The sequence below is a fragment of the Lygodium microphyllum genome, chromosome 5 (genome assembly GCF_053477565.2).
Source record: "Lygodium microphyllum isolate KBCC chromosome 5, Lygodium_microphyllum_v1.1.10, whole genome shotgun sequence".
NCBI classification, from domain to species: Eukaryota; Viridiplantae; Streptophyta; class Polypodiopsida; order Schizaeales; family Lygodiaceae; genus Lygodium; species Lygodium microphyllum.
In genome coordinates this window covers 99,151,396-99,295,574 of record NC_141139.1, presented here as the reverse complement: position 1 = coordinate 99,295,574, position 144,179 = coordinate 99,151,396, and the positions used below count along the sequence as shown (strand labels likewise).

Here is a 144,179-nt window from a genome sequence, read left to right as displayed (position 1 = left end):
ACGTAAACCCTTACATCCTTTACAATGAAGAGGGCAATCCCATTCTGATGTATTTTAGACAAGTATCATTGATGGCATTAGGTCAGGGAAGGGATAGAGGCCTAGGAAGACAAAACTAGGAACCAATCGCATGCTAGACTTGCGGCCACCCAGGGCACATCTCATCTTGCTACCTTGAATGAGAGAAATCCAATCGAGAAAAGGCTGACTTGAGAGGCCTTGAGTGTAGAATCACTCATTTGTATGCTAAATGCCCTCTAGGAAAAAGCCACCCACTAGCTCAGCTATCATGCCATCTGTACCTATGGGAATATTTGGAGTCAAAACACTTGATGGCGAGGCCACTCCCATCTCATTGAATGTCATGACCAGAGCACAAATAAAGTAGGCTGGCATTTCATTGCCAGGACCTAGCAGTCTAGATGCAGCCTCAATGGCAAAGAAAACTCACAGAAGGAAGATTGGAGAATGTCCCGATCCAAGGCACCAATTAGAAGTGGTTGATAAGGTTAAGGAGTGGGTGACAGAGGCCCAAGAGCATCTAAAGGATGTCGAGTGCCCATCCTAGAAGACAAGATTGATAACTCTCTAGTGTGAGCATGCTTGTCTCACCAACATGCATGGAATCAAGAGATGCATCTGCACCTCATGTAGCGCCATGAAGAGACAAAGTCTAGACACCATAGGGGTAGGAAAATTGCCCAAGATCAGTGGTTGGCAAAAGAGTGTAGGGCATGACAAAAGGCAAGCGGCTAGTAGTTTTCTTACAACATTGACATCGACGCCTATAACCTTGTTGATGGGGGATCTGCTTAGGCAAAGTCCCTCATTATGGCAAGAGTTAAAGCAGTGGGTAGAGGGATCTAATGAGGCGAGAGCAGCCGACTTGCATAAACACGACACATCCACTCAGATACCTAGCCTGACATTGAACTTTGTGCCTAAGTCCTTGCATGTAAATGCTTTCTGGGAGGGCATAGAGATGCATGCAATCCTACCAATGGTAGCATTAGGAGACCTCACAAGAAAAGGGATCATAGGCACAGGAGCAGGAGTCAGTGTGCCTAGCCATGTAGTCATGCAGGCTTGGGGTAACCCGCCAGTGGAGATAGCAAAGTTTAATGTCACACAAGCTAATGGCATGAAAGCTAAACCATTCAGAGTATTGAAGGATTGGCCCTTGAAAATAGCAAGTGTCCAGTTCTCAGTGAACTTCATAGTTATAATGAAGGGAGTAGACTACGATATTTTGCTAGGCTGACCACCCTGTATACGGAACACACGAGTAATCAAAGACTTGGGTAATGGTCTTATATTCTTAGGTAACAGATCGGAGGTAAAATAAGAGTCGAGATGGATATCTAGAAGACCACGCTGAATGACTTAGATGCCATCTCCTCTATCTTGAAGGGAGATTCACAAGGCAAGAACTCTTACAGACCACTATGGAAGTATATCCCCTACCCCGAGGACGAGCAGGATTGGATGCATGTGCTAGCCACCATTGACCTATCGTTCTCAGATGATGAAGAGGATTATATTAAGAAATACCCTTTCTTTACATGCTATAAGGCCTTAAAATTGTTAAGACTTCAAGCTTGATCTACTATCTTTGGTATGACCATACCCAGCACTTAAGTTGTCCAGCTGTATCACACTATGCGAGCATTAAATAAGTTGGTGCTTAGGACTAAAGTGCTTTGGTGTGAATGGTCCTTTGTGACCTTAGGTTGTACATTCACTAAGTAGTGTGTGGAATGATAATGAAAGTGAGAGAGCACTCTGCTCTGATTGTTGCTTCTTCACTCTTGTCTCTATCTCTGATTGTTAACATGGTATCAGAGCACCCATGACTGGGCTCTGTGGAGAGCATACGGGAAGAAGACCTAAATATTGAACTATCAGGGTTGAAGAGAACAAAGGACTGACTGTCATTTTCCTCCATTGCTCTAACACAAGATATGCATTGTGGAAGAAGACTTGCCATTGTCCAAGAGGCCATTGGTGGCTAATTTGGGAGTCTTCTAAGGTTGCATTAGGCACACGAGAGTGCTTACATAGCATCATTGGACACACGACCTGTTGCTGGAACCAGATCTATAGGCTGCGTGATTGTGCCAGATCCAAGGGATGCTCCTGCACGCAGAGATTCAAGTTATTGATGGTACCTGAGGTGATATAAACCATATCTACACTCAATGGAAGGTGGTCTACATCAATGGTAAACAAATTCTTGCATATGAGCTCATCTATGAGCTATATAAGCAGACTGCAGGTCTGAAAAAGACAGTTCACTGCTGTGTACAGTGAATATTCAGCAAAAAGATTGAGGCTTCTGGGCATGCTCAAAAGGGTTTATTGAGCATAGACATATTTGTGAGGACATATGCATTGACTGACATGGTTATGGACTGAAGTTATTGACTGAAATGCTCAGTTTTGGGAAGTCATTGACAGGCTGAAATCTGTCATGAGCAATGTGGGCTGCATGTATCACTACACTTTGAAGTATATCAGTCACTCTAGTTAGCCCCATGTACACTATGATTTGCATTTGTCTCTCAAATGTTGTGATCATTGAGAAGAAAGTTGAAGCAAATGTATGGAGCTGAAGCAAAATGCTTTGACATGGTTCTTGAATGTCATGAACAGTAAATAACCAATAAATGCTGAAAATGCCTTGGTTGCTCCTAACTCTTGGAGACAGATCATCTTGGATGAGGTCAAGATCATGTATCGGGTTTTATGCATGGTAGCATAAGGTTATGGCATTTTGCAAAGTCTTTGGGACTGAAATACCTTGGCAGTGACTGTTTTTTTTTTGTGGCTGAAATATACAGCAGGTATATCTTGTTTTGTACTTGCAACAAATGTCATACTCTATGTCAGAGTGACTTGACTGGGAACTCATATGCAAAGATAGATCTCTGAACTATTGCAAGTGTTATGGGACATGTATGACATGTATACTCAATGTTTTTGGCCTTAAAATTACAGTTGGTTACTCACAGTTTACAGTTTTTAGACTGTATGTATTTACCCTCGCAGTGAGGTTGCAAGAGTTTAAGCTGAAACAATTACATAGCATATGTATTGACTGTTATACCTATGGGTTAGACCACTTGTATGTGGACTGTTTTGAGCTGTCATTGGGCTGAAATACCCTGATTTTTTACTACAATTAATTGCAAAAAACTGTCATAAATAGTTGAGGATTGAACTTGGTCAGTCATACTTGTTGGCTTGCAGGAAGTCAGGCAGTGACTAAATATTGTCTGGTACAATATGGCTAATGCAGAGAGGACTGACAACATAACCCAGATAGTGGGGGGAAATCTTGACAGTAACAATTATGCCATATGGAAGTTCCGCATGGAGAACTTCTTAATAGGGAAAGGCTACTAGGAGTTGGTGACTGGAGCAGAAGCTGAACCTGAGCTCCCAGATCGACCTACGACTGATCAGAGATGATTACACTGGACAGAAAGAGCTCATAGAGTCTTTCACTGGATCTCTTTATGTATCTTAGATGCCATGGTAATGCAGATAATGAACTATAGCTCTCCTAAGAATGCATGGGACATTTTGGTCAAGTACTATGGCACAACCACAAGTGCTAGGAAGATACAGTTGAAGCAGAAGTTCAACAACATGGAGAGAAAGAGCAGATCTATATAGGATTATGTCACGGAGGTTAAGACCATTGCAGATCAGTTGGCATCTGTTGGTTCACAGGTTGAATATGAAGACATGGTTATTGTGACTTTGAATGGCTTGGGGCCTAAGTATAAGTCTTTTGACACTTCTGTGTCTGTGAGGGCTGAAATGCCTGATTTTAATGAGCTGGTTGCATTGCTTATACATGAGAGGTTAAACTTAGCTTGGCTACAGGGTCAAGTAGTTCTAAAAATAAGGATGTAGTTTTTTATTCGAATCAGTGCGACCGTGGCAGCTGAGGTAGAGGCTATGGATCTAGTAGAGGAGGCCAACAGAATGCATCCTATGGCAATAACAACCAGTAGGTATCGAATGCAAGAGGTGGTGGAAACTTTAGAGGTAGGGGGAGATCTAGCCCTAGAGGCAGAGGCTCTTGGTAGCACTAGCGCCCATCTGAAAATCCCAATAGGGATAAGGATTGTCACTACTGCAGGAAGTATGGGCATATTGCCAAGGACTGCTGGAAGAAGCAGGGCAATCAAAAGGGCAAACAGCATGGACATTTTGCTATGTCTAGTCAGGGAGATGATTTCTCAGGTGATAGACTATTTGCCATGCAGTATGTGTTGAGAATTAGCAATCACACTCAACAAAACAGCCTCTTTGTATGGAGCCTCAGGGTCAAGGATATGCAGGCTAACTTATCCCATATGCACAATGGTGCCTACTGCAGTTTCCTACTTTCCTATAAAGCATTGTACTTGCTTCCTTTCTTAATGCAATGATAGTACTCTTTTCTTTTCAGTGAAGTGTCAATGTCATTGTCCACATACACAAGATTGTGTTTATGAGTCCAAGTCTCAATCTTGGAACCTAATTCACTTGTGTAACAAATAGTGTCCTTGTCTTCTCCATCATGAGTCCACACTTCTCATTTCATCCTCCATAGCTTCCGGTTTTGCCATACTCTAGATTCCGCATTTCTCACATGGTATCAGAGCCCAGTTGGGCATGGCATTTCTTCTCTAGCCTCTCTTGATTCCTCTCAACCTCAATCTAGCTCAATGTCAGCTCATGACTTCATCTCCCAACTCTACTCTCACTGAAGCTTCCATGGCAGCCATAGCTAGCAGCACCCTGTCAGATTGAGCTGCTTATATCTCACTCCACAGGTCAAATCTCTTGGAGCTTCCTTCTGGAAAAGTATTCCCCAACTCACAAAGCTTCCTTGTATCACATCAATCCAGGACATTGGACCATCTGGAGCTCAGCATTGTGAAAATCCTCAATCTCTGCTCTGTGTCTGCCATAGCCAGACAGGACCTACCTTACTTGGAGCTTCAATAACTCCTCAACCAGGCCATGTTGAGTGTTGAAATGACTTGTTTTTTGGTTGATTTTTGTTGTTTTTGAGAGCTAAATGGTTGATTTTATGAGATGATTGATTGGTTTAGAAGTGGTTTGAGAGTGTTTTGGATGATATTGATTGTGTTTTGGAAGTTCATGATGTTTATTGGTGGTTCTGTGATGTTCTGATAGGTTCTGTATACCTTCCGTTTTGCTCTGTTTTGGTCTATTTTGTTCTGATTGTCTTCTGTAAGGAGGGATGGAGTATTGATTGATAAAGATTGAGATCTTGTGAAAGTTTATTGAATGGTTTATGAGAGTTTAGAATGGTTTGAGTATGAGTTATGTGGTTTTGATGACCTTCTGTAACCTTCTGTAGGTCTTCTGTAGAGCTTCTGTTTCTATTCTGTTCTGTTCTGTTCTGTTCTGTATTGTAGCTGTTCTGGTACTATTCTGTGACTGTTCTGTATGCTTCTGTATGTGTTCTGATGGATGAGAGTGTAGCTTGGGAAAGTTTTCTAGCCTTGGAAAGAGGTGAATACAAGTGCAAAAGAGCTGAAAGAAGTGAAAGAAGTAGCTGTTGAAGACTCAAGTGAAGACTAGAGTGAAGTGACAGTAGTGAGCTATGAAAGGACACTGTAGTGGCTCTGGTGACTCTTCATATCAGACATACCTCTTGGGAGGGGTATCCACGACCTAAGAAGGATTATTGAGGGTGATTTTGAGAGATTGTAGTGAGGATATGATGTATTATTGATGGAGAGAGAGAGAGAGAGATTCAGAGATAGCCAATTCTACTCAAACAGAGTGATTGTATATGAGAGATTGAGAGAGAAGACTATGAAGATATTGAAGATGAATACTATGTGATGTATTTCCATTCAAAGATGGTGTATTCCTTTGCTTTCTTCGTTCTATTGATAGATTTTGTGAAGATATTGAAGAATATGGTTGATTCTATCAAATCCGTGGGAGATCTACATGATGCTGTATGAAGATTTGTTGTGTCTGGTGTTCTTTTCTTCATTGTGATCATATGAAACATAATAAACAAGCTTGTTGATGTTACAAGATAGATTTTCTTGCAAGAGAATTCCCTTTTCCTTGGTGCTCCTCTTGCGGCTCCAGGCCATTTCAGCCCACGATTTCTTCTAGGGAGTTGTTCCTCTACTCAAGGCGATTCATCCTGGCACAAAAATCGACTGCATTATTGCGCCCTGACTCCAGCATTGCGGAAATCGCGGAAATCTATCAGAACTGTGCCTGCTTACGTTCGAGCTGCCTGCGTGCTGCATACAGTCCACGATGTTGACGATTATCATGGGGCTTTGATGGCCCATGAAGTCAGCTTCCTAGGCATATAAAAATTTTTGAAAATGATCCACTGTAGCTCCTGCAATCAGCAAAAAACCAGGCTGCCCCCAGAAACCCTAATGCAAAAGCCATAGCCAAAGCTTCAAAATTCTGACATTTCTCACTGTTTCTCTCACTGAAGTTATCAACAGTGATTTTAATCACTGAGCAATACTCTCTGAAGTTCATTAAAGTACTGTCACTCAGATTTGAAGGTATCAGTATCAAATCAAGAAGGGGAAGATCACTTGGATTTTAAAAGAGTAAAGGACTTTGCAGATTTGGTATTCATTGACACTCATTTAGTGTTTTTTTAGCACTTGTGTCTCTCAACCAACTCTTCTGCTGCTCAAATCTAATAAGTCTGAAGTTGATTTGCTACTGTTCCCGTAAGTCTAACATGGGAAAAGACTCTCCAAATGCTCGATTCAAAGGAGTCGGGTTCCACACCTGGCAAACCCGCATCAAGCTCATCTTGATGAAAAAGGGTCTCTGGGCCATCACAAATGGCAAAGAGAAGAAACCTCGGGACGCGGACCTTGCAACTACTTGGCAAAAGAATGATGACAGAGCCCAGGCCATTATCAAACTGGAGCTAGACAACAGTTATATCCATCATGTGGATAACTGTGAGACCTCACAGGATACATGGAAAAGACTTGACACCCTGTTCGGTGCACAATCTAAATCATCAAAGTATGGTCTCCTAATTGAGTTCTTCAGGCTTGAAATGAAGTCCAGCACATCACTTGCCACACATCTTAATTACATGGAAGGATTCCTAACCCAACTTGCAGGAATCAACATTAAAATGGATGAAGATGTTTGCATCGGTGTTCTACTTAAGAGCTTGCCTCCTGAATATAATAATGTATCAACAACTTTAATCAACATGCCAAATCCTGAACTTGTTGATATCCAGGCATCACTCTTAGAAGAAGAAAAGAAGCTAAAAACTAAGGAAGAACCAAGTACCTCTAGAGATGAGCATGCATTATATGTTGGCAACAGGTACAAAGGCAAGAAGGATCAGCTCTTCTGTGACTTCTGCAAAAGGACCGGACACACCGAGAAGTTCTGCCACGCAAGAAAGAGATTCCAAAAGGCCTATCTAGTCGCAGTCAAAGAAGAAGAAGAAAATGGAGCAAAGGAAGAAGATGATGAAGATGAAGACCACCAGGATCGGAAGGACAAGACTCATCAGTCCTTGTACTCTCATAATTCTGATAGACTATTTTAATAGCCTTGTATTTTCCTTGCCCTAATGCTTTCTGCCAAAAGCTTTGTAAACTCCTTATGTAACTTGGCATTACAGTCCCTGTACACTTTGTGAGGCCCCTGTTACAGCCTCTGGATGTCCACCATGTTTATGGTACCCACACTTAGCCTTTTCTGCGATAGCCTCTGGTGTTTTGCCATGTTTGTGGTATGCCCACACTTTGCAGGTGGTTCTCATTACAGCCTCTACACACTTTGTGCCTTTCTAGTTGTGATTGAGGATGGGTGTTGAGAATCAGCAATCACACTCAACAAAACAGCCTCTTTGTATGGAGCCTCAAGGTCAAGGATATGCAGGCTAACTTATCCCATATGCACAATGGTGCCTACTGCAGTTTCCTACTTTCCTATAAAGCATTGTACTTGCTTCCTTTCTTAATGCAATGATAGTACTCTTTTCTTTTTAGTGAAGTGTCAATGTCATTGTCCACATACACAAGATTGTGTTTATGAGTCCAAGTCTCAATCTTGGAACCTAATTCACTTGTGTAACAAACAGTGTCCTTGTCTTCTCCATCATGAGTCCACACTTCTCATTTCATCCTCCATAGCTTCTGGTTTTGCCATGCTCTAGATCTCGCATTTCTCACAGTATGTAAAAGACAGGGCTGCTAAAAAATGCACTGATGATGCAGTTTGGTACACTGATTCAGGGGCATCGAACCACATGACCCTTCATGGTGATTGGTTTACAGATGGTGCTTGAAAGGCATGGCTATGTATGCACAGGGGATGACACGCAGCATAGCATTGAGCATAAAGGCAAAGTTCCTTTGGTAATTCATGATGGCAGGAAGAAGCACTTACATGATGTACTGCATGTCTCGTCAATTACTAAAAATCTATTGTCTGTGGGCCAGATGACCAAGCAAAACTTGCAGGTTAGGTTTAATAAGCATGGGTGCTTTATTGAGGAGTTTGGTAATGGCTGCAAATTGATTGCTTGCGATCACAGGAATGGCAGAATGTTTACTCTTGATACTACTTTGCTAGAGCTAAATTTAGCTATGTTTGCTCATGGTTCTAGCACTATCAGAGATTTGGAAATTTGGCACAAGAGAGTGGGGCATGTGAATTTGCAAAGACTGCAAATTATGCAGAAAAAATAGCTTGTTATAGGTTTACCCAAGCTCCAAATTCAGATATTGGTCATGTATACGATATTTGCCAGTTTGGTAAGCAGTCAAGATTGCCATTTGTCAGGCATGTAAGGCAGAGTACACATCCATTGCAGTTAGTGCACTCTAATGTTTGGGGGCCAGCCCATAATGCATCTCTGGGAGGCTCAAAATATTATGTGATATTCATTGATGATTACAATCGCTATACTTGGGTTTACATTCTGAAGACAAAGGATGAAGTGTTTGCTATTTTTCAGCAGGTTGAAAAGGAATTTGACTACTATATCTCTTGCTTGAGATCAGATAGCGGTGGGGAGTATGTGTCAAATCAGTTTGACAATTTTCTAGTTGAAAATGACATACCTAGGCAGCTTACCTGTAGCTACACTCCTTAGCAGAATGGGATAGCTGAAAGAAAGAACAGGGTCTCGATGGAAGCTGCTCATGCCATGATGAATGAGAAGAAGATGCCACTCTATTAGGGCTGAGACTGTCACCACAGCCATGTATATCTTGAATCATACTCCCACAGCAGGTATTCATGAGATGACACCATTTGAGAGGCTGTACGGCTATAAGTCGGATGTAAGTCACATGAAAGTCTTTGGCTGTCTTGCTTATGTGCATATTCTAGATGAAAAAAGGAAGAAGCTGGATCCAAAAGTGCATAAGTGTGTTTTGATTGGATATTCGCAGGAGAAGAAGGCATACAAATGCTATGATCCCTCTACTAGGGAGACTTTGGTGAGCAGGGATGTTATCTTTGATGAGATGGGTTCTTGGTATGTATCATCGGCTACAGTGCCATTGGATATGCCTTCCACTCTTGTATCTGCAGCTGATTTGCAGCAGAGCACTGCTATGACATGACCTAGTAGTCAGATAGTATCCCCATGGATAGGGAGATTGAGGAGCTCACCCACACCAGTATGTCAGCGAGGGGGAGATATGATGTCTTGGACAGCAAAGGAAAAGAGAAATCTACTGAGGATGCATTTGGTATGATGACACCTAGTAGAATAACTTCTGACTATGAGTCTACTGATACTTTAGACAGTGAACTTGGTATTCCGACTGTCTACACGCCTGGCACAAGGCAGAGTAGGTACATTCTGTCTCATGAGAGAGGGGAATCGAGCAGTGCACCATAGCCTAGACGCTCGCAGAGGGCTAGATACCCTGTTGACAGGTTGACATATAGTGGCTACTCTGCAAAGCATTATGCTTACATGACAAAAGTGATGGAGATCAAAGAACCAGGTACATATGCTGAAGCAGTGAAAGATGAGAATTGGTGTGCAGCTATGGACGAAGAAATGAATGCCTTGGCTAAAAATAAGACATGGGATCTTGTGCCACTACCTGAAGGGAAAAAGACCATTGGCTGCAAATGGGTCTACAAAATCAAATGCAAGTCAAATGGCAGTGTGGAGAGATACAAAGCCAGGCTGGTCGCAAAGGGGTATGCCCAACAGTATGGACTTGAAACATTCAACCATGTTGCCAAGATGGCAGCCATACGCACCGTGATTGCTTTGGCTGCTACTAGAGGCTGGAAATTACAACAGATTGACATGAAGAATGCATTTCTTAATGGTGACTTAGCAGAGGATGTCTATATGGTTCAAGCAGAAGGGTATGTTCACCCTGATTTTCAGCATTATGTATGCAGGTTGAAAAAGGCATTGTACGGGCTGAAGCAGGCTCTAAGAGCTTGGCATGCTAGGATCAGTAACTACTTGCAGAGATTGGGATTTGCTGTTGGTAGGGCTGATCATAGCCTATTTACAAAGAATACTGACAGTGGCTTGGTAGTGCTAGTCATATATGTTGATGATTTGATAATCACTGGTGATGATGACTTGGGCATACAGCATGTAATGAAGATGCTGAAATTTGAATTTGACATGAAGGACCTAGGAGAACTGAAGTATTTCTTGGGCATTGAGGTAGTTCCAGCTGAAAATGGTTTATGGCTAATGCAGAAGCACTATGCCATGGAAATGCTGAAGAAGTATGGCATGGCTGAATGCAAACCATTGGATACACCTCTTGATCAGAATGTCAAGCTAGACATGAGCACTAGAGCTGAAGTAGAGGATGTGACTATGTACAAGCAGATGGTTGGCAGTCTGATTTACTTGACCATCACTAGGCCTCACTTGAGCTATGTTGTAGGGCTCATGAGCCAGTTTACGCAGAAGCCCAGAAAGCCACACTTGGATGCAGTTAGACGCATTATGAGATATGTTAAGTCCACTGTAGAGTATGGGTTGTTTTATGTCAGAGATAAGCCCTTGAAACTCATTGGATACACGGATGCAGATTGGGCAGGATGCTCATATGATCGCAGATCTATGAGTGGTTATGCTTTTGGCTTTGGAAGTGGCATGATCAGTTGGAGCAGCAAGAAGCAACCAACGGTTGCATTGTATAGTACTGAGGTAGAGTACAGGGGTGCTGCATTGGCAGCATGCGAGATTTCATGGCTACTCAAGCTTATGGCTGATTTGGATATTCAGGTGCATGCTCCATTGACCTTATTATGTGACAATCTCAGTAGTGTGCTCCTGGCAACAAATCCAGTATACTATGCCAAGACAAAGCACATAGAGGTACACTACCACTTCATCAGAGAGATGGTTCTTACAGGACGAGTTGATCTCATGCATGTAAAGATTGATGAGTAAATTGTGGATATTTTTACCACGTCCTTGGGTAAAGATAAGTTCAATGTTTTTAGACAACTGCTTGGTATGCAGATGTTGTCTTGAGCTTGAGGGGGAGTGTTAAGACTTCAAGCTCGATCTACTATCTTTGGTATGACCATACTCGACACTTAAGTTGTCCAGGTGTACCACACTATGCGTACATTAAATAAGTAGGTGCTTAGGACTTAACTGCTTTGATGTGAATGGTCCTTTGTGACCTTAGGTTGTACATTCACTAAGTAGTGTGTGGAATGATAATGAAAGTGAGAGAGCACTCTGCTCTGATTGTTGCTTCTTCACTCTTGTCTCTGTCTCTAATTGTTAACAAAAATGACCCATTTTACTTTACTAAACTTATGGATTTTTTTCAAATCGTAATTTAAAAACCCCTTTGGTAAATATAATATTGTAAATTTTACTAAATATAATACCCTTTCTTTTAAACTCATGCAGTATCTTACATGTTCTATAAGGTGGACTCCCCGGGGTCCCATAGAGCCACTGCATCTCAGTTGAAAAAAAGGGAAAGACCCTACCACTAGTGTCACTTTGTATGATGGCCAAATGCCCTAGCAGACAACCAACACCTACTCCTTTCCACACCCCGTCTAATAGACTTGAGCTCTAGGGGATCCTTGAGTATTTGACAAGGGAGCTAGGTGGTTACCCAACTGCCAATCTTAAGCCACTCCAAGACCTCATGGGTGAACCAAAATGGTGATGGACTAAAGTGCATGATCTAAATTTGATATACAATTGGGCAATAGTCACGGATGAGAATCGAAGTGAGTAGTATAAAGACTATAGTGATTTAGATGATGAGTAGTACAAAGACTACTACTCCACGAATGAGGAAAGTGATCAAGAGGCCGAGACAATAGAGTACGACACAGATGGCCAAGTGATCAAACAAATAAGAGTGGACTCCAAGACATGAAAACTCAACGCCTTTAGAATCAAGAAGGGAGTCTTTAGAACAGAATGCGATTGCACTTGGTTGGATCATTTGGCGTGATAGACTATGAGCAAGTACGATTGGTCTAGCCAAGCGCCGCAGCTCTCCTTAGAATAGAATCAACCTCAGATTTGTGACCACTAAGGGAAAATCTTTCCTTTAGTGAGGGTTGCGAGTTTCACTTGGATTCGAAAGTGAGCTCTAAGAGTGACCCAGAGATACCGCAACCACCTCTAAGACTAGACACACTAAAGGAGACTTACCACTTTACTAAATTCAAAAAAGGAGACATGGTAGTGATCTTGTTGGGAGTGAAGAAATAGGGATAGACAAGTGAACCAATTAAAGGGCATGCCAAGGTCAAGAAGGTCAACTTAATAGGGGAAGGAGAAAAGCCTCGACATGTGTTTATACCTGATGACTTGACTAAGCAAGAGGAGGCTGATCCCATTACACTGTTGCGAGAGTACATAGATGTGTTTGCTTGGTCCTTAGACAAACTCAAGGGAGTTGATTCGAGAGCCGTAACACATAGCATCCCAAGCACACCTGATGCAACCCAAGTGAAACAAAGAACTTACCCAATGAATCCGAAGCATGCTCACACTATGAAGGAAGAGATCAATAAACTATTAAAGACCAAATTCATTTACGATATTGAGCATACGGATTGGGTGTCATCCATTGTGATCGTCCTAAAAAAGAATGGTATAATCTGAGTGTGCATGAACTACAATAAAGTCAATGCAGTGACTAAGAGAGACAATTACCCATTGCCCTACACAGAGCACATGCTGGAGAGACTAGTAGGAAAAGAAGCTTACAGTTTCTTGGATAGCTTCTCAGGTTATAACCAAGTTCAAGTGCACCCTTATGATAGACATAAGATAGCATTCACCATGGAATGGGGCATATTTGCTTACATAGTCATGCCATTTGTGCTGACAAACCCACATGCTACCTTTCAATGTCTAATGTGTGCCATCTTCAAGGACATGCTTAGGTGAGAGCTAGAGGTATTTGTTGATGATCTATGTGTTCACTCTAGTTGGAAGGAATACCTAGATAGGCTTTGCACAATCTTTGAATTGTGTAGATTGTATAGTCTCTCTTTGAACCCCTTAAAGTGCCAGTTCTCGGTGAAACACAAATGTATCTTAGGGCACGTGGTATTCAAGAACAGTATTGCCACTGACTTCTCCAAGATTAGGGTCATTGTCGACTTGCCACCCCCAACAAACTATAAGGGACTTCAGTGCTTCTTGGGACACACATGGTACTATTGGTGCTTCGTCTTGAACTATGCATTGATTGCTAGACCACTTTACAAGTTGTTGATTCTATTCGAGTGGACCAAGGAGTGCCAACGTGATTATGAGAAATTGAAAAAGGCTTTTACCACACAACACCAATCTTACGAGCTCTATATTGAAGCATAACATTCCATGTGGATATTGATGCATCAAAGTTTGTTGTGGTAGCTGTTATGCGCCAAACTAGCGAACATAACCTTGACTATCCAATGAGCTTTGCTAGCAAACAACTCATGGATACTGAGATGAAGTACTCCACAATAGAGAGAGAAGGCCTAGCCATGGTGTTCGTTGTGAAGAAAGTTTGGCATTATCTTTTGGCTATGTCCTTCACCTTCTTTGTTGACCATCAAGACTTGCTTTATCTTGTGAATAAACCTTGTGCTACAAGATATGCATAGCTTGATGGTTGCTTCTACTCTTACAGTTTGACTTCTCTCTGGTGGTTGTGCACAAGGGCAAGCAACATTACATGGCGGACCACATGTACTGCATACCCACAGGAGAAGCTATTGTGGATAGGGAATTGTAGATGACCTTCCCGATACACACATTTTTAGCATATCCAATGAAAAGAACTTATTCAGAGCCGATTAACGCTTTATTGGGCAGATGACATAGTCTAGATCTTAGAGCTAAGGCTAGGCTAAGGCGTCTCATCCTTAAGATTCAACCCTATCAATTGATTGCTGGCAAGCTCTATAGGTTAGGTCAGGATGGCCTATTACAAAGATGTGTATGTGAGCATGAAATGCATGATATGTTGACAACTGAAGCGCATGGTGGAATTGTTGGAGGACGCTTCATCACAGATACTATTTCCTGAAAGGTGCTACAATCTCAATTGTGGTGGCCCTCCCTATTCCATGATGTTGCTAAGTTTGTCAAGTATTGTGACAAGTGCCAAAGGACCAAGGTTCCTATTTGTAAAGATAAGATGGAGTTGACCCTAGTCATCATAACATGACAACCCTTTGAAAAATGGGGCATTGACTTCATTGGGCCAATCAACCCCGTGGCATAGTACTCCTAGGCCAAGTACATCATTGTAGCAAACAGATTACCTCACAAAATGGGCCGAGGTTGGAGCCACCAAGAAGAACGATGTTAGGACTATGGCTAAGTTCCTTTGGGAGTAGGTGATCTCACAATTCGGTTGCCCCATTGAACTAGTTAGTGACCAAGGCACTCACTTCATTAATGAAGTAATTGCCCACCTGCTTTCCACCTTCTTGATCATCCATAGGAAATCATCACCGTATTGCCCTCAAGCTAATGGTCAAGTGGAATCCATGAATAAGATCCTAGTGAATGTGCTAACTAAAGTAGTCCATGCCTCGCACATAGCGACTCGGACAATAATCTCATGGTAGCGCTGTGGGCCTATGGGACAGTCCATAAGATGGTAGTTAGGCAAACACCCTTCAAAAGCTGACCTATGAGATCGAAGTGATCCTTCCAGTAGAGTTTTTTTTTTATAGCTTGAGAGTAGTAGTGCAAGAGAGATGAGATGGAAAGGAGGCATGGACGGAATGCCTAGTGGAGCTAGAATGTCTCTCTGAGACATGGCTCTTAGCTACTCATGCGCTAATCTGTGAGAAGGCAAGATGCAAGAGCTAGTTTGACAAGCATGTCAAATAGTGTGACTTTCAGCAACGTGACCTAATGTTGTTATACTCAATGAAGGGTCATAAGCAAAAGATGAAATTCAAAGGATTAGGGCCTTTCAAAGTCTGCAATATTAGTCAAACCAACAACATAGAACTCGAGACCATAGAGGGAGAGGGCATGGGCTTCTTTAATGGTAGTTGCCTCAAGAAGTACTACCCTCCAACCCATCCATTGCATGAGCTGCCAATGCTGCAACCACCTATCAATGTGAGAGTATCCACCATCACAGAAATTGAGGATATGGATGAGGAAACAATGGAACTTGCTTACTTGCAAATCACAGTCATTGCTCAAAAAGTGCACATCTTTGATGCACTTATTGATGAGGGAGCTGACATCAACATCATTACCCAGAGCATTGGACTCTCATTGGTCAGCCCCAAGTGTAGCCCACTAACACGAAGCTCAACCCATTTGGGGGACAACCCTATCCACCATTGCTAGGAAAGTGTAAAGTAGCGGTCTCTATCGAGATTGAAAGCCTACTTATGTTTTTCTATGTAATGCCTAACTCTAAGGCCATTGTTCAGAAATTGTTGCTAGGATGCGCATTCAAAAAGCAAACACATTGCAATGTTGGCTACAACTCACAACGTATTCATCTTGCCATTGGCAATTTGCAAATAGTGACAGCTTCTAGCAAGGGCAGTGTGACCCCACCTAAGTCTGTAGTGCAATCGATAGAAGTACCTAGTGCAAAGTCTAAGGAGGGGGGAAAACCCTACCAAGACCGATCAACCTCAACCCAAAGAAACACACAAGAATGCCCGCACAGCCAAAACTCCAATGGGTACCTAAAATACACCCCCACGGCTACCCAAAAGCCAACCCTCACAGGTCCATCATCCCAGAATATCAAGCCCTAAAACTAGGAGACACAATTGGTGCTATAGAACCAAACGAGCGGCCAAGCTATGATGAGTACCTAAAGCCTTGTTGTGTGCCCAAGGCTATTATGAAGGAAACAACTGGATTTGGTTGCCTAAGCCCATGAGTTCATACGTGCCCCTTAGTTGTCTACTAGTAGCCCATCTCAAGACCTAGTGAGCCACCTAGAGCTGACAAGCTGCTTGAGCCAAAAGCCACCAAACCCATTGAACCACAAAGGGTCTCTCAAAACCAATGCCGCAAATAGCTTACCCTAAATCGACTCAACCTAATGCTATTAGGGTCCCGATGGCTTCACAAGAAGCAAGCATCATGACATCTGTGCCACAAACCACATCTATCACACAAGTGGCTAACACCTGCCCTAAGGATCAGCCAAAGCAGCAACCACCAATTGTTGGGTTATCTAGCCCAGTTAAACCCCAATCTCTTGTAGGCCTTAGATGCACTTACGAATGGAGATCCGTTCTTACCTTGGCCTCTGATCTAGTTGAGAACATGGGGGATGACTTGCTCACATGTATTAGATGCTTGTATGCCACCTTCATTATGCTTGCTAAAAGCTATGACCAGTTGGTGGACTTAGGTCTCCTTGACGAGCCTTTAGCAACGGAAGTATGCATGCTACCATGCACCTGGCAAGAATTGGAATTCATATTTGTTAAAGTCCTTATGGTAGAGCTAGGGAGTTGATTGCCCATGAGATTTCTCGAGAGCAAGCTTGCAAACAACAATGATCACATCTTATATCAAGAGCAAAGTCTCTGCAAACTAGTTAGGAACTAGAAGGGCTAAAAACACTAGCCGACTTTGACTCTTCTTTTCTATGAAAATGGTATGCTCTCCATCTCCAATGGGAACAAGAGGGCTGCCAAATCATGACCAATGCTGAGGAGAGGCATGCCATCACAACCGTGGAGTATGGTCCAACTTATGTGGTTCCTATCTCATTCAGAGTATTGGCCATCACCCGTAGTACTTACTTAGAAGATCATGTTATGGCCCATCCTTACTTGGACCACATCCTGAGTGAGGAAGAACTACATGTTGCTAGCTCGGATCAACTCCGGAGACTTCCTAATTGATGTTCTAACCTATATTATTACACGCATTGGCATTAGACCTCAGGATATGGACCATCATGCTACCTTAGAGCACAACCCATAGTTTTACACTTGGCTCATGAAATAGTAAAAGCATCACACCTATGCATTTAATGCCCTTAACCCTTCATCCTCCAATCCTAGGAAGGATTTGCATCATTCCCAAGGGGAGGGGGTAAGGTGGAAAAGAAAGGGGCAAGGAGAAAAAGAAAACCTCATGGAAACATGAATAATAAAAGCATAAAAAGGGAAAGAAAACAAGAAGAAAACTTTAAAATTGAAACCTGAAAGTAAAAAGACAGATAAAGAGACTTTGCACTTAAGAAGAAGATTCGCGAAATGCTTGCTTGGAATTTATGGATTGTTTGAAGTAAAATTTTCCATTCTATCTTTGAAGTTCCTTTGTTTCATTGCGTAAAGTTGCAATCTTTTTACCTTCATGTTGGAAAATGGCATCGCAAGTGAACTAATAGAAGTTGTTGCATCTTGGCAGGAACCCAAAATGGTAGCACAATTCCCATTCTCGGTGGAAGAAGAGCATAATAGGTACCAGTTGGCTATTGAGAAAAGAGTCTTCAACCAACTCAAGTACCGTAGCATCGGCAACTTGAGGGAACTCAAAGATGTGGTGAAGAGGGTGATTGACCAGTACTCTTCACAAATATGTGGAAAAAGCTAGCCAAGAAATCGACCAGAGTAGATACACAGAGTTCTTAAGAACCTTTGATGCAAGCAAGGGTAGCAGCACAATGTGACTGTTAGGCGAGGAGGCTCTCCTAGGAAGATCGAAGTTGCACTAAGGCTGGAACTGGTGGAGAAAGCATTAGGGCTAGCAAATGTCCAAGAAAAAAGACAGAAGAGGGATGGCTACAGCATGTTGAAGATGACAAAGACAAGGGTGTATAGTAACAATGGAATCAATTTAGCGAACATTCTTGATGCTACCATCCAATTGCAAGCAAAAGGGTGCATGCACTCTTCTCCAGTCATAGGTACAACACGCTCATGATGAGAATCCAAGTGCCTATGCTTGAAAGCGTCACACCAAGAGCCTTAGAGGAAGTCAACTTGAATGCTTATGTCTAGAGAACCACTGAATCTTCAAACAAGGCACTAGTGTCTAGCTAGAAACCAACATGGGGTGAGTCACCAGTTACCACTACTAAATCCAATCGCAAAACACACATCCAAAGCATTGACTATAGGGTTTGGTGGGGTGTTAAGAAAAGATCGAGATGCAAAAGGTGCAAAAAGAGTCAAAAAGGTCCGAAGAAAAGAGGGCGAGAAGATTGGAAGAAGAAGCAGAAAGACTATGCAAGGAAGAGGAAGAAGAAATTGCGAAAGCTATTCGCATGTCAAATAGAATAGCACTCCACAAAAGATGAGTTAGCTACCATGAGCCTCCTAATAGACAAAGGTCCAAGCACCAGTGCCAAGGCACTAGTGATTGAGTAAGGATAAGGCAAGGGCTTGCTACACCTGATTCCACCAGTCCTCATGGCCTCAATTACAACTACAACAACCACCCAAGGCACCACAAACACGATGAATGAATGTAATCTAATGACCTTGGTGCAGTATCTGGTATGTCGAGTGTAAGAAATAGCCCCAGACTCAAGTGGAGGAGCTCCAACAATGGGAATAAAGAGATCGGTAGTTGCAGATGCCGAATTGGGGCAATATCCTAAGAAGCAAAAAGTAGAGGGATCAAAAATGTCAATACCTACAACAATGCCACCATCAATGGGGTTTGATGAGTATGTCAAGAAGCTCATTGCATAGTTGAAAAAAGAAAAGGAAGAAAAGAAGATAGCTGTGGTTGAGCTAGAGGCTAAAAAGGAAGCCTTGGCAACATTTTAGTTGGAGAGGATGTGCCAAGTAACAAGTATCAAAAGGAGATACGTGAGTTGAAGGAAGAACTCAAGGCCAAGGAAAAGGTTACAAAGAGAATATAAGCTCCTTATCGTGCAATAGGAGGAATTGAGAGGGAAGTTGGAAAGGATAGAGAAGGCAACAAATAGAACTGCAGTAGAAGGCACCACAAAAGCTCATGAAGAGGAAAAGCACTATAAAGAAATGGAGGGAATGGAGAATAAGCTGCTGTAAGGGGGTTGGAAGAGAAAGAAAGGCTAAAAGGTGAGATGAAGCACTTGAAAGAGGAGAAATAAAAAGCTACCCAAATGTGGAAAGAGCAGGAGCCAAGAATGGTGGTTTTAGCCCAAAGACAAAGTGAAAGTCTAGAAGAAATGAAGCAAAGAGCCAAAGAATGGGTAGCTAAGAGCGAGAAAAGAGTGAAGGACTTGGCAAGCCATCTAGCCCATGCAGAAAGTAAGCAGAGAGCAAGGTAGTAGAAGCCATTGAGATGAGAATGGTGGGCCAAGAATGTTCTTTCCTCAACACCATTCTAGATATCACACAACTAGAAGAGGAGGAGGCCACAAAAATTTTGAAGAAGAAGCTAGAGATTGCCCACAGATCTATAAGGCATGGCTTGTGTGCTCAAACACAAGAAGCAAAAACTAGTCTAAGCTAGCAAGAGCAAATATAATACTTGCTAAGGGCAGGGTTGATAGCTCAAGAAATAGAATTGCTAGGGTATAAGGAGGAACAAAGACCATTGGAGTCTGCAAGAGGAGAAGGCTGAAGGAGGGCTAGATTTTGAGGAGGGCCAACAAGAAGAAGAACAAGTTCCACAACCAAGCCATCCACTATCAAAAGCACAATAGGAAGTTCCACAAGAAGATCCAACTCCAGAAAGGAAAGCCGAAGTTAGAAGTAAGAGGGAGAAGATGTTGGAGCAGGTACAAAGAAGGCTAAGAGTGCAACACCTAGCAGTTCCAGAAGTCCCCATCCCACAAAGAGAAGAGTGGTTCCCTATAAATTGAAACATGGAACTCGGGGTGTGGGAATAGTGGAAAAATAAATGCCAACCCTTTAAGTTTACCTTCTAATTCCCACCCACAATGAGCCAAGTACTATCCCCTAGAGTGGTGGAAGAGGTGATAAACATGAGTAGAAGACTTAGGGATCGATGGAACAAAGAAAGAGAAAAGAACCCAACACTGTGGAGGACAGAATCACCACATTATTGGGAAGATAAGGTCATGGAAGTGCCCAAGACTATGAAGGGGCATGAAGCACAACCCAAGTGGAAGAGAAGAATTTGGGATGCAAACATGGATATATGGATGTCTTTTTGCAGCACCCTACCCTATGAGAGAGATGACCCAACCTACATGCCATATCCAAGAAGGGTAGGAGTGGATTTTCATTTTGACAACCATGGCCTCTATGACTTCCCCAAGATATATAATGTAAGTGCCCCACTAAACCAGAAGAAGCCCTTACATTCTCCGTAGATGACCTTAGGCCCTCCATCTCCCACTTCCTTAGTGAATTCTCCTCTTGTAATTACCTTAGGCTGTTGCCCACAAGTATCCTACCGCTCAGGAATATCACCTATCACCCCTCTTTTTTGACTTGAACACCAAAATAGACAATTGCGCAATGGCTAGACTCATGATGCAAGCCACACTTCTTCCATCTTTTTGCATGGCTCTACTAGAGGATATGAATGATAGCTAATTCACTAGATGTAATCATCCATTCTTGTTCACAACCCCTCTAAATATACGTATGAATCTAAAGAGCTACATGCAGAGTAAGAACTTTCTTAGCAAGTCCCTTAAGCCCCCGATCTCTTCCATCCATGACTAGGAACACGAGGACTAGTTCTTCACGCACCTTCAAAAAAAAAAGAGAAAGAAAAGAGAAAAAGAAAGACAGAAAGAGTAGAGAAAAGGAAAAATGAAAAGAGAAAATAAGTAATACATCTCGCTTTTGATGAGTGCCACAATCACTGCACCTAGGGATCCTCACATTAGGTACGTTCGGTGGCCTCGATTGGCTGGCTCTGTGCTTATTAATCCCCTAGCACCTTTTGTTCCCTCACTTCACAGACTTAGGGCACATCAAGGAGGGCAGGAAACACTTAAGGAGGTCACACTCGACTTGTCTCCCTAAGCTACACCCACCGCACCTTCCCTATGCACAAATTGGGTCCTCAAGTATGGGGCAACATGCTTTGTCAACCCAAATTCCAGTTCCATTGGCATAGACACATTGCATTGCACGGCAAGGTAGACACACCCCCTAGGCAATGCACTTTCTTTTCCCTTTTAGGTGAATCCGACACCCCGCAACCAATCACTGACTTCGGAGGTCTCGTCACCCCTAAAGTCAATTGTAAGATACAAGCAAGGAAACGTGTTTGGAATATTAATGTGATTGGAATAAATGGTGGCATTTCATGGCAAGCAATGTAAAATGTACTTTTTTGATGTTGAAGCGCATGTGTAGCTAAAAGAAGCATATGCGCAATAGTTTCATCTCTAACATAGCTACCTAATTTTTAGTTGCTAGTATGCATCCGTTTATTTATAGCCATCGTAGTGATTATGGAGGCATGGACTTTTAAGAAGGTTCTTTCAATGTTCGCTTCAACTAGAAGCACTACAACCATTCAATATTTCAATGGTAGAGAAATGAAATATTGCATGCTCATGTTGAACTTCAGCAATTTTCAACCATATGTGCAACTGATAGGTACATCGAACAACAACTCGTGAATTTTGACATTATGCGATTTCATGTGCATTATTCATTTGCTATTTTATATTTGTGTGGCCTTTTCAATCATTGGTGTTGGCATTGCCATATTGAGACAAAGAATACACCACTTTGCATTTGTATACATTGTGTGAGCATAATACAACCTTGCATGCACATACTATACTTGAACAAGTAGGAAGCAAATCTATAGTTGATTTCCTTATGTGTAACAATCATTCATTTACATGAACCAAACATTGCATAATCAATTCTTATTTTGATATACACATATGCTAGGCCTTTGCAATCTAGTTGCAAGCATTCCCATCATCCCATGCACTCATGGGCCTCTTCTACATTGAACGTTGCAAGTATATACATGCAAGAATTGCTTTTGGAGTAGAGTTGGACCAAAAACCATTTATGAGGCTCTAAGATTGTGTTGTTGCATTTGCTTTGTATCATTTTGAACTATTGCAATAAAGAAGTTACAGACATAGTAACAACAACACACGAGATTTAACTATAAAAATGATGCCCAATCAATCATCCAATTCAAATTGACAATAGTCCAAATGGGGAGAGCATCAATACTTCACATTGTACGGTAAAAAATGAATGCATATTTTGTTGCCAGTTGAAAGAAAATAGATGAAATAGAGCCAACAAGTTTTATCACAGTTAATGTCCTGTCATTGTTAAGACCTGCCAAGGTACTATGAAATTGTATTCAATTGATTGTAGATTTGACTACTATCAATGTATTTTGCTCTAATCATTGGACACTTGCTTGTGAAAATGTTTGTTCTAGCATATGTGTAATCCCATATTGAGCACAAACTTTGAATGTACAAGTCTAGCTCAAAAATCACTTCAGAATGCACAAAAGATGTAATGTGTATTGTGATTTTCAAGAATGCTCTTTCAACCATGCTAGTAATAGAATCACTTTGAGGATGCACAGAAGTTGTAATGTGTATTATGATTTGCAAGAATGCTCTTTCAACAACAACAAGTAGTAGAATCTCGACATATGTTTTGATATTTGCAAGGGCAAAGTCAACTAGAAAACACAAACAAATGTGACTAATTATATAATGAAAGGAGAAGCCTCAATCTACAGAAAGCTAGCACATGGTGTTTTGGAATAGCTTCGAATAGTTTCTTTAGAATGATTGTGACAATGAGCTAAGGAGTTGGGTGAGCATGGAGAGTGGAGGAAGAGGGGCGGGGACTATTTGTGCCAGTCCATAAGAGGCAAGGTGGGTGACTTTTTTAACAATCTTTAAAATGGGAGTTTTATATGTGACCTTAATACAAATATGGAAACCAGGTCATATCTAATTCAAAAACCCTTGTGAGAGCATCACTTGTCTTGCCATATGGGAAAGACATATGCATAGAGCAGAAGCAAGAGCTATGGTAGAAAGAGCAAGAGCGAGAGAGAGAGAGAGAGAGAGAGAGAGAGAGAGAGAGAGAGAGAGAGAGAGAGAGAGAGAGAGAGAGAGAGAGAGAGGGAGGGAGGGAGGGAGGCGGAGAGAGATAAGATGTAGAAACTCCAACGAGGTAATGTTAGTGTAACTAATATACGGGCAGCTAGGCACAAGTGCCTTTACCCCCAACAACCTCCCACTTAGGCGAATGTGTTCCTAGTGAGGAGAGAACAATGAAAAAGTGACAAAGTGCAAATGTACATAAGTACAACAAGATGAGGAAGTAAGTCATCTCATCCAACACCCATCAACTTCCTAAGGAAAGCAAAACGCTCCCTGAGAGACTTTTAGTGAGTAGATCTATAGGATTTTGGTCAATTGAGATCTTGACAAGCTCAATGGACTTGTCCTCAATGACCTCTCAAATAAATTGGTAATGCACCTCAATGTGCATCATCTTCACATGAAAGGCCAATTTCTTGGCCAACTAAATAGCACTCATAGAATTCAAATGCAGTGTAGGGACCACATCAATAATGCCAATGACAACTAACCATAAAGCCTCCTTGCAAGTCTCTGTGCTAGCTACAACATAATATGTCTGTATAGTAGATAGGGCCATGCATTTCTACACTAGACATCCAAGAAATAACACCTCCAATAAAGGTGAAGACATAACCAAAGAGGTGGACTTCCGATTGTCTACATATCTTGCATAATCAAAGTCAATGTATCCCATGACTCATGTATCCCATCCGCCACTATAACAGATGCACATAGTTGTCGTTCCCTTCAGGTACCTCATGATACCCTTGATAGCATCCCAATACCTTCAGCCAAGTATAGCCATATAGCATGCCTCAAATTCCATTGCAAATGCTATGTCAAGATGAGTGGCTATCATGGCATACATCTAACTGCCCATTGCAGATGCATAAGGGATCTTGGCCATGTCGGTCTTCTACTTATCAAACTGCAGACAATCGGCCTAACTAGCCTTGACATAAGTAAGTAAAGGATGGCCAACAAGTTTAACATCTTGCATATAAAATCGCTCAAGGACCTTCTAGATGTACTCCTTTTGTGACAAGTATTGGATTCCCTTATAGTGATCAGGCATAATGCACATTCCAAGAATATGTGAGACTTGTCCCATGTCATTCATCTCAAAGCTCTTCTTGAGCTAACCTTTCAAAGCATCTAGCTCATCATGGGCACTCCTAGCAATCAACATATTATCCACATAGAGGATCAAAATCATAAGGCTACCATCACAAGCCTTCTTCGTGTATGAACACAGATCCATATCACTACGAGAATATCTATGTGAATGCATAAAGGCATCAAACTTGTGATACCATTCCCTAGGTTCCTGCCTAAGGCCATAAAGACTCTTTGACAATCTACACACTAGGTGTTTCTTGCCAAGGTCTGCAAAGCCTTTAGGCTACTTCATGTAAATCTCATCATGTAAGTCCTCATGAAGAAAAGCAATCTTAACATCTAATTGATAAAGATCCAAGTCAAATTGAGCAACCAAAAGCCAATACCAAGCAAAGGATAGTTATCTTCACAATAAGAGAAAAGATTTCATCAAAGTCCACACTATGTTCCTACTTGAAGCCCTTAGCAACTAATTTGGCATTATATCCCAACTTGGGGTATCTAGGGGTACTTTTTAACTTGTACACCCACTTGTGGCACTCTTGCCACTAGGCAAAGGAATCAAATCCCACGTATTATTTTTCTATAGTGAGTCATACTCTGACTGCATGGCCCTCTCCCAAGAGTGACTATCACCTCTACACATAGCCTCATCATAAGTAAGACGCTCACAAGCATCGGTCACCATAACATAATCCATAGAGTGCTTGAACCATGCAAGCTGGCATCTATCTATAGTAGACTGCCTCAAGGCTGACTGTAGAGCAGCGTGTATATCCTATGGAGCATCAGGGACTTGGAGCATTGGGATATTAGAGTGCTCTGCAGGCTATCTAGCTAGCTATACAGTAGCAAGAAACTCCTCTTGAAATATCACCCTATGTACCTTAGCAGTATGCTCAAGCTGATTATGCATTTTCTCCTCATGAAAAACATCATGCCTATGAATAACCTTCCAAGCCTAGATCCCATATGCAATAGCCCATCTCACTTGCATCTTCGTAAGTAAGAAAGATGCATTTCCTAGACTTAGGATCCAACTTGTTGCACATGTCCTTGGGTACATGGCAAAAGGCCTCGCAACTAAAGATATGCAAATGAGCATATGAGGGAGGTTTTCCAAACCATACCTTCTACAACCTAATAGCCAAGAGCAATACATGGGGACTGATTAATCAAGTGTATGGAAGTAGTGACTACTGCAACCAAAAAATGTTGTGGTAATTATGTTTGGCTAAGCATACTGCAAACTCACTCCTAAATCGTCCTATTCATGTGCTCAGCCGCCATACCATTCTAGGGTGGGGTATATGGGGTGGTCAACTGATGCTTAACACCCGTCTCATCACAAAATTGTTGAAAGACTTTAGCGACATATGCCTCCCCATTATCTGACCTTAAGTATTTCAGCCTATACCCAAACTAGTTCTTAACCAAAGCAAGCCAACGTTGAAATGTAGCCAAGACTTCTCAATGAAGGTAACAAAATACTTCGCACTACCTAACGAGTTGTAGGGCATGGAACTACATACATCCAAATAAATAAGAGCCTTTTCATTTGTAGACTCCTTCCTTCTCTCCCACAATCTTGACATGGTATCAGAGCCTTGTTCGTGGTAAGGAGCTCAAGAACGCAAACCAAGTTTGCAGTGTTCTGGTAAGAGGACCAGTGTTGCTTTCATTTTTCTGTTTTGGAAGCAAGTCTCTGCAGGTAACACAGCCGGAAATTGCAAGAGTGCATTGTCTTAGATTGAGAGACCCTTCGTGGTGTAGCAAGAGGGCAGTATATACTGCAGGCAATGACTTTAGCCTTTGGTTGCCCCGTTTTTTTTTATTCGAGGCCATTTCGGTGCCTGTTTTGAAGGCGGAAGTTTTCCACACGCACTCAGGAAAAGGCCCTATTTTTTGCTGTGCGACCACTGTTCTATAGGTCAATAAAAAGTTACTGTAGAAATTGCATCGTATGCCTGTGCGCAGAGACATTGGGAGTTACAGAATCATCCTTGTTGCCTGTTGATGCAAAATCTTCACTAGGAAGTGACTGTGTGGTCAAATACCACTTTCGTCAGTTTTGCAGATTTGCCCTTGTGAGGCTGAAGCTGTGTTTTTTGCAGTGATAGAATTTTTTGCAGTATTCTGTAATGGCGTCTGATTCTCTTTCACAGATTGTCACTGAAAAGCTTTACAAGAACAACTTCCAAGCATGGAAGTTTAGAATGACAAATTTCCTTATGGGAAAATGATATTGGGAATTCATTGCAGGAAACGAAGAAGAACCAATTCTTCCTAATGTTCCCAATCAACAACAAATGCAAGCATTTAAAGGATGGCATGAGAGAGCCAGAAAAGTTATGTACCGGCTGTCTATCAGTATTTCAGACTCTATGATTGTGCATGTTCAAGATGCAAGTACGCCAAAGGAGGCATGGGATACTTTGTCAAAAATGTATAGCACAAATATGCAAGCCAGGAAAGTGCAGCTCAAGCAAGAGTTGCACAATGTGCAAAGAGAAAGTATGAGCATCAATGACTACCACATGAAGGTGAAGAAGATTGCAGATGCACTTGCTTCCATTGGGTCGCCAGTGGAAGATGATGATTTAGTTTCTGTGACCTTGAATGGTCTAGGAAAGGATTATGCACAATTCCGAATATCGATTTCCGTCCCTAAACGGTTTTCTAATTTTGAGGAGTTGATTGCTCTTCTAATTTCTGAGGAGCAGAGAAATGGTGGTGCATCTTCTTCAGGAGGAACTTCAAAAGAAGATGTCTTTTACTCAAATGCTGGAAGAGGTAGAGGCAGAGGTAGAGGAGGCCGATCTGGAGGCCGTAGTAAAAATCAGAATATGCAGCAAACTCAAGAAAACCGGTCCTATGGAGGAGGACGTGGTAACTCTAGAGGCAGGGGGAGCCAAAGAGGTTGTGGTGGATGGCAAAGAGGCCAAAATGCAAACAGCAATGTTGAATGCTACTACTGTGGTAAAATGGGTCATATGGCTAAAAACTGCTATAAAAATCAGAATGACATCATGAATGGAAAATTGCAACAAGGGAATTATGCATCCTCTAGTAGACAGGGTGATGACAGAAATGAGCATTTGTTTATGGTGCAGCACATGACCAATTTTGTGACAAGTGCAGAAGAAAGCAATGATGTGTGGTATGTTGACTCAAGTGCATCAAACCACATGACAAGTCATGCAGAATGGATGCAGGATGCAAGGAAAATGGAAAAACCAGGATTTGTGGAGACTAGTGATGATACTGCACATCCTATTGTGCAGATTGGAAAATTTCCTTTGTCTATGCAGGATGGGAAAAAGAAATACATGTCGGATGTATTTCATGTCCCGAATATCACCAAGAACCTGGTTTCTGTTGGTCAAATGGTTGAGCAGGGCTTGCAGGTCAGATTTAATTCTCATGGATGCTTTGTTGAGAATATGAAAAATAAAGGTCGCTTGATAGCAAAAGGAAAGAAGAAAGGAAGAATGTTTACATTGGAAGTAGACATGCCTGAATTGAGTGCAGCAATGTTTGCATATGGGACCGGCGTAGTTGCAGATATTGATATCTGGCATAAACGCATTGGTCATGTTAATGTACAACGACTTAAATCAATGCAAGCCCAAAATATTCTTGCAAGATTGCCTAAATTCAAGGTTGCAGAAATGCATAAGGTATGTGAAGCCTGTCAATTTGGAAAACAGGCAAGGAAACCATTTCCTAGACATGTTCAAGAGAGTAAGAAGCCATTGGAATTAATCTACTCTGATGTGTGGACTACTAAAGCTGCATCTATTGGAGGCTGTCACTATTTTGTCACTTTTATTGATGACTATAGCATAAAAGTTTGGGTGTATTTTATGAAAAAGAAAAGTGAAGTTTTTGGGCATTTCAAAACTCTTAAAGCTATGGTTGAAAAAGAAACAGGCCTGCAAATAAAATGCCTAAGGTCAGATGGAGGGGGAGAGTACCTCTCAAATGAGTTTACAAGTTTCTTGCAGGAGCATGGCATAAAGCAGCAATATTCATGTAGTCATACCCCACAACAAAATGGAATTGTAGAAAGAAAAAACAAGCATATTGGAGAGGTATCTTGTGCCATGCTCAATGAAAAAGACCTGCCAGATTTTTACTGGGCTGAGGCAGTTGCTACAGCAGTCTACATAATGAACAGGACTCCCACTAAAGCAATACATGGCATGACTCTAGAGGAGAGGTATACTGGTAGGAAACCAAATATTTCTCATTTGAAAATTTTTTGTTGCATTGCCTATGTTCATGTGCCAGATAAGTTGAGATCCAAGTTGGATCCAAAAGCTGAGAAGTGTATCTTTAGTGGTTACTCTCTGCAGCAAAAAGGGTATAGATACTATAACCCTTCTACTCGTAAGTTTACAATGAGCAAAGATGTTTTTTATGAGATGAATAGCTGGTATAAACCAGTAAATGTGATTGATAATGTAGATGCACAAAATGGTAATGCTGCACAGAATTCACAGCAGCAGTCACAAGATATTAGTGGACCTGGAGCGTCCTCTAGTAGTTGTTCACATTCTTCGCCATGGACAGGCAGATTGAGATCAGGAGAATCTTCCCAAAGCAATGCAGAGAGTGGTATGCAGGTATCACGAAAAGGAAAAGAGAAGGTAGATCAGCCCATATTTGATGTGAATGCAGGTCACTCTTATGTGGATGGTGAATCCAGTGGCTCAAAATAGAGCATTGATGATGAGTTGGGTATTCCTTCTATTGTCCCACCTGGAGTAAGGAAGACCAGGCATGTTTTGAGAGCACCTGGGAGTGAACCTACTTTGCGCAAGTCTACCAGAGCTAGGTATCATGTGGATAGGCTGAAATATTATGGATTTACAGCCATTCACTATGCCTATATGGTCAAAGTGATACAAGAACCAGAACCCACTTCTTTTGAGCAAGCCATGGGAAAAGAAAAATGGGAGAAAGCCATGGATGAAGAAATGGATGCCTTGGAAGCAAATGCTACATGGGAATTGGTACCTTTGCCTAAAGATAAGAATGCAATTGGTTGTAAGTGGGTTTATAAGGTGAAGCACAATGCAGATGGTTCTGTGAATAGATACAAGGCAAGATTAGTAGTCAAGGGGTATGCACAAACATATGGCATTGATTATGAAGAAACATTCAGTACGGTTACAAGGATGGCAACCGTAAGAGCCGTCATTGCTATGGCTGCATCAAAGAAATGGTCTTTACATCAGATGGATGTAAAGAATGCCTTCTTGCATGGTGATTTGCAAGAAGAGGTTTATATGGAGTAGCCACCAGGTTATGTGCATGCTGTTCATCCTGAGTTTGTTTGCAGATTAAAGAAAGCCTTGTATGGCTTGAAGCAAGCACCTAGAGCATGGTCTGACAAGATAGGACAGTATCTTGTCACTATTGGCTTTCAGATTTCCATGGCAGATTTCTCACTTTATGTGAGAAAAACAGAGAAATGTATTATGCTACTTGTCATTTATGTTGATGATTTGATTATGACAGGTGATAGTGATGAAGATATCCTTCATGTGAGAATGCTATTGAAGTAGAAGTTTGAGATGAAGGATTTGGGAGAGCTACATTATTTCTTGGGCATTGAGGTGATTAGATCACCAAGTGGGATACGGCTCTTGCAGAGGTAGTATGGATTGGACATGCTGTCCAAATATGGGATGACAGGCTGTAAGCCTATTTCAGTTCCTTTGGAGCAGAATGTGAAGCTGAGCGCAGATGCAGGTGAGCTTCTCGAAGACCCTACTATGTACAGACACATAGTAGGAAGTTTGATTTATATGACTATTACCATGCCAGATTTGAGCTATGGTGTTGGATTGGTAAGTCAGTTTATGCAGGCTCCAAGGAAACCGCTTTTGGATGCGGCTAGATGCATACTCAGGTATGTGAAGTCCACATTGCAGTATGGACTATTTTATGAGACTGGGGTTCAGATACAGTTGCATGGATACATTGATGCTGATTGGGCTGGTAGTATTTCTGATAGACGATCTACCAGTGGATAAGTGTTCTCTTTTGGGAGTGCTGCAGTCACTTGGAGCAACAAGAAATAGCCTACAGTTGCCTTATCGAGCACAGAGGCTGAGTACAGGGGTGCAGCAATGGCTGCATGTGAGGTAGCTTGGTTGCATAAGCTACTTTATGATACGCATCAGCCTACAGATGGGCCAGTTGTCGTTTATTGTGACAACATGAGCAGTATACACTTGGCAAATAACCTAGTCTATCATGCTAGAACAAAGCACATTGAGGTGCATTATCACTATGTGCGGGAGAGGGTTTTACTAGGTCTTATTGATCTAGTTTATGTCAGCACAAAGGATCAGGTAGTTGACATATTCACGAAGGCATTGGGCGCAGAGAAGCTGCGCAAGTTCAGAGACCTGCTTGGTGTACAGGAATTGGAATTGAGCTCGAGGGGGAGTGTTGAGATATCGAGCTCCACTCGTGATATGCCAGGGTGACCGTTGTGCATTTATATCACCGACTTGTTAGCTGTAGATGCGGTTGGTACACCGCCCATGAATAATAGCTAGATGCAGCTATCCTTATCTACTCTAGTTCGTGGCTCAGTTAGTATGCCACCTTAGTTAGTTGAGTTTGGTTTGAGACCCATATATAGGGTTCTTCTATTTCTTTGTACTAGAGTTCTTTTTGGCTTACACAACTAAGAAGTGGAAAACTGTTTTCAGCCTCCACCTGTGTGTGTATTCCCCCATTGTGCAAGCAAGAAAGCTACAAGTGAGACTCCTTCCTTCTCTCCCACAATCTTGACATAAGAGTGAGATTATTGAGAGCCTCTCCCACGACAATCATTACCGCTCCTACCATTATTACCTCTACTTGTCAAAGCATGGAGGTGCGAGAAGTATTGGCATTCTTTTTGTTAATCTCCTTAGTCAAGAGTGCACCCCCTATATCCTACAACTATAACCCATCAATAGGTATGTTAGCATAGATAGCAATATAAAAGGTATCCCATGATTCAGATAGTGTAACTAAGATGAACAAGGGAAGAAGAGTGCCGTTGAATTCAATCCCGTGCGAAGACAAATGACTGATAATGGAATGAAACTCATTTAAGTAAGCTGACATAGGCGTGCCCTCCTTCATGTGAAGATCCATGAGTTGCCTCAATTAATACATCTGAGAAGTAGGGCTTTGCTTATCACAGACATTGCAAATATTTTCCCATAATTCTCATGTAGACTGCCCATCAGGGACAACATTATGGAACACCTACTTAGAGAGGGATAATATGATGATAAACTTCCATACCTCATCTGATTCAACCCAAACCTGTGCATCAATAAGTTTGGGCTTGACACCCTTATGTTTCAAAGGCCTAATTTACATTTTCTATACTAAAACTTGCCAGATATTTGAGCCTTCTAGTAGTTGTAGTTGGTGACATCCAACTTGTCAATATTAAAGATAGTACTATCACTTGAGCTACCAGCCATAATGAAGTCAAACAAGTGCACAAACTGTCAAAGCAGACTATTGTAATAACTGCAAATAGCCCTAAATTACTACTAGATCAAGCTAAAAACAAGGGGTACTGACCAAGCAATGAATTGTCCACAAACTCAATGCAAAGAATGATCAAATGAAGGTGACTGCTTGCATAAACAGTGCAGTAAATTGCAATTAAAACATGCTGAAAATGAAGTATAACAATAAGAAATCAATGCCAAAGATGGGCAATCATTGATATAAGACAAATTACAACTACCACATAATAGCTCCGACTAGTTGTGAGTAAATATGCGACTAGCATTGAGAACTTTCAAAGAATTAGTGTGTCAGATTGAGATACATACCATAGGCATAACCATCATGCATAGAGTGGATCTCATGGGTAATACAAGAGACCAACTAAAGGCATAATGGATTGAGCAATATAATGGAAGGTCAATACACAACCAACCAATACATATACATCAATGACAACTTTGTGAGACAGAGATATGTGTCAGCCCAAGAGGAATGTTAGATCATCCCACTAAGCATCAACTATGTACATAAAGTGTGACAAGAGCATGTACATGTCACTAAGTTCCACGGTCTCACTCGAAGACCCTTAAGCTCAATTGCATAACCAAATGCTCAATCTAATATCCATGTGTCAAGTAGTGGCTCCCATTAGAACAAAAGTCGAATGCCGAATGAGAAAATAAGGCTCAAAACATCATGTAGAAGGCATCCAGACATCCAAAGTCCAAGTAGCATATACCTGGGAGCATCCAACCTAAATAACTTGCAGAGCTCTTACTAGAGCATCAAATAACCATACATAACAATGAGAATGACAATCAATGTCAAGACTCAAAGTTTGAACTCAACTCAAAAGCAAGCCAAGAGAGCATATAACATGAACCATAAGCATCGATACATCGCCTCGAATAATTGGTAAGCACCCGAGAGCAATAGACATATGCTTTCAATGATAAAATAGCATTCAGCCCTACTTATTACAATCGTAGAAAACCTCAGTAAAACTGAGCAAAAGAGTACTCAAACCAGTCCTACAACATTCCAGTATATTCACATAACATCCCTAGATGATCGACATCAAATAGATGTCCCAAGAAGCATAAGTGACCTCCAAATAGTGAGTGAAGGGTTGTCCAGAACTGTAATACATCAAACTATCATAAATTGTGAGCTAATGGTTGCCAAAAGTCCCAACTAATGACCAAAATCATGCCAAAGGTGATAGGTACAATGCCAAGTGATTGCCTAAAGGCCAAGAGCAATGCTAGGAGCTGGAGAGAGTTGGAGATGAGGCAGAATGAAGCAAACTCGCTAGGGAAGAGGGGCAACATACATGCACAATTCACGTTGAATTGCTGGTCACTCCTACTGCCTCTATTGGGTGGAATGGGGCGAATGGGAGGGGGGGAAGGCAAGCTCCAAGGGTTGCTAAGGAAGGCCTGGAAGAGGTCCAATGCAACTGGAAGTAGCCTGGAAGACATGGAGTATCAAAAGCATACCTTCAAATGAGAAGCCATGGCTACCAATGAAACTATGAACCGAAGCTTTTCTCCACAAGTTGAAGTAGTGTTGGGTTGAACTCCTCACTATTGGTGCAATGGCTCTGATACCAATTGAAGGGAGTGAGCTCTAAAGTGGAAGCACAGAATGGAAGCAAGAGCTATGGTGGAAGGAGCAAGAGTAAGAGAGAGAGGGACACAAGATGTGAGAACTCCAATAGCCACAATGTGTGACCATCCTTCCCTTTGTTCAAATGTCACTGAAAGAATAAAGAATGAATTGAGAGTGATGGGCACCTGCCACCTCCAGTGTACATGTGTGTGGGAATGCAGATACTGTTAGTGTAACTAATACACGAGAAACTAGGCACGTGCGCCTTTACCCCCAACATGATTAAGCCAAGTTTGTTAAATCAACAAGTATGATTATTCCCAAAATATAAAAGAGAGAAGTTAGTTTAATATTTGACTTTTTGTCTCTCTCCTTTCATGTGGATAAGAATAAAAATATGTATATTTTCAAGAGCCACTCTCTCTCTTCCCCCTCTCAAAGTGCACATCACATGTGCGCGTGCACGCACACACACACACACACTCTCTCTCTCTCTCTCTCTCTCTCTCTCTCTCTCTCTCTCTCTCTCTCTCTCTCTCTCTCTCTCTCTCTCTCTCTCTCTCTCTCTCTCTCTCTCTCTCTCTCTCTCTCTCTCTCTCTCTCATATTGTTAGATGACAATGACATGGTACTAATTGAAAGATATTTCTCCAAGTTGACCTCCTAGCTTCTTGGCAACCAACAAAATGAGTGCATGCACATGGTTTTAGCCAATCTTGAATCTCATTTGGTAGCTAGTGAAATGAGTGCATGCATGTGATTTTGGCTAATGTCTGCTCTCACCCATCTTTGATCTTCTCCATTGAGGAAGAGAAAAGAGAATGTACTACTTTATCTCTCCACATTCTTCTTATCCTCCCCTCCTTTCATAGGTTGTTGCAAGTGAACACCCAACAACTAGACATTAGAGTTGCCTAGGTTTTGGACAGGATGCCCCACCACTAGAGGCATTATGGATCATGAACAATGCAACCATCCATTCTTAATGATATTAAGAACTTGAGCGGAGCTATACAAAATGCATTAAAAAATAAAATAAATGACATACATGTGAAATGGCAAGCTACACTCTTAAGTCCTTTATACCAAGTTTACACCTAACAATGTGGATGGAGCTACACTAGAACTCTAAGACCCACAATTCAGTTTCATATGGCTATTCCTAAAGAAGTAGACATAACAATACACCATGCTTTAGCATTATGCTCGATTGTGGTTCACAATAATTGGGGAAATATGAAGTCGATTTGGAATGACAAGGATGATGGCAAATTCAACGAGATGGAATTGGATAAGCCTCAAAGACCACTACTCCATGCCTTTGCTGTGCACTAAATTCACATAATTATATGCATGCATTATCTTGACCGTGCAAGCAATGCAAGGTCTTGTGTTAGAAAGACATGTCAAGTTCCATCTTTCTCACTATTACATCAAGTCTTGACCTATTAACTAGTGCAACTTTTATGTTCATGTCACTAGAGGCAATGAGGCTCACTCCAAGGAGGTTTTTTGGTTTCCTATTTGCTTATTGATGCACCTTTTAGGCTTAATGCACAATCACTTGAAGTAAGAAAACATTCTATATCCTTCGACAACAATATGCAATAGAGTTACATCTATTGAGAAAATGGTCACTATTGAAGGGCTTCATCTCCCTAATGGTATCATATATATAGAGATTGATGAACACTTTGGTGCTAGAAAGGCCACTATCTCCAAGATAATGTGTAATTTTGTTGATGTCAACTTGGATCACAAATCTTGCTGTATAATGGCCCAACGATGTGGAAACCATGGGGAGAGTAAAAGATAATTTCTTACTGCATAGAGGTTTGCCAAACTCTTGTGGGGGTTTAGATGTTACACATGTGAATATGGACAAGCCCATGGGTGTAAGCACTAAAATTGGTTTGACAATAACAAAAAGTGCTCCATTTTTGTCCAATCCATGGTTGACATGTACCTTTGCTTTTCAAATGTGTATGCTAGATGGCCTAGAGCAACACACAATAATTGTGTTTTTGGCAACTTTGGATTTTACACATGGGTGCCTAAGGGTGAGTATTTGTTAGGGCTTGAATTCATAGATGATCAATTTTTTGCAAGGTAATATATTATATACGATTGGGGATATGGTCTACGTGATTGGCTAATGACCCTGAATAGATTGTTTCAAACTAATCTCAAAAGAGAGCGAGTATGTAGTTGCCTCTATTAGAAGTATTGTTGAGTGAACTTTTGATTACTTGAAACAATGTTGGTGATATTTGAATGGAAAAACATTGTGGGCCCTCCCCAAGGTTTCTTGTAAAGTGCATGGTGTTATGTTGTGTGTTGAACAAAATTTGCATCGATGGAGGGGAAATTGTCAAACATGAATGTGAAAGGTTTGCAAATCATACATTTCCATTCCATGGACCTTTAAGATATTATAGTGTTTATGCCAAAGGAATGGCCTAGCATGGTATGTTTAAGGCAGAGTTGCTTGACATAGTAAATTTTACATGATGACATTAATATCTTTTCAACATTTAAAAAAATTTAGCATTCCACTTTCTTGTTGTGAAATCGAATGTCCTCTTTACATTTCAACATTATAAAATACAAACACCTTCATTAATCGTGTAATTTTGGCTACCACACAATCTCAACATCAATGAACATGGAGAGCACATTGGTGTAAAGTTTTTGCTATATGTTGTTAACCTATACAACTCTCTATTATATTGTAAATATCTAGGTCAAATGATATCAACAACTTTTTGGCCTTCATTTCCCTTGAATTCATTTACCACTACAATGGATGTCTGAATGGGATTTATTGCTTGTCATCATAAACATTTTTCCACTCCCTTCTTATTTGGTTTCAACAAGTCTTGCATTGCCTCGTCAACCTATTGACATTTGACTTTGCACATTTCTTGGTGATGTAAATCCATCATCACCTTATAGTTCTAATCTATAGAAGTAGGCTTTCGTCTTTATCATGTCCTCTAGGTCCATTTTTGCACCGATTAGAAACTTAGTTTGAAGTGTTATCCCACCCTTGTATGGTGACACTAATGATCCATGTTGCTGAAAGTTGTAAGGCTCTTATTATGAGAAGAAGCCATATGTGAGCCTAGAACATTGGTTGGGTCTTGACTTGTATGTCAAATGAGGCCTACGTGATCAAATGGTAAAAAGGTGATCTTTGTGGATCTAGTTGTGGTGGTGTGGGAGTTATCAGGGATCCCTATTTTGGGATCTGGGGGTTGTGGAAGTGGCCCCTAGTTGGGGGGTCTTGAGGGGGCTAGTAAGCTCTGTGATGGGGATCTAGGGGTGTTTTCCCCCGCTCAACGGTAGAGGTAATATTCCTTGAAAAACTAGGGAAGGTTCATAATATTGTCAAACATCCCGATGGGACTACCTTCTTGAGCTATAAAAGAAGGTTTCCTCCAAAGTCATCATCAATCTATTTCGGATTTCTTCTAGCTAGCCTTAAGCTCTTCGCCTATTATATGTCTAGATCACCAACATCTAAGCTTCACAATGGAAGCACATGGGTTGGATAAAGTCATCTTTGTATCAGTTTTTTTGGAACTAAAAAAGTTTCTATTTTTCTCATATTTGCAATATTCTCTACTCCTTATTTAGATTTTGTTCATAGCATCATGTAATTTTTACATGAAGCCTAAGAGTCCTTAGGCATGGGATAACTACTCATCACTGGCACATTGGAGGAGGGACATCATGATTGTTGTGTGGTCTATTGATGCATTGCTAATGTTAGGATGGTACTTCTCACTCCTATCCTAGAGGTGTGGAATCCAATGGCTCTACACCACACTCTGCCAATAGCAGGAGGTTGGCATTTGTAAGTGCCTTGTAGAGCATGTCTATGTGAATGATGGAGATTAGTGTTGGAAAACTCATCCATATCTACAGTGCCAATGATGACAAATTGTGAGAAATGGTATGATTCACCAAAGCTTGCATGGACATGCATCAATGGACCATAATGTTGTGGAGATAACAAAGGAGGGACCATCATCTTTGGAGCTAATTGCTATTGATGAGCTTGAACATGACTCCCATGTTGAAAATGAAAATTTAATGTTTTAGGGGATGTAGAGATGATGCAAAAGCCTCTCCACGGTCATGATTGGATTAAAGGCAATGGTCTAGTAGAGAAAGGAGATGGAGGAAGTCTAGGACCACAAGGCCAGACTACCAAGAATGTTATATGACCATTTGTGCACATATAAGTGGAAAATTGTTTCATGGCCTAAGAGTGCTCCCGTACAAAAAACTACATGTGTCATGTTTAAGTTGAGAAGAGGGCACAAAATTGTCATCTAGAGCATCCATGTCATCACTCTAGGACCAATGTTGTGAACTCATCCTATATATTTTTGAATCATGAAAAAAATATCAATAATATGTTGGTGAGAATAGAAATTCATATGTTATCATGGAATATGTTATGTAGTCACGATTAATTTTGTCGATAATTGAATAACATTTGAATGAACATCTTAACATAACTTCAATTTCAAAATGCACATTTAATCAAATTAGCCTTCTCACAATGCAATGACGATAAGAATTTCAATCTTAAAAGTGTGTTTCAAACATTGAGCCATGATTATGAGCTAGCCATTTGTATCTTTAAAAAATAACATTTACAGGGTTAAGATTTAGATGCACATTTCACTTTGTATTTCAATTTTTGAATAAAGCTCAATGTGAAAGTTTCCAAAATAAACATGAATGCATACACTTGTATCATATCCTAAATTCTTGAGATTGTATTTGTGTGGCAGCAGGTGAAAGGATTCTTTTGACAACATCGCTAATATCTCTCTATTGTGCCTACCCATGTTACACAAGCCTTTAAAATGAACCTCGAGACCACTCATGCAAGGGTCTACATTCATCTGCACTAACAATCTTTTCAATTCAACAAGTAAACATGAACACTTTACAATTTCAAAACTATAAAATTAAATTTCAATTTGAAAATTATTAGATATCATAAACTAGAATAGGGAACAATAATTGTACAACATTTAAATCACAAGTACAACGCAAGGAATGCATTGAATCTAATGACAAAGAAAAAATAGCTTACTTGTGGTGATGTGGAAGAAACCATGGAGAAGAAGGTGGAGCTAAAAGTGATTTGAACCAATAAGTGGTGAAATCATTGTGAGATTATCCATTTCTTGTCAATCTACATCACTAGCTACAATAGACATGCACATGGCATGCATGAAATAGAGAAATATAGGCATGTCAAGGTATCTATTGACTCAATGAAAATGTGCTTATTTGTGCAATTATGAAATCAAGTTGAATTAGAATTTAGGACTTTGAGAACCCATAGCAAGATGATAATTATTTCTCCATGATAATGTCTCCTAAAACACTAGAGGGAGAATATATATACATTGAATGTGCATTAACTAGTCATGATGGGCTCAAGAATTCAATACAAACATAGTACACGAGCTTTCATTCCTTGGTGCCAATCCATGAGAATTTTGAGCAACACACAACATATGCAAGCATAGATTTTGCAATTGTCGAATTAGCTTATCATGAGAAGCAAGTAGAAGACTACATTTAATTGTAGAACAACAAAAGCAAAAGCAACAAGGGCACGCTATCATGTGCAAGAGCATTGCCCTTTTGTTCTTTTTTTCCCCCCACTTGAAAGAGTGTTTAGAGTAACTTGCATTGCTTGCTTGCAAATGCTTCTTTCATATCTCAAGTACCTTTAAAATTCCACCAATATTTATGGCCACAAGTCAAGTGGTGGAATAAACCAAGCATGATGTTGCTCTATCACTTAGGCATTGAGGAGCTTAGGGCTTGAAAATACCTTAAATGGACAAGGATAGGGATGCAACCATTTTGTGATGCTTATTGACTAGTTTTGATATTTGAATCCTTGGCCAAATTAGAACCCTTTTGAGGGAGCCGCATACATAGGAGAATATTATATATGTATGTATGTATGTATGTATGTGTATAAATAAACCCTAAAACCTCATCCAAAAACTAGAACCATTAGAGCTTTGTTTCATCATCAATATCAAATACCAATTAAAATTATTCAGTTTATTAACACCAAATACTTAAATGAGTTATCCAAATCTATAGTTACATCCTCTTGCTAATCTATTCTTTCAATGTGTCTAAAACTTTGTGTGTGGCAAGGGAAAACACTAGATATACCAACAATAACATGATAGATTCTATTTACACAAATGAAACTAGCTTGCCCAAAGCATACAATCAATATAGTCTTCTCCAAATTGCTAATTCTCAATCATCATTAAACTTCTTGGCATGTTTTCAATGACATTCCAATTTGAAATGTAATATTCTAAGGGCACATGATAGCCCACCCCATAATAAAACATTATAGGTATCTCATATGATTAATTGATATTTTGTAGGAGAGAACTTTGTTTCCTTCATTGCTTATTACATCATTGTTGAAAATTTTCCAACATAAGAAGCTCACTAAAATAACTTTTCAAGCTCTACTTTCCTATTGAGACAAATGACTACAATAAATGCTTCCATTTGGAAAGTTTTTTGTGAATGGAGACTGATTACCTTTTGCCTTAGGCAATTTCAAGACCTTTGCATACAAATGAGGTTGTCTCTTGAGGTATTGAGGTATTCCAAGAGCATCCAATAAAGTGACTTGAACTTGATCCCCTCATCATCATCTCACATACATGATAATGAGGAAGTCCTCAAGAAAAGTATTTAGTAATGATGTAGTACCAACGAGCATGCATATATTTTCTTACCAATATCTAATGCCAAAAACTTGGTACACACATGCAAACTACTAGAAAATGTCGTAGAGTTTGGAAGCACTCCCTCCTCCAACATTTGATCAAATCAATTTGAGCCCACACCATCATAATTACCTTGGGTCGATAGTGCTACCACAGTGCTCCAAGACACCACATCCTTTTCTTGGCTCTTAGAAAACAATTCAAAAGATGACTTCAAAGAAGAGCATTTGGCATATATGCTTACTAGAGCAATAGATGCACTAGCATCCAACTCAAGCTTGACATGCAATGATTTCCCATAGTCAATAAATAAGCTTCCTTCACAAACACTAAGAATGTAGATAAAGTAAATTTTATCAAAAACAACACCCTCAACTTGTGCGTGATGAAACAATTGAACTACTTCTAGGTTGCAGACATGTCTCCCATGTAATGTAATCAAAGAATTCCATGACAATGCATTGTGTTCAATCATGAGACTAATACTTTATGAGCATCCTCCAAGTAGTTCAACTTTCCATACATATCCACAAGAGTAGTGCTACATTGACATTAGAGTCAAAACCACTGTGTATAACACAATCATGGGTCCACCTACCCTCAATTACAACTCCTTTAGTAGCACATGCAGTAAGCACGCTAGAAAATGTGACTACATTAGGAAAAAAGTTGACATAGTTCATTTGACTAAAAATGTCAAGCGCCCCCCCCCCCCCCCCTCTAAATCACCATTCAAGGCATCAACAAAACTTCATGTATTCCAAGCTACGACATCCCATTTTGGCATTGTGTCAAACACCACTCTTGCACCTCGGAGAACTCTTGACATGTTGTATGCATTGACAAGAGCATTTTATAACATTAGAACCACATCTAACCCCTTGTTGATTATATGTATATGAATATTTTGACATAAACTAATGTCAATTGGGCAGCAACATCAAGAATGCAAGTCAATGTTACACAATAAGAAATGCAAGTTAATGTTTTGCACATGTATTGCAATCATGGAAGAGTATGATTCTAGATCATGGTTTGACATTTTTCTAAACAATGAACAAACATATTCTAAACCACCACACCTACCATACCTATTCAAAAGTGAATTGAACACATAAACATCTCTATCAAACACAATGATGCTTGAGTGGGAACATGTAGCTTTATTAAGGCTACCCTCAATAGCACAAGGAGAAAGCATTTTAGTAAAGGTTACATTGTCAAGAAGTACTCCCATCTCAACCACTTCCTTGTGATGCTTTAGTAAATAGACCAATATGTGTGTAGACTACCAAGATTGCATTACACACATCAATATTTTTTGTAGAAGCTCTCTTGAATGTACTAAATGCAGCAAAGACACTATTGCAGTTTCCATAAATTTGAATAAGAGAAGCTACAATGGAGTTTCATGAATCAAGCCCTTGTTGCATTATACTAGCATGGATTTTTTGAAGGGGTTGAGCCTTGAGTGAAAGCCCATGAGTAGAAGCAAGGGCTATGGTGGAAGGAGAAAGAGAGCAATAGCAAAATACACAAGATGTGGAAACTCCAATGCTCACAATGTATGACCGACCTTCCCTTATTCAAATATCACTAAAAGGATAAAGAATGAAGTGATAGTGATGGGTGCCAGCCATCTCCAATATACATGCATGTGGATATACACAAGCATTTAGGAATAGATGCCTTTACCCCCAACAAACCTCCCACTTAAAGGTAAATGTGTCCCTAGCGAGGACATCCCAATGTCACTTGCTAGGTGTAGCCATATAGTGTGCCATGACTCCCACTCCAAATGATATGACAGTACAAGTGGCTATTGTGGCACACATCAAATTGCCTACTATGGATGCATAAGGGATCTTGGCCATCTCAGCCCTCTACTCATCTGACTATAAACATGACTACAAAGAATTGGCTTGATAAACCTTCACACATGAGAAGGTAGAGGACATCCAATAGGCTTACCATCCTATATATGACACCACTCGAGGACTTTCTAGATATACTCCTTTTGTGATAGATAAAGAAGCCCCTTAGAGTGATCACCTGTGATGCACATCCCAAGAATATGTGAGGCATGTCCCATGTCGTTCATCTCAAAGCTACCCTTGAGCTAAGTTTTCAAAGCATCCAGCTCACCATGAGCTGTCCCATCAATAAGCATATCATCCACATAGAGTACCATAATCATAAGACTGCCATCATGAGGCTTCTTCATGTATAAACATGAATTTATAACACTATGGCTATATCCCTATGAATGCATAAAAGCATCAAACTTGTGATACCATTCTCTAGGTGTCTACTTAAGGCCATAAATGCTCTTTCTCAACTTGCACACTAGGTGGTCACTGCCTTTATCCTAAAAGCCCTGAGGCTACTACATATAAATCTCATCATGCAAGTCCCCATGTAGAAAATCCATATTTACATCCATGTGATAAAGATCCAGATCTAGCTAAGCAACCAATGCTAGTACCAAGCATAGGGTTGTCATATTGACCACATGAGAAAAGGCTTCATCGAAGTCAACACCATGTTCTTGCTTGAAATCCTTAGCTACCAATCTGGCCTTATAAGTGGGCTTGGGAAGTCCAGGGATACTCTTCAACTTGTATAGCCACTTGAATGGCAATGCCTTCTTGCCACTAGGAAAATGAACCAAATCCCATGTATGGTTTGCCCCCCATAAAGAGTTAAACTCTGACTACATAGCCTTGTACCATGAGTGACTATCATCTCCATGTATGGCCTCATCATAAGAGAGAGGCTCACCTACACCTATGAACATAACATAATCCATGGAGGGCGTAAAGCGCTCAAGCTAACGCTTAGCTCTAGTAAAGTATCTCAAAACAAGTTGATCCTACACAACATGAGGATCTTGGGCCACTGGAGCATTAACTACTATAGACTCTCTAGCTAGATGTATGGGAGTAGGAGGCCATAATGTTGCGATATTAGTCTTTTCCTATGCTTCACCCTTTCCCTTTTTCTTGCACTTGTCTTCGCGTATTTTATGGCTCAGTGGCCGAATATGACTTCTTTTCCACAATAATGACAAGTAAGACCGGACTCACGACCATGAGATTTACTGGGAGACTATCTAGTGTCGTACTGAAACCTTTGATAGCCTCTACTATATCCATTTCTGTCCTACCAACCTCTCATAATCAATGCATGTGACGTACGGGAAGCATACACATTCTTTCTATTCAACTCTTTTGTCAAGAGGGCACTCTTGCCATCTTACAATTTTAGCCCATCCTTTGAGATGCTATCACATAGATCCATACAAAAAGTGTCCCATGACTTAGGTAGAATAGCAAGTAGAAATAAAGGATGCAAAGGATCCTTGAACTCAATCTCCTACAAAGCTAGATGGTTGATAATGGAGTGAAACTCATTCAAATGTGTAAACATAGAAATCCCTTCCTTCTTGCGAAGGTCCATCAATTGTTTCAGATAATACATTTGAGATACAAGACTCTGTTTGCCATAAAGATTCTTAATATGTGTCCAAAGTTGATATGCAATTTGATTTTCAATCTCAACATTGTAGTGAACCTGCTTAGAGAGTAATAAAATGACTGTGGACTTGCATGGCTTATCCAGTTTAGCCCAATCCTTATAATTTCTACACTAAAACTTGCCGTATATGTGTCTTCCAATAGCTATAGTTAGTCCCATCTAGTTTTTCAATATTGAAGATAGCAGTGTCATGAGAATCACTGGCCATAATGAGACCAAACAAGTGCACATGAGGGCAAAACATGTTGTTGTAATTTCTTGCAAATCAGCCCCAAATGAGCAATCAAGATAAAGAACCCAAGAATGATCGGCATTGAAGACTATCACAACTTCAGTGTGTCAATAACCATACATGGAATAGGCATAGACATCATGCACGGGGTAGGTCTCAAGGGTAAATGAAGAGAACTGTCAAATGCATAATCCATTGAGCAAAGCTCAGTACACAACCTAGAAGCATATCAATACCAGTGACAATACCTTGACAAACATAATTGCTAGGTTTAAGCTAAGAGATCAAATCAACCCATGATAGGGTAACTGTATCCAATACGTGTCAAGAGAGCATGTATATGGCACAATGAGTCCCATTGTTACCCTATAATATCCGCAAGCTCAACTATAAATATCAATGCTCTATGTAACATCCAAGTGTCAAGTAGTAGTTCCCACTGAAACAAAAGTCAAATGCTAGACAAGCATAAGAAGCTCAACACATCATGTGTGTGGCATCTAGACATCCAATATCCATATGACAAACATCTAGAAGCATGGGACCCAAGTAGTTAGCAAAGCTCTTACTATAGCATTCAAGTAGCATCCATAACAGTGAATGATAGCCAATGTTAATAAAGCCAAGCTCCAATCTCAACTCAATAGCATGTTATGAGCATAACCAAGCATGTAAGATCAACGATATACCCAGTGTAGCATCCAAGTGCTCGGAAAGCATCAAATGACAATAGGTGTATACTTTTCCTATATAAATGACATTTAGCCTTGTTATTACAGTAGTGAAATCTCTAAGAAAACTAAGCTAAATGTGTATTCAAATTAGTTCAATAGCATCTCACATCATCCCCCAAGTAACGGACATCAATACATGTGCATATGGGTATCCCAAGAAGCATGTACGAGCTCCAAGCACTAAAGTAAACCCTCTCAAACTTGTATGACAATAGGTCTACTACTGTATATAGTGGATAGCCAAGTGTATGGAGCTCAAATGGTGCTTAAAATCACAAGACAAATGCCGAAGCGAGTCCACAAGGATTGCCAAGTGTTGGGAGCAATACCGCAAGTTGGAGTGAGTGAGATGAAAGAGTAGAGAGGGTTGGATAGCCAGGCATAAATCACACTGGTTGTTCCTGTTGGTTTGGTCGCTATTGCTAGTGGCCTTAATGGAGCCGTAGAAAAAGACCAAGCAACCCAATGAAGGTCCTGGAGTAGGCATAAACAAGCCTTGAAGCAACGAAGATCAATCCTCACCTCGAATGGAAGTGACCATGGCTGCCAGTGATCTTGAGCTACTATAGGTATTTACATGCTGAAGAAAACTGAAGAGAAGAGCTCCTTAATCTCAACTCTGATACTAGTTGAAGGGAGTGAGTCTTGAGTAAAAGCTTGTGAATAGAAGCAAGAGCTATGGTGGAAGGAGCAAGAGACACAAGGTGTGGGAACTTCTACAATCACAAGTGATCGGCCTTCCCTTATTCGAATGTCACTGAAAGAATAAAGAATCAAGTGACAACAATTGGTGCTTCCATTAGATCCATAATGTTAGAACATGCATCAAGTATAGTGATATAGGTAGTGTAGTCAGGATTCACATCTTTGCTTTGCATTGAGTTGAGAAGTTCAAGTACATGCCTTTCATAACGATGAGGCAATATATGTTAAAATCATCACATTCCATGTGATTCAACAAACATGATGAGAGAGAGTGTCTATTGGCCTCTTAGAAGATTTGAATCCTTGATTAGTGCACATATCATAGCACCAAAGATGGCTTTGTTAGGTAGAATTCCCTCTTGTAGGAGTACAACATACAAACAAAGGCATTGATCACCGTCACCAAGCTGTGCATAAGTTGAAATCATGGCATTCCATAAGATTACCAATATCTCACACCAATAGTTTTTGTTTTGGAATACTAGACGTGGTTCATCGATGCAACTACAGCTGTTGTACATGCCGACCATTGTCGCCGTTAGGACAATATTAAAATCCAATCCCTTATGAATAGAAATCATATGGTACAATTTCCCTCTTGCAACGTCTCTCTCAATGCTGCAGACACAAAGGATGCGTACAAGAGTAAATGCACTACTTGGAATTTCCTCTGGGTGTATCCAATCGGAGAGATGGAAAGCCTTCAGAGCGTGCCGATATTGATGCATGCATGCATGCATGCATGCACGCATGCATGCACGCATGCATGCATGCACGATGGCATCCCATGATCACACATCTCAATGGTGTGAAATGGAAAACCATGCTTCTACATCTTGTATGGCATTGCATCTAGCATAGAATTGGATGATCAGGCATCCGAGAAGACTGTAGAGGGCACAAGTGAGAGCGTAGTGATAAAGAAGAGCTCCTTCTCTGAAAGACTTGGGCTTTCGGCAGGCCTGTGCAAAAGCCAAGGTGGTGTAAGGACGGAAAACAGAGGATGCTGGTGACTGACTTGGTGGCCTGTAATAAACACGTAAGGCGGCGGATGCTGACGATAGTCTTAGTGAAGAGCTGTGACTTTGTGGCAGTTGGAATAGCCCCATGGCGAACCCATTGTTGTCTGGACGGATGGAAGGGCAGACACATGAACACACACAAATACGCAATGAAGAAAGGTCCTTGTCTGCTGCGCATCTTCATATGGCCAAGTCCTCCCTCTTCTCATCCATGCATCTCCGGAATGTGCCCTGGAGCAACTTAGCGGCAACCATGGCTCGAGAAAACTTAGTGCCACGCAAATTGATTGGCAGTTGCAAGATGCCTTTCATCATTGTGGTGAAAGGCTCCTCTGGCAGGCGTTGCTCCTCCTTGCCATACCTGTTGAGAAGCTTGCAGGTGAGGTAGAAGGTGATGTGCTTCATGAGAGGAAGACGATGATCAACTGCTCCTGGCCTTCCAAGCTCCCAGTAGTCTCTGATGAAGCCGATGATGCACTTGTGCGCCTTCAGGTTATACATATGAAATGCCGCGGTCTTGAGGAAGTTCATGATGGTGTGCCTGATGCGCCTGGCAGGCTCTCCTTTCAAGGCGACGACTCATCAGGGAGCTTTTGCTTAAAATGGAGATGACATTGCCTTGCCAGTGCCACGACAAGTTCACTCACAGATAGACAAACAGAAATAACCCTTTTTAAAATTTATAAAAAAATAAATTCTTGTTTCTCTTATAGCAATATATCTGCATATTTTAAGACTTTACTGAAGTCAAGAGTGGGTAACTTTTTTGAGACCTGCATCACCTTGTCACTGCACCATTGTCTAAACATATGCTCTAAAAGGCAATGTTAGTCAAGAAGCAAGTAGAAGCTCATTGTTGCAAAACAACCTATTACATATGCTCTAAAAGGCAATGTTAGTCAAGAAGCAAGTAGAAGCTCATTGTTGCAAAAGCAATCCAATAGGTTGTTTGATAGAGGTGGATTTGTAGCAATGTCACAGTAGTAAGTGTCGACAATACACTCCACATGGGCGGGCATTTAGCAGTGAGAGCACTTTTAGAGTGTTTGAGAAATAAGAACATGGTAAACAACAAGATGAAACAAGCAAGTAGGGGTGGCAAAAACAAGAGGCCAACCTTTTAGTAGCTAGGCAAGGGAAATGGTTTTTGTTAGGGATACCATGGCCTTTGCATTCTTGGGAAACCCTTCGTTTTGTTAGAAAATGTCCAAGAATTTTCTTCAAAAATGTCCAAGAAGCTAAAACCACCTTTGAAGAAAGGCGAGTGAGGTTTAATAAAGGTTTTTTTCAAAATACCACAAACCCCCCAACTTCCAAGGTCACTATTGAGGGAAGGGGGGGTCGCTAGTTTTCCGGAAAACTCCCCTTCTTATTGAGAAATCCCCCACAGGAGCTTCTTCAAAGAAAACCCTTTTTCCCATTTTTTGGAGAAGGCTTCAACCTTGTTCCCATTGAGAAATCCCCCATAAGGGTTTCTCCAAAGAAAACCCTTTCCTATTTTTGGGAGAAAGCTTCAATGTGCGCCTCCAACTTCTCGAATTTGGGAAAAAATAATGTATATTAATATTTTATTTAGAGTAAAAAATGTTCAAAAACTCTCTATTATGTGTCCTTAATTTGCTTTTGGAAATGATAAACTCTCTAGAGAACTTTTTCCTATTGGAAACCCAGAGTGAACAACTCCCAAGCAACACCCCTCCAAAACCTCCTCGGAAACACCCGAGAAAAAGCCCATATCAAGTGGAGACCCAACTAGACAAATGGAGGGGCTACTTAGAGCCTAAACGTCCAATTTGTCAATGGAGCCTCAACAAGTCCTTCTCTCCCTACAGCAAGGCGCTTCACAGCAACTCAATCACATAGTCTCCCAATGGCGGTCCTTCAATTCTCATGTTTGCAAGCTCTTAGAAAGCCTCGGAAGCCCCTCACGGGACGAAGAGGGAAGCCCTAGCCCTTGCAGGCTTCCTTTTGTAGGGATCGTCTTCAGCAGAAGGGAGAGCAGGTGGAGAAGCAAGAAAGTCGCTGAGTCTGATTCCCATGCTCAGCATCAAAACTTAGAACGACTTGCGACTCCAACTGCGAGCCCTCCCTCGCTTCTGGTTGAGACACCATCGCTGGAGCAACAGCTTATACCCGAAAAAACAGTGAGTGAAGTTTTTTTCAAATTTTATTTATTTGTTTATTCCTGTGACATCAGTGGAAGTTTGCTCCCATTTGCAACATACCGAATCAGGTTTGGACCACGTATAAGAATGCTTCTCATTTTACCTCTAGGAGGAGTTTAGAGCATTTTCTTGATGTTTTTGGCACATCAATCTGTTGTAAATGGGTATTCTTGATGACTCCTTTCTGAACCTTATGATCGATCTTCAGTAACTAACGCGAAGAGAAGTGGGGCAAGAGGGCAACCTTGCCTGGTTCATCTTTTGAGCTCAAAGGGGGATGTGGATAGTCCATTTACATAGACTGTAGCAGTAGCATTGGAGAAAAGGGCCATGACCATACCACACCAAATCGCAATGGATGAAGCGTTGCCATCACAAAGGACCGACTAATGTGATCGCAATAGTACTCGCAATCGTACGAGTTATCAAGGTCTAAGTTGATCAGTACAAGTTGGTCTGGAGAGACATAGCAGATCGGATTCAACACCCAATCGTGTATTTTCCTATCATGGATAAAGCCGAACTGTCTGGGGCATACAGATCTAGAAAGCATGCATTTGACTCTTAATGCCAAAGGCTTGGCGAGGATCTTATAAGTGAGGGGCAGCATTGTGATGGGCATCCAATGACTTGAATAGCTCCTCTGAACCACTTTATGGATAAGTTTAATCGTTCCCTGATCAAGCTCCTCCAAAAGCAGTCCTGATCATCTAACCCAGTTAGAGTAATTCCACCAAATCTTTGGCACAGGTATCCCATATTTTCTGGAACAATTTAGGGGGTGATCCATCCACGCCTAGAGATTTCCCATGCTTAATAGTCCCAAGAGTGAACTAATTTCAATCTCTGAAAAAGGCCATTCCAAGATGAGTGCTTCCTCATTAGAAATCCTAGCACTGAAACCTTCAAAGAAGTCCATGACTGTGTAGAGGTCCAGTTCCTGCAATGGTAGAAAGGTGGTTTTTGAGTGCCCCAGTGATGCTAAAATCATCACTTACAATTCTGCCATGTGCATTCTCCACACAGGGTATCAGCTCCCTTTTGTGCTTAATTTCAAGGGCGGTACAGAAGAAACTTGTTGGTCCATCATGTAGCAACTCCTGATGGCCCTTGAGCTGGACTTAAGCAACCTGAATTCTCTCTTCTTCCTGTGTCCTCAGAAAGTTTTCATCTTCATTGATTAGATGCGAGCAGCCTGCCTTTTGCCAAATCTCTTGGCTTCTTCAGTGATGGCCTCAATGCAATTCAACCATTTGAAATCAGGGCTTCTTTGGGAATCTCTAGCTTGTACCCACACCCTTTTCAAGGACTCTACAAACAAGTATTGGACAATAGGAAAGTGTTCAATTTGAAGGGGGGTGGTCCATTGTTGGTTCTGCCTTCAGCAACCGTCTTGAGCAAAAAGAAGAGTGGGACATGATTAGAAGTTGTGATATGATGCAGCCCATGGAACGAGAACTTTCTGCTTATCCACCATGCATTGTAATTTGTATAAAATCTGCAAAGCCAACATTCTATCTTTAGGAAGTTGAAAGTTCAGTATGGGTTGTGTCATGGGGATGTGAAATTTTGAGATGCTCTAATCTTGCAGATGACATTTTGATTAAGATATTAATAAAATGTGCAAGGTTGTTTAGCACATGTGATGCATATGACAGTCATTTCATGGTAACGGGCCAAGGACCCCGAGCATGTAGTGGGTGTCAAAGGCAAAAGTTGTAATAAGTTATGCGTGATAGGTAGTAGGTGGTACTCAGTGTTAGATTTGGGCCTAGATCAATTTATTGGCCTCTAATGTTAGTGGTGATGTTAGAGACTAGGCATTAATTAGTTAATTAATGCTAGTCTAAGGGTTAATAATTGCTCGGGAATACTTGGAAGATAAATTGACCTAGCCAATTTAATTATTGACTGGTGAAAGTAAAAATTTGAGCACTAGAACAATATTAAATTAATTTTTAAAATTAATTTTTAAAAATTAATTAAATAGGTTGGATAATGCTAAAAAATGGGATTAGAAGGCAGTCACTTGGCAAAACTTGCCCATGCAAGTGGGAAAAACGTTTTTAGGGGCAGGTGGAAGTCTATATTAGACATTGTGGGAGGAAGGAGGATATTAGAGAGTAAGGAGAGGCTGCTGATGTGATTTGCAGCCACAAGGGATCGGTGCTATAGCATGTGACAGTAGTTTGGAGCCCTCCGAAAGTAGATGATAGCAATCTAAGGTCCTTTTGGTGCAAATGGCAGCATACAAGAGGGGGCAACAATCTTTTTGGTGGTCCTAAGTCGTAGGTGACAGCTTCCATGGCTGTTTGAGTTTTGAGTAGAGCAACAATAGCTTTTCATCGTTTCTTGTAATGAAACTCTGAAATCTCTCTCTCTATAACATTCTCTCTCATCTCCTAGTCATCTCTCAAGTTATCTCAGCATTTTCCAGTAGTTTGAGCCATCAAAGAAAGAGATTTCAGGCAATCTTTATTGTAAACCATAATTTACTGTTGAAATTAGGAATTTGACAGCCACCTTGAGATGGTGCTCAAAATTAAGAGACTAGGACTTAAATTCTAGTAGTTGAAATTGAGAAATTTTAGGAAGAGTCAAGAGGCTAGCTGGTCAATATCAGATTTGGGGTTGAATTTGTCTTTCAAGGAGTAGGGTGAAGGCCAATTCTCAAGCAAATCAAGGGCCAAATTGGTTTGGAGACTTGTTGGTTAGTTTTAACAGTAAGAGCACTTGGATTCATGGAGGAGATTAGAGGATGTTAGTTGTACTCCTTTCATTTGCAATATAAGATAAATAAATATCTCAACGGGTGTCAATTTTGGAGCTAACAAGATGTCCAATGTTCAAGTTTAAAGTGATGAAGTGTACATTTTTAGTTTATGTGAATTTTATGCTTGCCGTAATTAGTGTTTAATTAGGTTATTTACCACCCTATCCAACAAGAAATATTGGTTTCAGGTTGTATAGATTGTTGTACAAACAATTCACGAAAATGTCCTAAGGCATAGCCTCGAGGCATTACTTTTGTAATGCTTGATTTTTTTTTTTTGAGATAATACAAACCAACATACTTCGTATTAAATAAAAGGTATTCTTCCTTAGTTTAGAGCATTTTTTTGGATATTTTTTGGCATGTCAATACATTTTAATTAGGTAATTTTCTTTCTTAATCAAGTTTGAGAGCTCTTTTTGGGAATTTGAACAGGCTTTAGGATGAGAACAACAATCTAAATCAAGATCGCACCATGTCCAAGAATGCGAGAGCTCGTTTTCAAACCTTGAACTACCTTCACATAAGAAGTTTTAGACATTTTTTCATGTGGGAAAAGAGACTCTTTTCCCTTGTTTTTCCTAAAGTGTTCAACATCATGAGCTTTTGCTTGGAGGGACTTCGTATCTAGCTAGGTGCGGTTGGGGGCAGGGGGTGTTAGCAGTCTAGTCAGCTCATGTATGAGTCTGGGCTATGGTTGCCTAATATTACTGGGTAATTTAGGCATTTTATAGTGGCCATTTTAGTGATTATTTAGACATTTATTTTTGGCTGACCAGCATTAAATGTTGGTCGACTGGCATTAAATGTTGGCCGATCAGCTGCCATTTTTGGCATATTTTGGACCTATTTATTTAGTGGCTCCTCCTCTCATTCGATCATCATCATTCTTGAGGTGGTCTTCTTGTTGGAGAGAGGAGCCAGTGCTGGTGCCCATGTAGCCAGTGACTCAGTGTTGTACTGGTCATTCTTGTTTTTGATATATGGATTCCATTTTCCAAGCATATCTCTAAATTCTTTTTCTTTGCAGCGTCCTTTTGTTCTTTTGTTCTTTGGTCTTGTGTTCAGTAGTTTATTTTAGCAGTTGTCTATGCTTCCATTGCTGCATTACTTTTGACATGGTATCAGATTGTAGGATCTAGGTTCCTGTTGTGATTTTTTTGCTGATTACAGGTTTTTTTCCCCCTTGTTGATCATGCCTGCGTTTTTCAGACTAGGAACCTGTGTTTTCAGCCGCATCCAATCGTCAATTTGCTGCATTCAATGCTTTACCAATCTGCGATTTTGGTTTTCTATCCCTAGCCATGGCTGGGGGATTGTTTGGACAAGCCGTTTTTGCTGTTTTTGGCAGTTTTTGACTGGTTTTTCTTCATTTTGCAGTAGTTGGCCTTTGTTTTTGATCAGATTTTTAGTTACACTGTATGTGAACTATCATTTTGTGAAGTCTTTGGTGTTGGTTTGGCTGTATTCCCTCTCCATATACCCTCTATCCTCTTTTTTCTCTTCGTCTCCTCTCCCGATAGCTCCTCTGTGCACTTCTACAGATGATAAGTTACATGGACTTGACTATCTTACATGGAGTACTATGATGAAAGCTTGGTTTGTGCAAAAGTAGATTTGATGCATTATATGTGGAGCTATTCCTCGGACTCAGTGTCCTTTTCCTCTTCCTGAAGAATTTGATGAGGAGAACCATGAGGAAGTTGTGCTTACATGGGATTTGGACGATGCCCATGCATATTTTGCACTACTTTGGTGTTTTTTTAAAGAAGTTCTATTGGCAATTATCTCTTGAAGGATATCCCTAGAAATATGGTCAAAGCTTCAGATGTTCTACGAGGAACCTTTCCCTATGTGTGCTGTGACCCTTTATGGACAGCTTCAACAGATGAAGTTTGAGTCCAAGGACACCATTTAATCATTTTTGTTGCATGTTATACAGGTACAGTACTAGCTTCGATACATGCAACAGAGGCACATCCAGTCGGCACGGTTCTCTATAAGCTCCCCCCGAAGTTTGATGGAGTGGCGAATGCTTTGAGAGCACAGACATCTTCTATAGATATAAGCTTTATGCATATGCCCTCGATGCTTCTTGAGCATGAGACATCTTTGCTTTTACTGGGGAGGCTTTCATCTCATTATGGCGGATCCAGTGAGGCTTTTGCAGCTTCAGAGAGAGGTGACAGGAAGAAGAAGTTGAAGGTTTGGTGTTATCACTGTGGTAAGAAGGGCCACTTGCGGAAGGATTGCAAGGAGTTAGCAGTCTCATGGAAGAAGAAGGAGATGTAGAAGCGGGACGCGGACTCCTCCGATGGGTCATCCTCTTTCTCAGACTCCGACTGCGATCCTTGTGCCAAGGAAAAGTTTGTTGCATGGAAGGGATACACTTCTTCAGATTGCAGGAAGAGCTTGATTGTTCCTTCCTCAACTACTCTCTAGTCCAGGTGATGTGGTCATCCCTCGCAACTCTCCGATGCGAGAGAGGGAGTGTGAGAGGATGGTGAGATGGGGTAGCTTAGCCTCATCTATACAGGTATACAGGTGCATAGATTCGAGAGAGGGACATTCTTGACGCATCAACCGAAGTCTGGTAGGTTCAAATCCTGGAGCTAGGATTGACATCCAGGTTTACGATGGGTTGTTTATTTGATAGAGAGCGGGCTTAGCTCCTAGTCTTGAGCTCACATGAAGGGACACTTTGCCGGTCTTGGCCAAAGGCGGGGAATCCATGATCACATATGTTCAAAGGCATTTTTGACAAGATGGTCTTGCATGCTATTGCGAGACATTGTTGATAGACACTGAGATCTGTTATGACTCTATTTTCAGGAGCTAGTATGATTGACATTGACCTTAGGAGGCTTTGTATCAGATCACCCATGATCTAAGAGAGGATGTTAGTAGTCTAGTTAGCTCTTGTGTGAGTTTGGGCTATGCCTGATGTTATTGGGTAATTTAGGCATTTTATAGTGGTCATTTTAGTGATTATTTAGGCATTTATTGCTGGCCAACCAGCATTAAATGTTGACTGACCAGTTGCCATATTTGGCATATTTTGGGCCTATTTATTTAGTGCTCCTCCTCCTCTCATTCAGTCATCATCATTCTTCATGTGGTCTTCTTGTTGGAGAGAGGAGCCAGTGCCGGTGCCCACGCAGCTAGTGACTCACTATTGTACGCGTCATTCTCGTGTTTGGTTCTTTGAGCCAGTGCCGGTGCCCACGCAGCTAGTGACTCACTATTGTACGCGTCATTCTCGTGTTTGGTCCTTTCGTTCTCTTGTTCTTTTGTTCTTTTGTCTTGTGTTCAACAGTTTATTTCAGCACTTGTCTATGATTCCATTGCTGCACCACTTCTGATAGGGGGCTCTTTGTCCCTACTCTTGAGCAGAAGCTCATGTTGTTGTCATCATTCACAATGTGGGAATTATGGGATTTTTCTGAAACTTCTTGTGTTAGGATGAAAAGTACAAATCTAAATCAGGGTCGGTGGACTGTGTATGAGAAATTAGAATGTTTGTCATCTTATCTCTAGGAGGAGTTTATAACAGTTTCTTGATGATTTTTTGCATGTCGATATGTTGTAAATAGGTAATTTTCCTTCTTAATCAAGTTTGAGAGCTCTTTTTCAGAACTCTGAACATTTTCTTGACATTTTTTGGCACGCCAATATGTTGTAAATAGGTAATATTCCTTGTTAATCAAGTCTGTGAGCTCTTTTTCAAAACTTGAACTGGCTCTAGGATGAAGAGAATCAATCTGAATCAGGATTGGACCACTTATGAGGATGCTTCTCATTTTATTTCAACAAGTATTTTAAAGTTTGAATATGATTTTTCTTGATGCTTTTTAGGTTATCCATTTGTGTTGAAGAGGTATTTGTTCTTCTTGATCAGTTTTTAGAAAAACTTAAACTGGCATTAGGATGAAGAGACTTAATATTCCCCTGAACATGCCCCAATAAATTACTGTATCTACCACGTCAAATGCTTGAGGATTGTATCACTGTTAAGACACCCCTTGCTAAAATTTACCAGCCCTATATGCAGAGTAAGGTTTGTGGAGCTCAAAGAGGCATTATATGTCTTGGTAGCGCTTCTTGGTGCTAGTGTGAAAAGTTGTTTGCTAGTTTTGCATGCAAATATGTGATGTAGGAACTCTTTGAACATTCTTGAGCTGTTGAGATATTGTAGAATGTATGAATCATCAGTGATACTGGAAAGTAAGGTGCTGATTTCATTACATTTGTGTTAAAGGTTGCTATTTGTTCACTTTTTTCAGATTTAAACCCTTGTATTGAGTTGTTTATAGGTGTTCCTTTCCCATGCATAATTGCAGGATTTGTTATGGACAGGGCCTGTGTCAAAGGAGCAGCTGGGACGAGCGACATGGATATTCTTGCACACACTAGCAGCTCAGGTACTTTTTACACAATTTGCAATGCTTACCTTTGTGTAAGTTGCTTTGTTAATTCACTCATCAGGGTTTGGTTAAATTGCAACTCCAAGTTGCCACCCCCAAATTCATTTATATTGTTTTCCTGTTTATTGGTCATTTTGTCCACGCTTAGACATGAACCAATCCAACCCCTCCCCTGCATCCTTCCACAAAATTCTATAGAAGATTTCTATCGTAGTTTCTTATAAGTCTAGCAGAAAAATATTTGTGCTCTCTAGCTCAAATGACTTGTATAAAGCAAGCATTCACATTATATACATGTATTTAGGTGACTTTAGTGGGCAGGGTCATTAGTCAAGATGTCCAAACTTTTCACACGATTTCACAATGAATATTCCACCTCATGTGGGTACATATTCTGATGCACTTTGCAAGTGCAATATAGAGAGGTTATTATACCACTCGATTTTAGAAGAGCATTAGGTGATTACGCACTAAATTTACTTCCTCATCCTTTGTGGTGAAGCTCATATTCTTGGAGTGTGATCTAGGTAGTTTGCCCACCACCTGTGCCATGTGTTTGGCACTTTATGTTGTGAGCCATTCCCTGTGCCATGTCAGCAGTGCCACGTGGCAGTCTGCCACGTGGCAGCAGTCGGACTGTCTGATTGCAGTCGGCTGCATTAAACCTGATTATTTCGGGTTATTTTGAGGCATTCTTTTCAGCCATTATAAGGCTGAGTTTCCAACAGTCTTGTACGATTGTATTTGACAGATTTCAGCCTGCTGGTGACAGAGATTGCACTTGGGGCTGACAGAGATTGAGGTCCTTGAGGTGGAGACATATGCATATATTTTCTCTGCACCCATGTATAATTCTACATCCTTATACAACATTCTTCATTGCAGATTTTCTGCGTTTCACTGTCTCTTTCTCTCTCTCTCTCTCGTCTCTCTGTTCACTCTTTGTCATGGTCATTCGCTTCCACATTGCTTCACTTTGACATGGTATGAGAGCATTGAAGGACTGACCTATCTGAAGAGGAGTTTTCAGCGCGGCACAAGTCTGCATTTTCAATGTTCAAGTGCGAGCAGGTAGGCTGTGCATCTGAACGAGGCTGAGACGAGCATGGGCGTGCGAGAAAAGAGAAGATTTGCTGAAGCTGCTATTGTTTTTCTGCTGTTAGAGAAGGAAAAAGGCTGCGTTTTTGGCCTTCAAGTGTAGATTTTATCTTTTCATCGCCTCTGGCGGGTGAAGAAGGAACAGGGCGAGTGAACCTCAGCCCTAGCAAGCTGTATTTTCGCAGTCAGAGGGGGCTGCTTTTTGTGTTTTGTGCAGGCATTGTAGGTGAAGATGTCTTTTGAGGCCGAGACAGAGTTTTAGGCGATCATGGACCGGAAGATGTCTGTCCTACTGGCTCTTCCTTCAGATCAAAAGCTCGATGTTGAGAACTACCACATCTGGTGGGTCATGATGCTTGCCATATTGGAGTCCTATGATTTGGTGGAGATTGTTATGGAGGCTATCAGCCGTCCTTCGTGAGACCAGTCCAAACTCTCTTCCAGTGAGAAGGTGGAGTTGGCAAAGGCTCAGGCAAATTGGGATGAACTCAATGCACACATTCGCTCGTTTTTATTTCTCTCATGTACTACAGTTGTTATCTCTCACATAGAGCATTTGATGGTGGCTAGGGAGATATGGCTAGAGTTGGATCAGATGTATAATCAGATAACCGTCATGAAGCGTGTGTCTTTGGAAGTGCAAATGAGGACTATGAGCGTCAACAAGTCATCATCCATGCGAGAGCATATCAACAAGCTAAGGTAGCTTTTGAAATGCAAGGAAGTGATCACTTTTGAAGACATGGCGATAGTCTCCTTTCAGAGTTACCGCCTCGCTTCAGTGGTTTTGAAAGACACCAATGCTTCGAAATCTGAAGCTTTGGTCGGTTAATCCTCTCAGAAGAAGGGGAAGGGACCAAAAGAAGAAGAAGAACGACAAATCTAAGAAAGACAAAGACACGGAGTCTACTTGTCACATTTGTGGCAAAACAGGTCATTGGAAGAAGGATTGCCCGAACAAGGAGAAGAAGGAGAAATCTTCAAAGGATTTTAGAGTGGTGGATGCTTCCTCATTAGCTGCTTTCCTCCATTTGGAGGTGGTTGAGGATTTGACTATGCCGGCTTCTGATGTTGCGTTGACTGCCCCATTTACTCGGGAGTGGATTGTTGACAGTGGTGCCTCTAGGCACATGACTCCTTCAGTAGGTGTTACTCATTTGTGGCCTTCTCATGGACGGATTCTTATTGGAGATAGTTTGTCTATTTCTATTCAAGAACGGGGTAACATGCATCTTATTCCAGATGGGCGTGGTGGTGCCCATGCATTTGAGGTACCTTATGTGCCAGCTTTGGGGTATCATCTTCTCTCGGTGTACAAGATTTGTATCCTCGGTCTTTTGGTCGAGTTTGATGTGGATTCTTTTTGGATTCTTGATTGAGAGTGGTTCTGTCTTTAGGTTATGAGGAGAACGGAGTCTACAAGTTGTGGTCTTCTTCTACCTGGACTTCTCTTCTTCTTACCTCCCAAACTCAGTCCAAGCTTTGGCATACTCGGTTTGGTCACCTCAATTATCAATATCCTTGGAAGGCATCTATGGACCAGTTTGTTTGAGGTTTGCCCGATATTGTGGTGAGTCAGCAACCTTGTGTATCCTGCATTCGTGGGAAATAGACTCGTGATGTTGTTGCCAGCAAGGCTTCGAGGCGGTCTTTAGTACCCTTGGAGCTTATTTCCACCGATCTTTGTGGACTGATGAGGATGGAATCTCTTGAGGGAGTTTGTATTTCATGCTCATTGTAGATGATTACGGGAGGATGATATGGGCCTATTTCTTGAAGCTGAAGTCGGAGGCTTTCTCCAGCTTCAAGGATTGGTTGCTCTTTGAGGAGAACCGATCAGGGTGGAAGCTGAAGACCTTACGATCGGATAAGGGAGGAGAATTTGTTTCTAATGAGTTTACTCGGTTTTGTGCAGATCATAGCATACACCAGGAGTTTGCCAATACAAACACCCCTCAGGAGAATGGCATTTTGGAGCGGAAGAATCGCAGTGTGATTGAGATGGCCTGTACTATGATGGAGCATTGTTAGACACCTTAGTGTCTATGGGCTGAGGCTATGGCTACTTCAATTCACATCCTTAATTGTTCTCCTACTTCCGATGTTGCTGGTATGCCACCTCATCCCGAAGACATAGCGTGATAAATTTGAAGCGGCTTCTAGAAGACATGTGTTTGTGGACTATAGCTGGCAATCTCAAGGCTACCAATTGTATGATCTTGTTAAGCGAGATGTCTACATAAGCTGTGATGTCGGTTCGTGGAGGTTCTAGCCCAAGAGGGGGGTGAGGATCACCTTGTACTTGGAGATCTCAGTGATAGTTGGACTTGTGAAGAAAACTGCTAGGTTTTGCACTGAGGACACACAGAGTGTACGACCACGATAGAAACACAAAGAGACAGATACAAACATAGAGGGCAAAACTCAAACCCTAAACACAAAACTCAAAACTCAAACACAAACAGAAGAAGGGAGAGAGAGAACACAACTTTGAAGTGAATGAATGCTGTAAATGAATGCAAGAGTGTATAGTGAGCTCAAGGGCAGAGCAATGTCAAAGTGTGACGCCCACCAGAGGCGGATCCCAAGTCTGTGACCACCAGTCATAGTGTAGGAGTGCTGAATAGTGAATGGCAGTAGGCTGGTTACCAAAACGCAGCAGTTTGGAGGTTGGAAACTAGTAAATGCTGCAGTGTACCACCAATCGGAGGTTGGAAATTGTGCATAGTCTGTTGTAAACAGCAAGCTAAAAGTGTTTGATGTGGCTGGTGATGATTGGATGATGAGATCGCAGCAGATGATGATGTTGCCAACAGTTGACGTCAGCATGGATGAAGGCGCTAGCAGTAGGAGCAAACACTCATGGAGTGGCAACAGTCTGGAGGGTTGGATAGCCACATGGGAGGAGGTTGATGGCTGAAATTTGCACTGGTGTGAGAAACCTTTACCTACGGAATAAGGTTGAATGGGGGCAGTTTGTCTATTTATAGATATGGAAGGGCGCCCCAAAAATTTAGGGTTTTCACTAAACTCTCTCGAACCGCTCCTTGTTTTAGGGTTTCCATTGAACTCTCTCGATGTAATATTTCCGCTCAAAAATATTATCGAACTTGACTCCCCGCACGTTGCGTAAAACTTGTGCAAGGCTATCTCCCACACCGTAATTATTGGTAGCTTAATCCGTATCCCGCATGTGCAAAAATTAGGCCTCCGCATCGTGAAATTGAGGCCAGGGTTGAAGACCCTAAAAAAAACCCACGGGAGAATACCCTTTTTGAAGGGGCAATTGGGATAATGACAGAATTTAAGTCAAATTTTTTTATAATTATTCCTTCCCCCAGCTGTTGCATGGCTGGAGGAGAGGGAGTGTGGGGAGGAATGGCTTAAGGTGGAGTGGTGTGGGTGCATGAGGGAGGGAGCCATGCATAATCCACATGGTGGCTACCATCTTTCCTCCCCCTAAAGCTATAAGAACCCCCCTCCCCCTCCCCCTCCCCCTCCCCCTCGCCCCGCCGCCAAAACCCCCCCCCCCCCCCCCCCCCCCCTCATGGTCAAGTGGGGGAAGGGAGGAGGCTACCGCATTGGGTACGATCTGTGAGAGAAGGAAAGGGCCACGGTGCTGCACGATCAAAGGGAGAGGACGATTCTGCCGCTGTCGTTGTCATCTCACACGTGACATCCTTGTGGCACGAGCTGGGGAGAGGAGGAACAAAGGAGGGGGCAAGGATAAGGCTGCCGTGACCGCCGCCACTCCCACATCTGCCGCTGTTGGAGCTCGGCTGCCGCCCGTAGCTCCATGTTGCCGCTACCTAGTCAATCTTCCCCATTGGTTGTCATCTTCCCACCAAATTATTACCCCTCCATGTCTTCTGGATAAGACAAGCTCTTTAGAAGCTTCTAAAGGCAAGGGGCTTAAGCCTTGTGCACGCGGTCCTTACCTGGGTGCTTATAACCCACAATTATAAAGGGTATTCCCGCGTAAGGAAGAAGCGGACCAGATTTTGGAGCTTGCAGGGAATCCATAGGCTACGTAAGGGCGAAGATAAACCGGAGTCCATAAACACTACGTCTATGATGGCTCCCAAGAAGATCCAAGGCACACCCGCAGGAGGTTCCTCCCCTAACTTACACGTGGACATCACCGCGGATCCACAAGCCCAGGTTTCACGAATTTATTTCCACATAAAGAAATGCTTTAAGCACGCTTAATTCCATAGGGAGAATGCATTTTATGCTTATCATTAATTCATGTGGTAGTGATAAAAGTACATTTGAGAAAGTGTCTCTGTAAATGATAGATAAGGATTGGTGCATATCATGCAATTGGATCGTTTGCATCTCCAAAGTTATGAATGTAAATCACTTACTCGCTCTATGAACTTAGTCGCAAATTGCCTTGTTGTGCATTTTCTAAGTGGAAGTCTAAAACGCATATTGCCTAGGGTTAAAGAGAAAATTGTTAAGTGCATTGGCCGTGAAGGAAAAAAGAGTATCTTGCATTTAGTTAATAACTTCCTTTTTTATGACTTGCATGAGGAAATTGTTAATTTCCATTGCACGGCATGAAAATGAAACTATGGACATTGCACGTTGTATGCAAAGATGTTTGTCGAACGGATTGAAGGTTGCATGTCACATGAATTTCATTAACGATGTTGTATCTAAGGGTCGCATGTTACATATTCATCATGCGCGAATTTCATTTCATTGAGTTGCATTTGGAAAAAATTGCATGGCTTATCAAAGCATGAAATTCTAAAGCTTAGACAAAAGGGTTGTAGGCATGATTCTTTGATGTAAACCCTAATAGGTTTCATGCAAGTTATCATTCATCGTGACTTTAGTAAGAAAAGTAAAGGGTTATTGCATACCTTATAGAACATAGATGTAACAAATGGTATAGTTGCACGAAATGTGGTATCTAGCATCTGTTTACACCTTTAGAACAAGGATAGCATCTCTAGGAAAGGATCGCTCTTGTCGCAAGACAGTAGATCAATTTATCTAAATCACCTAACCCACAAGGGATTCATATAGGCATAACTGGTCGATACGATAAATACCTTAAGTACTAGCTAGGGCTTGGCATGTCAGAATTGCAGCCTAGTATCGTACATGGACGCTAAGTCGAAACCCTCAAACCCAAAGGTCCTACCCACATTCATGGAATGTTTGGGTCAGTTGGACACTCATGTAAACAACGATCTAGGGTTCTACCCTAAGGATCGTTCGACCTAATGCTAAAACTCGGATTGAGTTTGGAAACCCTAGGACCGAACGTTGTCGGCCTAGTACAATTGGGGTTGGGTTGGTAAGAAGACACCCCAAACCCTGTGTCTTGTCTAAACATAATTCCTTGACCATGAAACGCCGTTCAATGGGTGAAATGATTCCACGAGTAAGGTGCGATACTTGTGCAACAAGTTGCAACGTCGGCGGTTTTGTGGTTTAATCACAAGAGGGATTTGCCACTCCTTGGAACGAGGTTGACAGGTTCCAGCGCAAGTCTAACTTGCAAGAGGATGAGTAGTCATCCTGCTACATCATCTTTCTTGGGGCTGATTTGCCAAGTTAAGGGAAGTTAGGTATTTGCTTGTAAGCAAAGGATCAATCAAGTTAGAGCGACATGGTCGCCAGGATTCACTGTTTTGACTTAAGAAACCTAAGGTAATGGTTAAGTTGGGTTAACAGGGTATGGCCCTAACCCAAAGACAAAAGGGTGAACAGACAAACCCTTGGGGATTTTGCCAAGTCGCAATTGATGCCGGATCGAGTGCTGGATGCATTCGGAGAAAAGGATTCACTCCTTAGCAGTTGACCAAATAAACGACCACTGGATTGATTGTGCTTGTAACAGTTTAGGTGCACTGTTTGCATTGTTTGCTCAAGGAACTAAAGATGGAAAGATAACTAATGCTTTAGGTTGAAGGCCTGAAGGGAGAGGCAGCATCAGTTACCCTAACCAAGCGGGTTGTTAGCCGCGCCGGGAACGTGGACCGAACCCGCCATGAGGGGTCTCTCCGTTGGGCGCTATTTGGAGCAGGAGGATGCTTGGGTGCCAGGGGGGGCTCTGGCCGTAAATCCCTTGCCTTTCGAGCCCTGCACAAGAGGCCAATGCGACTCGGGGTTGGATCTCGAGGCCCGCATACTAGTCTACGAGTGGAATCTTGGATTAGTAATCCCTATGGATTGCTGGATAGCCTTTGGGCGGATTATGGATTGCCTTCGGGTGGATTATGGATTAGCCTACGAGTTGGATTATATGATGTTTTCCAAAGATAAATAAGATAACTTGTTGAAAAGGAACTTGTTTGACATTGTTTTTCTATGTCAAGTGCTAAGATTACATGAAGGAACCGGTGTCTAATTGACTAACTAAGGAAGCTGCTTGATGCGTGTCCAACTAATTGTGGTAGGTAATTAGACAACTAAGCAACCTTGAGGAAAGTGCGGTGGATGTGGCCATGGGTCTGTCCTACGGATTGGTGGTCCCGGTTGGCCAGGAACTTTTCTCAAGCGAAATGGACAGCAAGGAACTTCTCTCGAAGGAAATGAACAGTAAGGAACGTTGACCTAGAATCTAGGTTACTAGAACTCCGATTTATGTTGTTTTAGGGGAACAGAATGGGACTATGCCCTATGGGCAGAGAGGTTGAGCTTTGCATCCCTCTCGTTTTCCATTCTCCTTGAACCAAGTGCAGCATGAATCCACTTCGATCCTGATGTTTCTGCGTAAAGTGGTTCGCCTGGGGTTCAACGCTAGCTGCCGTGCTAGGAGTTTGGCCACTAGGAAGACCTTGATTCAGGTCGGTCCTAAGTGGGAACGGCCGGAATACTTCCGCTACGTGGCAGACACGGAAAGACTTAGATCGCAAACCCCGTAACATTTCATGGGAGTGCCGGGCGGAGCTTTCTAGACCCTCTTTCCGATGGGCTACTAAGACGTGTCCTACAAACGAATAGATGGACATGTTACAGTTGGTATCAGAGCGAATAAACGAAGGATCTGTCTTTATAAGAAAACTTAATAAGAAGAAGTAAAGCAAATGTTGCTGTTAAGAATATTTCCTTACTTATCGATGCTGTCTTGCAGAGTCATGAAGCATGGAACTGATTCTTGGTGTTCCAGGTCATGGTTATGACTACGATGCATGCTTCGGATTATCGACGAAGGATCGATATGATGAATATCCTAGACCGCATTTACAATCCATCACCCTTGTACATGGAACGGAGATGGATGGGTGTTTCAAGGATCTATTATATAGCTGCCCACCGACTTGCGTACCTTCGAATCAACTTGAAGAGAATCAAGTGGATGGAGGACTTAAAGATTGTGAAGCTGTTCATCTTTGTTGAGGCTCACGCAAATGCGACCATACATATTGGGGGTCAAAAGGTTAACCAGAATAAGTATGTGTATCAGAGGAAGTGACTCGAGTAATCCCTGCCGACCGAATTAAGGTGTTGGGATGTCATGAGAAGAATGGATATCAAAGGAAAAGATACCCTAATCTTCCAATGACTTATTGATTCCTGAAAATCCTTGATCCCAATCCATACTATTACACGGTTTCCGTAGCTGAATGCAACATCTTATTCTCCTCGAATTAATGTATCAGCTTGTTCCATCTCCCCAAGAAATATTGTACTCCGAAAGGGCTATGCCCATATGAATGGAATAAGACTTATTTTTATCAATGATTGTCTTGACTATAAGTATTGATAAAGAAGTTAAGTGATTTGGTCACTTGGCTAAAAGCTGAAGTAGACATGTAATGTAATGTGGAATTCGACTTCGGTCAAATTCAGGGTCATGTCATTCGGGATGACGAATGCACCTGCCACCTTCAACAGGTTAATACGAGATATCTTTAGCCCATATCTTGATGACTTCGTACTCCGCTTCTTTGACGATACCTTAGTCTACTCCAAACAGGAAGAAGATCATGAACCCCAGCTTCGCATTGTCCTTGAGACAATGAGGGCACACAAGCTTTATGCCAAGATGAAGAAGTGTGCATTCTTCAAACGTTAGATTGAATATCTGGGATTCATCGTGTCAGCGTAAGGAATCTCAGTGGATCCGGCCAAAGTCAGAGATGTTCTAGAATGGCCAATACCAACAACTATCAAAGAAATACACAGTTTTCTTGGATTGACAGGATGATATAGGGTCTTTATAAAAAACTATGCTTTGATTGCAGCACCTCTGACGGATCTACTGAAGAAGCAAACATCGATTGCATGGTCAACTGCTGAACAATCTAGCTTTGATAGACTAAAGCAAAGTTTGGTATCAGCACCTATCCTGAAACTTCCGGATTTTGGTAAGGAGTTCGAAGTAGTAATTGATGCTAGCACACTTGCCTTAGGATGTGTGCTTATGCAAGAAGGTCATCCTGTAGCATACTCTTCAAGAAAACTGAAGAGCCATGAGAAGAATTATGCTACCCATGATCTGGAGTTGTTAGCTGTCATCCATGCTCTCAAGCTTTGGAGATACTACCTGTTGGATAATAAGTTTACCTTGGTGACCGATCATAAAAGCCTCAAGTGGATCTTTACCCCAAAATGAGCTCAACATGAGGCAACATCGGTGGATTGAAGTGCTGGAGGAGTATGATTTTGAAATCAAATACCGGCTTGGAAAGGAGAATGTAGTTGCCGAAGCACTTAGTCGTAAGGCATTCCTAAATTCTCTAATCTTGCAAAATCCATCAACAGTTAGATCTCTAGCCACAAAGGTATCCATGCCAAACAACCCAATACTTGAGCTAGCTAGAGAAGAAGTATGCCATGATCCAACCTATCAGAAGATGCTAAGGGAGATCCCTATCAAGGATCAGGACCAAAAGCTACAGGCTAAGTATCAAGAATTCTTTGTCAATAGTAGACTTGTCTACTATAGAATGAGATTATGTATACCGATAAGCCAGTCACTCAAATAGAAGATACTTTGGGAAGCTCATGATTTCTCTTTCTCAAGACATCCTGGCTATGCCAAGACCCTCAATGCAGTCAAGAAGAGCTACTATTGGGAGAGGCTTAAAGGTGACATTCTCAATTATGTCACTGAGTATTTGTCTTGTCAACATATTAAGGCTGAACATGTCAAAATGCCAGGAAAGTTGCAATCACTTGACATTCCCCAAATGAAATGGGAATTCATTAGTATGGACTTTGTTGTTGGCCTATCCGAAGTTCAGGGAGGATACAACTCCATTATGGTTGTGGTGGATATGCTCACCAAGGTTGCATATCTTATTCCTGTTAAGACAAACTATAAAGCCTCTGACATTGCAAGGTTATTTATCGAGGAGATATTCAAGCTACATGGGTTGCCCAGAAGAATCATTAGTGATTGTGATTCTCTCTTCACATCACACTTCTGGAGAGCTATCTTCGAAGCTATTGGGACTCAACTCTGTTTTAGTACAGCTTACTATCCCCAAACCGATGGTCAAACGGAGCGAGTTAACCAAGTCATTGAGGATATGCTAAGGGCACACTGCTACTGTGAACCAAAAAGGTGGATTCAATACTTGTCACAGGTTGAGTTTGCCTACAATGCTTTTTATCAACAAAGCATTCAGATGACCCCTTTTTAAGCATTGTATGGGCACGACTGTCAAAGTCCTTTAAACTTCTCAGATCCAACCCTAAGAGTTGAAGCTTCAAGGCAGATGCTGGAAGATATGGACGACCAAATGAAGTCCATAAGACAAGACATCGAAGCCGCCAAGGATAGGCAGAAGGCATACGCGGATTTGAAACGTCAAGATAGAACCTTCGAGGAAGGAGACATGGTCTTCATTCGCGTACGCCCAAAGAAGAGTTCCCTATCCTTAGGAGATTGCAAGAACCTAAGTCCAAGGTATTGTGGACCCTACAAGATCCTCAAGTGCTTAGGACCCAATGCTTATAGAGTGCAACTCCCTGAGAATCTAAAGGTTCATAATGTATTCCACATCAGCCTATTGAAGAAGTATGTACCTAATCTTAGCCATGTACTTGATGATCAACAAGTTGTAAATGCCTAGCTCAAGGAGTCCTTGAGCTACGGCCTGACAGAATCTTAGATGTTAGGGAGAGACAATTGAGATCCAAAACCTTGAGAGAATGCCTTGTCCAGTGGAAAGATTATCCTGAGGAGGATGCCACTTGGATGGATGAAAGCTCTCTCAACCAACAATACCCCCAGTTCTTCTCGAGATGAGGACATCTCGATTCCTCTAAGGGGAGAGAATGTAATATTTCCGCTCAAAAATATTATCGAACTTGACTCCCCGCACGCCGCGTAAAACCTGTGCAAGGCTCTCTCTCACACCGTAATTATTGGCAACTTAATCCATACCCCGCACGCGTAAAAATGAGGCCTCTGCATTGTGAAATTGAGGCCGGGGTTGAAGACCCTAAAAAAAACCCGTGGGAGAACACCCTTTTTGAAGGGGCAATTGGGATAATGATGGAATTTAAGTCAAAAATTTTTATAATTATCCCTTCCCCCAACCGATGCATAACTGGAGGAGAGGGAGTGTGGGGAGGAATCGCCTAAGGTGGAGTGGTGTGGGTTGCATGAGGGAGGAAGCCATGCATAATCCACGTGGTGGCTACCATCTTTCCTCCCCCTAAAGCTATAAGAACCCCCCCACCTCCCCCCCCCCCCCCCCTCCCTTCCTTGTGGTCAAGTGGGGGAAGGGAGGAGGCTGCCGCATTGGGTACGATCTGTGAGAGAAGGAAACGGCCGCGGTGCTGCACGATCAGAGGGAGACGACGATTCTGCTGCTGCCGTCGTCATCTCACACGTGACATCCCTGTGGCACGAGCTGGGGAGAGGAAGAACAAAGGAGGGGGCAAGGATAAGGCTGCCATGACCGCTGCCACTCCCAAATCTGCCGCCTGCTGCCGCCGTTGCAGCTCGGCTGCTGCCCGTAGCTCCACGTTGCCACCACCTAGTTAATCTTCCCCATTCGTTGTCATCTTCCCACCAAATTATTACCCCTCCACGTCTTCTAGATAAGACAAGCTCTTTAGAAGCTTCTAAAGGCAAAGGGCTTAAGCCTTGTGCATGCGGTCCTTACCCAGGTGCTTATAACCCACAATTATAAAGGGTATTCCGGCGTAAGGAAGAAGCGGACCAGATTTTGGAGCTTGCAGGGAATCCGTAGGCCACGTAAGGGCGAAGACAAACCGGAGTCCATAAACACTACGCCTACGATGGCTCCCAAGAAGATGCAAGGCGCACCCGCAGGAGGTTCCTCCCTGAACTTACACGTAGACATCACCGCAGATCCACAAGCCCAGGTTCCACGAATTTATTTCCACATAAAGAAATGCTTTAAGCACGCTTAATTCCATAGGGAGAATGCATTTTATGCTTATCGTTAATTCATGTGGTAGTGATAAAAGTACATTTGAGAAAGTGTCTCTGTAAACGATGGATAAGAATTGGTGCATATCATGCAATTGGATCATTTGCATCTCCAAAGTTATGAATGTAAATCACTTACTCGCTCTATGAACTTAGTCGCAAATTGCCTTGTCATGCATTTTCTAAGTGGAAGTCTAAAACACCTATTGCCTAGGGTTAAAGAGAAAATTGTTAAGTGCATTGGCCGTGAAGGAAAAAAGAGTATCTTGCATTTAGTCAATAACTTCCTTTGTTATGACTCACATGAGGAAATTGTTAACTTCCGTTGCACGGCATGAAAATTAAACTATGGACATTGCACGTTGCATGCAAAGATGTTTGTCGAACGGATTGAAGGTTGCATGTCACATGAACTTCATTAACGATGCTGTATCTAAGGGTCACATGTTACATATTCGTCATGCGTGAATTTCATTTCATCGAGTTGCATTTGGAAAAAATTGCATGGCTTATCAAAGCATGAAATTCTAAAGCTTAGACAAAAGGGTTGTAGGCATGATTCTTTGATGTAAACCCTAATAGGTTTCATGCAAGTTATCATTCGTTGTGACTTTAGTAAGAAAAGTAAAGGATTATTGCATACCTTATAGAACATAGATGTAACAAATGGTATAGTTGCACGAAATGTGGTATCTAGCATCTGTTTACACCTTTAGAACAAGGATAGCATCTCTAGGAGAGGATTGCTCTTGTCGCAAGACAGTAGATCAATTTATCTAAATCACCTAACCCGCAAGGGATTCGGATAGGCATAACTGGTCGATACGATAAATACCTCAAGTACTAGCTAGGGCTTGGCACGTCAGAATTGCAGTCTAGTATCGTACATGGACGCCAAGTCGAAACTCTCAAACCCAAAGGTCCTATCCACACTCACGGAATGTTTGGGTCAATTGGACAGTCATGCAAACAACGATCTAGGGTTCTACCCTAAGGATCGTTCGACCTAATGCTAAAACTCGGATTGAGTTTGAAAACCCTAGGACTGAATGTTGTCGGTCTAGTACAATTGGGGTTGGGTTGGTAAGAAGACATCCCAAACCTTATGTCTTGTCTAAACATAATTCCTTGACCAGGAAACACCGTTCAATGGGTGAAATGATCCCATGAGTTAGGTGCGACACTTGTGCAACAAGTTGCAACGTCGGCGGTTTTGTGGTTTAATCACAAGAGGGATTTGCCACTCCTTGGAATGATGTTGGCAGGTTTTAGTGCAAGTCTAACCTGCAAGAGGGTGAGTAGTCATCCTGCTATATCACCTTTCTTGGGCTGATTTGCCAAGTTAAGGGAAATTAGTTATTTGCTTGGAAGCAAAGGATCAATCAAGTTGGAGCGACATGGTTTCCAGGATTCACTGTTTTAACTTAAGAAACCTAAGGTAATGGTTAAGTTGGGTTAATAGGGTATTATGGCCCTAACCCAAAGACAAAAGGGTGAACAAACAAACCCTTGGGATTCTTGCCAAGTCGCAATTGATCCCGGATCGAGTGCTGGATGCATTCGGAGAAAAGGTTTCACTCCTTAGCAGTTGACCAAATAAACGACCACTGGATTGATTGTGCTTGTAACAGTTTAGGTGCACTGTTTGCATTGTTTGCTCAAGGAACTAAAGATGGAAAGATAACTAATGCTTCAGGTTGAAGGCCTGAAGGGAGAGGGAGCATCAGTTACCCTCGACTGTCTGCCTGACCCTTACCAAGGGGGTTGTTAGCCGCGCCGAGAACGTGGACCGAACCCGCCGCAAGAGATCTCTCTGTTGGGCACTACTTGGAGCAGGAGGACGCTTGGGTGCCAGGAGGGGACTCTGGCCGTAAATCCCTTGCCTTCCGAGCTCTGCACAAGAGGCCAACGCGACTCGGGGTTGGATCTCGAGACCCGCATACCAGTCTACGGGCGGAATCTTGGATTAGTAATCCCTGTGGATTGTTGGATAGCCTTCGGGCGGATTATGGATTGCCTTCGGGTGCATTATGGATTAGCCTACGAGTTGGATTATATGATGTTTTCCAAAGATAAATAAGATAACTTGTTGAAAAGGAACTTGTTTGATATTGTTTTTCTATGTCAAGTGCTAAGATTACGTGAAGGAACCGGTGTTTAATTGACTAATTAAGGAAGCTGCTTGATGCGTGTCCAACTAATTGTGGTAGGTAATTAGACAACTAAAGCAATCCTGAGGAAAGTGCGGTGGATGTGGCCATGGGTCCATCGTACGGATGGGTGGTCCCGGTTGGCCGGGAACTTTTCTCAAGCGAAATGGACAGTAAGGAACTTCTCTCGAAGGAAATGAACAGCAAGGAACGTTGACCTAGAATCTAGGTTACTAGAACTTCGATTTATGCTGTTTTAGGGAAACGGAATGGGACTATGCCTTATGGGCAGAGAGGTCGAGCTTTGCATCCCTCTCGTTTCCCATTCTCCTTGAACCAAGTGCAACATGAATCCACTTCGACCCTGACGTTTCTGCGTAAAGTAGTTCTCTTGGGGTTCAATGCTAGCTGCCGTGCTAGGAGTTTGGCCACTAGGAAGATCCTGATTCAGGTTGGTCCTAAGTGGGAACGACTAGAATACTTCTGCTACATGGCAGACACGGAAAGACCTAGATCGCAAACCCCGTAACATTCCATGGGAGTGCCGTGCGGAGCTTTCTAGACCCTCTTTCCGATGGGCTGCTAAGATGTGTCCTGCAAATGAACAGGTGGACACGTTACACTCGAACGGCTTCCCGTTTTAGGATTTTACTCTAAAAGAGTATTTTTTAGTTTGTTTTGGGGCTGTTTAAGAGGTTAATCATCAAGTAATGCATGTTTTAGCTCAACACCCCCTCTCAGGCCCAAAATTGAGCCGAAAGGATAAGCCAACCACTATGATGTTTATTGATTCCAAGGTGTCCCAGCCCAAAGCAGCCAAGGCATTGTACAAAGGGTGCACATCGGCTGCCCAGTGGCCTATCAAGACTACAGAGGCGATGATTATTTTACCAAGGGAACCCAAATAGTCACCCCAGAGAGGATAGGGCATTGGACAAAGGGTGCATAGTGGCTGCCGAGTGGCCTACCAAGCCCTATAAAGGTGGATGGAACCACATGGAACTTTTTTTAAATTATAAGTGAGGTAAATTTTATGGGATGTGGCTGATTGAGTAATAGTGACCCAGAAGACGGGAGTAGGTAGGGTACACCCAACACACCACAAAACAGTACAAGCTAACCTATCCACTTAAGGTGTTGATGACGAGGAACAATAGGTGATGAGGTATCCATGTGATGAAGGAGGATGGTGGTGTGGTGACATTTGCCGCTGGTGAAAACAACCTAGGATCCACTCAAGTGGGGCTTTGCACAATGAAATGCAAAGTATGCTACATGCTGAAGAATGCTTATGCAACAGGTGTCACTTGAACAGTGTCCCTCATGGGAAAATTGTTCACTTGCCCAAGCGCCCTAGTACAAAGATGATAAAATCATGCAATGCAAAGGATAAGGTACAACAGGGGAAAGAAGCTAATGTTGAAGACAAAGTGTTGAAGCTTGTAAATACCAAGAAGGGTAGGAACCCCCTCTCAACGTGGATGTAGATGCCGAAGAAGGAAGAGGAGCCTGATATCGGTCTTCATATGGTGCCGAGAACCATAAGGAATGAAAGAAGATGAAGTGGATGAAGCGCCCCGTTAGAAAAGCAAGGTAGAAGTCACGGCCATGATAGCATCGAGAGAGATGTTGCACGATTCGCCTCGGGAGGGGAAACCGCAATACTGGAAGAAGAGCAAGCACTCCGAGGATGATGAAACCTTGAAAGGAATGGTGCGTATCCCCACATCTCTAGCCCAAGTAGGACCAAAGCAATCTATAAGTTAGTCCTACACTAAAAGACAAAACCCTGCAAAAGAGGTGAGAATTTGCAAACACAGAGGTTAGTGGTGAGATGCTCCAAAGCAAAACATAATAGAAAGAAAATCTAACGCAAAATAAATGCAATGAATGTGTATGTGTGTGAGTAAATGCAACAGAAGACAAAAGAATGAAAAAGCTAAGGACAATGAATCCTATGGGCCCGACTCTAAGAGTGCGAAAAATGAATGCTAGACTGACCTAGGGTATTTGAAAGGACCTAGAGACATGCTACTCTAAGAAGGTGGCCACAATCGTGTACATCCAATAGCAGGGCTCTGCCAAGGGAACGCCTGACGAGGTGGGGAGGAAGGTGAGATAGATGCATGAAGTGCAACAGGATCGAAACCTGTAGACCAATCAGCCATCCCCTCAGGGTTAGTGAAAGAGATGGGCTGGTGAGGTTGTACTCGAGCCACATGTCTAGCAGCAACGGCGGGTGCTGAAGGAGCAGATGAAGCAGGAGCGGAAGGCGTAGCCCCTCTGGACTGTGCAGTCGTAGCGGTCTGTTGAGGCTTTTTAGGTGGAAGACCTTGGGCCTTGGAGCGACACTCCTCGTCCACATGGCTTGCTCTCTGGCAATGTGTGCAAAACCGGTTTTTCTTAGGGAGTTGCTGCCAGATAGGTCTAGATTCTTTGGTTCCATCTGAGGAAGAGGAGTCACCTTTGATTGGCTTGCCTTCACATCTTGCAAGTTCTTGACATTGGTGGTTTTCCCTCGTGAAGAAGAGGCAACCAACCCCCTCTGCTCTGAATAAGGCTGTGATGAGGATTTCTTGTGGACTTGATCATGCAGCCTTGCGTAACGCAAGAACTGATACTCAAACTCGTAGAAAGTTGGCAATCGAGGTTGGGAGATGATGTGTTGAATGAAATTGAAGTACTTTTCGGGCAACTTATTCAAGAAGAATGAAACTTGATCGTCATCTGACTTTGGAGAGCCAGTAGTGGCGAACTCGGCAAGTAACTGCCTATATTCAGCTAGCTTGACTTTCAGATCATCCCCTTCCTTAATAGAGAACTCTTGAAGCTCAAGATCGATGCGTCGAGTACGATCACGAGCCGCATAGGAGTCGAGAAGGTGACTCCAACGCTCTGACACGAGTGGGAAGTGCTGCAATTGAGAGTGAAACTCAGGAAGCAATCCTTGCATCAGCTCAACATTGGCTGTGGCATTGTGGGCTCTCCATTGACGTTGTAATCAGGGTGAGCTAGTCGAGGGTCCGGCATAGACTCTAGACCAATGACGAGGTTCCAAAGACCCTGAGACTCAAGTACTTGTTGCATAAAATTAGACCAAAGTGGTGAAATTTGACCTGTTAAAATGTGTCTTACCTGTGAAGGCATTCTTGACCGTTGCAATAGGAGTGGTTGTACTCGGAGATGGATAGCGTGAAAAAGTGTAGTGGATGTAAGATGGGGGAGTAGAGCACACTTGGGAATGGGCCCCAGAGTGCCCACCAGGCATGCGGGTAGTGTGCAAGGTGGATCCATAGGTAGGGATGGGCTGACTAGGCATGGGCATGGTAGTCACATGAGAAAACTAAGGAGATGGGATGGGAACACGGGGAGCAGAAGATGGGAATCCCTGCATATGTGTAACCCAAGGAGAGTGTGAAGATGCACCATAAGCTGAGGATGGAAACCCTTGCATTTGAGTGGTCATATGAGATTTAAAGCTGGGGATAGTGAGGGGGATGCCCATCACAGTCGAGACCCAGGAGTTATGGGTATACTCATTTGCTGAAAGGTGAGAGGCATTGTGTTAAAGAGTGGCATTCCCCCTAATGAAGTACCATGGTACAAAGAGGTAGAGAATGGGGTGAAGGAAAAGGTGCTAGGAGCGGAGATGGAAGATCCAACCCGTAGGGTGTGTGATACAGATGTGGAGTGTAATCCAAGGTTTTGGAAAGATGATGAGAGGTGGTCAAGGTGTGCTATAGAAGAGGGTGGGACGGGAGGGAAGTGAGAAGTGTGCGTGATATGCTCAAATGAAACAGAAGCTATAGATGTACTTGAATTCTATCTGCTTCGTGAGCCCCCTCTATTGAAGTTCACATACGCAAAGCCATTCGGATCCTGTATCTCAAAAGAAGAAACATGCGAGGGTTTTGAATCATGCAACACAAAAGAATTGTACAAACCTGACATTGAACCTGGCTGAGATAATGAAGATGGATTGCCAGACGTTCCGAATGCTATATGTCCTCCATGATCAGAGAGGTGGCCAGCCTCACCAAAACTGGTTCGAATGTGGTAGCAAAACTGGTAGGAGGGGTGTAAACATCACCGTACTTGTTGCGATAGGACTCCTCAAAGTCCTCCTTTGTCATGTTAGTGAAATCTAGTGAAGGTGGAGTGTCGTCCTCCTCACTGAGTCCATAATGCCGTCTTAGGGCCTCCAATGATGGAGAAGCTTGATAAGACATCATAGGAACTGGAGAAGAAGGTGTCTGGGACATTGTGATTCGGTTACGAGTCGTATTGTGTGCCTTGCATAAAGACTAGCTCTCCACAATATCCGCAGGATACTCTTTACAAGAGCACCGACTGTGATACCATGTGAAGAAAACTGCTAGGGTTTGCACTGAGGACACACGGAGTGTACGACCACGACAGAAACACAAAGAGACAGACACAGACACAGAGGGCAAAACTCAAACCCTAAACACAAAACTCAAAACTCAAACACAGAAACTCAAACATAAATAGAAGAAGGGAGAGAGAGAACACAATTGTGAAGTGAATGAATGCTGTAAATGAATGTAAGAGTGTATAGTGTGCTCAAGGGCAAGGCAATGTCGGAGTTTGACGTCCACCGGAGACGCATCCCAAGTTTGTGACCACCACTCGGAGTGTAGGAGTGCTGAATAGTGAATGGCAGCAGGATGGTCACCAAAACGCAGCAGTCTGGAGGCTGGAAAGTGGTAAACGCAGTAGTGTACCACCGATCGAAGGTTAGAAACTGTGCATAGTATGCTGTAAAAAGCAGGCTGAAATAGTGTCTAATGTGGTTGGCGATGATTGGATGATCAGATTGCAGTAGATGATGATGTCGCCAGCAGTTGACGTCAGCATGGATGAAGGCACCAGCAGCAGGAGCAAACACGCATGGCAGCATGAGCAAACACGCATGGAGTGGCAATAGTCTTGAGGGTTGGACAGTCATGTGGAAGGAGGTTGATAGCTGAAATCTGCACTGGAGTGAGAAACTTGCATAGACGGAATAAGGCTGAATGGGGGCAGCCTGTCTATTTATAGATGTGGAAGGGCCCCTTAAAAATTAGGGTTTCCACTAAACTCTCTTGAACCGCTCCCCGTTTTAGGGTTTCCATTGGACTCTCTCGAACCGCTTTCCATTTTAGGGTTTTACTCTAAAAGAGCATTTTTAAGTGTGTTTTGGGTCTGTTTAAAGAGGCTAATGAGCAAGTAATGCATGTTTTAGCTCAATAGGGCCCTGATGACCGTTCCTCTCGAGCCTGTGTCTCTTGAGGATTCTTCTTCGGATGAGGAGCGTACTACCCAACCCTTGGATTCATCGATTGGTCCCCCATTGTCGGTGGACCTTCCAAAAACTTTAGCAAATAGAGTGTTGAGGCGAGATTCAGCCTCCTCCTCGTTAGGCCTATGATACGCTCCGAGATTCAGGGATCGAGGGGGTTCCTAATGAGGAGTGGGAACCGTAGGATGGAGTGCAAAGGTCATAGAGGCACCAGGCACATTCTACGGAGCTTGTTTGCTCTAACTACTGTTTGATGTCCCATGTTATGCAGGATAGAGAGCCTACATCAGTGAAGGAGGCTTTACAGTTTGATCATTGGCGGAAGGCGATGGAAGCCGAGTTGGAGGCTATTGAGCGGAATGGCACTTTGTCTCTTGTCCAGGATCTGAGAGGGGGTGTTGAGAGTCATTCTTTGTGCCACGTGGCAGTCTACCACGTGGCAGCAATCAGATTGTTCGATTGCCCAGACCGGGTTATTTTGAGGCATTCTTTTCAGCCTTTATAAGGCCGGGTTTCCAGCAGGCTTGTACACTTGTATTTGACAGATTTTCAGCCTATTGGTGACGAGGATTGCACTCAAGGATGACGGAGATGGAGGTCCTCGAGGTGGAGACATACGCAGATATTTTCTTGCACCCGTGTATAATTCTGCATCCTTATACAGCATTCTTCACCGCAGATTTTCAATGTTTCACTCACTCTCACTCTCACTCTCTCTCTCTCTCTCTCTCCTCTATGTGTTCACTCTTTGTCACGATCATTCGCTTTCGCGTTGCTTCACTTTGACACTTTGCCAATACCTTGTGTTTTAACATTATATTTTTAGTTATTGCATGTTGAAAAGCTTAGTCTTTGTGTTCTCACGTAGAATATAGTGATTTCTAAACACACTTGTTGCAGTCAATGGCTCTCTTTCAATTAGAACTACATTGATTGATTGAAACCAACCTTCCTTCCCGGATAGGGCGGTAATTAATGTGATTTACCAGCAATTACAGTGAACGATACATTTATGAAAGCTGAAATAAACACTTTACCAATTAATGATAGATAGGTGACATTTGATTGGCCCCAAAATGGGCACCCCTTGTGGTATTTCTTTAGGTTGTATTCCACCAAACTGTAGTACATTAGGTTTCTCTCCAACCCTGAGAAGAGTTCGGATTCGAGACTATGCTCTCAAAACCCCTCATCCTCTATTGAGTGGGCCTTGGGCAATCTCTGTACAAATTTTGGAACAAGAGCTGTCATAAATGACCAGCAGCACAAATCCCTAAATTGCCCCTTGATTCTATGCATATTTGGGTACAAATTGGGTCATCAACACTTGTATACAGGTTTGTTCAACTGTAATGGGTAATCCCTCGTAGATTTGCTGCAAATTTTCAAATTTATGGCAAATCCACTATCACAAGGATGAAATTTGTGTGCGCACTTTCGAAAATGACTGAGAAACCCTAATTTTAATAGTGATGAGGTTTATATTCAGCAAAACAATGTTGGATGGCTTTAGATTTGTAGAGGTGAGAGAGAATAGCAGAGGAGAGAGAAATGATCAATTTGATGCCCAGAGAGTGTTGCAATAACAATTTCTTGTAGTTTAGGAGAGAGAATCAGGTCGTTTGCTGCTAAGGGAGAAAAATAGATCCTTGTTGTTTGGGAAGCTTTTGGTGTTGTTGCCTACGCTAATAGAGTGCCCAAGGTGACTATCGTTTGCTAGATGCTTCTTGACTGTTGAAACCCTAGAAACAATAGTCTCCTATAGACAACCACCTTCTCTCTCTCTCTCTCTCTCTCTCTCTCTCTCTCTCTCTAGTCCAATTGACCTTCCAAAGGCTACCCTAGCCTTTCACGGTGTGTTCTAAAACCAACCGTCTTTCTTGGATAGGGTGGTAGATAACCTGATTCAACTCAAATTATAGCTAGTAAGAAATTGACAAATTTGAAGTTTTTGACGGCTAATCTTGGATAGTTGACATTTGATTGGCCCGAACAATTGCCATCCCTTGTGGGATTTCTTTATCTAATATTGCTCAAAGATGAAGTACATTTAGATTTAGGACTGATCTCCTTCAATCTTTAGTACAAAGGGCTGTCAAGTTGATGAGTAGCAACAAGGAATAGTTTGCCCCTTCTTTTGGCTATAGATTTGAGCACAAATCATTTCTTGGACTCTTGTATGCAGGCTAAAGCAAATGAGCATGGACTAACCGCTTAGATCAGTTGTAAATTCTCAATTCACAGTTGCTACTTCGAATACGAGATCTTCAATCATTGGGCATGAATCTTGAGGTGGTTGAGAAACCCTAATTCTTATTGTAAGTTAGTGTTTTAATAGCAAAAATCAATATGGCTCTTTAGTTAAGGCTGTTGATGTGGATGACTATTGAGGAGCTAAGTAGGATGTCGGGCGGTTTCTATGATTGCAAAATGCAGATCTTTAGACCTAGAAAATGAAGTTGCCACAAGTGTTGATGTGGATGACTATTGAGGAGCTATGCAGGATGCCGGGCAGTTGCTGCAATTGCAAAATGCAGATCTTTACACCTTGAAAATGAAGTTGCCACTAGTAAACAAATACTCGTCTATAGATAACAAACACATTGTGGGACAAAACACAAATTGATAAATAACATAGTTAGGATTAGGGTAACTCATAGACAATGAGCACTGAAGAAGATAATAAATGAATAATGAATACTGAATATATGTAGGATGCTCAATGCAGTGAATACACTATGCAAAGTAAAATATTGACCTTGGAATTGCCTTGTCTCAAGGTCCAGGGCAGAGAGTATGAGCTGGAGAGAGTGTCGTACTTTGACAGATCTTGAATGAAGCTGTTAGCCTTTGAATGTCACATAGAAGCAAACACAACTTATGAGAGGATGGATCAATATTTGATGGAGTAGGTGGGGGAAGAAACAACAAAATGCTGATTAGATGGTGATGTGGCAGTTGGTGGGCAATAGGTTGAAACAATGGAACACAAGTCTAGGTATCGTGTGGTAGTGCAAGTGATGGCTGAATTAGCAAAATGCAACGATTTTTTGTCGTACAACAATTGTGGTGATAGCAAAAGTTGAGGTTGATACCAAGTAGAATGATGACATCAATAGTAAACACAATAGTTTTTGGTTGTATAGCAAGCTAGACTCAGTCATCAACGTTAGTAGGACACTAGATAGTAGATTCTTGATGATAGAGCTTGAACTGAGATATCCTTTATGAATGGGGTGTGGACAACAGAGTGGAGACACTTGCAATCTACAAAAGCCAGATTAAGATTGAGTGGTGGACGCCTATGTGTTTAGAGATGGACGGAATGTCCCAAATTAGGGTTTGGCTTATGGGACACATACACACTCTAGGATCATGTTTCTATTTAATGAAAGTTTGGTTTTTTGAGTTTTGGGGCTATTATCACGCCCAGAGGGCCTCTGTAAGTCGATCCTCCCAATCACGACGATGTGCGGCAATTGTTCTTGTCAAGATCGAGCAGAGGATGCGATTGGTGACTTCGACTTGGCCGTTGGCTTTGGGGTAATAAGGAGTGGTCTTGCGATGGCGGATCTTATACAACTCTGTCAACTCTTCCATGACTTTATTAATGAAATGAGTACCTCTGTCACTTACCAGCTCTAAGGGACTGCCAAAACGGGTGATGATATTCTCGTACATGAACAGGGCCATGCTGTTACCATCGTCCCGCTTTAGGGCAAAATTTTTCTTGTGCTTAAAGGTGTCTGACCCCAAAGCAACCATGGCATTAGGTAAAGGGTGCTTGGCTGCTGTCTAGTTACCTATCAAGATTGTAGAGGTAATGACTATCTTACCAAGAGAGCCCAAATGATCACCCTAAAGAGGCGAAGTGTCATGAGGACATGTATTTTTGAAACCTCACTTAACATGTGGATTAATTTTTAATCACATAGTTAAGTAAATGTTACACATGTGAGGTGTGATTGGGATTACAGTAAATTTACAAGCTTGGGACTCAAGAAAATCACGGGATGTCAGGCAAAAGTTGCTATAAGTGATGCCGCATAGGTACTTCATGGTATCCGGTGTCAATTGCTGGCCTAGGTGATTTATTTGGCCATAAGTGTCAGTTGGTGACACTAGAGAAGTGACATTTAATAGTCAAAGATGATGCAAAGACACTCAAGAATGGAAGTTACCTAGCCAATTTAATTATTGGCCAGTCAGATTATTTTTCAGGGCACCAAAATAATTATTACATTAATTTTCAGTATTTAAAGATTGAAAATTAATATTTAATTATGCTGATTTGATTTGCAACCATTGGAGGACCTTTTGAGACAGCTAGGGGTAGGAGAAGACCAATCAACAGCAAATGACATCATCTACAGGTTGTTAAGACAGGACAATAGTAGTAAATGACAGATTTTCTTCAATTCTTCGCAAAGAAAGTGTCGAATCTCGATGACAAAGAAAAGGTATAGGAAATATGTAATAAGAAAAGTAAGGAGATTACCCTAGGAGATTCCTATAATAGTTGCGGCAAATATGGTGGATTTAAAGCCAACCACTCTTTGGCCGAAAATGGATAAATACGCATAGATACATGTTTACAAGAACAGAATGCTATTGCATGGGGAAATGTAAAGAGCAATGCAAATCGTCATGCTCATGCAAAATGCTATGCAAGGATGCTACTTGGAGAGTATTCTCACAAGGTAATTGTTTACTTGCCCAGGTGCCCTTATACAATCATAGTCATCTTGGTGATGTGGATAATGATATAACAATACAAAGAAAAATAATATCAATGAAGCAATTTGTAATCAAAATCTTATCACCACCAAGAGAATAAGATCGCTCCCCTCTCAAATTGGAAGGAAAAGCTAGAGGGAACCCCCCCGTCCCACCATAGTAGTAGGGGGCACGTTGTTCCATTCCCTTGCGAATAGGAAAATGCATTCCACCCCCTAAAAAAGACTAGGCAATGGGGGAACTTGAAGGGGGAACATCCAACAAGGGAACTGACTAGGGGAACGTGAAGGGGAATGCAAAAGGGAATGCCCAAGTTGCCGTTCCAAAGGGGAACGTGGAACTTCATCGTTAATTAAAAAATCTCACATGTAGTGGACATTTGTGTACCTCCCCAACCAAAAAAAAAAAAAAAAAAACTTGTGCCTCTTTCAACTTTCTTGATTTCTTGACTCTTTCATCTAGATTGATCTTAGATTATCATTTATTTTGGGTCTTATGTTCCATTTAGATGTAATTGATGTATCGTCTACGGAGTAGACTATCATTTTATGCAAATTGTACATGTTCCTTTGAAGAGCTTTTGTAAGATATACACGAATAAATAAATTTAGGCATATACATATTATGTATATAGTAGACAGCTTGACCAAGAAATGGGAGCCATACCCAAAGAGTAGAGGTAGCCGCCATGGGAATAATAGGTGTTAAGATTGCCTGCCCATTCGAAATTTGCATAACCCTACAAATCCAAACCATTGCCACAAGTTAGCCATAAGAATAATTACATCAAATATATCTCAACACACGCAAACAAGCAGTCCAATGTGACATTTTAAGTGCATTGAAATACTAATTAAACAAAGGCACTAAGTAAGCTAAATTTGGGCTAGTGCAAATCAACCAAAGTAATTTTCCTACAACAAATCTAGAGATGTGGCCACAAGCCATGCTTGATCAGCGCAAAACTGTTCAACTAGTTGAAGTGCATGCTTTTGTTGAGAGACAAAAATGGAATCCCTAGATCTAACTATCTCCATCCCCAAAAGTAAGACATTTGATTGAGTTTGGTCATCTCAAAGGTAGAACTAAGTGGCCTTAATATTTGCAATGGTAGCAGAATTTGAGCCAATGATAAGTAAATCTTCTATGTATAATAAGATGTAGTTGACCCTCTTTGAAATAGATCGGACATATAAGTTTGCGTCATAAGGGGTAGAATTGAAGCCATGAGTTTGTAAGAACTCGTCCATCTTATGGAACCATGATTGCCGATACTAGCTTCATAGCTTTTAGAGAGCTTTTTGCAAACAAAAGATCCTATCCTCTTGGTCCACCAGAGAAAATCCGGGAGGTTGCTCTGCATAGACTTCCTTCTCCTCCAGATAACAATTTAGAAAGGTGCTTTTGATGTCCATTTGATAAATCAGCCAAATATGATGAGTAATTGGTGCAACTAATAGGTAGAATGACGTCATCGTGCTTTTGTTGAAAATCTTGCATTGCAAGGCGATCCAAAGTCCCACTAGCTTTTATTTTGGTCCTAAAGATCCACTTAGTCCCAATGACCATAGTTGGATTTAGATATACAGACCATAGTTGGATTTAGACATGTATGATTCAACATACCAGATGCTTATAAACGTTTGGTATGTAGACGTATGAAAAGCCATTTTACACCTGTCCATTTTTTGGGTTTTAAAAAAATGTCTACCAACTTGTCAAAATTGCTGCTTTTTTCTTGGTGACATTTTTTGTTGCAGTCTCAAAAATTTCCCCTGTAGATTACCTGCATGTGCAGCCTATGTGCCTCAGATTGTTCATGTGTAACGGGCAAGATCAATCGTCAGCCTGTGCATTGTGCAGAACTAGGGCAGCATATGCAGAAATTCAGATTTAGGGCAATGTGCTCAGCATGTGCTAAAATAGGGTAGCGTGCGCTCAACCCATGCATATTGCAATGTGCTCATTGTTGAGTGCTCAATCTCATCCTCTCCCTCTCTCCGGTGTTGTAGTTTACAGTGCTTTATAGCCTACACTCTCTCAAAATTCATACAGTTCCCTTGTCAAATTTCATTGTCTTTTATGTTGAAATGTTTATAATTCCTACCAAGGTTCAACTTATCATTCTTACATATTTTTAGTTTTGAAAGCAAAAAATTAGGGCAACATATGGCTTGAATCATACTTTCATATCTATACTTGTATAGAAGTATGAAATGTATGTTATCAACTATGCCAATGACCTTCTTGTGGCTTGGATGATGCACCAAGGGCCAAGTGATGTTTCAGTCAATGCTCTCAAGCTCCTTTTTGGTGGCCTCACGCCATTGGGGATGCTTTATAGCCTCCCGCCTACTCTTCAGTTCAGTGTGTGCTATGTAATCTGCTACAAAGACAAATGCAAATGAGGTAGTAGATGAAAACCAGTTAGATCTTCTTGGGCTCTTTAGGATGGAATTTGGTGGAAGGATCCTTGAATCCTGCATGGTTGGCTAGTATGAGTGAGGTAATGGGTCTCTCGAAGGTGGTTCGGGTGTAGAAGATTCTATAAGAGGTGGGTTCGAAGTGGGTAGTAAACCTGGCTAAGATAACACTATCTTTGATGTTGTAGGCTGAGGAATTGGTTCGGAGGCTTGGTAGTGGGCACTACATTTCTCTAGGTAATCACCTTGTTTGTCTAAGGATCAAACATGTGATAGGATTTTATCTCAGAGGAGTATCCTACAAAAATCAAGAGATCAGCTTAGGGATCGAGCTTTCCTATCTTATCATTAGGAGTGTGCATATAGGCATGACACTTGAAGACTTTAAGGTGGGAGATGAGAGGCCAAGTGCCAAAGAATGCCTCGAAGGGGGTCTTTAGAGGGACTATCTCAGTCAAGCACTGATTGAGGATATATATTAATGTGTTAATAGCCTTAGTCCATAGGTGCTTGAGAAGCTCTATTGTGAACAACATAGGCATGCATCATCGATGCTTATCACAGTCTAGCTCCTATGCTTTATAACTATTTTGAGAGGGGGAGTTGGTAAGGTGAGTTGGCGAGAGATGTACTCATGTAAGAACTCGAAAAAATTGTGATAGGTAAAATCACCATCGCTATCATCCCTTATGGTTCTTATATGAAGACCAATCTGATTTGATACGAGGCACACCCATTTAGAGGAATTAGTGCAGGCATCATACTTATGCTTTAGGAAATACACCTGTCTACATCTTGAACAATCATCCATGCTAAAAAAGGAAGGACAATGTGCCATTAAGGGCGGTAGGGCATGTTGGCCCACAAAGATCAACATGAATTAGTGTGAGCCTATGAGGGGCTCCTTAGCTGTATGTGTGGTTTACTAAGGAAATGGCATGTGATGCTACTTCCCAAGCTGATTGACCCTACAAACATCCTTGGATAGTTCTAGGTGAGAAAGGCCCTCAACCATCTGATGGCGTGACAACTTGCAAAGAAAGTCATACCCAATGTGTGCGAAGCCAAATGCTAGGGATGCTTATTGTTCATAGGCTCTTGTGGTGGCTAAAGCTCGAACATGGTGAAACTCAGAGTTCTTGGTAGTCTGTTGGGAGAGAAACTTGATCATCATAGAGAGGCCACTAGGTTGTGCCTCGTTGCAAGCAATCACTAAACTCGTCTAAGAGTCTATGACCAAGACTATGGATGTAGTAAAGAAAATTGCTTGCTCCTATGGGTAAGTCTATTGAACGGATAAAATATTTATCCCAAGTCGGGAACATAATATATATCGTCCAATGAAGCGAGATCTCGACCCTTATCAGTATGAAACTTGATGTGACCTTGACCATGGATCTTGACCAAGGAGTTGTTCCCACACTGGAAATTCTTGGTTGTAGGGGCTTGGGAGACAAAAATATCTTGGGTGGGGTCATATGATGGGTGGCTTCGCTAACCACAATCCAAACAAGTAAAGATGTGCTCAATCAGGTACAATGGGTCTTTGCATGGTTGCCTTGCTAGGAGGTAACTTGCAAATATGGATTGAACTTGTATCACGTCATGTCTCTACAGAGACAAGGCGGGCTTGTGGTCTAGTAGACTAGTTAGACACGCTCTCTAGAGTTGAGAACAAAATTGGTTGTGATGGTTGAGCGGTGGCACTTTAGTTTTGAGTCCTCTAGTGCCCTTGATTTTGGTTGCTACCACCTTGCATCCCTTGTTGGGGTTTACCTAATGAAAGGGCAAGGGTTTGATTCTTGGATTTTGGTTGGGTCCCTTTGATCAACACTCATTGTCAAAATGGCTAGCCTTTTGATAGTGTTGGCAATACCTATTTTTCTTTGGTACATTTTGCCACCTGGGATTTGAGAGTAGATTGAGTGTTTCCTTGGGGTGATTCACTTGATTGGTTTCGTTTTTGGTTTTGATATTGAGTTTGGTTGTCTTCTTGCCTTGCCCTTGCTGCCCCCTTGGAGAGATGGTGACAAGAGCCCCTTGCTAAGGAGGCCGTATTGTGGAATTGGTCAAATAGCCGAGTGTAACATTGTAGTTGATACTTGGACTCAAAGAATGTGGGCATAGTCGGTTGTGAAATCACTTGCTCTATCTAATTGAAATGTAGCCTTAGGGAGCTTGTTAAGGAACAATGAGACCTAGTCGTAAGGAGACTTAAGAATTCATGCGATGGAGAACTTAGTAAGTGCTAATATTTGGCTAGCTTGACCTTGAGGTTATCTTGATTTGTGATCCTAAATTCTTGGAGCTCATGGTTAAGATTGATATGACAGGACCTATCCCAAGCCACATAGTAGTTAGTCAAGTGTTCCCACCACTCCAATGCAAGGTCAAAATGTTGTAATAGTGAATAAAACTCTAGGAGTAACCCCTACATTAACTCAATGATGGCAGAGGCATTTCTAGCCTTCCAAGAACGGACAACCTTGTATGGGACAAGGCAAGGGTTTGGTTGGTGTTCCAGCCCTCGGATGATATCCACAAGTTCTATGAGTCCAAGATATGCCTCATTAGGTTGGACCAAGTAGTGTAGAATGAGTCTTGTTAGTAAATGCATGCTTGATTGATGAGGGGGAAGAACTATGAAGTGTCAGATAAGAGGGGTATTGTGGATAATGAGGTGAAGGAGATGGTGAGGCAAGAATGGGTGGTGATGGCCCAAAGGTGTCGCTTAAGGAGGCATTTGGACATGATAGCCTTACACGGTTAGTCCATTGTAAAGAAATTCTCTACCACAGAAAACACAAAAACAATTGTACGATAAACACACAGATTGACAAAAAAACATAGTTAGGGTTAGGGTAACACAAAGACAATGAACACAGTGAATAGTAATGAATGAATACAAAATAGAATACAATGCTCAATGCAGCAAATACACTATGCAATAAAGAATATTGACCCTCAAACTCGTGTCTCGAGGACCAAGGTAGAGAGTATGAGCTGGAGAGTGTGCCGTACTCTAACGGATCTCGGAATGCAACAAGGTAGCCTTTGGATGTGTTTACAATAGCAAATACAGTAGTAGGATGTCAGATTAGTGACAAATGGGTAGAAGACAAGTGATAGAAAACTGCAAATGCAGCAGAGGATGATGATGTGGCAGCTGGTGATGGTTGAGAAGTTGAGAACAGCAAAAAATAACTCTAGGAGGTGTCAGTTAGGTTGGGTGGAAGCAATTTGCATCAAACCCAAAACCAAGATAATGTGTAGAGGTTGGGCAGCAGTAATTGACAGCAAACAGAGAAATTTGGGGGTTGCTAGCTATAGACGACAATTGTTTTGGACTAAACGCAGGTTTTTAGGCAGTGTGCAATAGTGTGTAATAGCTCTAGAGGGTAGACAATAGCCGCCTTGATGATTAGCAACATGGAGATGGCTAAGAATTTTCCACGTACAGGATGTGGATAGAAGCTCTAGCACTTGAAAGTTGCAAAAACGAGATTATGATTGAGTGGAGGGCAGCATGCCTATTTATAGAAAGCCTTGGTCCTTGCAATTAGGGTTTGTACTTATGGAACATAGACTCTCTACGAACACATTTCTTTTTAATACATTAATTAATTGAGTTTTGGGGCTATTTTACTAAAGCTAATGCATTTTGAGCTCAACATACATTAGTTAAAGCCATTTGGGTGAATTGTTGTATGTCCCAACTGATCCACGCTTGCGAAGGCTTGGGAGCGTGTCCCCTGTGTAAAGCTCGAAAGTTTATGAATTAGAGGTCGAGCCTTCTGAATTGGTGCATTTGCACTACCCAAAAAGGTCCTAAAAGATGTATCTATGTTTGGTGAACCCCCCAATGTGATGTGAGATGCCACTGGTGGTGTATGCACAAGAAAGGTAAACAGAGTGAATGGTAATGCAATAGAAGAAGTGGGTGGGATGGGTGGAAAATTTAATTAAGGTGTAGATGATGCAAATGGGAATACATTAAAATCATTGAGTTCCTTCCAAAGATTTAATGGATAAGTGGAATGAGATGAATCACCTATTTCAAATTGACCTTAAGAAGCAAAATTTAAATTTGAAGGAAAAGATGGAGAGGAAACTCATAGAAGAATTTAACACTTTTTGCTTACATTTCATTGTGTTTACTTCAAGGACTTATGAACCAATAGAAACTTTGAAGAGTTCCTTCATCTTGAGTGTCACCCATTTCATGTTCAAAAGAGGAAATATCTGAAAAAGATTGAGAAGCAGATGTATGCATACTTGTCATAGAAGTAGTTGAAGGAGAGGAGAAGATGGGCTTATAGTTCATGCAGGTGTCTCCAATAGGATGGCTAGTCCTATGTGGAGGTTCGGCCCCTTATACATAATCAGTAGATCGGTGCACCAAATCTAAAGGGGAAAACTCATTTTTACCTTCAAGTTGTTTTTGATCTCGACGCATAAGAATAAGGTCATACTTGGCTTGTGTGATCTCATATGATCTGGTGACTCCATGGTAGTCTGATGTCTCCCTATCCAAGTTGGATCCTTGCGAGGCAAGCTGTGAGGCCCACTCTCGCTTGTTTCTTGGCACGAAAGACTCTGGAGATTGAAATGGTGGTGTGCTCAAAGTCATCTTCCCTTTGTGAATCAGTTTTTGATCATGAGCTCTTCAATGGAAAGCCTAGGTTTCTTTGAGATTGCCTAGCTTTGATACCATGCAAAGAAATAGTTGTCTATAGATAATAAACACAATCGTACAATAGAGCATAGATTGATAAAGAACACAATTAGGGTTAGGGTAACTTAGAGACAATGAACAATGAAGAAGATAGTAAATGAATAATGAATGTTGAATATATGTATGATGCTTCATGTAGTGAACACACTCTGTGAAGGTGAAATGCGACCCCCACAACTCGTGTTTAAAGTACTTGGACAAAGAGTATGAGTCGGAGAGTGTATCGTACTCTAATGGATCTTGAAATGCAACAGACAACCTTTGTGAATGTTAGGCACCAGCAAAGGCGACTTTGAAGAGGTTGGATTAATGTTTGATGGAGAAGTTGAGGGCAATAATAACAATTGCTGATTAGATGATGACATGGCAGTTGGGCGATGGTTTGGAATAGAAAAACATAGATTTGGGTGACACATGGTAATGCAAGGGATAGCTGAATCAGCAAAACACACCAGTTTCTGGTTGTACAATGGCTGGCGACATCTAAGGTCGGCATTGAGTAGAATGATGACGTCAATAGCAAATACAATAGTTTCTGGCCATACAATAGGCTAGAAATAGTTGCCAACAATAGTAGGGGTTTGAATATCAAGTGCTTGATGATATACAACAATGGACAACAACTTAAATTGAGATATCCTTTGTGAACGGGGTGTGAATAGTGAAGTGAAGGTACCGCAAGTTGTAGAAACAAGATTGAGGTTGAGTGGTGGGTAGCCTGTCTATTTATAGATGGATGGGTCCTCCCAAATTAGGGTTTGGCTTATGGGTCACAAACACTCTGTAGGATCATGGAACCACTTGTCATGCCATGTTCATTAATTCATAGAGTCTCATATTTACAATTTCTAGGGAATGATTTCTCAAGCCAAGTAAACTAATTGACACGGTTTTTGGTTTTTGACTCTAGGAGATGATTTTCTAGATTTCAATGTCAAGTGTTTTTATATGCTAGGTCCAATAACCACATGATTTGTTATGTTCTATTCCTTAGGAAATGGGCTTTCTCATGTTGGGTATGAATAACCATTCCTAGGAAATGAGCGTGCAAAGTTCCATTACATTCCGTGTAGAGATGTGCTTGTAGAAATCCGTCCAATATAGAAAAGACTATTCTTTGTATAGGAATCTTGTTGGGGATAGTTATTTGACTAAAATCTTTATTGTCCCCAACATTTGTAGAATTAGCATTCTTAATAAGAAGCGACAAATGAGACCACCTCATCTCCATCTTTCTTTTGTACTAAAAGTATAGATGAGCAAAAAAGGTGGATCTAGGAACAATTTTCTCAGAAATTCAATGGTCCTTCCATGATTTTCTCTTCTTGGCATTGACTAGCTTTGCTAGGAGGTATATGAGAATATGAACTCCATGGAGATCTTGTTATGATATTTGGGTTTTCCACAATGCAATTTGGTTTAAAAATCATTGAAGTTCTGTAGTAAGGCTTCTCTCCTCTTATTTAGAATTTTTTTGTTGTGCTCGGCTTCCTTATTCTTTCAAAAAGCATGTGCCAAAACAAGGAAAAAATTATATGAGTATAAACATGTGATAGGTCACCATGGAGTAGATGTCAAAAGTCTTTACAAGGTTGCTTAGGAATATGTTAGTGAATTTTGGATGTTCTTCAACAGTTCTCTTGTTTTTACTCGAGGATGTTTTGAACATTGCAAATATATATTTTTAGTGTGCTTAACTTTCCTTTAGTTCTTTAGAAGGCATGTGCTAAATGGAGCAAAAAACATGTGAGTATAAACATGATATAAGCCACTTTCAAAGAGATTTGGGCATTAGATGGGCCCTTATTGTGGAGAGGCATGTGTCAAATGAGCGAAAAGTATGGGGATAAATATGAACACTTTGAAAAGATTTAGGCACTAGTGAAGGCCTCATATTGAGGGTGTTAGCAGTCGTGTATGTCTTGTGTGGTCATCTTCTACTTGTCAGCCTTAATTTGAGCTAGACGAGGACATTGGAGCTATTGCATTGTATTTGTTTGTCATTTTATGTTCTTTAGGCACTTTAGATGGAGGGCACATTACTACATTTCTTTTTGGGCACTTTTGGGTGTTCAAGGTGCCCATATTTTGAACCTAGCCACTTTATTACCAATTGTGGCCCTAGTTTTCCTATATATAGGCGGCCTGCCCTCCCACTCTCATTATCCATTGTTAATCCTTCATGATCAGCCATCCCCCTTAATTCTCTCATCCCCCTACTATTGTTTGGATCCACATTGATGTGTAGAGCTGTGTGTTGGGGCTGATTGTTGCAGCCTTGTACCTTCAGCCATTTTAGTTGCCTTTTCCCTTCTCTCATCTATGTTCTCTTTGTCTCCTCTCTATTTTCACTTTCCTTTCCATAGTGCACTCTTACATGGTATTAGAGCCATGTGTGGGAGCTAGAGATCTTTGAAAAGGAGAACTCTGTTCAAGGTAGGGGCTGCAAGTTTGCATTTACAGCTGGGTGGCATCGTTCAGGTTGGGCGACCTGATTTTCAGGTGAACACTACCACCAACACTTTGCATTTTGCATTAGGGCGCACGCCGCACCTTGCAAGGTTGGGTGGCCTGTTTACTGTCCATTATAGGCTGCATTTTACAGCAATAATCCAGTGTTAGGCTGCGTTTTATGCAGACCTTGTCTAGTGCTGCCGCTACATTTGCACCCTATGATTCATCAAGGGCAGTCTTGGGTGGTGTCGAGCTTTTACGTGGTGGCTGTTTTCTTCACGGCAAATTTGCGTTTTGTGCAAGATATATAGTTGGTTCTTTGAGCGCAGCCATACTTCAGCTAGGGCGGCACCTAATCAGACCAAGGCACCCTGTTTTTCAGCCAATTTAGGCTGTTTTTTCCAAGCAAGTGGCATTACCTTTGGTGGACAGGTCTACTTATTGCTATGTCTCACTCCGGGTTGGGTCTTTATGAACTGAGACCATTTATTTGTGTTGGGTGGTGCAAGACGAGTGTACTTTTTGTCTTCTCTTTGGACATTTGCATTTACAATAGTCAGCCCTCTCTGCTTGACATTGTGTGTTTCTTTCGGTATTGGAAACTCCTCGTCTACATACTTGCGTCAGTCTTCATTTGTGGCCCAAAGGACCGTGATTACTTTGAGGACACCTCTTCTTGGTTGCTTTCCATCCTAGTGGCAGCAGCTTCTTTGTTTTCTTGTAGATACTTATCGAAGAACATCTATGGTCGACATGTATGCTTTGGGGGATTGTGTGGTTTGGGATTGTTCAAATCGACCACCATCCTGTCACTCTTTCCGTCTATACTCTTTCGGGGCTTCCATTCCTTGATTGGCATTGATGGCATCTTATGAGTAGGTGCCAATCCCGCCCTCTCTACCCACACTCCAGAAGTTGGATGGGATGAACTACCCTCTATGGTTGTGCCAAATGGAGTGCCTTCTTGACACCTATGACCTTTGGGATTTTCTTATTGCCTCTATACCTCAACCTACCGTGGATTCTTTTGATAGTGTGATCACGGATTCGGCAACTTTATGGGATCGATTGAATGCCATAGTCCACTCTTTTCTCTTTTTGAGTTGTGCAGATTCTGTGACGTATCCGCTCTGTCGTAGGTTTGGAAGAGATTGACATCTCTCTATTGGATCCAAATATCTGGGCATCAATTCTCTCTCGAGTGGATGTTATGATAGCTTTCTATCATAGATCCCTCTATGATGAGGGATCACGTCCATAGAATGGAGGCGCTTTAGGATGAGCTTCTATCCCTTGGTACGGACATTTCTTTGAAGGATCTAGTTGTAACACTTCTCTCATATCTTCCATCACTGACATATGATGTGTTCTACACTAGTCCTTCTCACTTCTTGTAGTCAGGAGGTACTCACTTGGGAGGAGCTAGTCCCATTGGTGCTTGAGCAGGATGCATGTCACCGTTAGAGATTCTTGCGGAGTCCATGCACATGTCCACGCTTATCTAGCTTCATCTATAGGTACAAGACAAGCCATATAGAAGAAAGGGAAGAGGAAGAAGTTGGAGTCATCTTCGGACTCTGATACAGATTTTGTGGGGAAGCATAAAGAATATCCCACGTGTTCTCATTGTGGGAACTTGGAAGATCTTGCACCTGGAGAAGTGTTGGAGGAAATATTCTCACCTTCATTTGGGAGCAAATGATGAATCTACATTGGAGCCTGTTTATCTCTACTTTGTCACCTCTATTACTCAAGTCCATATTTCTACATGTTCATTAGGTGGAGGAGCTTTCTCTAATTGTCTCGCCTTGTGAGCAGCCTTGGATTATTGACAATGGTATTGTTAGCAGTCATGTCTTGTCATCTCCTACATGCGAGTCTCAATGTGAGTTAGACGAGGACTTTAGGAGCTTTGACTTGTCTATCACTTGCTTGGCGGAGGAGGTAGCTCATTCTAGAGCACTTGGTTTATTGCTTTTCAATGGATTTTCTTCTCCAATTGGGATTTTATGTGTATTTCCTAGGGCAGTTTCTGCATTCTTTAGCTTGCCTCACTTGCCGGACATTGTCCACCCTTTTCGGGATTTTTGTGAGCATTTACGACATTTTTACCAGCATTAAATGTTGGTCGGCCATATTTTTGGCCCCAAATGTCAAGTTGGCCAGTTTTTGGGATATGTGTCTATGTATAACCATTTTCCACTTGGTAGTCATATATATCATCATCTTCCCTCCTTCCTTGGCAGGTGCACTCTTCGACTCCATTATCTTCCTTCGTCTTTGGTGTTGCTGTCATCATTAGTATGATTTGGTGCTCTCATTGACACTGTGGGCTGCGTGCAGAGACTGATCAATCAATCCTCCTCTTGTATTCAACATTTGTTCCTTGTTCAGTGTAGATTTCTCTTATTCTCTTGCAGATTGTCTCTCTCTCTTCCTCTATATTCAATTCCTTTTTCCATTGTGCACTCTTACATGGTATCGGAGCATGGTATCATCACCTAAGAGAGACATAGAGTTGACTTCTTGTGGAGGAGACCACCCCAGATTGCCAGGCGGTCTTGCCACATCAAGGTTTTGCCGAAAACACAGCTTTCTGCTTGGGGGCGTCCAATTTTCTTGTGCTAGGTATTCATTTTTCTTCCCACTTTCTCTCTTGTTGGAGGTGACAGGCTTCCTCAGTTAGATGATAGTCTTTTACTACAAATGCAGTGTTCCTTGGTTAGGCAACAACTTTCCCTAGCAAACGCACATAGTCCTTGTGCATGCGACATTTTATTTTTCCCAGACGAACCCTCTATATCGAGTTCCTTGTGTTCCTATTGTCGTTTCCTCCTGTTTCAAGGCTATCTACTGCAAAAACACAGCTTTCTTGTGGGTATCTTGCAAGATATTGAAGATGTCTTATCACCAATTCTTTGCTGACTTTGAGAATGAGGTCTCTGTTCCTTCCTTCGAAAGATAGAGAGATTTTCGTGCTAGTTCACTCGACGATCGAAGGTCACCTAGCTCGTTTTTTTGGGATTCCTCTCCTTATTCTTTCCATATTACATAGAAGGCCCTTTCTGCTGGCCTTTATATGCCATTCATGGCACCCTCGATACAAGTGTCTGTACTCTCTTCTTTGCCCAAAGAAGACTAGCTTGATGGTTCCAACTACTCGCTTTGGTCGTGTAAAGTGGAGTATCCTTGATACCTTCGATTTTTGGGAGTTTATTATCAAACGTATTCCCCGTTCAGTGTAGAATCTCACTGTTGGATCATCGATGGATCATACCGCATTATGGGGTCAGCTCATGTAAGATGGATTCGTAAAGACAGAGAGAAAACCATGAAACTACTTCTGAGCACGAGTGATTCTTCTCCTCCCAACCACGCCTAGATCCGTGCTAGCCCTCTCACTCGGATTCCTTTGCCAGCCGTCAACTTCCTGGAGTCCTACTATTCCTGGACTCTCTAGGCTCCCCTTAACCCCGTTCGGGCGCCCAAGAGCCCGGACGGTCATTCTCGTGCATGTTCCCCTAGATTTACCTTAATGTGACATTAAATGTCACATTCCATATTTATGACCTTAATGTGACATTAAATATCACATTTAATGTCACATTAATGTCACATTTCCTTCCCCTTAAGAATCGATTTCGTCCTCGAAAACGATACTTGGAAGGTCTAACTGTAAATCGGGAAACCTTTTCTTTAAAGTACTTACTGGCTCCCATGTTGAGCTTTCTTCTGAACAATCTTTCCACTTAACCAAACATTCTTGATAAATAGTATTCCTCGTTCGTCTATTACGAACATTTAATATTTTTTATGGTTCATGTGGATTAGATTGGTCATAGAATAACTCCTCAATATCATCATTTAAGATTAGATTATCCAAATCACCCAGCTTTTTCCTTAATTTACTTACATGAAAAACTGGATGTATTTTACTACCAGTAGGTAGTTGGAGCTTGTAAGCCAATTCTCCCACCCTTTTAAGTATTATGAAAGGACCACAATACCTTGGTGAAAGCTTTGGACAGTGTCCCTTTTTCATAGTTTTAGTTTGTTTAGGCACCTTAAGATAGACCAATTCTCCTTCTTCAAAGGAGATGTCTCTTCGGTGAGGATCTGCATATGCTCTAGCTCGATTTTGAGCTTTTTTAATATTTTCTTGAGCAAATTTTAACATACTATTCATATCCTCCAAAAAATCTTTAGCTGCCTGAACCCTTTCCTTATGCAGTCCTACTGCAAAAGGAGCTCTGGGCTGAAACCCATACATTAACATAAATGGACTATATCCAGTGGAAGAGTGCTTGGCACTGTTATATGCAAACTCTGCTATCTAATTGCCTTTTACTTACATATGCCCTAAGCATATCTTCAAGAATTTGGTTAACCCTTTCAGTTTGCCCATCTGTTTGCGGGTGATCCGCCGTACTCATGCTAAGTTTAGTATCCAATTTCCTAAATACCGCACGCCAAAAATGGCTATCAAATTTTCTATCCCGATCAGAAACTATATTTGCCGGAAGGCCATACAATCGGTATATGTTCTCTACGAACAATCTAGCCAATTCTGGTGTTTTAACATCAGTCGAAGTTGGAATGAACCTAGCCATTTTGGTTAACCTATCCACAATCACCCACACAGAGTCGTGCCCCCTCTGTGTTCTAGGTAGAGCAACAATAAAGTCTATGGAGATACTCTCCCATTTTCCCGAAGGAATTTCTAATGGATGGAGAAGTCCTCCCATTTTTAATTTTTCAGCTTTATTAACCTGGCATTTATTACATTTGACCACATAGTCAAGGACGTCCTTATTCATTCCAGGCCAATAGAACTGCCTTAATAAGACTATAAGTCTTATTAACTCCTGGATGTCCCGCACTAGGGGTATCATGACACTCAAAGAGTATTTGGCGCCTTATTTCTGTATCTTTCGGGACACATACCCTACCCTTGTAGAGTAAATAACCATTATCAATGGCAAAATTCTTCCACTTGAATCCAGTTTGAGCAACCCCTAATGCTCCATTTCCTTGTTGAACATCCTCAGATATTCCTTTCTCAGTAGAAGCACTTTCAGTTGGATCCCCATTTTTTATTGCTTCCCATATGTTGGAATATGCCAGATCAACCTGGCATTTCCCTTTTAAAGATTCAAGCAAGTTGGAAGTGAACTGAGTAAAACTCAATTCATTAATGATGGGCATTCTGCTGAGTGCATCAGCTACTATATTATACTTTCCTTTTCTATATCTGATCTCATAGTCGAACTCTTGGAGGAGTTCGGCCCATCTGGCTTTACGCCCGTGTAAATCTGGTTGATCATTAAGCCACTTAATGCTTTCATGATCCGATAAAATCAAAAGTTTGGCACCATACAAATAGTGTCTCCATTTCTTCATTGCATGTACTATTGCATATAGCTCCCTCTCATAAACAGAATAATTCTATTTTGCACGATCTAATTTCTTGCTTTCAAAAGCAACTGGTCGACCTTCTTGTAATAAGACCGCGCCTATTGCCTTATCATTGGCATCAGCTTCAACCACAAATGGTTTGTTGGGATCCACTATTAATAATACTGGAGCTGTAGCAATGGCTACCTTAAGTTTTTGAAAACTTTCATTTTGATCTGTTCCCCAATTAAAACTTTTCCCTTTCCCTTTAAGTTGGTCTGTCATTGGAACAACTATTTTGGCATAATCTCGAATGAATCTACGATAAAATCCAGATAAACCTAGGAAGATCTGCAGCTCTTTCAGGTTCCTTGGAGGTGGCCATTCAATAATTGCCCTTACTTTTTCTGGATCCATGTTGATTCCCTCTTTCGAGATAATATGCCCTAGATATTTGACCTCTTGTGCAAAGAATTCACATTTAGTTTTCTTCGCATAAAGGGAATGTGTTCTTAACAGTTGGAATACTAATTGTAAGTGTTCCAAATGTTCTTCTCTTGATTTACTAAAGATCAAGATATCATCCAAGAAGACTACTACAAAATGTCCTAGATAGGGCCATAAAACACTATTCATTAGCTTCATAAAGGTAGCTGGTGCATTAGTGAGGCCAAAAGGCATTACCAAAAAATCATAATGCCCGTATCTAGTACGAAATGCCGTCTTGGAAACATCTTGTGCCTTAATTCTTATTTGGTGATAGCCTGATCTTAAGTCTATCTTTGTGAAGAATTTTGCCCCTTGCAATTGATCAAAAAGATCTTCCATTTTGGGCATAGGAAATTTATTCTTTACCGTTATTTTATTAAGTGCTCTATAGTCAACACAAAGTCGCATAGAACCATATTTTTTCTTTACCAATAAAATTGGTGAAGCCCAAGGTGAATTACTAGGTTGAATAAACCCTTTATCCAGGTAATCCTTAATTTGTCTTTCAACTTCTTGATGCTGTGTTTCACTTAACCTATACGGTGGTTTTGAAATTGGATGTGTATCCTTATTTATATCAATTGGGTGATTTATATCACCCCTATCTGGTGGAAGGCCACTTGGTAAATCAGAAGGAAACACATCTTTAAATCATCTAACAAACTATTCAATTCATTATTAACATTCAACTCACAAACATAAGAAACTTGTTGCTTTATATTACAGAAAGTAAAAGTATTCTGTACAGGAAGAGACCATAGCATATATACCTCGCAAACTTCCTTCTTTAGCAGCTTCTGAACTTCAGTAGAACACAGCAAAGGATTATCAAATACTTCATGTTCACCTTGAATGACAAAAGTCTTACCATCCCTTTCAGTGTATTATGGTGATAGCTACGTTTTAAGGATGGTTCCAATCCCCATAGCCACTCCCTCCCTAGAGCAATATCAGCTCTTTCCATGTTCATTATTTGGAAATCAAGCTTATCTTTATATCCTTGAATCTCAATTTCCAAATTGGATACCATTGTATCCCATATTTTATTGTCTTGGCCTTGCATCATACGAACAACATATTGATGCTCACTGTTTTGTTGGGGAAGTTTCAATTTTTTGACAAGTGCATAATTTATAAATTTATGTGTGGCAGAGTCATCAATCATGACTCTAACCCGTTTTCCAGCTATCAATCCATGTACTCTAAGTAAATCATGTGGCCCAAAAGTAGACTGCCACATAGAAGTTGACATACAACACTTATGTTGTATATCCATGTGCAAGATCTCTAAAGATTTATACTTTTCATGGCCCTTTAATTCTAAGGTCTGCACTACATGGATTTGTTTTTCTTTTCCCTTGCCCTTGTCCTTATCCTTTCCTTTGTCTTCCCCCTTTTTCTTTTGAGGGCAATTCCAAGCAGCATGGTTAGGGGATAGGCAATTAAAACACAACTTTTATTTTTTGGCCTTATCAAAGTCATCAGGACTTAACTTTGGCCTCATATATGGTTTCTTTTCAAAAGGTTGTTTTTTACCCTTGAAAAATGGCATTTTTTTTAAAATTTGCCCACAAATTTTGATATTTTCAATTCCTTAGACTTGGGCTCCGTATTAGTGAGACTAGTGAGTGTACCTAGATGCGTACTATCTTCATAAATTAATGCAAATTTAATTGCCTCTTCCAGCGTCTTAGGTAAACTCCGTTTTACTTCCTTTTTACAGGCTTTATCCAGTCCCCTAATGAATCCTCTTGTTTTTTGGAATTCATCTATTCCTTCCAGTTTGAGGATTATCTCACGATATTCCTCCAGATATGTCAGCAGGGGTCTTCCCTTTTGTCTGACATAATCCCAATCTTCCCAATTTCTTTCCATTTCATTTTCAGGAAGAAATTCTTTCAAAAAGACGGATTCAAATTGAGCCCAAGTTTCAGGTATTTTATTCGCCTCCTTTAAAGTTCGCCACCACTTATATGCTTTGGATCCCAAAGTTAAACTAGCCTCTAGTGCTTGGAGATGTGGTGGGGTATTTTTTAATTTATGTAAATCTTCCCATTTTTGGAGGAAATTAAAAATTGTGTCTTTATTCCTATCTTTTTCCTCCCTGTAAAATTGAGGTGGTTTCATATCCTTTAGAACTGGATTATCCCTCAATTTATGGTAAGGTTGGGGTTCCTTAGGATCTCGCATAGTCACATCTAAATCTTTCGATGAAGATGGGACATCCGAGGTTTCTATCTTATTTTTATCTCTTTCCAACAATAAAGTTAATTGAGATTTTATTTCAGTAAGTGTTTGGGTTAAAAATTCCATTTGAACCCCCTGAGTTTGCACACGAGCAGTAAGATCATCGAATTGCTCTCGCGTAGCAAAAAATTCTTCCCATTGTTCTTCTTGTATGTCTGGTTCATGGGGATCTACCATAGGTTGATCCCCGGAACTAGAACTTTCCATTACCCTTTCTTTCCCTTTTTCTGCCATTAATACACTGGAATTGGAAAGCAAAAATAAGAAATTTGCATACAAAGTAAAGTACTTCCCTGATTTTTAATGGCAGACAGTGGCTGTTGATTTGGAAAGAAACTCGAAGAGTAAGAAACAGATTGTATCTTTCCGGATTAGAACAGTGAAGTAATCATGCTGGAAATTCAATTTTCTGACTTCAGTCGTATATGACATTCTTTTGTCCCTCTCTCAGCAGTCGCAGTCATGTCCGTCTCACAGCAGTCGCAGTTACCCGTCAACAGCAGTCGTAACAAAGTCACGTTTCCTCGTGACCCCACATCTGGTTCTCGCGACGCCACTTCTGGTCTGGTCCTCATGACCCCTCGTCTAATTGTTTTTCCCTGCCCGTAACGTAACGTGTCACATTAATGTGACGTGGCACTTCTCCCTTTTGTTTTTCTTCACGGCCCGTCGCGTTTTCACGGCGCTTGGTACTCACGCGATGTGACGTGGCGCTTCTCCCTTTTGTTTTTCTTCACGGCCCGTCGCGTTTTCACGGCGCCTGGTACTCATGCGACTTTACGAAAAACTGACGGCCTGACTAGCGACTGACGACCTGACGGATTACTGACAATTTGACGAACGATTGACGATTTGAGACGTTGAACCATAGGCTCTGATACCAATGTAAGATGGATTCGTAAAGACAGAGAGAAAACCATGAAACTACTTCTGAGCACGAGTGATTCTTCTCCTCCCAACCACGCCTAGATCCGTGCTGGTCCTCTCACTCGGATTCCTTTGCCAGCCGTCAACTTCCTGGAGTCCTACTATTCCTGGACTCTCTAGGCTCCCCTTAACCCCGTTCGGGTGCCCAAGAGCCCGGACGGTCATTCTCGTGCATGTTCCCCTAGATTTACCTTAATGTGACATTAAATGTCACTTTTAATGTCACATTCCATATTTATGACCTTAATGTGACATTAAATATCACATTTAATGTCACATTAATGTCACATCTCAACTCTAGAACTCGATCTTTTCTCTTCACGAGCTTACAGGATTTTGTCCTAGTGCATGTGTGCAGCTTGCACAAAGCAACAGAAGTGTGGACAAAGCTTGCTTCTTTGTACCATCAGAAGACATTTGCCCATCGGATTACTCTCGAGAAGAACTTACGGATGCTTGTTGTTGATTACTCTCCTTCCATGAAGGATCATATCAACAAGTTGGAGGACATGAGGGATGAACTTGTGTCCCTTGGCAAGGCAATCTCTCCAAAGGACATTGCTATGATTCTTTTGACTTAGCTGCTATCTCTTCAATTGGATGTTTTCTACATCAGCCTTCTTACATCAAGGACCCGTGAGAAGCTTCTATGGGAGGAGCTTGCCCCGCTTGTTTAGGAGCATGACGAGTGCGCCAAAGAGATAGCCAGTGGATTCACTAAAGCTTTTGTTGCAGGTTCGGGAAGGGGGAAGAAGAAGAAAGGGCAGTCAAAGGCTAAATGACAAGAGGGTTTTTTAGGCTTTTGACTCTGATTTGGAGAAGCGTAAATGCCCTATTGTGGGAAGGGGGCAAAATCTAGAGGAGAAATGTTGGAAGAAGTAGCCTCACCTTTGTTTGGGAGCAAAGGATGGAGCTAAAATATCCGAGACTTCTACCTCTACTCGAGCTGTTACCCATGAGTGAGTGTTCCTTCATATTGTTGACTTGGAGTAGCCTTCTTTAGTGGTTACCTCATCTTTTGAGAGTTCTTGGCTGGTTGATAGTGAAGCTTCTTGTTATATGACTCCACAAGGTGATTTGTTGTAGGATCTATGTCCTTTTGAGGGTTCCATCATTGTTGGTGACATTGTTTCGGTGCCTATTGTGGTTTTGACACTTTGCCTTTGTTTCCTGACCACGGTTCGAGCTCCCTTATGTTTCGGACTTGGACTTTCCACTCCTCAATTTATGACCTTACTAGGCCTGGTACTCGGGTTGTCTTCACCGAGCAAGCCATTTGTATTGAGGATTCTTCTATAGGGGATGCTATCGTTATAGGTGGTAGGTGCACTCTTTGACTTCGTCATCTTTCTCCATCTTTGGTGTTGCCGTCATCATTAGCTTGATTTGGTGTCCTCATTGACGCTGTGGGCTGCGTGTAGGGACTAATCAGTCCTCCTTTTGTGCTCAGCATTTGTTCCTTGTTCAGTGCATGCTTCTCTTTTTCTTCTCTTGCAGATCGTCTCTCTCTCTTCCTCTATGTTTGAGTTCCTTCTTCCGTTGCGCACTCTAATAGGTATAGTGAGTTCTATGACTCCACGACGTGATTTGTTGTAGGATCTACGTCCGTCAAAGGGTATCATCACTGTTGGTGACATCTCTTCAGTGCCAGTTAGTGGTGTTGGTACCTTGCCTCTATTGTCTAAATGCTTATCGAGCTCCATTTTTGAGGCCCTACATGTTCCGGACTTGGGCTTTCATCTTCTCTCAATTTATGGCCTTCCTAGACTTGGAAGTTGGGACTAGCATTGTCTTCAATCATTGAGCTGGCCATCTTTGTTGAGGATTCTTCTATAGGAGCCACTCTTGTGATAGGTTGGCGGGAGAGGGGAACTATCCATGCTCCATTCCCCTTCCCTTGTGTTGGGCCCTCTGAGGTAGCTTTCTATTGCTACCCTATTCTTGATTGTGCACCATTTATACCACAGGTTCCATCCCATCCCTCACCATCTCCTTTGGTGTACCTCCCATCTCTTCTAGAGGGGAACAATATTGGTGATGCGGTTGTGGATTTCTTGGCCCTTTGTATTTTAAAGGGGGACTTTCTAAGACTGTGAGGAGTTTCTTTAGGGATTCCGTTCTCCCTTGGGCGTTTATTTTATGCAGCGACCTCTTTTCTTTGTCATCAAGCCACCATCCCTTGCCACTTGGCCCTTGGTCCCTATTGAGCCTAACCACTTTATTACCAGTTGTGGCCCCAGTTTGCCAGTATATAGGCGGCTTGCCCTCCCACTCTCACTCTTTATCATCGATCCTTTGTGATCAACTAGCCCTCCTCATTCCCTCATCCCCTTCCTACCGTCTAGCGCCCACATTGACGCACAGAGCTGTGTGTTGGGGCTGACTATTGCAGCCTTGTACCTTATGCCATTGTAGTCACCTTGTTCCTTCTCTCACCTGCATTTTCTCTCAGTCTCCTCTTCGTGTTCACTTTCCTTTTCGTTGCACACTCTCACAGAGGGAATAATAGAAAGTGACAGATCCCAACAAGTTATGGTGGGGTCCATGTAGATGAAGGTGCTAGTTTTGGATGTAGAAATTACATAGCATAGCGGAAAGAATTTGAGCAAGGAGTAGAGAACACACAACAAATATGAGAAGAATAGAGATTGTTTTAATTTCAAAGGAACTGATACAAAGATGGCTCTGTCCACCCGTGTGCTTCCACTGTGAAGCTTAGATGGCGATCCAGATAGATGAGAGGTAAAGAGTTTAGGGTAGTTGGAAGAACTGTGACTGGGTGATAGATAGATTGACGATGGCTTTAGAGGGGTCTTCCTTTTATAGCCCAAGAAGGTAATGTGGTTGACATGTCCGACCATATTGTGAACCTTCCCTAGTTAGCCATGGAATATTCTAGGGAATAGCCCCTTTATTGTTGGGCTGGTGTCGTTGCCTCAGACCCTTGTCAGGGGGGTTGTCAGCTCCCTTGAGACCCCATAGCTAGGGGCCACTTCCATGCCTCCAGACCCCAAAATGGTGTTAGGAGTCTAATAAGCTCACGTGTGAGTCTAGGCTATGCTTGATATTATTGGGTGATTTAGGCATTTTATAGTGGTCATATTAGTGATTATTTAGGCATTTATTTCTGGCCGACCAGCTGCCATATTTGGCATATTTTAGGCCTATTTATCCAGTGGCTCCTCCTCCTCGTATTCAGTCATCATCATTCTTCAAGTGGTCTTCCTGTTGAAGAGAGGAGCCAGTGCTGGTGCCCACACAGCCAGTGACTTGCTGTTGTATGCATCATTTTCATGTTTGGTATATGGATTCCATTTCCTAAGCACATCTTTGAGTTCTCTTCCTTTGTAGTGTTCTTTTGTTTCCTTTCCCTTCTGTCTTGTGTTGAGCAATTTATTTCAGCACTTGTCTATGCTTCCATTGCTGCACCACTTGTGACATGGTATCGGATTGTAGGATCTAAATTCTTGCTGTGATTTTTCTGCTGATTACTAGTCTTTCTTTCCCTTGCTGACCAAGTCTTCATTTTTTAGACCAGCAACTTGTGTTTTCAGCCTGTGCCTAGGTTTCAGCCTGCAATCGTTAGTTTGCTGCATTCAATGCTCCACCAACCTGCGTTTCTGGTTTTTTGCCCCTAACCATGCCTAGGCGATTGTTTGTACGGGCCGTTTTGTTGTTTTTGACAGTTTTTTCTTCATTTTGCAGCAGTTGGCTTTCATTTTTGATCAGATTTTTGGTCACATTACATGTGAACTCTCATTTTGTGAAGTCTTCACTGTTGGTTTGGATGTATTCCCTCTCCATATACCCTCTATCCTCTATCTTCTCTTCTTCTCTCTAGATGGTTCCTCCTTGCACTTCTACAGATGATAAGCTACATTGACTTGACTATCTTATATGGAGTTGTGTAATGAAAGCTTGGTTTGTGTAGAAGTGGATATGGTACATTGTATGTGGAGCCGTTCCTTGGCCTTAGCATCCTTTTCCTCTTCCCGACAATTTTGATGAGGATAACCATGAGGAAGCTATACTTACATGGGATTTGGATGATGCCCATGCGTATTCTGCACTGCTTCGGTGTATTTCTAAAGAAGTTTTATTGACAGTTATCTCCTATAGGACATTAGCAGAAATATGGTTGAAGCTTCAGATGCTGTATGAGGCACCTTCCCCCATGTGTGTTGTGACCCTTTATGGACAGTTTCAGCAGATGAAGTTTGAGTTTGAGGACACGATTTAGTCATTTTTGCTTTGTGTTACATAGGTACATTATCAGGTTTGATATATGCAGTCTGCCCTTCCAGAGGCATATCTCGTGGGTACGATACTCTACAAGCTCCTAGTGGAGTTTGATGGAGTGGTGAATGCTTTCAGGGCGTAGACATCCTCTACACGTGTGAGCTTTACACACATGTCCTTGATGTTGCTCGAGCATGAGACATCTTTGTGTTTATAGGGGAGACTCTCATCTCATTATGGCGGATCCAGTGACGCCTTTACAGCTTTAGAGAGGGGTGACAGGTAAAAGAAGTTGAAGGTCGAGTGTTATTATCTGGTAAGAAAGGCCACTTGTAGAAGGACTGCAAGGAGTTAGCAGCCTCACAGAAGAAGAAGTGGGATGTGGCCTCTTTCGACACGTCATCCTCTTCCTCAGACTCTGACCGGACTCTGACTCCGGTCCTTTGGCCAAGGAGCAGTTTGCAGTGTGGAAGGAATCCATTTTTTCAAATTGTGGGAAGGGCTTGATTGCCCCTTTCTCAGCTGCTTTCTAGTCCAGATGATGTGGTCATCCCTCACAACTTTGCGGTGCCAGAGGGAGTGTGAGAGGGTGATGCCATGGGGCAACCGAGCCTCATCTATACAGATATACAGGTGCATAAGTTCTTGGAGAGGAACGTTCCTGACACAATGATCGAAGTTTAGTAGATTCAAATCTTGGAGTTGGAATTGACATCCAGGTTCATGATGGGTTGTTCTTTGATAGCGAGCGGGATTGACTCCTAGTCTTGAGCTCACATGAGGGGACACTTCAGCGGTCTTGGCTAAAGGTGGGGAATTCATGGTTACATATACCTTTTTGGGGATGTAAATGGAAACTAAAATAGGAGTTAATATAATACAATGCACATAATGACTTGGTAGGGCAGCATGGGCTACATTTTGTAATATTGGCAGCATGACGACGACATGTAGCAATATATAAGGGAGCAACCAATTCATGGGCAGTGGATACCTATGTTCTAGATTGGGACAACAGCATGAACGATGTGGAGCAGTAGGAGCAGCAGCAACACTTGTGTTTTGGGCTGCAGCAGGGTTGTGGTGACTGAGGGCTATTGTGGCTTGCCAATTGCAACTTTCTTTTCTTTGAGGATAGGATAGTCTTGTATGCTACTGCTAGATATTGTTGGCAGACACAGAGATTTGTTATGACTCATCTCTATTTTCGGGAGATGGTATGATCGACATTGCCCTTGGAGTTTTCTCGGAGGCACCTTGGTGGTCGCTTGATCACCCACTACTTGGGTATCCATGTTTCTACTCTGGTGGTTCTTTGTTGTATATGATTATCGTTGTATTGTATCAGATCGCCCATGATCTAAGAGAGGGTGTTAGCAATCTAGTGAGCTTATGTGTGAGTCTGGGCTATGCTTGATAGTACTGGGTAAGCTAGGTATTTTATAGTGGTCATATTAGTGATTATTTAGGCATTTATTGTCGGCCGACCAGCATTAAATGCTGGCCGACCAGCTGCCATATTTGGCATATTTTGGGCCTATTTATTTAGTGGCTCCTCCTCCTCTCATTGGGTCATCATCATTCTTTAGGTGGTCTTCTTGTTGGAGAGAGGAGCCAGTGCCGGTGCCCACCAGCTATTGACTCGTTGTATGCGTCATTTTCGTGTTTGGTATATGGATTTCATTTCCTGAGCACATCTTTGAGTTCTCTTCCTTTGGAGTGTTCTTTTGTTCTTTTGTTTCCTTTCTCTTGTCTTGTGCTCAACAGTTTATTTCAGCACTTATCTATGCTTCCATTGTTGTACCACTTCTGACAAATAGGGGTCCCTGATAACTCCCACACCTTGCAACTCAATGTATTGTGCCTTGAGTTGCTACCATCATAACTACTCTATCTAACCCATAGGCTAGATCCACAAAGGTCACCTTTTTGCTATTTGGTCACATAGACCTCATGTGAGGTACAAGTCGGGACCCACCAAATGTCCGTGCTCACACATGGCTTCTCCTCTTAATGGAGGCCTTACAACTTAGAGCACCATGGATCATTAGTGGCACCTTACTTGAGCATATCTAACATTGGATGCATAGTTGTCGGGTACGAAAGGTATGGTACGATAAAATACGGTACTAAATGGTACCTTAAGATTTTATAAGGTACAGTACGATATTAGTATGAAAAAAAACTAGATTATTTTGTACTAAAGATAATAGAATAGATATTTGAAGTCTAATCAGCAATACTATTAGAGTATATAAGATGAACTCTTGAGGGTAAAATGCCAAAACCTAATGCTGCATGTGCAACATGCGCTACTGCTACCTACAACTTACAACTACATAGATGGGAGTGGATACATCATACATGAATGATCATATAAATAAGAGAAGTGTGGGCTTGAGAGAGAGAAGGTTGAGAGAAATTGTTTGAATCTCAAATGACCTAATCTCATGGGAGGATCATATTAATATAAGGAGCATTTAGCTCATCCCAAAGTGTAGTTCGAATAGGAAAAGATGTATCCATTAAGTTGATACCTTATGGTACTAATATGTAAGGTATGGTACCTTAAGTATGGTATAATATGAAACCTTTCGTACGTGGTACTAGTGCAACTATAGTTGAGAGAGAGAGAGAGAGAGAGAGAGAGTCGGGGGGGAGAAATAAGAAAGAAAGAAGGAAAAAAAAGAAACTTGTAGGCTTGAAGGAGAGTGGCCAAAAAGTGCCTATTTTTTCGTACTAAATCATACGGGTACGTACCGTACCGTACAGAGCAGTTCGCACTAGGTACGAAGACAACCTTGATTGGATGTCTCTGAACTAGGGTTTGTCTACATGCGGTGAATTGGAGGTCCCTCTTGTATGATCCGCCTTGTCCGGTACTATCCATGTGATCTAGTATGAGTCATCCCTTTGGCATTCTAGTGACTTTTTCAAACTCTTTCAACTCTATTTTGCATGATGTAAGTATAGATTTTTTAAATTTGATGTAGCAATAAATGTATGTTCAAGACTTTGTGGTCCGATTAGTACTGTACTTGTATTGAATTGTACTAATCAGAGGCCATCAAATGGGACAATCATGCTCTGAACATCCAAGTTTTAGGAAACTCCATTTTGAATTTTAACTGTTAGGAGCTTGCTGCATAATTCCAAGTGCTGGATAAGCATCACAGTTCGGCTCAATTATATGTGCATCTTTTACAAGTGTAGATGGGTTCAGACAGACAGGGCAAGTTAAAAGAGTTCAATGCAGTTAAATTAAGAGCCAGAAGAGTAGTGCTCAGTCTTTCTTAGGATGTCAGACAGTCATCATTCTGCTATCAGAAATAAAATTTTCACCCTGTTCATATAACGACTGTAGGACCGTATACAAGTAAAACATTCTCACAACTGCTGTAAGAGTTTTGGAGTTGTGTATTGTATAATTTGTTCAGTTTGCTTTATTAAACAATTTTTACAGTTCCCTGACAGGCCAACAAAGCAGCAACAGCGAGATATTAAGGAACTGGTAAGTATAAGTCCTTCTTGATGATGTTTTTATCACCTGAGTCCCACTCACAAACTCAGTACTCTGTTATTTGCAGATGGGTATACTTTCAAGGCTATATCCATGCAAGGAATGCGCAGATCATTTCAAAGAAGTTCTCAAGTGAGTATTCAAGCCATTAAATCCATTATCTGTCATTGTCTGTCTTTCGTTTTTTCTTTTCATTTTTTTGCACATAAATCAGGCTGTATGTATTTTGAGCAGGCCCAAACAATAAATGTCCTTTAATGAAACATTCTTTGTGTGGTTGGTTTTTTAGTAGGTAGGCACTTTATGCAGGGAAAGAGTAGGGAGCTTTGCCATTGCTCATTTAACTTGTCATACTTGCTTCTGTTGCTATCAAATTCTAAGAAATTGTCTCTGTTTTGCAGGGTTAATCCAGTCCAAGCTTCCTCTGGTATTGAGTTAGCCCAATGGATGTGTAGGGTGCATAACATTGTCAATAGGAGGTTTGTACAGATGTATCAAGTGTATGTTGATGTTTCAGTTGTAGTATAAAGGCTCTGACATATTTTTCTTTTTTGATTAAGCCAGCCTTGGAAAACCTATGTTTCCTTGTGAACGTGTTGATGCAAGATGGGGAGCAATGGATTGTGATGCAAGTGCATGTGATCTGCAAGGAAGAAAATGATAGCAATTGTCGATGTTGATCTTTCAGCACATAAGCCCAGGCTGAAATATTACTTTTGGGATACTAGCTTCAATTGTAGATGTTTCCTAGTGTAGTAGTAGCATTAAGAGTTTTTTTAATAATCAGATTATGGCAACATGTAGTGAATTCATACATAGGGATACTGTAGACACATTTACTGTACAATATCCTTGAGTTCTTGACACACATCTATTATTCTACTTTCTCATACTGCCAAGGTTTTTGATCAGTTTATTGCTTTCAGTATTGTAAGCATAGAGGATTGTCAAGCTGTTCCAGCCCAATGATAAAATCCTAATGTTACTTATTTTGGAGCAATAATAGGGCCACAAAACTTCTAGAACTTTATGCTTACTATTAGATACCCAAGCTGGATGGACTTGTACTGAGACAAATCTCAATAGCTTCTTGAGGGTGCTGAAATTGGTTGGAGTTGGGGAGAAATAAGGCTCCAGACACTAGACATTAAGTTGGTGGAAAATTGTGCCTGGTACATCAGGATGACATTACAATTTCTGGAGTGAACTTGCTACTCTGCAGACAATTTAAACAAGCCATGGGAGAAGCAACACATAATCTTGAAGAAGGCAGCTAATTAAATGTGAAAGTTTGGACCTATTAAAAACTAGGAATAAGCAATGGCACATTTTTTCTGATGCTTCTCTCAATGAAAGATCAGTGTGTTAACAATTTGAACTTGCCGAGTTGACTAGACAATGTAGAAAGGTAGAGCCATGCATTTTTTGCATTGGAAGTGTAATAAATGGATATGAAATATTGGAATTCATCATTCACATAGGAAAAAGCCATCCTCTAGAGCGTCTCAAAATTTCATTTCTCTCGTGTAGCTCTTGGGGTGAAAAGTAGATGCAAAATCAATTTTTGTATATAAGTTTTTGAAGAGAGCAATCCAAAAATTGTTACAGAAATGACCATGTCAATCAAGATAACCTTAGGGGAACATCGATGACGAAAGATGGCGTGAATGAATAGTTTAGCAGTGTGAGGTGTAGATAAGGTCTTTTTACAAGGTATAAAATATTTTGCTTGTTAAACCTATCAAGAATTGTCCTAATCATGTCATTATGGGATGATGTAGGAGGTAAACTAGTTATGGTATCTTGTGTCATTCTTTGTTAGAATAGATTTGATATTGTGCCCCTATTTTGATGCACTCATGTGTGAAATTAGTGATAATGTTGCACAAATGAAGCACGTAAGGGAAATGGGATAGGAAGGGAAATGAGATGATGTAGTAGGTAAACTAGTTATGGTATCTTGTGTCATTCTTTGTTAGAAATAGATTTGATATTGTGTCCCTATTTTGATGCATTCACATGTGAAATTAGTGATAAATGTTTCACAAATGAAGCATGCAAGGAAAATGGGATAGGAAGGGAATATCTTCAACATGTTGTGAAGAAATTGCACGATATCTTCGGAGAGTAAAACAATGATTTTATATTATTATGTATTATTCTTATCAAATAGCTTGTCATGATGAGTCACAAACAACTTTTTTGTTAGTTTAGCCTACTTATACCAAAATCAACCAAATGGTACGCGTATTTGATCGGTTTTTCTTTTGTGGATGATCAAAACCAACCTCCTAAATGATTTTCATATTTCCTTTGAACAAAGACAAGTGAAACTCAAATAAGGTCATTTATTGCATGACAGATATTTGCATTCAAGTGTGAAATAAGGCTTAACATAAGTTTTTCTCTTTATCACAATTTGATGAGGCATTCTAATCCGTGTCATATACATTATGGTCACGACATGTACATGCTTCTATTAATCTACTTGTAATTGTATTGGTGGTTAACAATGGCGCTCTTAGGTGTTAAGTGGGGAAAATATGTTGACGACGATGCTCTTTGGTGTTAAGTGGGGACTCACTTATACTCGTAATAAACTAACACTACTAATTAAGATAACAAAAAAGAGGAATGTCCATATGAATTTTAAGGCATAATTTTGTGCAAATGACTCAGAAAAACAAAAAAAAATGATTATTTAAGGTTAAGTTTAGGTTTTTAAACCTCCTTTGGTTTAATAATTTGTTCATGTTGCTTCAATTCATAACCTCAAACTTTTTAGATCTCAAGAGCCTTACAAATCCTTTGTTCTGTAAGTTAAGAAATCTTTGGCACTAACAAGATGTGAAACACTCGATTCCATTTTGATGTCTAGGTATGATAATTGCCTTCTTTTGCCATTAGGCCAATCGATGTGAATTCTTATCTCAATTGTTCAAATGTTGGACCTATTTTCACGAGCATGCAATACAAATAGCTATAAGTTTTGTCCCTTATGATAAAATATTTTGAAGCACTAATAACTTGAAGATTTAGCCCATTGGTTGAATCTTATTCTATATTCGATGATCCATAAAACCTTTTAGCACTTTAAGTTAGTACTAGAACCCCAAATTTTGGACAATGAGTTGAATGCTTAAGAAGATTTCAATGGCCTAGCAAGGCTTCTATCATGATCGCCTCACCATGATATGAGGATTCATTGCATTTTGAAAATTAGCTTGCTCACTTTTCACAATCAAGCACTAATATCTACAAACTTGTTAGCTATGTAAAATTTCATAGTAGATCTAATGCCCCACCAAACCTTGTAGCATGTTACACTATATCCCTAGGGTTCAACTTATATTGAAAGTGCACATCTTAGTGACCCCAAGTTCTAACATCTCCCCAACATGCACTTTTAGGATCTTTCTTAGACTATTTAGAATATCTTGATAATACATCAAATATGCTACCACCATACAGTCACCTCCAAACTTTACAATCTAGGCCAATGGTTGAAGTCTAAATCAAAAGTCCTAAAGATCCAAATTATGAGATATGGATCTTGTGCCAAATCTTTAATCCAAATTATAAGATTTAGCCCATCGGTTGATTTGTTTCACAATTTAGACCTTCTAAGTGATTTAATACATGGCTAGAATCTTAGGGACCTAGTGGTGAGCTTGAAGAGTTGTGATTTTTGTCGGGCTCTTGGGAAGTTACAAGTGAAACTTTAAACATGTATAACATGTAGGCCAAATCTTGGGGTTTGGAATCTTGGTCAAATGAAAATATTTAAAAGACTTGGCTAATCATGCACTTTGAGTCATGCACACTTTAAAAAACTTTGGAACTTGGAGACAATGGGTAAAATTGTCTGATTTTAGCTGTGCATGCTTTGATAAACAATAAAACCTAGGACCATTGAGATCTAGTGTTTCAAGAATTAGCCCAAATCTTAAGGACTCTAGTGGTTACCATAAAGTGCAATTGATTTTTTGCCCACTTCATCTTGTATGAAATTTGAACTCTTGATCATAACGTGTAGTATAGGGTGCTTATAGGCTGATAATTTGGGCACCTTACGGTGATCTGCTAGGTAAAACTTTAAGCATTGTCCAAATTGTAGATTTGGAGGTGAGCTTTGTTGGGCCATTGAGATCTTCTAAGAGATTTTATGGGGTTGAATCTTTGAGAGCCAAATATGAACATAAGTACTACAAGATTTCAAGCAGCTGTCTTCCAAAAATAACTAGGAGTGAAACTTCAATACGATGTGCCCTAGATTTGGATTATTCACTAAATCTTAGGGAGCTCAATATGAAACTAAGTACTACAAGTTTTCAAGCTACCGAACCTCTCTCTAAAATACCTCGGAGTGAATTTCAAGTATAGCCTAAGAGGTGAGCCTTCTATAGTGATAGGTTTTATACAAGGATACTAACATTTTCTAAAACCTTATTGGCTAATCTTAGAGATATGATCTCTCGTGCTTGTAAAAACTTAGAAATTATATGATTTTGGATTCTAAATTTGGTATACATGTTAAATCATCAATATAGATCATGGAGATCTACTAATGAGGCCAGAATATTTCGTGTATTAACCAAAAAATTTACTTAGGAGTGCTCATTTGTGCAAAAATAATGGACATTGCAAATTGAACTTCTAAATATTTTTAGCCAATTGACCAAATCTTCAAGTTTAGAAGTGAGCTTTGAATCATCTTCTAAATCTAATAACAACACTTCAATATTCTCCCTACCTATGGATGAATTTGATACAATAGAAAAATCCTCATAGACATTCAAAATATCTTTGATAAAAGAAGGGTATGCAAAAATATTGTTAGAGTTGTCAGCAACAAATATTTGAACATCAAACAAAAGCAATTCCATAATGATCCCCTGCCTATTGACTTTAAAATAGATACTAGGTAGAGGAGGTTCAACTACTAGTGTAGAAAACAATGGAGCAAGAAGACAATGTTGATAAATGGACCTCATCAATCCATTGATACAAATAATAGTAGAAGCATTGGAGCATGCAACACTTAACATCTTACAAAACGAGGAGCCAAATAAATACCACTCTAAAAATTAATAAGAACTCCTATGTCACTTGGTCACATGCCTTATCTAGAGAGAGTATCAACCCTTCAAATAAATAAGATGATCAATTCCCAAAAGGAGATTGAGTATTGCATTATGTACTTTTCTAGGATGAAAACATCCATACTACATGCCATGAAAAATCCTAGGAAAAATAAGCTTTACATGGAATATTCAAGATTGAAATTGATTAGGCTTTCTTCTAGCCTCATTCTTGGAAATCAATTTGATAAGATGTTGAGACTATATGAGACATGGTCCCAAAGTGTATAGACTGATTGGTACATTTGCACGTCATTTAAAAAAATGTCTCAAAAAGTCGTACAGATTTGGTCAAACATCTTAAAAAGTCATATAGAATTTGGCCAAAAAGTCATTTGGTTAGGCATGTTCCCACTCTTCATATGACTCAAATCAAACTCAAGCTCTTCCTCACTAAGGGTTTGTCTAGGCTACATCCTTACTAATATTAGCTTGCATTGGACCAAGAAGGCTTATGATATTTTGCTTAAAATTAAGTGGAATATAAGGTGAGGGTCTCAGTATAGCACCCAATTGATACATGAACACACTTGCAATTTCCTCTTCGTCTTTAACTACTTGAGAATCCTCAATAGGTATTATAGTGTCTCTCCTTTGCCTCTTAAGAGAGTTGGAGGAGACATTAAAGGTGGCATCTTTGTATAATGTACCCTAAGCTTTCAATCGAGCTTCAAACCAAAATTCCATTAATTTATTGAGCTCCTTGCACACTCAACAATGAGACATGAGCATAGCTCTCATTCCTTTAAGAATTCAATCCACATTGGCAAACAAGCTCTCACCTAGTTGCTCTCTTTCCCTCTCCAAACCATTGAGTTCACTGCTTCAAGCAAACAAGAAAATTGAAGGATTCTGAGATTGCAATAGACACATCTAGTTCTCCCTCTCATTATAGTCAATATATTTTAGAGTTATGGATCTCCTCATGATCCTTGCGCGAATCTTTTGCTCCAAGCACTCAATCTATGCTATAGCCTACTCCAATCTTAAACCATCATCATATGAGAAGAAGAAGAAGAAGAAGAAGAAGAAGAAGAAGAAGAAGAAGAAGAAGAAGAAGAAGAAGAAGAAGAAGAAGAAGAAGAAGAAGAAGAAGAAGAAGAAGAAGAAGAAGAAGATGATGATGATGATGATGATGATGGAGATGGAGATCAATATGTCAATGAATGCTTCACCCTTGATCCCTCACACTCTCAACCTCAATCCCTCTCACACTCACATGCTCTCTCAAAACCACCCCCCCCCCCCCCCCCCCCCCCCCCCCCAACACACATGTTGAGATTCAGCAATCACACTCACTAACAGCCTCTTTGTATGGAGCTTCAGGGCCAAGGACATGCAGGCTTACCTATCCCATATGCATAGTGGTGCCTACTGCAGTTTCCTACTTTCCTATAAAGCATTGTACTTGCTTTCTTTTCTTAACGCAATGATAGTACTCTTTTCTTCTCAGTAAAGTGTCAGTGTCATTGTCCACATACACAAGATTGTGTTTATGAGTCCAAGTCTCAATCTTGGAACCTAATTCACTTGTGTAACAAACAGTGTCTTTGTCTTCTCCATCATGAGTCCACTCTTCTCCTTCCATCCACCATAACTCACTGCCATGTCCTAGATCCCGCATCTTTCACATGGTATCAGAGCGCAGTCGGGCATGGCCTAGCTCATTTCACTCCTCTCTTAGCTCCTCTTCACTCAAGTCAGCTCAAGTCCAGCTCAGTCCCAGCTAATGAGCTCATTTCTGAACTCTATCTTCACTTACCCTGTTTGGCAGCCATAGCCAAACCTGCTTCAAGCTCTTATATCTCACTTCACATGTCAAACCTCCTGGAGCTTCCTTCTGGGAAAGTGTTCCCCTGCTTCCAGATCTTCTTCTTGACACATCAATCATTGACTTTGGGCAAGCATAGCTCCAGCATTGTGAAAATTCTCAATCTCTGCCCTGTGTCTGCCATAGCCAGACAGGACCTACCTCACTTGGAGCTTCCATAACTCCTCAACCAGGCAACTTCAGCTCCTGATTCCTTCTAGGGGATTGTTCTCCTACTCCCTGCGCTTCTCCTTGGCACATCATAGAGGCACATTGGCAACTGATAGCCCTGGCATTGCAGAAATTCGGCGTCGCTGCCTAGATCTGTGCCGTGTCTGTTCAAGCCCTCTGCGTGCGCCGTGCTGTCCGCGATCTGGACGATTTCCATGGGGCTTTGATAGCCCTTGACATAAGCTTCCTAGACATGTAAATTTTTTTGAAAATGATCAACTACAAGTCCTGCAATCTGGAAAAAACCAGGGCCCTGTCTCAGAAACCCTAATTCCACCATAGCCAAAACCTCTCAAGCTTCTTTTTTCCTCATTTTCTCACTCTTGACACTAAACCAAGCTAAAGCCCACTCTAATCCATTGTCCCAGCATCAAATCAAGGAGGGGAAGGACCTGAGAAGATTGAAGAACGACCGAACGATTCCAAACAAGAAGAATCAAGCTCAACATCAACACAGACATAGTGTGTTTTCACACTATCATTACCTGTGTCTCTTGACACATTGTAATATGCTCTTCTACTAATAAAATCTCAGAATTCTGGAGTCGATTTGCTGCTAATCTTGCAACCTCAACATGGGAAAAGACTCTCCAAATGCTCGATTCAAAGGAGTCGGGTTTCACACTTGGCAAACCCGCATCAAGCTCATCCTGATGAAGAAGGGTCTTTGGGCCATCATAAATGGCAAAGAGAAAAAACCTCGAGATGCGGACCTTGCAGTTACTTGGCAGAAGAATGATGACAAGGCACAAGCCATCATCAAACTGGAATTGGACGACAGCTACATCCATCATGTGGATGCCTGTGACTCGTCCCATGACACTTGGGATAAATTGGATACCTTATTTGGTGCACAGTCAAAGTCGTCTAAGTATGGTCTATTGATTGAATTTTTCCGACTTGATATGAAGCCTCATACATCCCTGGCATCCCATCTGAACTACATGGAAAGCCTGCTTACACAACTTGCAGGAATAAAGCTAAAAATGGATGAAGATGTTTGTATTGGTGTCTTGTTAAAAAGTTTGCCTCCTGCCTATGATAATGTATCAACCACTCTAACCAATATGCTTGATCCTCAACTTGTTGATATTAAAGCCTCTGTGCTAGAGGAAGAAAAGAAACTTAAAAGCAAAGAAGAGCCTAGCACTTCAAAGGATGAACAAATGTTATATGTAAACAACAGATACAAAGGTAAAAAGGAACCGCTCTTCTGTGACTTCTGCAAAAGGACCGGACACACTGAGAAGTTTTGTCATGCTAGAAAGAGGTCCCAAAAGGCCTATCTTGTAGCTGTGAAAGAAGAAGAAGACCATGGACCAAAAGATGAAGAAGAAGATGAAGATGAAGACCACCAGGATCGGAAGGACAAGACTCATCAGTCCTTCTACTCTCATTACTCTGATAGACTATTTTAAAAGCCTTGTATTTCCTTGCCCTAATACTTCCTGCCATAAGCTTTGTAAACTCCTTATATAACTTGGCATTGCAGTCCATGTACACTTTGTGAGGCCCCTGTTACAGCCTCTGGATGTCCATCATGTTTTGGTGCCCACACTTAGCCTTTTCTGCAACAGCCTCTGGTGTCTACCATGTTTGTGGTGTGCCCACACTTTGCAGGTGGTTCTCATTACAGCCTCTACACACTTTGTGCCTTTCTAGTTGTGATTGAGGAGGGGTGTTGAGATTCAGCAATCACACTCACTAACAGCCTCTTCGTATGGAGCTTCAGGGCCAAGGACATGCAGGCTTACCTATCCCATATGCAAAGTGGTGCCTACTGCAGTTTCCTACTTTCCTATAAAGCATTGTACTTGCTTTCTTTTCTTAACGCAATGATAGTACTCTTTTCTTCTTAGTAAAGTGTCAGTGTCATTGTCCACATACACAAGATTGTGTTTATGAGTCCAAGTCTCAATCTTGGAACCTAATTCACTTGTGTAACAAACAATGTCTTTGTCTTCTCCATCATGAGTCCACTCTTCTCCTTCCATCCACCATAACTCACTGCCATGTCCTAGATCCCGCATCTTTCACAACACACACACACACACACACACACACACATACACACACAACAAGCAAGTACACAATGTGAGCACGAGAGAAGAAAGATTGCATGCGATTGGAACACATATAAGAGTGATCTCTCATTAAAATTTTTAAAGCTACTATACATGGACTTTCTTTCTTGGACATCCTTCTACATTGGGTGCCCATTTTTCTAAATTTGCCTTTGAGTTGGATCTTGCCTTTAAACACTTGCATTGATGGATTACACATTGTCTTGTTATTATCTAACTTTCTATAGGAGTTCTTTTACAATTTACATAGGACTGCTCTCTTAAAAGACTTTAATATAAAAAATTACATTATGATAAATTAATCATTAATCATTGATTGTTAGAGTAGGGTGGTACTCCCAAAAATTTCATCCATTGAATTCCAATAGTTGGGCCTTCTCCTTGCTCTTCTTCCATTGCTACCAAGGGTTAACATTACCCCCTCCTAGTTGAGTGCCAATCCCCTTGGAATTTCATGCCATGGTGAGATGCTTCCTCTACTACGGATGACCTCAATCTGGTGTCTTCTTTTAGGGATGATAAACCATTTTGGGTGTAGTTGAGGTTGTCATTGTTGTTGCCTTAGAGGATGGCACTTGAGGATTCAAGTAGTGGCTTCATGATAGGGGCTGGTTGCTACATGAAAGATGGAAGAAGTAGAGGGTAGGTGGCCATATATGTCATTGGGTTGTGTTTATGGGTGCTAGTGTACCTACAAGAGGAATCATGTGCACTTCCTTGGGTGTAACCACTTTACCTTACGGTGTGAAGTATGTATGTAGTGCAATCAGGAGTGGGATCAAGCCCAAGGTGTTGTCCCACACAAGGACATGATTGGTGCAAACTTATTGTTTGGTGTAGTGCTGCTTAGGATGACAATTCTTTAGTCACACCCGTGGGGTCCTACATTTGAGGTGCCCTAAGGTGGTGATGTGTGGGGAGGGGCTAGGGTTTGGGAGCTCCTTAGGTATAGTGTGTGTGTTTGTTCTCTCTTTCTTCTTTGTCTTTTCTTTTGTTTTTCTCTTTCTTTTATTTTCATTTTTCCTTAACTATTCTTTTCTTTGCATTTTTATATTTTATTTTTCTATTACTTTTTCTTTTATTTTTTCATTTTCACTTTCTTTGTGTAGTTCTTCACACATATTTTCTAGGGCAATATGCCCTTCCTTGATCACTATCAATTGTCTCTCCTACTCTTGTTGGGTTGTGGACTTCTTTACTTGCTAGTTACCACCTCTTGAGGTGGCCTTTTCTACTATTTATCTTTCTTGAGTTCTTGGATGTTGACTTGATGGGATCATGAGACTACATCCATTAAGCTTAGGCCGTTCGCTACTTTCTCCTTGCCATCACTTGAGACTTTTGCTCTTCTTTCACCATAGCCTACCCATTAGCTCCTCTTCTCTCCTTCTCATGCCCTCCAAGAAGGGCTTTCATATATGTTGAAGCAAATCCTCGTGGTCCTTCATTCCTCTTGTTCTTTCCATGGTTTGTCAAGGGACACTCTAACAACTTGGTCAAAGTCTTCTTCGTACTTAAATTTCTTCTTCTTTGTCCCCTTCATATGTATTCTCAAGACTTTTATCTACTTCTTCATTCCTCTTCCTCTTATCACCCTACTCATCCTTTTTGTTAGAGGCTGCCTAATTTGAGCTTTCCTCCTAATCATCTCCTTGGTCTCCCTTCTTGGTCAAGTCCTTTGTGTTACCTCCATTGGTTTATTGTGACTCAATCAAGCCAATAGCTTTAATGTCTACACTCCTTAGGACATCAATAGTGGTCATTATTAGCTTTGAGAGGGTAGAAGAGTACACAATAGTTCCTACTTTGTTATCTATGCTGGATTTTTTTTTGGTGGATGCCTCATGATACCTTTAGGATTTAGTGATTGACTCATTTATAGACTCGAGCAAGACGTCATTAAAATTTTGGTTAGTGATGGTCCTTGTTAATCGTAGGCTCTTTGGGATATTGTTAGAGCTGAAGTATTGGTATAAATTTATGTGAATATGGTGTGGAAGATATAAGTTGCAACCCTTATATCTTCATTTGCAATGATAGTTAAGAGCAATCCATCATTATTTAAATTTTTACTATCTCCTTAGGTGATTGTCACTACTGTGATGTTCTTGGATTTATTGTACTTCTCATTTTTCCTCTCTAGGCCCAAGGCTTGCACCACTAGTTCGAGGGTGAGCTTGACCTCCATGAGGCTTGATTCTCCCCTTTGTTCATGATGCACACTACATATATTTTGGTTTGTGGCTTGTATTCTTAGATGAAAGTTGTGCAAACCATACAATTGCCCCTTGAAGGTCATGTATTTGAAAGAATATTTGCACCCACATTCATCAATGCATTGCTAGTCCTTTAGGCTACTCACTATTGCCTTATCTAGTCCATTTAGTGGTGTTTTAGATCCCCTATACTATATAATGTGTGTCATAGGCCAAAGGCTCATTATTGCTTTGCTATGAACACAATTTTGTCATGGTTCTTGGTTTATTTGATGACTTACATGCCTTGTGGATGACTATTCATCCTTCTTTTTGCCTTGTGAGCCTTGAGTGAATGACTGCTATGCCATCTACACAAAGGAAGGCAATGCCATGTGAAGAATTTTTACTTGATTGGTAACATTTGACATAAAAAGTGAAAAACAACTAGCACTCAAACACTTATTAAGGTCATGTTTGGCTACTTTTATATTGTTTCATACCATGTTTTGAATGTTCAGTGCTTTTATTCATCAATATTCCATGTCATTCAATGAATTTTATTTCAACCTTTTTTCTTTTTAATGAATCTCTTTCCCTTATACATGCAGGTAGTTGGAATTTAGGGGTGTGAAATCTTTAAGCATGTGTTGATGGAAGGGAGGTTACATTGTGTATATAAAAAGACAAGTATATTTATTTATGTATAGGTTGGTATTGTGCTATCTTTAGGAAGCCACCACTTGTAGAAGTGTATGGGAACTTCACAAGGGAATTTAAGTCAAAAGGCCAACATAGTAGCTTGCAAGGATAGATAATGATATTTTTCAATAGGGATGGGCCCTCAAGTTGTCTTGTGGCATGCAATTCCTCTTCCAAAAGGATTTTATCTAAGAGGAAGTGTTGCTTTAGCTTTGAGGGATACTTTAAGCTGTGACAGATTAGAATTGGCCTAAGGGAGATGTCACTACAATGTGTGGGGTCAATCTCTATAGTGTTTTGATAGCACAATACTATTCAACTTTGGTCATAATTTGGTTGCTATTATAGGCAATATCGAGGTGATGGTTATACTAGGTTTTTAGGAACAAATGTTTATAATCACATTTCTATTAGAGCTTAGTCAATTTGGTTGGATCTTATGTTTTCATGATGATTGGCACCCAATTGGAAATACTTATATTACTTTGGTGATCTTTTTTAGAAGCGTGTTCAAGATATCCTATTGGATAGCCACACCCTTGCAAAAGATCTATTCATAATCCTTCCACGTGGCTTTCCAATGGCAAAAAAGCTCAATCATTTGGTCAATCATGTCATAGGCCCTAACAAGTGTTTTGAATGTGGTATATGATTATGCAAAGTAATCAATGGTGGGGAGGTTAGTTTGCTTGGCCAGGGATGTTGTTAGGCTAAAGGCCAATGGCCAATAGCATGGTGGACATCCCTTGTATATGTACATACTATACAATCATATATAATTGAAGATAACAATGAATAAGGGTACCATTTATTTTATACACATAACTCTCTTGTGTTATTCTCTCTCTCAAACCTCTTGCACGTTCTATCTCGCATCCCACCATTTCTTCCCTATCAACTATTATCAGATCAACATTTGATATCTATGGGATCTCATGCTTGGAGCAAGGAGCATGAGGAGTAAAGCTTTGTTGTGAAAGTGGAGGATTGAAGCTTCTCATTCAACATTGATGCATGTTGCCTACACATTGATAGATGTACTATTCTCATCATCAGGATATAGATTTGAGTCAAGCAAGTGAGCCATTGAGGCTCAATTTGGGGTTTCAATAGCCCACTTTGGCAGTAATTTGGAAGCTATTTGTGGTTGTCTTTGAGGCAAAATATATTGGCTTTGTAATGAGATCCTAGTACATAGTTTTGATGTATGTAAGCACAAGGGCTAGTCAAGCATAGGGGCAACTTGTTTTTTGAAAGTAATGGGTTTAAGCAAAGGATCTACTTGGATCTAGTAGGGGGCTTGCTTAAGCTCAGACTCTTTGTTTTGAAGCAAGGGGCTCGCTTGTGCTTGTAAACATAAAATTGAAGAGAGAGAGAAAGATGATGATTTGACAAGATAGTGATGTCAATGGGCTATGCTATTGGATTGGGATGCTCTAGAAGTCCTTGCATGTTAAAACTGACCTACGTTGATGCATTTTTGTTAGTTGGGATGCTCCCCACATTTTTCCATTATCTAGAAGCTATAGGACAACCATTTTCTCATAGAGATCTTTGAGAAGGTTTGAACATTAGTTTGCAAACTAGTTCACACTAGGAGTCTCTCAGATTACTCTTGGTTTTGTATTGCACACAAATTTTGATAAATTTGTCATCTTGTAGGATTTTCCATGTTGGTTAATGCTCAATTTTTAGCTTGGATTACGTGAACTAAAATTGATTTGTGATGGGAACTTTGCATGCACTTGGTCTTTGATGTTTATTTTATGTTTATAGCTTTAATACTTGGGGCAACTCAAAAAAATTGATATGCCCTTGGGAGTGCTAAAATATCATTTTTACATCAGATTTCGGTTGGTTTGATATTTGCCTTTGTTGGTCTATTTTGGGCTTGTAGTTAGGTATATCTTGCTGTTTTTGGTATGTAAACATACTTTTGTCATAATGGCTTTTTCAGTGAGTTTATAGAATACATTGTTCAATATTGAAAATATTGATGCTATAAACTTTTCATATTGAAAAGAACAAATATACAATGTATTGGTCTATGAGAAGCAATCAAACTTGGTTAAATGTAGTGGGATTAAGATGATTAAGGACATGGATGAATATATATGGGAGGAATTAGATGAGGTAGAACACTCTACTATTATGTTGACACTCTCAAAGTTCATGTATTTCAATGTACAAGGCATTGCAACTGCATATGGTGTATGAAAAAAGCCTAGCGACCTTGATAGCTCTTGAGAATCTTGCTCAAAATGAACATGACCATTCAAGAGAGGGTCTATAGCATGCTCTCTAATGCGTTGAACTAAGGCCTGATAGGATCTTAGATGTTAGGGAGAGACAATTGAGATCTAGAACCTTAAGAGAATGCCTCGTCCAGTGGAAAGATTATCCCGAAGAGGATGCCACATGGATAGATGAAAGCACTCTCAACTATCAATATCCCCAGTTTATCTCGAGATGAGGACATCTCGATTCCTCCAAGGGGGAGAGAATGTATTATCACCAAACGGATAAGGCGAAAATTTTTCTTCTTTAATCCCTACTATGAGAAGACCTTTCTAGCATCCCACCAACTCTTTTCCAATGCAAAGATTATGAAGCTCTTGTAGAGATAGACCAAGGATTTATTGAATGCGAAACAAGTCATCATCACATCCGAAGTTTGTGTTTCCATGATCTCTGATCTCTTTTGGAAACAATTGTGTCACTTCCTTCAAGACAAGTTTATGCCTACCAATTAAACTCCATCCAATTACATATCCAAGGAATTATTCACTGCTTCTAGAATGGTACTCAAGGACATGACCATTGATTGGAGTTCTTATCTCCTTGCCAAAATGGATCGAAATTTATTAGGGTGACTAGCGATGATGTGCCTAACCCTTAGCAACAAGTATTGCCTTATAAGTTGGCTTGGGGTATCCAGGGGTACTTTTCAACTTGTACGTCCATTTTCATGCCAGAGTCTTCTTGGTAGCAGGCAAGCAAACCAAATCCCAAGTCATATTCTTATGCAAGGAGTCTATCTCAGAGTACATAGCCCTCTCCTAGGAGTGAATGTCACCCTTGTGCAAAGCCTCATTATAGGTGAGAGGCTCTCCTACATCTGTAACCAAGACATAATGCATTGAGGGCTTAAATCGATTGTTTAGCTCTAGTAGATTGTCTCACTGCAGGCTCTGTTACATATCTGGCATCTCGTCCAACATCTTGGCCATGTATACCAATTGTACGATGTCCAACATCCCGTCCAACATCTTGGCCTATTGCAGGATGTCCAACTGGTTGTGTAGAAGCACGTGGCTCTTCCTGGAATATAACCATGTGTATCTCTACCACCTTCTCAGGCTATCAATGCATCTTGTCTTCATGAAAGACTACATCATGGCTACAAATGACTTTTTGCGTGCCTGCGTTGCGCGCCTCACATCGAGCATCGGATTAGGGTATTCATCCCCGAAATGGAGCTTGAGATAGGTAGGAAGTTGGGTGCTTTTAATCTTCGGAACAAGTAAGTATTTTGGATATTTTGGTTGTTTGATGATTGGAAAGCATGGAGAATCTATTCCAATTTTTTGCCTTCGATTTTTGTTGCATTTAGTATAGGTTAGAGCTAGGAGATTGAACTGGAAAAGGGTAGGGTTCACTGTTTTAGAACAGGGTAAAAACAGGGAAAAAGTCATGCAAATGCACAAAATGCTCGCTAGTGAGGACTAAGATCGACAAGAGAGGGATCAGGGGTGTCAACGCCACAGCTGGGAGGGCATATAAGAACCGGGAGGCCAAAAGAGAACTCATTTGTGCCATTTCAGTGTGAGAGAAAGAGAGAGAGAGAGCTAGAACGCCCCAGGCCGTGTGATTTGATCGCAGCACCGACGCACTCACCGACCTATTCAGGTATATGAATCCCTCCCTCAAACCCCCTAGATGGTATCTAGAGGTTTGTGCTTGTAATGGTTGAGTGCTTGCCATTCGGCCACTCAGCCAGAATCCTAGTCGGCACTCGGACCGTCCGACTTAACCCGTCCGAGAGACCCTCCTCGAACCATCCGAGCCAAAACTTTTTGACCACGTGGCACATTCGGCCTTGTGCCATTCGGCCTGTCCGGGCGACCTGTCCGAATTCCAAAATCAGAACTTGGCCACACCCGGGATTCGACCCTCAGCCAACTGCGGTGCGACCTGTCCGAATTAGCTTGTCCGAATCTGTCAAACCTGCCATTCGGCCCGTCCGAGTAAAAATCGTCCGAGCCAGATTTGGAGATTCGACCCCCGACCCCATGCCATTCGGCCCGTCCGAGTGACCCACTCGGACCTTTCAATTCGGACCACTTGGTCCGAATGCAACTTTTTGTCAAAGTTGTTAGAAATTTGACCCAATCAACAAACATGCATTACCGCAACTTGTCGAAACCCTTCGGGCATTCAGAACTTGATTCTGGCACATGGGATAAGAGAAATTGTAGTACACAGCCGCTCAGCGGTGGGTAGTAGACAGTTGAGGGATCCATGGACTAGGACGCAAGCCGTTGAGCCACGAAGACCTGACCGATCGGAAACAAACAAGGAAACATACAAGGAGTCCTAAACCCTGACTAAACAGCCGGAAAATGGACCTACAAGCCTATTAGGCCAGAAACGAGCGAGAATGAGTGAGGCGCCGAGGAATTGCTTGCTACACTCACATTGAATTTTGCACTTGAAGTACACTTAAGGAAACTGAAAGCCTGATTGGGCACAAGTGTACGAGGAACAACACACTCACCGAGTGGCTGTAAAGTAAGAATTGTATTCAGTAAATAAGGGAACTCACTCAGATAAATCGCTCAAGGAACCCACAAATAGGAGAGGACCTAGGACGTAGACAAACACGCAAAGCGTAGGAGAGAACCAAGCGAGGAGCACCAACAACAAGGACCTGTCACGACTAGTCAGCCTGAATGACAGTGCAGTGAGGCGCAAGAATTCGACCATGACGGAGAAAGGCTCAGACCATCAGTTTACTGAAGAGCTCGATGTGAGCACATTCCCAGACGCTATATAGCAGATGGTGAGCAGTTACGATGAGCATGCCCGGTACGAGCACGGTGGCAAGACGGCAGATGCAATCATTGCAGACCTAGAGGAGGAGAGAAGGCTAGCCCGCAAGGCATTGCCGAATATAATAGGGATCAACAAGCCAGGAGCCTAAGGCAAAGCATGGAGCTGCATGAGGTGCAGCGAGTACTAAACTTGGCTAGCCGAAACCGAACGGACCAGGAAAGAGCACTAGAGGGAGACCTGACGCTGAGCGAGCTCCTCATGAAACGGCTGCTCGATAACACCGCAGTAGAGCAGAGTGCCACTACACTAGCGACGTCGCTGCTTGCAGGGTTAGGGGCAAACCAGGGCTTAAAGAGCCAGGCCAAAATACCGATTGTTGCCAAGCAACTCGACAAGTACCAGCTACATGACGATCCGTACAGCTTTGTCGAGCAGTTTGAGCAAGTCTGCGAAGCCAATGGCCTCAACGACCAGACTCAACGTTTGCAAGCATTCGGACTTTGCTTAAGCGATAAGGGTAGGACGTGGTATACAAGCCTGGATGCCATAGAATGAGCCAACTTCAATAACCTCAAGGATCTCTTCGTTAAGAGGTTTGCCGAGCCCGAATACTCCTCCGACAACCTGCTAGTACGCTTGATGAATGTCAAACAGACAGAGAAGGAGGGCATCCGCGACTATGTGACCCACGTGAGAAGTCTCTTTAAAAGAATCCCCTCAGGCGAGCGACCGACTGACAGAGCAGTATCAACTATATTCATCAGCAGAATTAGAGATGAGGAGTTATATAAGGCACTGGCAGGAAACTCAAGCTTGCAGCGAGACGTGGTGGCTAGGGTTTTTGAGGAAGCCATCAGAGTCGATGACCAGCTGAAAGAGTGGAGCTCTAGGAGCTCAAATCTAGAAGAAACCAACCCGCGGAGTTTAGAGAGAATGCCAGCCTCTAGTGAGCGGTCGAACCCATCATCCCAAGATAAGGGGAAAGCCACTGAGACAGGCCAAGGCTTGGCGGAGGTCAAGATGGAATTAGCCAAGATATAGGACATGCTGAGATGACCAATGCGCCTGCACATCCAGTGCATGTACTGTGGAGGAAACCACTTGCCGACCGAGTGTCAAGACCCTAGGTCAAGACCTTGCGCCAACTGTGGGAGGTTCGACCACGATGCCGCACAATGCAGACTACCAAGAAGGTTTTGATACTCACAACCCTACGACCAGCCTTATCTAGCTAACAGGCCGCAGCCATTCTTCGGAAGGGGAGCCCCATTGGCTCTACTTGCGCCTAACGATATGAAACCCACCGTCCCTAGAATGGACATAAATCCCACCGGCATTTCTAGACCGCCTGGTCCTTATGTGACCCAGCCACCGAGTGACGCTCCAGTTCAGTACGTGGAGGAGCCAAATGATGAAGAGACCTACATATACCCTTACATCTCGCATGACGACAAGGGTAACGCGGTCCTCATGGATTATCGACCTGTGCCGGTGATGGCGTTACGACAAGGACGGGGTAGAGGCCTAGGAGGACAGCCAAGATCCAGTCACTTGTTGGACTTGCGGACACCCCGGTCATGTCTCATCACGCTGCCTTGAAAGAGAGCAACAAAACAGGGACAAGGCTAATCAAAGGTGCACAAAGTGCGAAATCACCCATCTTTTCATTGATTGTCCAAAGCGGAAGCTGTCCTCTAGTGCAGCTAATTTGCCATCCATCCCATTAGGGCTGTTTGGTGTCAAAAACCTCGATGGGGAGGCCACACCTATTCCCTTACGAGTTATGACCCGAGCCCAAACCAAGCATGCCGGCATCTCTCTGCTAGGACCTAGCAATCTGGACATAGCCTCAATAGGGAAGAAAATCCGCAGGCGGAAAAAGAAGAGATCGGACGCTAAGGTCGCATAAGCATGCCAATGTCACCGCCTCAACCTAAGTCGGCTGAGGCTACTATGCCACGAGCAGTGCCACTGAGACCAAGCCTAGACGCAACAGACCCGCAGATCAGCCGCGGCCATTGGCCCGGACAGTCTAGGTTAAAGGAGGGACGAGTATTTAGCAATCTCCTGACCACACTAGTGACCACCCTTGTAACATTTGGCCTGGGAGATCTGCTTAAGCAGCACCCAGCCCTATGGCAAGACCTTAGGCAGTGGGTTGAGGGCTCACAAGAGTAGGTCACGATAGACCCTCAAGACCAGGATGCAGAAACACAATTGCCCAGTCTAATGCTACACTGTGTACCTAAATCTTTGCACGTCAACGCCTTTTGGAAAGGCTCTGAGATGCACGCAGTCCAGTCGGTCCTAGCCCTGGGTGACACAACAAGGAAGGGAATCGTAGACATGGAAGCCGGGGTTAGTGTGCTTAGCCACGCGGTGCTGTAGAATTGGGGAAACCCGCCTGTCAAAGCTGCTAGGTTTAACGTCACGCTAGCAAACGGTATGAGAGTGAAACCATTCGGGGTCCTAAAAAATTGGCCAGTGAAGATCGCAGGAGTCCAGTTCTCCGTTGACTTTATAGTTATGAAGGGAGTGGACTACGATGTCCTATTAGGCCGACCCTGGATGCGCAATGCTAGAGTCATCGAAGACTGGGGTAACGGCTTGATCTTCCTTGGCAATAGAACTAATGCCGTATGAATAGAGATGGACACTTGGAAGACCTCACCAGTCAACCTGGACGCCATCTCTGTTATGCTCAAAGGGAACACCTTGGTCAGGAAGCCCTATGAGTCCTTGACCAAGTATATCCCATACCCAGAGGATGAGCGGGATTGGATGCATGTCCTTGCTACAATTGACCTGCCGTTCTCTGACCAGGAGGCGTACGATCAGGCCATCAAAACGGTCGGCAAGACAAATGGAACACTTCCTACGCCACTCTACATGATGGCAGCAAGCCCCCATGGAGGGCCTAAGCCTGTCACCTTCTAAGTGCCTTCCAACAAAAGGGAACTCCAGGGAATACTGGAATACTTAATAGACCAGCTAGTGGGCAACTCAGCCGCCAACTTCAAGCTGCTCCAGGACCTCTTGGAGGATTCCGAGTGGTAGTGGACCAGGGTGCACGAGCTGAACCTCATGTATAATTGGGCCTTGGTTCCCGACCAAAGAGACGAGGCAGAGCAAGCCTTGGGAGACGATGAGCTGTTGAGTGATAAAGATTCCTGTGATGAATACGAAGACTGCCAATCCTTCGGTGATGAAAGCAAGGGTGAAGTGGATACCATAGAGTACGGCACTGAAGGACGAGAAATTGAGCAGATACGGGAAGACGCCAAGCCGCAGAAAAAACAGACCCTTAGAATGGACCAAGGAGTCATGTGTATGAAATGTGATCGTGCTTGGTTGGAATGCATAGGAGCCGTAGACCTTGAGCAAGCCGGCCTAGCCCAACCAGGAACGTCATCAATACTTAGAACCGAATCGCTATCTGAACTGCGGCCACCAGGAGAGACCACCTCTTCTAGTGAAAATGGAGGGTTTGACTCTGAATCAGAGGTTACTTCTGATAGCGACCCAGAAATCCCCAGGCCACCCATGACCAGACGCACCAAGGGGGACTTACCCGTCCACCTGAGACACAGACGGTTACGTCAGGATGAGGCAAAGCGTCCCAAGGATGCACGATCAGAGGAACAACGAAAGCCGCAAGACCTCCCTAAACGCTTTACTAAATTCAAAAAAGGGGATAGGGTAGTGGTTCTGCTAGGTGCCAAGTGCCAAGGGCAAACAAGCGAACCAATCGAAGGGCCAGCCAAGGTCAAGGAGGTAAACCTAGACCTGGAAGGGGAAGTACCCCGACCGGTGTTCATTGCCGAGGACTTGACTACTGAAGAAGAGTTGAGCCTTGTCGCTCTCTTGCGGGAGTACATAGACGTATTTGCTTGGTCCTTAGATGAGGTACGAGGGGTTGATCCGAGTGTTGTGACTCACAACATACCCATGACGTTGGATGCAACGCCGGTCAAGCAGTGACCGTACCCCATGAATCCAAAGCACGCTCATGCTGTCAAAGAAGAAATCGACAAGCTGATGAGAGATGGAATCATTTACAAAATTGAGCACATACAGACTGGGTGTCACCCATAGTCATTGTGATGAAGAAGAACGGCAAGATTCGAGTGTGCCTCAATTACAAGAAGGTGAACGTTGGTACGAAGAGAGACAACTACCCCTTGTCGTACACCGAGCACATGCTTGAGAGAGTGGCAGGCAAGGAAGCCTACAGTTTTCTGGATGGCTTCTCGGGGTACAACCAGGTGCAAGTGCATCCTGCAGACAGGCACAAGACCGCCTTTGCCACTGAGTGGGGCGTCTTTTTGTACGTAGTCATGCCCTTCGGGTTAACCATTTCCCCCGCCACCTTTCAACGCCTTATGTGCACCATATTCAAGGACATGCTTCGCAAGGAGTTGGAGGTCTTTGTCGATGACCTGTGTATCCATTCGACCTGGATTGAACACTTAGACAAACTTCGCACGGTCTTTGAATGGTGTCACTTATATTGCCTCTCCCTGAACCCCTTGAAATGTCAGTTTTGGGTGAAGCACGGATGCATCTTAGGACACATGGTGTCAAAGAACGGCATTGCCACGGACTTGTCGAAGGTCAGGGTTATCATTGACCTTCCACCTCCAAGTAATTACAAGGGAGTTCAATGCTTCTTAGGTCACATAGGATACTATCAGCCGTTTGTACTGAACTACGCGCTGATCGCTAGGCCATTGTACAAGCTACTAATCGTCTTCGAGTGGACCGAAGCATGCCAACGGGCGTACGAACAATTGAAATAGGCTCTAACAATGGCACCGATTCTACGAGCCGTGGACTGGACCAATACCTTCCACGTACACATTGACGCCTCTAAGTTTGCCATGGGAGCAGTGTTGTGCCAACCGGGTGAGGATAACTTGGACTACCGAGTGAGCTTTGCTAGCAGACAACTCACTGAGATGGAGATGAATTATTCAACAATAGAAAGGGAGGGACTAGCCATGGTGTTTGCCGTGAAGAAATTCCGGCACTATCTACTTGCCACACCTTTCATTTTCTTCATGGACCATCAAGCCCTGCTCTACTTAGTGAACAAACCTTGTGTTACAGGACACATAGCTCGATGGCTCCTCCTGCTCCTAGAGTTCGATTTCTTCGTGGTGGTACGAAAGGGAAAACAACATTACATGGCTGATCACATGTCCCGTATACCCACAGGAGAAGCAGCTAGACAAGGCATCATTGACGAGTTACTTGACGCCCACTTATTCCACCTATCTAGAGAGAGAGACCTATTTAAGGCTGATCTGATGCTGTACTGGGTAGATGACATAGTCCAAGTGCTTGAGCACGGACTACCTGAGCGACCAATAGAAAAGGCACGACTTAGGCGCTTGATATTGAATCTCCAGCCCTACCAGCTGATTGCAAGCCAACTCTATAGGTTGGGGCAAGACGGATTGATGCGAAGGTGTGTGTGAACATGAGATGCATGATGTGCTCTCAGAAGTGCACAGCGGCATTGCAGGTGGACACTTTAGCAGTGACACGACAGCACGGAAGGTGTTGCAGTCCCAACTATGCTGGCCCACACTTTTTCGCGACGCCAAGCGATTTGTCAAGCATTGTGACGAGTGCCAGCAGGAAAAAGTTCCGATTTGTAAGGATCAAATGGAGTTAACCCCAATTATTGCTCGCCAACCCTTCGAAAAATGGGGAATTGACTTCATAGGACCAATCAGCCCTACAGCGCAGTACTCACGAGCCAAGTACATCGTGGTGGCCACGGATTACCTCACGAAATGGGCAGAGGCAAGAGCAACACGAAAAAACAACGCTAGAACGACTGCCAAGTTCTTATGGGAGCAAGTGATCTTGCGCTTCGGTTGCCCCATCGAACTAGTTAGCGACCAAGGCACACACTTTATCAACGAAGTGATAGCACATCTCCTATCCACCTTTCTTATCATCCATCGCAAATCCTCACCATACTACCCTTAGGCTAATGGCCAGGTAGAATCAACTAACAAAATTTTTATTAACATCTTGACTAAGGTAGTCTCAGCCTCAAGAAGCAACTGGGACAACAAGTTGATGGGCAGCCTTGTGGGCCTATCGCACAGCTTATAAAATGGCCGTCGGTCAAACCCCCTTTAGGCTGACCTATGGGATTGAAGCAATTCTACCGGTAGAATTCTTTGTCCCTAGCCTGAGAATAGCACTCCAAGAACGATGGGAAGGGAAGGAAGCATGGATGCAACGCCTGACCGAGCTAGAATGCCTATCAGAAACTCGTCTTCTAGCCACCCACGCGCTCATCTGCGAGAAGGCTCGATGAAAGATGTGGTTTAACAAGCATGTCAAGCAGGGAGACTTCGAACAAGGGGATCTTGTTCTGCTATACTCAGTAAAAGGACACAAACAGAAGATGAAGTTCCGAGGACTAGGCCCTTTTAGAGTACGCATGATTGGTAAAACCGGGAATGTTGAGTTGGAGATCCTTGACGGTGAAGGAGTAGGATTTTTTAACGGCAGCCATGTAAAGAAGTACTATCCTCCTTCCCATCCATTACATGAGCCACCCATGCTAGAAGCTCCGCTGAACGTCCGAATGGCAACTGTAACCGACCTTAGGGATCAGGACGAGGAAGCAGTGGCACCGGCGTATCTATGAATCACAGTCACAGCAGGCGCAGTGTATTCTTTCAACGCCTTGATTGATGAAGGGGCCGACTACAACATCTTGACGCATGACCATTGGACACGCATTGGTCAAACGACGCTACAGCCCACTAATGCCAACCTCACCCTGTTTGGGGGTATTGCCTATTCACTCCTGGGGAAGTGCAAGGTACTTGTTTCTATCGAGATTGAAAGTTTACCAGCTTCTTCCATGTGTTTCCTAACACTAAAGAAGCCGGTAATGTGTCACTATTGGGTCGCACCTTCAAAAAGCTAACGCACTGTAATGTAGATTACAATCTAAACCGCATTCATCTTGCCATCGGCAACACTCGTATAGTGACAACCTTCAACAAGGGCTGTCATGATTCCTCCACCATCATGACGCCACCGGTAGAAACCCCTAGGACCACGCTCCAGACCCAGTCTAAATTGGAGAAACCTGTGGCTTTGTGCCATGCACTCGACCCTAGGCCCAAATCCACCAAGAATACTCACAAGGTCAAGGAGCCTAGACTTATGTGGGTGCCAAAACGGCAGGAACCACATTCGGGTACACCACCCAAACGGGACCCTAACTGCCAGAAACATTAGTCATTCCGGCCTAGGAGGCAGTATAGATGCTATTACCATAGACAAACAACCATGCTACGATGGATTCCTAAGGATCTCTTGCGGACACAAGGATACTACGAGGGCAACCCCTGGTTTTGGGTGCCTAAAAATGGCCGGCTAAAAAGCTCATCTACAAGTGATATCACCCTAGAAAGGAAGACTTGCACACGTGGTGCCCAGCACATAAGCAGCACGCCATTGCCAGCTACTGCTAGTAAGCCTCAACTCATCTATCGACCAAAGAAAATGCCACAAGCCTTAAACCTGCTTAATCCAGAGGGCTTAAAAAGCCCTATGACTGCTCACTCAGAACCCAACCCAATCCCCAAGCCCCCAGAGCTTCCTGCAGCACCTCAATGTGATCTGCGTACAAAGCCCAACCTGTGACACCGATGAGGGAGTCACCACTGTCCAGTCCAGTTGCACCATCCCCACCAGCAGGTCTTAAACCCTCATACACGATACGAGCTTTCCTCTCCTTGGCTAATGACCTTGCGGCGATCTCTGGGGATGACTTAATAACCTGCATCAGGATGTTGGACGACACTTTCACCACATTCTCTAGAAGCTATGAGAGGCTAGACCTAGGCCTCCTTGACAGAACCCTTGCTTCGGAGGTTCGTGCATTACCATGCACATGGGAGGAATACAAACTTATAACTACTAAATCCCCCAAGATCGCTGTCGAACTAATAGCAAACGATGAAATCTCAAAGGCGCAAGCGGAGCTCAGACGCATAGTCACTTCATATCGAAAGCCTCCCTGTTCTGTTCCTGAATACGAGATGCACGAGCTCATGCAGATGGCAAGCTCGCCCTCCATGTTCTTACATCAGTGGTTTACTCTGCGAATCCAATGGGAGAAAAAAGGTTGCCGAATAATGACCAATGTTGAGCAACGCAGGGCAATTAAAACCATTGAATACGACCCCACTTATGTGGTACCCATCTCGTTTAGGGTTTTGGCCATCACCCGCAATCAGCAATTGGACGACCATGTGCTCGCCCACCCCTATATTGACCAATTCCTCACCAAAGAGGAATTACATGTCGCGAGATGCCTTAATACTGGGGATCTCTTTCATGATGTCTTGACCTACATCTCCCAGGTCTCTATCCAACCGACTACTCTCGATTGCCATGCGCAACTGGAATACAATGCATGATTCTACACGTGGCTTCTTCACACATAAATTCCTACCCCAACAGGACCAATGCCACCCTTTAACTCCCAATCCTAGGAAGGATTCTTCTCTCAGCCGGAAGAAAGGTGGGTATGTACGTGGGAAATACGGTGAAAGGAATTAGATAGGAAATGAATAAAAAGGGGGTATGGTAAAGTAGAAGTAGTGAAAGACATAAGCATTAGTATGAGAAAAATGGCTTCCAAAAATTCAGTCAAGAGTTTAAAAACAGCAAAGTGCTATGTGGAAAATACCAATGGAAGTTACGAATTATGGCAAGAGCAGAAAATGTCGTAGCAAGACCGCGCCCATCGACTCCCGTTCACTGACGAGGAAAGGGAGCTATATTGCATCCAATTGGAGAACCGCGCCTTCGACCAGCTGAAGTTCCGAACCATCCACAACATCAGAGTCGTGGTGGTGAAGGAGGAGGTAGCCAGAAGGGTGGTAGAACAATGCAACTTGACAAAATACATTGAAAAATTCTCACAGGAGCCGGATCACTTCAAATGCGTGGAATTCCTCAGAACATACAATTCGGACCAGGAAGGGGGCATTGTAACAGTAGGCCGAGGAGAGGGCGCAAAGAAGGTACAAGTCCGATTGGACCCAGTCTTGGTGGAGAAAGCTCTGGGATTGGTACCTAGGATAGAAAGGCGACAAAAAAGGGATGTTTATGCCTTGCTGAAAATGAAGAAGGAAGAGGTACTTACAAATGACGGCATAAGCATCCAGGACATCCCTGACACTGACGCCAGGCTGCAGGCCAAGTTGGTGCACGTGCTCTTCTCCAGCCAATGATACAATTTCTTAATGTATCGGATTAGTGTGCCCATGCTGGAGAATGTAGCAGCCCTCACTCTAGATGAGGTGGATTGGAATGGCTATGTGCGGAAGACTATCGATCAAGCGGCCAAAGCACTAGCCCTGGGAAGTGCACCAACAGGAGGAGAATCTCCTGCTTCTAAGGTGACGGAAAGGAAGAAAGCCTCCTCCAAGGCCTCTTTCATCGGCTACGGAGGAGTCTTGACTGCACTAATTCAGGAGTCAGTAAAGGCAGCACAGGAGCCGGAGGAGGGAGAAGGAGAAACGCCGGAGAAGTCGCCCCCTCGACAGGACAAAGACAGGTCCATCGACAGAACATAAATATAAGAAGAAGGGGAAGGACCAACTAGTAAGAAGGGAATCAGGACAACGAAGATAAAGGCGGTGCAGGGGAAGAAAAAGGGTGATGAAGGCAGGAAGAAAGAAAGGGAAGACTTGGTAAGGGCGAAGAAGGAATCCCTGAAAGAAGCAAAAGAGAGAGAGAGGATGAAAAAGCAGGAGGAGCAGAGGGAAAGAGAGGAGTTGCAGAAAGCTAAGGAGGCGTCAAAACAAGAAGCTGAAGTGGAGAAAAGGAGGGAAAAAGAAAAAAAAGGGAAAAAACAGGAGGAGCAGAAGAAAAGGCAGGAGGAAATGAAGAGGAAAGCGGAGGAAGAAGAGGAGGAGCTGTGAAGGAAAGAGGAGGAGGACCTGGCGGAGGCCACACGACGGTCCATCGAACAGCAGTGCCGAGCAGACGAACTAAGGAACCTGAGCCCATGCAGAGAAGAGGGGCCTGGATCCAGCATACAGGTGCCAGAGTTCGTGCCACCCCCAGTCTCCGAAGGCAAAGGCAAGGCCGCGATTCATCCTATCCCTACCCTCCTGGTACCTCCCGCGAAACTCACCACCGTCACCCCCAGCATCCCCACTAGCGCAGATGTGTCAAATTTTGTGGCGTGGATACAGTATTTTATCAACAAAGAAATGGGCCAGGGGCGGAGCACAGAAACTACGGCCACAGGACAGAAAAGGCCAGCCACGGATGCAGAGTCCAGGAAAGAACCCAAAAAGCAAAAAGTCAAAGCCTCCACCTCGCCTATTCATGCAACGATGATGCCACCAGCAAGTTACGATGAATACGTCACCGAGCTGCTCTCCCAGTTGGAGAGAGCAAAGGAGGAACGCAAAACAGCCGTGGCTGAGTTGGCAGCCGAGAAGGAAACCATGGCCGCCTTCCAGTTGGACAAGACAAGAATGGTAGCCTTGCAGCAGCGCGAAATTGCAGAACTGAAACAAGAACTGAAGGCTAGGGATGAGAGGGAGGAACATTGGAGGCAGCTACTCGAGAATGAGACGCAAGAGTTAGTAAACATGCAAAGAGTGCACAAGCTTCTAATAGGGCAGTACCAGGAGCTTGCTGCGAAAGCTGCTAAGGTGGATGTACTCAGGGAGGAGCTGAGTGCTAGGGACGAAGAAAGGCAACGAGACATGGAGGAGCAGGAGGAGGAGCTCAAGTGCCTAACAGATCTGCTGACCTCTGAACGACAAGAACAAGGGAGGCTGGTCAGGAAACTAGAGGATTATGGACAGAAAATCATGATGTTGACCTTGAGACAAGGGGAAGGCCTGGAAGTGATGAACAAAAGGGCAGAGGAGTGGGCCGCGCATAACGAGAAGAGGGTGAAGACACTGGCGCGCCGCCTTGCTTTAACAGAAAAAGAGAAAATCTTCGCGGAGAGCAAGGCGGAGATAGCCCAAGTGGCCTTCAGCGCTCAACAGAAGAGCTTCCTCGATACCATCTTGGACGCCACCCACACAGCACAAGGAGAGCCGCTGGAAGCAATACAGAGGAAGCTTGGCATGGCAAGAAGAGCCCTACACGCTGGACTACAGATGCCACCACTACCGGCGGAGGTTAGGTTGGGTCTGGAGGAACAACGAAAATACCTGACGAGAGCCGGCCTAACCCCCCAGGAAATAGATGCCCTCGGGTTCGAGGAAGAAGCAGTACACGCAGAACAACAGGGGGAAGAAGTAGAGCTGGAAGTCAATGTGAATCGCTTCAGGGAAGATGTGGTCCCGCAACCCCCCTCGCCACATGCCCAAGATCCGCCACAAGCAGACCCAGCTGCAGAAAGGCAAGCCATCTCTAAAGAAAGGCGGAAAAAGCTGGTGGAGGAGGCCAGACAGAAGCTGAGAGCCAACAAACCAGCCATGCTACCATCCGCGCCTCTCCCTCCGTGCCTAGATGACCTCCCGACAGGATTCCATGCAGAATTGGTGGCATGGGAGGTGCAGGAACTAGGAAAGGAGCCATTCTCCTTCAATTTCCTCCTGCCCAACAGTCTGCGGAGGGTCCTGCCCCTCAAAGTGATGGACGAGGTGATTGCAGTCGGGGGCCGACTGGGGAAAAGATGGCTGGAAGAGCGAGAAAAGACCCCAACCTCTTGGGGCACCGAAGCGGCCGACTACTGGCACGATAAAGTTTTTAAAATCCCCCACACTGTACAAAACTATATGGACCAACCCCTGTGGAGGAGACGAGTATGCGACATAAGCATGCTTGCCTGGATGGCTTTTTGTAATACCCTACCGTTCGAGCGGAACAACCCTACTTATATGGCGTACCCTCGAAGGGTAGGCGTAGATTTTGATGCCACCCTCCATGGGTGCTATGACTTCCCTGTCATTTATAACTCCACTGTAGCATCCTTTGACAACGCCCTTCTTTTTACCGCAGAAAGCCTAGACGAATCTATGATGCGCTTCCTTGCAGACTTTTCCTCATGTCCTGACCCCGCCTTTATAACCACCTGTAACTATCTTAGGCTACTTAGGCTACTTCTTAAGCAGGACTCGACTCCACAAGAGCATGACCTGCCTCCCCTATTCTTCGACTCTAATGCTATAGATAATTGTGCCATGGCTTGTCTCATTATGAGGGCTACTCTCCTTCCTTCTTTTTGCTAGCCCTCCTAGAGGACATGAATGACAGCCAGTTCACTAGATGCAACCACCCCTTCCTCTCCACTACCTCCCTACATGTCCGCATGAATCTAAAGAATTACATGCAGAGTCGCCAATTTTTGAGCAAGTCTCTCCACCCACCCTTCTCCTCCTCATTCCGACTAAGATACTTGGGCCTATGTCTCATCTCCAAAAAAAAAAAAAAGCACCTAGGGATCTCCCTAGCCCCCTCCCCCACTTCACGCCTAGGGCACATCAGGGGCAGGACTTTTAGACCTGTCACCCTAAGGCTCTCACCACACCACCAACGAAGCACAAGCTGGGTCCTCAAGTGTGGGATGTTACCAAGGCCTTGCCCAAGGTTAGACCCATCTCCTAGTTCCACTGCCACGAGCACAACACACTACACGGCAAGCATCACACCCCTTAGGGAGGGCACAACTTTTCTTGCAGGTTATGTCGACTCTCAAGGGATGGCTACCCGCGGAAGACCGTCACCCATGGCACCCTTTAAGGACCCAAAGCGTGCCAGCCTCCAGCCACCCGCCTGGTGCTGATGGCCACCATGATCGAACCAGCTCAAGGTGAGACTGCCATTGGCATAGATCTTGGAACTGTATCATCCAACAATCCATGCCCTATGCCTCAAGATCCACGGATAGCTTATTGATTCCACCGGCCCGAGGACCTTCAAATCCAAGGCACAAATCTTCAATCAAAGCCACGGGGTTCAAGCCAAACCGAGTTCAAGGGGTTTTACCAGAATAAATTCCCCCAACACCATCATTGCATTGCTTCAAGCACTTCTCGTACTCACAAGACGACCGGCTACAACCGTGTGACAGATGCCGAGTGTCTTCATGGAGCTTACCGTACGCCGGACTCGCTCTGGCGCTCCGGGTCATCATCCCTAACCACCCGCCTACCTACCTATTCCGCCTACCAGCCGACCTAACTTGCCCCCTTGTCCCACTGCAGTGCCATGGGACTGGCACTTGGCTAGGAGGGGGCAATGTTACCATGTTTCTGACCATGTTACCGCAGCACAGAGGAGCAGAAACTGGGAAGAAGGAAAAAGAGCAAAAAAGGCGCAAGAGCAAAAAAGGCACCTTGACTGGCAACCAATCCCTGAAAAATTCAAATGTTCGGACACGACCCTCAAGAGGCTTCGGTGTTGGGCCACGGCAATGAAAGAGGAAAAGGCACACCATTAAAATGCGGGTGCGCCCCAAATCTGTGTAAAAGAGTGCCAGGCTCGCTCCTGTGCAAAGTGTATGCATTAGTGGAAATATGATAAATTAGAATGGTGGGAAATGGGAAAAAGGGCCTAGGCTATGGCCAACCATGTAAAAGAGGAAAAGGGAATGACCGCCCGAAAGGGATTTAGGGTTTTGTATATAAAGTTGAAAAGTGAATGAGAAGCTCATTCTTTGGTGTGTGGCAAAAGGAGTCCTCTTCTTCCTCTCTTCTTCTCTCCTTCTTGCTTGTGTGTTCTCTTGAGAGAGGGAGTGTGAGAGTGTGAGGGAGTGAGTGTGTGTGAGGGTGAGGGATCAAGAGGGTGAAGCTCTTCACCATCTCCTCTCCTCTTCTTCTCTTCTCTCCCCTTCTCTTCTCTTGCGCGCGTGGCTATGAAGGATGGAGCTTGGAGATGGAGGAGGCTTGCGCTAGCATCTAGGATCATGGAGCTACCGGAGTGCAAGAGAGAGGAGGGTACTCGATTGAGCATCAAGGTAAGCTCACTACACTCGTAGGGTCAACGGCGCGTCGGCTAGGTGAGAGATAGCCATTAGAGCTCCTTGAAACGCTTGAAAGAATAAGCGGTCCGAGGGTCTTGGCGGTTGAGCGAAAGCTCCCATACTACATAAGGCACTGAAGTAACCAAAACTTGAACCATAGTCAAGATAAATATTTCCAAACTCAAAAGCAAAGCTCAAGAGTATCCAAGAGAATATTTGAGTGCATAGACCAATGCTAAGTATCAATACATTTGTATGAAGCACCCAAATGACATCCAAGAGCAATAGGTATTTAGTGTTTCCTAAGAAAATCTTGATGTCCACTATATTATAGTAGTGAAATCCCTACTAAAAATAAGCCAATGCAAGCTCAATTGAAGCCCAAAAGCATTCCAAGCCATGTGTCGGGCATTAACCAACCCCGGAAGCATCAAATGACAAGAGGCCTCGGAAGTATCAAATGACAAGAGGCATATGCTTTTCCTAGATAAATGATAATTTTGGGAAAAATGAGCCAAATTTGTGCTTAAATAAGTTCAATAGCATCTCACATCAGTGCCATGTCATCCCCCAATAATGTGCATATGGGCATCCCGAGAAGCATGTACGAGCTCTAAACAATGAAGTAAAGCCTAGACTTATAAGCAGTAGGCCTACTACTATATATTGCAGAGAACTAAAGTGTATGAGCTCAAATATCATGTCCAATAGACAATGCTAATGCCAAGGGTACCCGAGATGATTACCCAAATGCCAAAGGCTGTACGGGAAGTGGGAAAAGTATCAAATCTGATAGGGGGAGAAACTACCTGAACATGCACAAATATGTGGACTACTGATGGAGGGTCTACTTTAAATGTTGCTATCAATAGGCCTTGTGACAATGCTCAATGGCCTCTACCAAGGCCCTAGATCAACCCTCAAAAGGTCTTGGGAATGTTGAATTAATGGAAGACCAATACGGACCTCAAGAGGTGAAGCTATGGCTGCCAATGGTGAAACCTTGATGTAGGTATTCAAATGGAAGATGAAGCAATGTTAGGTTGATCTCCTCAATGCTAGTGCACTGGGTCTCATACTAGTTGAAGGGAGTGAGCATGAAGTGGAAGCATATGAGTGAAAGCAAGAGCCATGGTGGAGGGAGCAAGAGCAAGAGAGAGAGACACAAGATGCGGGAACTCCAACAATCACAATGTGTGACCAACCTTCCCTTTATTCAAATGTCACAGAAATAATAAAGAATGAAGTGACAGTGATGGGCACCTACCACGTGCAGTGTACAAGTGTATAGGTATTGTTAGTGTAGTAATACACAAGTGGCTAGGCACATGTGCCTTCACCTCTAAAAAACTAGCCCCTTTCATTCAATTGGGAGTTGAGTACCATGAGGATCAATAATATGGTTATGAAATGATTATCCTTTGAAAAATATATAAGGATCCCTAAACATAGGTATTGACTTAGTACTATATCATAGATTCAAAGGGACACAAATTAGTTTATGAAGTAACAATAATAGAATGGGGACATGCCATGAACAACATGGAAAAACAACCCCATTGCATTGTCAAATGCCCCGTAAGATTGCCCCTATTTTGCTACCAATGCCACATCACAACTTAGTTGACTACCACTACAAGAATAGTGGAATCCCATCCCTACTATCAATAGCTTTTACCCAAACCCAAGCCACGCGCAATGGATGTGGTATTGACAATTTATATTCTCAATGCCCTAAAAAATCCCCTAATGCACCAATCATCATATTCTCCTTGAATATCTTTAGTAGATAACACAGTAGAACTTCTCATAAGTGATCCAAAACTTTTAAATGCCATCACAAGGCTCAATGTAGTAGCCCCACCTATCAAAGAAGCTTAAGGACTTGCTACAACCCAAGAAGACTAAGTATTGAAGAAAATCTAACACAAAGATGTTATGCAACATTACTTCAAACCTTGTCACCCTCCAAGTTCTAGGCAAGGATTCTAAAAGCTATGCTTCCACCACTTTTTACTAGTGCTCAAACAAACCCAATCGACTTAGCCCATCAAGAAAAAGACCAATAACATGGCACTATACCCCTTGTGACTAATTGAGAAGGAAATCAAGAAAGGAAAGGAGGCCATTACCTTAGTAAAAAGGACCCAAGAAACTTTGGAACCTCATTCCAAAACCATAGAAAATGTTTGAAACCTTGATAGGACACTCTGTAAAACTCCTAATATAGAAAATATGCTTCATGTTCTAGACGTAATTCAAGATCTCCTAGATGATATCACCCTAGTCCAATGGCAGCACTAATGGAACACTAAAAAGCCTTTTTTGGTACTTTTTTGTAGTTCCATTAGTGTTGTGATTCTTTGACTTAAACATTAAAAGGAGGTAGCAACCCTCCCATTGTCCACTTGCATGTGATGATGGGGGTGTTGAGATGGCAAGCTCAACATATGCAGATATTGATGATGGATTTCCTGGTTAGATGGGCATACAGGTCTACACTTAGAACATCGGTGCTTATTATGATCTCTACATGGCCACTTACTTATCACTTATTATATTTAGTTTGTTGTACTTACCTATATTTGGTATAGTTATAGCACCAATTGATTAGTCTAGTCAATTATGCACTGTTTGACTTAGTAGGCCACTTTTCTTTATATTGTATCTTATCTATACTTTGTTTACATTATATTGTGTGAAGAAATAAAAAGAAGAAAATAGCAAAAAAGTGCTTTGGTCTCCATCTCTCTTCTTATGTTCTTGAGTGAGCTTCCTCTTGTGTGGTATGTGGTTGGTACAAGAGCTCAAGTAAGTTCCCCCACCACATGATTCATGACATGGTATTAGATTAGCACCATTGAGAGAGACTAGTGTTGAAGACTGAAGTGAAGGAGAAGAAGCAAGGATTCAAGCAAGCAAGCAAGCAATGGATAAGAAGCTCTTTCATTCTTCTACTTTTTCTCTTGGATAGTGTCTGTGGAGGCACTGGAAGTAGGAAGAGTGAAAATATCAAATTGCTATGAGATTTGGTGTGTAAATAGAGCATTGCATATTTTATAGAATAGCCCTTTAGGACTAATCCACAACTTTTTGGGCCATTTGAGATCATATTGGGCTCCATTTTAGAGCTGTAAGGTTGCGGATAATAGTTTCAGGATATATTGCGATTTTGGTTATGTTGATCGAAAGTGAGTGTACATGTTACAAATTTCAAATAAGTCTTAAGGTATTTGCCAAGAAAACAACACAAGTTTGATCTACAACTAGGGTATAGATTAAATATAATGTTGAGTAGTCAACGAAAAGGTTTCTTAGTGTATTGCAGTGTACTTGTTGTGAAAGGTTATTAGAAGACTTGCTTACTGTTTTGTATCAATTTTGTGATAATGGCTGAGAACAGTGGAAACCCCATCATTGAGAAGTTGGACAACAACAACTACCCATTATGGAAGTTCTGTTTGATGAACTTTCTTATTGGAAAAGGCCTTTACAAGTTCGTTTTAGATGAAGAAAAAGAGCCAGAATTGAGTGATTTTATGACAATAGATGAATTAAAGGTGTGGAAGGAATGGAATGCAAAAGAATAAAAGGTGATATATTAGATATTTGCACTCATTGGATAATACTATGTTGGGGCATATAAAAAATTTCAAACTTCATATGTAGCTTGGATAATCTTTGAGAATATATTTTTAGTAAACACAAAGCACTGGAATGTGCCTGCCCTAGCTACTTCCTTACCGGCACGTTCTTAGCCCATAAAGAGATATCCTAGAAAAGGCCGTCCGGGATTCCATGAAATGCCTCGGAGTTTACTATCTAGGCTTGATTGAGTCTACCCCATAGTGGAAGTTTCGGCCGTCCCCACGAGGATCGACTTTAGTTTTGGGTTCTTATTATGGGTTAAATCACCAACTAATAGTTGGTTAGTGTCAGCAATTCGAGTTTCCACTTCTTATAGAATTACTCAAACTGAAGCAAACTTGCATTGCACTTGGTTCAAAGAGAATGGGAGATAAAGGGGAGTGTGGCACCTTGACCCTTTTGCCCATGGGGCAAAATCCCATTCTGGCCCCCTAAAACAATGCAAATGGGGTCTCCTGATATCTAGTGGTCATTCGTTTACCTATTTATGAATGCAAATTTTTCCTTTTGAGAAAAGCTCTTAGCTTACCAAGTCCACCCAACCATAGGTTTGGCCTTGTCAGGGGATCCATCCTCTTGCTTCCATCGATAGAGTATTTTTAATTACCTAATTACCTACCACTTTAGGTTTGATATATAAAAATAGCTTCTTTGTTTATCTCCTGGTACAAATTCATTACACGCCTTTATTTCACGACACAAAAACAGTGTAAAGCAATTCCTTAATAGTTCTTTTAAGAAAAATATACTTTTATGATATTTTCTATCCTGGATGGACGTGATGTCAATTGAAGGTATTATTCTCACCAAGTTCAGTTCTTAGACTAGTATTGGAACTTCCAGAATACTATCTGGATTCGAAGGATAATTGACAGTTTGCAAGAGTCTAAGGAGTTTGTGACTAGAGCCCCTCGATATCCTCACCTCCTCCTATCAACAACTAGAGTTCCCTACGATAAGACCTTTTGCACCATGATTAGTCTATATTCACTAACGTGAAAACAGAAACCCCTTGGAGTAAGTTTTATTCATGCTGGCCTTGGGGAGGTCTAGCGCCATTAGAGAACACTACCTCACTCGAGGTTCTATGCTCATCGGAATACTGCCTCGATCGGTGATCTGTACCCGATTATCCATCTTTTAGGTTGATGATTTTAGGAAAGATTAGTACCTAATTTACAAATTTTACAAACATCTTACTTTGAATGCATTATACAAAAACTTTTAACAAATTTATTTCCAAGATAAACCTTTTTTTTCTAAAATAACAGTGCAAAACTTAGTGTAAGTGGCAATATCTTCCAATAATCCTCTGGGATTACTTTCCCCTTGGGATCTAGCCTAGGTTAAATCTAAACAAGACTTTTATTTTTGAGAGAAACTCCTGTGATGGTCTTTTTCTTTTCTCAAAGGAGTTCCGTAGGTCCTTGTCAGCAGTCATAACCATAAGACATTTTAACATAGTTGTCAATGCGATGCATAGAATCTATCCCCTTCATCAATTTCAATGTTCCTTCCTAAAAATCATTTGATAATACTAACATGCTTTTAAAAGTCTCAGTAAGTTCTAACTAATCGTGATCCTTTTCTTATGTATTAACGTGATTATCTCCATTTGGCCATCCATTGTGATTATGGGTTATAGTTGCAACCTCGATTTGTTGTGGGATGGTTGGTTCTTCCGTTTGAATGGGTTCGGGTCAACTTTCGCCTGCTTCAACATCGTGTTGAGTTCCCTCAGAAGTAGGGGCGACCACTTCCTCGTGTTGGGGAGCTCTCTGAGGATGACCTTGCTCAGCATCTCGACATCTCTTAGGAGCCATGGAAGAAGCTTGATGAATTCGGGTAGTGCTTCTGCGTAGGGGTGGTGGGAGAGAGAGAGAGAGAGGCTCGGCTGATTGCAGCAGAGCTTCATCGCATCAATAGTAGCATCAGAGAGACTTCTGCATGGATCGTTGTGTGTCTATGTGTATTCCTGACATGGCGCTCTATCTTGTTTATATAGTAACCGGGGGGGGGGGGGGGACAAAAAGAGGACATTTACTTTTTAGTGTTTTTGATGATGTCATTGATGATAAAGAGGGAGCCTTT

General features: G+C 42.1%; 1 protein-coding gene across 2 annotated transcripts; it reads left to right on the top strand.

The window, feature by feature from the left end:
- Window positions 1-48,490: 48,490 nt before the first annotated feature.
- On the top strand, window positions 48,491-108,591 carry ERV1 (Erv1/Alr family protein). 2 transcript variants are annotated; one of them, XM_087678195.1, is made up of 6 exons: window positions 48,491-48,928; window positions 56,063-56,143; window positions 107,179-107,226; window positions 107,303-107,367; window positions 107,637-107,714; window positions 107,796-108,591. In XM_087678195.1, exons 1-6 carry the CDS (start codon window positions 48,584-48,586, stop codon window positions 107,824-107,826), a joined length of 648 nt encoding a protein of 215 aa, XP_087534321.1. In that variant the 5' UTR covers window positions 48,491-48,583; the 3' UTR covers window positions 107,827-108,591. The 2 variants fall into 2 exon arrangements, with proteins under 2 accessions (XP_087534321.1, XP_087534320.1); XM_087678194.1 differs by having other exon boundaries at window positions 48,498-48,928; window positions 107,800-108,583.
- The last annotated feature ends 35,588 nt before the right edge of the window (window positions 108,592-144,179 follow it).

Excerpts from the sequence above, each read along its gene's own strand:
- ERV1 (XM_087678194.1), top strand. The coding sequence starts at position 48,584 with ATGGAGCCTCAACAAGTCCTTCTCTCCCTACAGCAAGGCGCTTCACAG. Across the intron at positions 48,929-56,062 it reads AGCTTATACCCGAAAAAACA|GATTTGTTATGGACAGGGCC; the intron begins GTGAGTGAAGTT and ends GCATAATTGCAG. Across the intron at positions 56,144-107,178 it reads TGCACACACTAGCAGCTCAG|TTCCCTGACAGGCCAACAAA; the intron begins GTACTTTTTACA and ends CAATTTTTACAG.